The sequence below is a fragment of the Nyctibius grandis genome, chromosome 2 (assembly GCF_013368605.1).
Source record: "Nyctibius grandis isolate bNycGra1 chromosome 2, bNycGra1.pri, whole genome shotgun sequence".
NCBI classification, from domain to species: Eukaryota; Metazoa; Chordata; class Aves; order Nyctibiiformes; family Nyctibiidae; genus Nyctibius; species Nyctibius grandis.
The window spans coordinates 63321207-63454089 of NC_090659.1; the positions used below are offsets into that span (position 1 = coordinate 63321207).

A 132883-nucleotide genomic window follows, 5' to 3' on the forward strand; every position below is an offset into this window, starting at 1 on the left:
TCATCCTCATTCCCTGGCACTCTCAGCTTCTCACCAACACTGAACTATCCATGTTCAGCACATACTTGACTTCCAGTGGGATGAGTCTGCTCACAGTGTGAAGATATGGAATTTCTTTGTTGGCGGCGCTTAAATATAGGTTTAAGATTTAGAGTATCATGTATTGCCCTGAGGCCAATTGGGGTGGTCCCTGAAGGGCATCCAGTTCTCACCATCAGCATCAGTTACCAACAAACGCCTAAAAGAAGGCCCTGCCGCGGGGGTACATGGGCAGCCACTCCTGTCACGAACCTGGCACAGAATCAGCAAGGTGTGAACATCACCGTGCTCTCGCGTCCTCCCCAGCACCTGCGTGACATTGCAGGATCTGGTCAGCAAGGACTGAAAAAAAGCATCGCCAAGTGCCATTGTGATGTCTCTGCGAGTGCATGGCAGGACGACCAACAGCTGGGCAAGAATTACGTCCATCAGCAACGGGCAGGCACACCAGGCTGCTTGCCGCCTCCTGAAACCCGCAGATGCAGGAGGAAGCCTCAGCTTCCAGCAGCAGAGGAGCTTTACTGACGGGGACATGCAGGGTACCAGCACTGACCGTGTTCAAATCCAAGTGATAAATCAGCGATGCCCCAAGCACCCAACTACACTCAGCATGGGAACAAGAGGAGACTGTGGCCAAAGAAGGTACAGCTGCCCTAACTCACCCAGGCGCTGGATACACCCACAGTAATTAATATTACAGAAATAATGTAGTTAAAAGCCAGTGTTACCACACAGAGTTATGCAAGTTACAATTACACATTTTGCAAAAATTGAGCCATATTAATTACAACGACAAGTCTTGTTCATAGTAGACAATTTCTCCTGTCTCTGTTCCTGTCTTTTCCTTCTGGCTAGATCATGTTTTAGACAAGACTTTGCTAAAGACCGAGCTGCTACCAACTCAACCAAGATGACTGCCTGGAGTCGCTGAAATGTTAGATCAAGGACCTGGGCCAAAGAAGACATGTTATTATAAGTGAGTCCAGTACTGCACGGCTCAGTTCTTGTTTATTTGTTTTTTAAAGTCTTTGTAGTTGGCAGTTGTTGCAGGGAAAAACCGTTCAGCTTACATGGTACTACCACTAACCACATTCTTTGGAAGAGCTACATTACAGAACAAGTGATAATTAAAACCAAAATAAGATTACTATACTTCTAAATGAATTTAATAACTCATCCATGGATAACTACATAGGAAAGCATTTATTATATAGCACCCACAGTAACTGTTTCCATATGAAATAGCTGGAGAGGGCCCCCTGCAATATTAGCAACACATTTCAGTCTTTGACCAGAAAAAGAAATAACGTGAAAGCATCCATACAATGGCACGGTATTCTCATGGAGATAATGTGAACAACAATTTCCCCACAGAAAGGCGTCACTGAGAGCAGCGACAGAAGACGAGGCCACCTCTGTTCACGCAGGCATGAGCATCGCTCGCCACCACCCGAGCACGCGGGGCAGAAAGGCAGCGTGCCTGGCAGCCACAGCAAGCTGGCAGACAGGCGGGTTAGAGCTCTGCGACGGAGGAGAGGATGAGTAAGGGACACAAAAACTGGTGTGTAACACCAGGTGTGATTGCCCGGGATTGCTACTGCTGTAGTGGTGGATTAGCCCGTGCTCTGTGGCAGGATACTGTTACTCATGGCATACATTTCACTTGATGATAATTTCCTACACAGCACGGCCACCCCTCCTCTGAGTTTCTGTCTGTGCTGAAATGCTGCAATCGAGGCCCTGAAACAGCTTTTAAAATAATTGCTTTTTTTCCCAAGTAGGCTCAAATACTGAGACCCCAGCTGTCTGTCTGGGACTGCGTCCTCACAGGGGAGCAGGCCAATAGCATATTTGTGGGGCCCATCACTGGCTTAAAATGCACGAGGCGACCCCTCGCCTTTTTGGTGGTGCTGGCAGGGAATAGTTTTAACCTTGCTGTAATAGTCATCCCAAAATATCTTTTCTGAACAGCCTTACGAAAGCTGCCAGGCAAATCTTTCATAGCTTTAAGTATTACTGGTACTTTCCAGATAACGTAATTCTGCTTTCTCTGGGCCATTCCTAACGTATCACATGCACACTGCATGACTGCAGGGGCAGCAGGACAACAAAAGGTTTGCCAAGGCCGACTACCTCCCTGGAGCTGAGCTCCTGGGACTTCTCGCCTCTCACCTCCACAAAACACACTGATAGGGCAGGTGAAGCTGAGGAAACCTGCCAAGATCAGTGTCCCTCCGACAAAAAAATGCCAAAAAACCTCCCCCTTCAAATGGTCAAACTTTGCTTTCTATCCCCAAACAGCAGCAAAGCCCCATCCGTGCTTCTGCAGACCAAAACCAGGAACTGGTTTTGATGTCCTAAAGAAAACATGACAGGTACATTGCCAGCAGCTTCCCCTTTAGTGAGCTAGAAAGGGCTTAACGATGACTTCTGATTGTCATAGGAAGAAAGCTGTTTCTTAAATATCCAGATTACAATCCTTTTAGACTTTTATAGAGCAAAGTCAGCATCCTATTCCTACTTAAGAGACAGCCAGCACAGGTTTGCCTGTGAAGCAGGTGCACAGCAAGATACAGCAGGTAAGTCAGTACTGAACTTACAGCCCAGTTATAGCTCCGGAAAGCAATTACAAAGATGTGATGACAGATGTAGGAGCTTAATAAATTAAAAATAAATAGTAGCAGTGACTCAGGATTAAATTCTGCAGTTCTTGCTTAGACAAGCCTGCTGAGCTTTCAAACATATTGCTTACTGCAGCGTGCAGATGTTTATTAAATCGAAGTGAAACTAGAGGCTTCCAACTATCCCTTTTGCACCCAAACTCATTCTATAAATGCAAAAAGAAAAAAGAAAAAAAAAAAAGCACAATACCAAATGCGCAAGAGCCCTCTTACAACTAAACCTGAGGAAATGATGAAATACTACATTTCTCGCAGTCCAAGGCAAAGATCCCACTGACTCCAATGACATAGAAATTTACCTTATGGCCACAATCTGACATTTTAACTATGGTTTCAATGATGTCATCGAGCCTGAGGACTAATTCAGGCACAGAGCTGCTTTGATTTGCATTAGATTTTTGATCTGCATGCACAATAGTTAAGGAAACAGACTGTCTATTGCCCTTTGTATTTATCATAGAATGGTCTGGGTTGGAAGGGACCTTAAAGATCATCTAGTTCCAACCCCCCTGCCACAGGCAGGGACACCTGCCACTAGACCAGGTTGCTCAAAGCCCCATCCAACCTGGCCTTAAACACTGCCAGGGAGGGGGCATCCACAGCTTCTCTGGGCAACCTGTTCCAGTGTCTCACTACCCTCACAGCAAAGAATTTCTTCCTAATATCTAATCTAAATCTACCTTCTTTCAGTTTAAAACCATTACCCCTCGTCCTGTCACTACTTGCCCTTGTAAAAAGTCCCTCTCCCGCTTTCCTGTAGGCCCCCTTCAGGTACTGGAAGGCTGCTATAAGGTCCCCATGAAGCCTTCTCTTCTCCAGCTGAACAACCCCAACTCTCTCAGCCTCTCTTCACAGGAGAGGTGCTCCAGCCCTCTCATCATCTTTGTGGCCCTCCTCTGGACTCGCTCCAACAGCTCCATGTCCTTCTTATGTTAGGGGCCCCAGAGCTGAACGCAGTACTCCAGGTGGGGTCTCACAAGAGCTCACAGGAGTCCAGGTTTGTTAAAAAGCATTGTATTAAGGTGGCTGCCAAGTCAATAGAGACTTCCATATGATGTTTTTTAATAAGGTCAAGTTACTTCTAATAATAGTCTGCAAAGACTAATTTCTAAATAATTCCTGTTGCAAAACGAATCACTTAATTGTAATGTTGCTTGAGCTACTCATTAGTCATTCCTTTGAAATGCCTTTAAATCCATTTTTATCTTCCTTATCTTCCATTTAATCATCTCTCACCACAACAAAACTCTCCCTAGCTTCAGCAGAATTTAATCCTAGGCAAATACTATTACAACAGGGGATACCTAAGTGTCCCACACAAAAAATAGTGTTAAGCAAGCCCTGCCAGTTTTACCTCCGTGTGGTGGTAACTGTAGTCAACCCAAGCCTGTGGCACTGAGTGGCATGTTCATCCTTAGCACAGCCAACTTAAGTTGGTCCCTCATCTGTGTGTATAGTAACCAGCCCCAAACAGATCGAGTGAAGGCAGCCCTGCTGTAAAACTTCCAGTTCGGTAAATTAAGACCATCACAGTCTTTGCTCTATAAAAAGCCCCATGGAATTAGTTCAAGATCTCTTTCCTTGCCATAAGGAAAAAATAGCAGATGGCATTGAGTCTTTCCCTGAACAACTGGCTGAGAAATGGCAGAGGGACCACGGGAGGTAAGACAACACCCCGTGGCAGGGCAGAGGGCTCCTCAGTGAAGAGGTAAAATTCTTCCGAAGCTTTGAGAGAGTTCAGATGAAAGTTCAGCTTTAACGACTTCTTTCCCCAGGGAGCAGAGGATCTCTGAACAGGTGGGGTGAATAAGCAGATGAGAAAGAGGTGGCACCAAGGGAACAACCTGTCCCTATTAAAAACAGTGCTGTCCAAATACAGAGGAGAACTAAGATTAATGAGGAAATTCAAACTAAAACAATCCCTTGAAGGCAAACAGCTTCAGAATTTGAAAAATTCAACTATAGAAGGCTTGAAGACATCCCCAAAACTCATTGCTGAGGGGAGCAGAAGTATGTGGGTTTATAATAAAACAGGAGCTAATGAGCTGCAAAAAAATCCATGGGTGTGTTACATTGCCTCTACCATCAATATGTGAATACGAGAGCAAAGGATGTGGTTCACCCATGACTTCATGCAGGCAAACACACTTTTCACATCCAGCAGTGCCAGATGTTGTGCCTCCCTGTTCCCTCCACTGCCTTCCCTCTGCAGTTGTACCTCTCTAACCAATCCCCTCATGCAAGTGCACGGTATCTAAATGACCTGTATTCATTTATATAACTGGTCTTTGCTAGGATAGGAGACACATACAGAAGCTGGACAAAAACCTCAATGACAAGGAAATTACTGGGAGGGGGAATGGGAACTGAAACTGTTACTTCTAGTATTACAGAGCCTGTGTTTAAATAACACTCGAGACAAGTGACAGGAGGTCCTACTCAGACCACCCAAAGCCAAATTTTGACTCAGCTGTCTCCTCGCTTCTCCTGTGAGGCAGGAGAGCACTTGCTTAACAGATAAGAAATCACACAGGTGGACACAAAGTACAGAACACATCTATTCTCACATAAACAAGGCTCTCGAGCCTAATCCAGAGCAGCCTGAGTCACAGAGGATGGTCAGATGATGGAAACACATGTTCAGTTAATATTCCCATTCCTCACCATCTTGGTTCTAGCAGTGAGCGCTAGTGATGCAGCACTGATTTCCCCAACAGCTTTGCTACCGAGCTGCAGCTCTCGCACTGCCAGGCAAGGACCGAGCAGGCATTAAATGCACAACACACAGCTAAGGGCAGCCAGGAGCTGCTGGCAAGGTGGGCGCAGCCTGGTGTCCCTCTTCTCAGCAAAAAAGCTTGGAGCGTTTCTTCGTTCTTCCCAGCTCCTGAGCATGAAGATCCCCTACGGGTTAGCACAGTTTTAAATAATTACTCATCTGGCAACACTCTGCTTTGCTCCCTTCCTTGGGATGTGTGTCATCTCCCTGTATGTGCAAATAAGGTTAAGCCTGATTAAATTAACATGCAACATTAAATGAATTGAAGATGAAAGGACAACTTTTTGTCCTGTTGCTTTGGACACCGTTTCATATTTCACAGATTGTAGGAGAAATTTTTAAAGATGTAAACATGAGCAGGTATTTTCTCTGGGTTATAGACTGTCTTCCTTAAGTCAGCCTGCTAGTGCGTTTGGCCATGCTATGAAACAAAACAAACAAACCTTTTATAAAAGCAGCCCTTTCTGAGCATCCTGCTTTACATTTGCAAACAGTTCTGCCCTCCCAGTGAAGTTAGCACTTTTATATGCATCATATGCAGTTCATATGGTTATTTATGAAAGATACCATGGGCAAAAGTGGACAATCCACACAAAAACAAGTTCCCCGAGCAGTTTATTCTTGAGTGCTGTATTTAGGTATATAGCACATTATGTGAGATGAACAGTGGTGAAATTTGTAACAATTTACATCCAGGTCAAGAATTTAGGCAAGAATTTGAAATTATATTCTTCTGACCTCTGCTGTAGTCAAAATATTGAGAGCCTTTAAGAAGCCATATCTGTCCCTTCACATTAAGGAAGCCACCCATCTCAGCTAGGTAAGCAAAAGAAAGCCTGTACCAAAGAGAAAGGATTCATCATTGTAAAAGTAATGAAAACAGTGGGTTTGGGTTGAGGATCACATTCTGTGTTGCTCTGCACCTCTGGCTGCTCCTGTTCAGGAAGGCCACCAGTATTACATTCGGGTGTTAGTGCCTTTAAGCTGGGGATTCATCCACAGCCATAGGAACAGGAAAAAAACCACAAACCACTGAAGATGCTAACGTGGAACAAATTTCACCTTGCAGTTGTTTGTACTTCAGCAAAAGCACAGGCTCTGTCAACACCATGCTGTAGATATTTAGCTGGCTGCTGACAACAGCTGAGAAGTCCCTGTGATTTGGAGAATGCAAACATGCTTTCCACATCCAGAGAAGTCCAGCAGATGCCTACAGCAATAAGGATGAGGAGAATCTGCTCTACAGCTGGCCATTCTTCATCAGTCATTCACCAGGCCACCCAGGACCTCCAGCAAATCCTGCAGGAACTCCAAGACCCTGAATGTTTCAATCAAAGACTTGAGTCACACACTGAACAGGTGAGACAAGCTCTGAATTCCTAGAGTGGAAAAACAGCATTCCTTTTTTGTTGTGTTTTTTTTTTTTTTTTTCTTCTTATAAAAACACAACAGTCCCTTTATGTTTTTGATTACTGATATGCTTTGGAAAGGTATTAAGGTATTTTTATATAGCTGTGTCTGGTGCCATTAAGATCTCTTTCCTAGGTGGTACTGAGATAGAGGCTGTCCCTGTGTATTATGTTATACTTGTCAGCACTGAATTTCATTTATCATATTATCACCTCTCATAACATGTCTGAGATCCTTCCGGAACACTCTCCAGCTTATTTTTGTTTTCACTATCTTGAATAATTCTACATCATTGTCACCAGGCTATTTTCTTCATTTCCCGTTAGCTTTTAGGAATACACTCAGTGGCACAGCTCCCCATGGGACATTGCAAACTTGACCATTTGTCTCCTTGCTGTTAACAAGTTATTAAAATAAAAGATAACTCCCCCTTCTTATCCCAGCAAAGCTTAATGTCTGTAAGGATCTTTAGTGAGTGACCTTATCAAAAGCTTGTGGAAATCCACGTACGCTGTGTTAACGGGAGGACTCTGAACTACATGTTTGTAGACACTGTTGAAGAACATACGAAACCTTCCTTTTCCACACTATGCCTTATTATTTATCTGCCAACACCAACACTACCGTTCCTCTCAGTTTAACTAGCACAGGCGTCAGACTTGCTGGCCCACTGTTCCCTAAGATCCCTCCAAGACCCCTTTAGAAATACGCTTCACATTTGTACAATTTCCTGAGCTTTGGTATGAAGGCTACTTTAAGCAGCAGGTACCACACTCTGGTTCAGGGCTGGTAATTTCACAGTAGAGTTCTGGGTAATTACTGTCTGGTCCTGGTCATTTGTGACTGTTAATTTCATCGATAAAAATATCTTTAATTCATCTGCTTTAACTCTGTCATCTCTTGGCACAAATCTGGCAAGCTTCTTGCTCCTGATGGGTTCGGAGAAGACCTTAATATTTTCATACCTATTTCTCACAAATCTTTTAATTAAGCTTTTAACAATTTTACATCACTTTACATTAAACTTGCTACTATTAACAGCAGAGGGACTTTAAAATTTGTTCTAAATTTAAATCACTCTAATCTATAATCCAATCATACGAATAGAGTTCTACTCTGCCTATACACTGAGGAGGGTGCTACTGCTGAGTTCAGTGTCAGGGAGAGTTAGGAAGAATACTCTTCCCAGCTTTCCCAGTAGTTTGATAGCACTAAAAAGGAAAAAGACCCACACCACCAACTAGGTTTCATACAACCAGACTTAAAACCCCCAAAACCCAAGCCACACAACTCACACTAAAAATAAATACATTCTAAAAACATTTGAAGCGTTTGATTTACTTCATCACATTTGGCAGCCTGTTGTGTTTTGCCTTCCACAAATGGTCTGGATGGCAAATTCCCATGAGTGTTTACAAAACCAGAAAAGCTAACCAAATAATTCAGAGCTTTATGGAATTGGATGTTCAGTTAATAATGGAAAATTGCTCTTTTACACATAGAACTGAGGTGCTGCACTCCCCTCAGCCTGCCTGTTCAAGAGAAGTCTGGAGAAATTTTAATTCCGTGGGGCTACACCTCCAGACAACATTCCTTTTCAGTGTTAAACAAGATATGTTTGGAGATAAATGGTAGCACAAAAAGCATTTATAGAAATTATATAGTAAATATATGTCAACAACAGCTACATTTCAGAGTATCAGTGTTGCTTCCTGTAACACTTAAGGAAGGAAGCCATACCTACATGATCTGTAAATAAGCTGTAACACTGTTCCCATAGCTATCGTACTTTTTGGTTGCATACAGGAGACAATATAGAGTAAGCCAGTTCCTGTGATTTGATTTAAAAAAAATAAACTATTTATGTTCGGCATCAATCCCATTGCCAAAGCTTAGGACAGAACTTTAACAGCAGCACCAGTCTGAGCTACATTCATCCGTGATGACAAATACAATAAATATGACAGCCAGGAACGTGCCTGCTAAAAAGACCATGTCTTTAAAAAAGGTACAGCAGTCATTCCAACCGCAGCCTATCTGCCTTTTTCTTTCTAATAACAGCTACTGACCTAGCTCGCGACCGCTCGCTTGCACTACTCGCAAAGTCAGGCGGGCCTGTGAAATGCAATGTTTACGATATCAACTTAATACAGTTAATATCTTAACACGAGGTCCCAAGTATTTAAAAAAAAAAAAAGTGGCTTAACTATCAAATTTCAGAGGAAAGAAAGTGGTGATCGTTTGAATGGGCGTCCAAGTGCTTCCCACACAGGGTGAGACTGCGAGAGACACGCAGTGGCTGACGTGGGAAACACACAGCCGCGGTGACGGAAAGGCTCGCTTCTTCCTTTGCCACTCTTTAAGACAGCATTACCTGAATTCAAAAGCTGTTCATCCGAAGATGCAAATACCTATAAACTGAGTTAAAAATCTACATTCCCCCCTTATTTCTATTGCCAACCTTCAGTTGTTCATTAATTAAATGGGGGTTGTTTTCTAGCTTTATGACTTTGAAAGTTCCCTTTAAATTTTTCTACCCTCTACTTGAATTTTTCTACAGAATCTTTTCCAAGGAGAGGGAAGGGCAGAAGCTAAGCAAAGTGCATATAAACCTCTCAAATTCTTGAAATGTATAAGGAATACATATTTGGTTTATCCCCAACATCTACAACATCCATCTGTTTTAAAACAACCAACTACGAGTTTTTTCCGATGAAAGTGTAAGTTTCGTGTTTGCACCATCTCTTTCAGTAGAGATGATATTTCCTACTGTCACAGCCTGCACTAAAGATGACAGGAAAGCTGTTATTTCCTCAGGACTGTCAGTCCCCCATACTCCCTGTGACTCAGGGCTGGGGCGGGTACCCAGAGCTTCCCCAGCCAGACGCTCAGCGGGGCAAGGAAGACTTGACCTTTTCCTGGCAGTAGGAGCTTCATGAACTTTTCTCTGCGTTTGGGCTACTGCCAAGTGGCTGCACACATTATTTATGTGCTAGTTTGCCCACGGTAAGTCTCTTGTTTGGGTCAGCGCTGCTGACTGTAAGGTGAACACAGGGAACACTGCAAAAAAAGGAACAAGAGGCTGGAGGAAGCTGAGATTTTATTTCTGAAGGCTGGTGCGCTTGGGACTTCAAAGCCTGAGAGCGTTTTTGTTTTGTATTGCAAATGTGGAAGAGTTTAGTGTAACATAGTAAGTTCTTCAAGCGCTGCCTGGTAATGTTACTCTAAATAGCCTGCAATCTGACTGGTTGGAGCAGAGAGTTACTCCTTCCAGGTGGATGCCTGTATAAAAACCTCTGGAGTGTGCATCTGCCCACAGGAAACTGCCAGCACCCTCCGCCACAGCAGGTACCCACACAGCCATCCAGCTAACCTCATCTGATGTGCCTTTGTGTTCTCTGCTAACTAACAAAGGAAATACCTTTGTCTGAATTCTTACATGTCAGGTCAGCTGTGTTAGCCAACAAAATCCAACTTACCTAACCCCTACTCGGATGCCTTTACCTTGGGGACTCAAATATCATATAGGTTTACTATAGTGATGTTCCTAGCACTGACATCAACTTTATTTCCTAGCATTTATATTAATGTTTTGGGGTTTTTCTAATTTTTTTTTTTTTTTTTTTTTAGTGCATGAGAACATGACAAAATTGCATGAGCTCTAAGAAACACGGATGTTTGTGTATGGTATGAGTGTATGGCTAAGCCCTGTCTCGCAAAGAACACACTGCAATTGCATTTCCCATGTAAGCAAATGGAATTGGCTTTTGCCCAAATAATTCAGACTAAAACAGACTATGCTGTGTAACTTTGTGCAGAGGTGAGAGAAACACGTTTCAGCAGAGTTGTGTTTACTGCTGAAGATCCAGTGACACAGTACTGCTCGCTAACCTACTTCTTTTTTTTGGCCGTGTAGCTATATTTGAAAAGTTCTTTCCAAGCAACGGATTTTGGAAGTTTAAGAGGCACAAAGTTTATTCTTACAGGGGATAAACTGTTACCTTAAGGTTTATCATCATCTTACAATTTGTCCTTCAGTGTTTAATTACCTTGTTAATTTTATGTGGCATTGTCAAATAGATACAACTTTGTGAATTATTCTTTCTTTAGGTTCTGAAGAAATCAAATGTGATTTTGTAAGTCATTTTGTTCACAACCGTTTTAAGACTATTAATTAAGTCAATATGGGTTTAAAAACTTTGGAAAGCACAGAACTTAGATGATGACTTTCCTTCAGGATAATTTTGCAAAGAAATCAGCTACTAACATTCAGAAAGAGCCAGCATTTTCTAAGGAAACAGATTTTGGTTGCAATATTATTATATTAAATCAAAATGCTTTTAGAGATATACCATTTTCAGAGAAATACGGATCAGAAAAGTGTCAAAATTGTAAGCGGTGTCAGTATTTACAATTCTAGAAGCACTGCAGCAACTTGACCATATTAGACATAGGGTATGTAACAATGCAAACACCACCTATTTGCAAATAGCTTACTCAATACTCACTCATGCCTGTAGTCTTCAGGTACAGTGTGTGATTCAAAGCTGTGCATCATTAAGGCCAAGATGCTAACATACTTGAATTCTTGAAACTGTAAGACTTAATCTGACCTGTAGTTTGCAGCTAAAAAAATGCCTTATGTTTTACTCCAGTTTATGAAATATATCATTAGTAGTTATGGCAGTAGGTTGTATAAAAAAAACCAAAAAAAACAAAAACCAATACCACCTTTCTATTTTGCAAAAACTACACCTATGAAAAGATATTATTATAGCATCTAGAAGCCCCAGGATGAACCAGAGCCCAGTGTGTTACATGACATACAAATGCAAAGTGCATAATCTTTATCCTTCAAGTTTACCATCTAAGAACTCGGGCAACTGATGGACTTAGGGACCACACCAGTCTCACCACAGTATCAGCGTATCCACTACCACCTGATCATTTTAAGAAGGGATTTAATAAAAACAACAAAGGAACTTTATAAATATTTAAGCAGACTCCTCTTGTAGAGGAGCTCAAAGGACAAAGCATGAGAAAGCATAGCAATTTTTATTTTGAAAATGTATTGTAGCATCTCTAGTTTAATTCAGAATTCAGTCTGTACTGAATGAGTGATAATAGGGTGTATATATATCATGATCAGAGATGCAACTGTATTTACTGCAAGTACTTAACAATGAATCAAAAAATATATATTTACTAAGCTTGTTTCCAAGCTATTTTGTGGTATTCACTACTTGGACCTGTTGCAGTAAGAACTTATCTAAGCAAAGTAAAAAATAAAGAAGGATCACTTTCTACCCAAACTGACAAGTTAAACAGGTTACTCATTAAACAAGCCTTCCTGTTTTTTACATAAAAAGGTACTGGACAATGCAAAGTTTCCTCCTGCTTTGTAATTTCCAGGTTGGCTTTTCACTTAAATAGTACAGATTTCATGCTACAAGAGCCTTAACAAATTAAAAAAAAACCAAACAAAATCAAACTTTGAAAATGCAGTCCTTTGCATGTTTAAACATGAAATGTTCAGAAGACTGGGTCTTCTAGTAAGTGTTTTCTGGCTGTAGCCATCACCAGTTCCGACATTCATCTCTTCATTACACACCTTGCCAATTACAGATGTCTTAATATTATTTCCCAGAGATTTCCTAAAATATTAAAAGATGACCAGATGTTATTCTGGCTCAAGATATGAAAAATAGGCATTGCTGAAAACTGGAAGAATACTTTTCATTACATGAGACTGCATAGAAGCCATTGCTGTTGTAAGGAGGCACACTTTCACGCGTGAAACATGAACATGGATGCATTCACTCATATGCCAGAGAATGCTGTAACTGCAGCATTATCATCAGGCTCTTACCTACCATCATCGTATCTCGAATTATACGCAAAAGGTGCATAGCCAGAACCTGTTACTAGCTAGATGAAGGCCCTCTGAGAAAAAAAAAAACCCCAAACCCCAAACCAAAAAAATACATCTGCAGAAATCAGTTTACTTTAAAGCACTCTCTTTTCTGAAACAGTACAAAATCACTGAACAAATGCAGTGCTAGAGGAGCTAGAACACAAATTCTGTCCTTGTGAATAAACCGAGTAGCAATAAGGAATATATCAGGTATCAGCAAAACTGCAATGGTGTCAATATCGTGTGTGCAAATAAACCACCCACACAAGTCAGCAGTCACTCTGCTCCTTAAAAAACTACCTGCAAGCATTGCTGAACCTCCAGGCCGCTGCCAAACCTCTCCCCCTTCTGGCCAGGAAATCTAGAACAGCCGCCTGCAGGATGATGCAACCCAAATTATACAACGCTGTCTGCAGCGCATGTGGCCGGAGAGAGAAAACAAAGATGCAGTCTCAAAAACGAACAGAATAAGTCCAATCGTGGATAAAAACAGAGCACACTCCAGACATCATGATATGTGTGAAGGGCGAACTTGTACAGCTTCTGGCCAGAGCAAGTTACAAACCATTTTTTTTCTCTTTATACATATATATGTGTGTATACACACACACACACACACAGATATGCATATATAGGTTCTATCACTGAAGAGAACTAGTTAAGCAAAAAGTTTCACTGGCATATTTCTCCCCAGGCAAATTTAGATCCAGCCCTATTCCTGCTTTTACTGCTTGTTAGCTGGTACCAAGCAGTTCCTTCTCACGTTGGCTGCTGCCCTGTACCCTGAAGATGCACAGCCATGCATAACACCCACACACAGAGTTCTCCAAAAAAGCTTACCGATCCGAACTTGTCACTGCAATTATTTCCTGACCACAATCTGCATACTCTGCAGTTCACTACATTTCAGGGTAATTCAACTAGCTGTTCTGCAGGAAAAGGCAGAGAAGGCAACTGTATACGACAAGACAAAATCAAGAGTACTAGCTGCAGCAAATTAACCAGTTTTATCACAGGAATGCCAAGTCCTGAGTTCTTTGGGAAATGGTAAATTACACAGATAAAAAGTCATAGCCATGAAAAGACAGTTCACCTTTCTCAGTTGTTGCTTCAACTGATAGAAGTACCATGCAAGCAGCTTACTTTTCAGACCAATTAGTGGCATCCATTTAATGACATAATGCTAAGATTTTGCATAAGTGCTAAAATCAACACGATAAAATAATAAATATGATAAACATGATGAAATGAAAACTCTGATAGTATTACTGCATTACCAGAAAGTCCTCGCAGCAATGCCCAGTGGAGTGTGATGTCACCTCTCATCATGGCTTCCTGTCCTTTCAACCTGGCATTGAAAAAACCCCAAAACCAAAGCCTACCCAAACTACTCACTGCCTTCTTCCAGTCGTATCTCATACAAAAAGAGTGCCTCCAAGCTTTTACAACATTATCTTTCCCCTTCCATTTCAGCTCTTTTGCCATAATCTTTGCACAGCAGCCACCATTCCCCAACAAAATTCAAAGAGTAATGGACTTTCAAACTGAGGAAGAAGAAACCGGTGAAGAGCAGTATGACTCTGAAAACTGCACTTGCAGCTCCAAGAGGGCATCAACAGGAGAATCGAACTCAGGTTTAATCCAACTTAAATACTGCGATTGCTACGGCATGCTAGCATTTCATACTTTCACTTTTCTGAGCCTTCAAATAGTAGATGTCACCGTGTCACATCCTTCTTTTGTGAAAAGAGTCTTATTGTTCTAGATCTGTTGGCCCCACAAATGAAAACTACAGCACAAACCCCTACATGGCACACTCTGGCATAGTATGAACCACAGCATACCCCAAAATACAAGCTGACTTGGTCCTGGAAGTCTTCTAGTTATATATTTGAATTGGCAGATTTTTCCAAAAGGCTCATTTCTGTCTGTAAATTGCCCACGCAAACACTCAAAATGGCAGGAAATGACCATTGCTCCTTTCATTCCCTGGCCAGCCAGACTGTCCACTTCTTGACAACTAGTCTCAAGGCCAATGAATGGCCTGACAGCTTTTCTAGTCCATGTGCCTATGTGCTATTTTTGCAAAATACTTTTTACCCTTTAACAAGCTGCATATAAAAGTACAAATTTCATCTTTTCTCTCACAGATTCACCAGTAACTCTTAAAATACTACAGAACTGGGTTCCTAGAGTTTCACACTACTTTGATAAAGAGCACTACACATACGCTGGCCACCAGATCATCATTCAGGAGTCCATAGAACACTTTGGAGCCGTGGTATGGCCGGGGGTAAGTACGTGATATGGCACCCTGAAAGCTGACACGACAGAAGAGTAAACCATGACAGTGGCACGCAAACATGAAGGAAGCTTTCTTAGATGACACTTCTGACAGTGGAGGTTTCCCTATGCAGAACGAAGTTGTGAAGTATTTCAGCAGAAAGCTCTGCCTTATGCTAACTTGCCAGTTCAGGCCAAAAGAAGTGTGGCACCTAAGTATTTATCAATTGGATGCAGATATGGAAAAAAATTAGGAAAGAGAACTCGGGAAGAAGTGTTCAGCTTCCTCCATGTTTCCAGTCAGTCAATGCTGGGAAGTAAACAATCAGCACTACAAAAAAAGAGGCTGAAAAAGAAAATTGCGAGAGATTAAATAAAGGCAGTTAAAACAATTAAATATGCTTCTTTTAAAGAACAGGCTGGAACAATTCCATTGCAGTATGGAAAACCATACTTGCGAACAGTTCTTCTTCAGTCGTTGCTTCTCCTGCTCTTAAAAACCAGAATTTTATGTGGACTGAGAAAACTGCCTTTGAGGGAAGAGAGGGCCAACTGATAAAGACATGAAAATTAAGACTTCAAAATTTTTCAGATCCACATTTATTGAAAAAGCTCACAGAAAATGGCAGACAATTTCAAAACAATAGAGAAAAAGAAAGCGTATGGGTGGGTGAAACACTATCTTATTTTGAAATGTCAGATCATCAGTTCTCACATTAATCAGGTGTCAGAATGCAGATGGTAAAACTTTCCAAGAAAATCGAGAGGTTGCACAAATTGGACTGGTGATTCATTAGCTGTCAGCATTCCCAGAGCAGGCTGCCAGTGCTGCTTTATGAAAAGCACAAGAGAAAACAGTAACAGTAACTCAACTCCAAAGAAGAGAAGCAAAAGGGGGAAGTTACTTTCTTTGGCATCGATTTATATTGTTTATAAACAGCCAATTTATATTCTATTAATAAGATCTTTACAAAGGTCTGATAAGCAATACTTCCATACAGTGCTGCTGTTTTGGGCTTTTTTTTTATTTTTTTAAAGTTTGTATTATTATAAAGAGACAAGCAGTGAGTTGGTAAATAACAATTTCCTTCGCAAAAAAAAAAAAAAGTAAAACAAACAAAATCAGTTTTAAAAAAAAAACCTCTGCTGAAGCCTGAATCTACTTCATGATAGTGAAAATAAGCCATAACATTTATAATAGTAAACCAGAACACTACTTTTTACATATTGTTACACCTCTTGTTTGCTGTTCTGACTCTATGGTTCACATCTAAACACTGCCTATCTTGAGCTGTCAGAGGACTCACAGTGTATAGAAGTGGATAGCAAACCCATATCCCATAAACAAAACTAAAAATAAGCTGTTTAATTTTTTTTTTTAATATAAAAACCAGGACACATCATAATTATTTCCATATTACATTTTTATGTTACAGCCTTCAGTGTTTTTCATTGTATAAAAAAACAACCCCTGTATAAAAACATCTAATGAATTTTTGTGCAACTTACCTGTTACCTTCTTATGGATATGTGTTAACCATTTTAGGCACTGGCTTTATCTCAATATCTGGAATCAAATCAAGAACAATTCAACCTCAAAGACAAAAAAGTTTTGGAAATTGGCGCTGGAACAGGCTTGGTTTCCATTGTGGCCTGTATCTTAGGTTAGTAAATTCATATTTCCTTTTGGATTTCTTTCAAAAGATGATCTAGATCCACCACTGTCACTTTCAGGCAATGAAGCAACAGCTGAAGTAAACTTTGTCCCTGCTTTTTTTTTTTTAAATGAAAATTATTGTAAAATACTGTTTTGTTAATAAAGTAACTACCCTAGTTATCGGTGAGGGGAAAGCTGGGGAAGTTATGTAGATAAAGTTCTTATATATATATGTTCAACTACGTACATGTGAATTGAAACAAATGCATGTTTTCTTTAGGCGCTTATGTTACAGCTACTGATTTGCCTGAAGTTCTTGAAAATCTCTCGTATAATATTTCAAGAAATACACAAAACATGAATACGCACAAACCTGAAGTGAGAAAACTGGTATGGGGAGAAAGCCTCACTGAAGACTTTCCCGAATCAACTTACCATTATGATTTCATACTGGCAACTGATGTTGTATACCATCATGCAGTTTTGGACCCCTTGCTAGCAACAATGGTGTATTTTTGTAGGCCAGGAACAATATTACTATGGGCAAATAAATTCAGATTCACTACAGACTATGAATTTTTGGAAAAACTTTGCAATATATTGAACACAACCATTCTAGCAGAATTTCCAGAATCAAATGTCAAGCTGCTTAAAGCCACAGTAAGAGAGAATTAAAGAGAAAACTATTACTAATTTTGATTTAGCGGCAGCACCTTACAGTTTGGAATGTTTGCAGCATTACAGTGCACCTTCTGTGCATTTATGTTTGTCAAGTTGCAGTTCTGAGTTTTGCATTACAAGTTATGAAAAAACTGGCAAGACAAATGATATAGCAATTTGTCTCTGGTTGGTACATATGACCTGTTCAAACAGACCAATTTCACTCCACTGAAGGAACAATGTTAGTAGCAATAGTTAGTAAAAAGGCTTTAACAGATAGCACTGATCTTCTGGGCTGCACTGAACTTCTGTTTGTAATGTGTTGTCTTTCAGCAAGTTTCATTTATGTACTCTTTCAGAAACCAATACAATTTTTTGCTTCATTATTTGTTTTTATTAATTATAAAATAATATTTTAAAGTATCAGAGTGCACGTGGTGTTTTTTGATCTTCAACTTTGCACGTTTATTCTGCTGTGTTTTACATTTTTAACATTATTAAACATATATGTATAGCTTTACAATACCTGATCAAGATTGAGCTGTCTGGCACTTTTTATACATGTATCAGCCTGTCCTGATACTCAACTTCACATGTTTTTTTGAGTTTGCCTGAAATCACTCCAAAATGAAGATTTACAAGAGCACCTATGCATCAGCAATGCCGAGTTACACATTGTAACACTTTGAGAGGTTGAATTTTTCTTAAAAAAATTAAATGTAAACTCTTGCAAACAATACAGGTAATGATGTCCCGTTACTTTAGTCTAATAAATAAGATTTTAGCTACTCTTGAAGTAGCTTTAAGGCCTTCATAAAATTGAAATTAAGATCAAACATGTTAAAATTCAGTTTACTGTAAAAAATACAGAGCTTTTACAGCTTTGCAGTTAAAAGTAACAATTAAGAACCTAATATGCATGCAGTAAGCCTTTCCAGCCTAATTCCAAATCCTTGGTGTTGGCAGTTCTGGCACATCCATTGCCAGCAATGGGATGCACAATAAGGAAACCCCCCGATGACAGGAGTTAGGTTAACAGGTATTAAGCTGTACCCAGGTGCCTTTACTGATAAATACAGACAATTTAATAATCAGCATTCAGTAATGAAAACATGCGTTCCAATAAAAAGTCAAACTTATCTTTTCATATCCTGCCCCATATAAAATCACTAAGTTTACAATTGTTGGTTTTCTAGAATACACAATAATCAGGTGGATACATGACAGGAAGCCAGTTTTCAGTGAAAGTTGCACAATGAGTCCATCCAAGCAACTTCATTAGCTGAAGAAAAAAAGCAAAATTAAAAAATATGAGAAGCTCTAGGGTCTTATTCTTTTTTAAAATCTAAATCCTTCCAACAAACACTGCATTGATATCAACATCTTATTAAACATAACTATTATTAGAAAGATAACAGGTTGGAGAACTGGTGATTTTTGAATTACTTAGTCCTGAAAGGGGAAAAAGAAACCATTCTATATGATCCAGTCTTTCGACTCAATGCACAAAAATTCTGTCCCAGGAGTTACAGTAACTCCCATTAATTCTCCACCTATTTTCTACTAGCAATAATTGTGATTAATAATAGTAAAAGTAACAGTGGTTAAACAGCAACATAATGGGATTTTAAATATGCAGATCTTTGAATAAGTTGTCTCTAATTTTCTTTATGCCCCAAAGTAAATTCCAGAAAGTAAATCTACCAAAAATGACAGTTACTCACAAACTAGCTATTCTAGGAAAAGAAAGAAGAAATTACTATTAAAAATGGAGGCCAAGCCACAAAAGCCTGCATAAAGTTAAAATGTTAAGTTTAGTGAGTTCTACAATGTAAAAGGTATCAAAAATTCAAAAAGACTTACATCTTACTTTTAAAAGCTTACTGAGCATGAACATAGCCCATTCCTTTTCCAAATACACCTTACCTGAATGCAGTTTTTCAAGTTGTCCTTCGTTGGCTTCTCTTCTGCAAGTTTTGTGGCGAACTTGAGACCTCTCCCATACATTTTATTTACCAATGCGTGCTTATAGGCAAAAGTCAAAACCTACAATGTGAAAACAAAAATAAATTAGCTATTTTAATATTTTAATCTTACAAGGCTTAACAAGTAATAGCACATTCTGTTCAGGTAGCAGAAATGATTTAATCAAAGTAAAACATTTACGCAAGATAGCTTGCATTTTTCTTTGCAGTAAAACAGATGATTCACAGCAGCAGTTATAAACATGAACTTCCTAGAAGCTATTTCTGACTTCGTGAACATTTTTGACTTCAGAACATCTTATGTAACACAGATGTCACTGTCTAATTTTTTATTCATCACATTTCTAGCTTCTTTGGATTTTCATTCTCTAGAGGCAACTCTATGGCATAAAAAAAAATTAAAAAAAAAAAAAAATCAAGAACCACGCAGGTATGTCTTTGACCCACAGAAACAAAGACCCAAATGAGAGTTTTGATTCCTAGGAAGTCACAAACTTACTGCAGAAACAAATATGAACGTACATAGCGAATGATATATATATATATATATACACACACACACATACAGAGAAATGCATATAATTATAAACAAGCAATGAAGACAGGTAAGCATGAAGACAAGCCTCAGGTTTTGGGTCAGCTCCTCACTATTGGTAATTTATTAAGAAGAGATTATTAAAAAAGCTTTCTCTTGATAATACTGGTTCTAAAGAGAGAGCTTACAATACTTGTCAATGCTATAACTAACATGTGCAAATGAATGTGTTGACTTAAGAGCTAATGTAAAATAAATCAGATTCTTAACACCTGAACACCGACAGCGTTCAGGGTGTTGCAAGATAGTTCATACCACTTCACCAGTTACAACACTGAGAATTAGTGCAATCAAGACATTGTTTCACATATTCCCTTTGCAACACCCATCGTAAATAGCTTTTTTCATTTTCTACTGAAGAGTGACATAGCAGCAAAGCTGGTGAATATTGTGATGCTTCTGTTGTTGGCAAAGTTTATGAAATCTCATATTAGAGTTTGCTATTCATTTCCCCTCACTCATTACAATGTTTTTCCTTTCCTCTGACTCCTCCAACAAAAGTTACATTTTCCCAATGTCCACTTAAAATATCCCATTAAGCTAACAACAACACTTCAGGGATGTTGAGAAATAAATATTTTTTATTACAGCTGGAAAAAGATTTAAATATTTCTTAGGAATATAAACATTAAGGAATCTGAATCCTGCAAGGACTGAAGAACCTGCCTAATTTTAGCTGCCTGAACACTTCCATTGGGATTCCACGCACAAGTCTTTGCAGGATCAATACTTAAAAGACTGAGCTAAAAAAAAAAGAAATAACAAGCTTAATTATCAAGCAAGTAAAGATGTAATTTTGAAGCTCTAAAGCATATGCCAAGCACTCAGGAGTTGCTCATTCTTCTTCTGCCTTCAAGTACTTATTTTATTGTGTTGAAGTATTCACTTAAGCTGTTGTAGCTTAAAACACACACATATGCAACAATGAGCATACAGCACCATTCACATACAGATTTTCCAAATATTGCTATTGGAAAAATACTTTGCATGCTGCATTCTCAATCCAATTACTTTGGATATTTTCCTAAAGCAAAACACATTAGCAAACACTTCTGAGTAACTGCTCAGTGGATCCATTAGCAGATTTAGTTGGTTCAACTAAACTTAAAAAAAAATCCCTTCTGTAAAAGATGATAGAACCACAAAACAAAAACAAAACAAAAAAAATCAAACGAAAAATGCATTGGAGCTCTCAGCAATTATAACATATTAGTGGCTAACCAGAAATAATGTCACTGCTCTATTAAGAAAGCTCTTACCTGACCCTCTAAGTTTTGAATGGTTATTGAACATCAGTGATAAAGGCAGGAGGAAAGCCACTTGACAGCATTTCTTTCGTAACAGGGCTTCCTAGAGTTTTTGTGGCAAGAAAACAAAGCATTTTACGAAACACCCTTGCTCTGGCCAAATAAAAGTTTGGGTATTTCTAAAAAGTTCTAAAGTTTCTAAAAAAGTTCTCTGCTGGACCAAAAGGTTGAAAACAATGCTCCAAGAGCTCCTGATAAAAGTCAATAATTTCTGTCTTAGTGCTTGGAAAAAAAACCCCAATCAACTGTACACAAGTTAAGTAAAACTACTGAAAGTTCATCAGCACTTCAGAAATTAAGAATAATGCATGAGATGCTTTAAAATCAGAATAGGTTTACAAACAAAAAAATGCTAGATAAGAAATAATACTTTATAACTTGTACACATATTGGTCAAATTAAGCCTTATAATTAAAATATTGCAAGCTTTACAAAATCACAGCAGTGAAGATTATGATTCCTTGATATGTGCAAACAAAATGTAAACTGGAGTGCTATTCAGATATAACAGAGGAAATAGCTGCTATCGGAATGTATAACATCAAACAAACAAATCTGTAGTGCCTAAAAGCAGTTGCTAGATGAAAGAGTAGGAATGAATTCTAAGTATTTGATATTATTTCCTAATTTCAATAAATATAATTAAGGCTAGATTTTACAGAACAAGTGATATGGCCCAGAAATTGGCCAAAGAGCGATAAAAAAGGGTAGTAAGAAAAGGCAATGCGTACTTCTAGGATACTGGGGGGAAAATCACTGTTAGATACTTTATTTCCCAAGCTAATGGCCTGTAATACTAAATATGCTAAGAGCCAGACCCATGAAAGTGGTTGGATATCCATCTCCTTAATTAGCTGCCTAACTTATCATTGGCTACATAAAGATGCATATTTAGGACCGTAAAATGCTGAAACAATCTCTCCCAAGACATATGCAGGACTAAAGTATTTAAAAGTCTGAAAACACTCTTTAAGAAGAACAATTTTGAATCCAGCAACACTAAGATACCTAGTAAAACTTTTCTAGTATCCCAACACTCTTACCTACGAAAAGGAAAACACACTTGTGCAATCAGTTACTTCATTATTTAAACAGCTGATTGAAATGTATCTACATTTACAAATAATTAAAATACTAGGTTGAGTGATATAATTTATGGATAACACACTCCAACTACTTGTAAGAACACTGAAGTTGCAATGTTTATAATTACCAGCAAATGAGTTTTTTCAGGTTCATATACATCTATGGTAATAAACTAAGGTTTCTTAGCTACATTTGTTGACTCCTCTCTGCTCTATCAACTGGCCTATTACAAATAAGCAATATTAATATAAAAAACTTGACTCATCGTATTTTCAAGAGAGGGAGGGTAGTTAAGGAAATCAAGTATCCAGCAACAAGTATTTGGCAGTGACTGAATACGATCAGCGCAGACAGTAATATGAAAAACAATCCAGGCTAAAGATGTTTAAAAGACAAGATGGAAAGGTCTGGGCCTTTTATTTGTTTTTAAACTTATTTTTAAACATGACTTTTTGCTCATCCCCAACAGCTAACTTAAAGGTTGAGGGGCATTAAATTCTACAGATGAGTCATTCCTAGTAACAAACAGGCAACATCCTACTACTCTCCTGTAGCAGTCTTGTTTAAAACTGGAAATTTTGGCTTACAAATTTTAAGCTATGTTCTAGGTAAAAGAAAAATTGCACAACTTATATTCCATTACTAAAAACCTTAAATCACTATCACAAATCTGTTAGCATAATCAAATACTTGCTGCATAGAGCTGTCTCAACTGGAGTTTAGTTGAAATGCTTTTGTGTACACAGGGTACATAAATATTTTCTTTCATGTTTCATTTAAAATAAACCTTCAGAGATGAGAGATCTAACCAGAATAGCTCAGTGTGAAGAAACGCACTTATTATCAAAAGTCAGCACCAGCTTCCCTACATACTTGCTATAATATGGGAACAAGCACCATACTGCAATAGAGAACAGGCAATTCAAAGGAACTAATGAATTCCCCTTGGCAACACAGGTGCTACACCTGCAGAGGAGAAGTGAAACAAGTGATGGTACTTGGTTCACTAGAGGATGAGCAGAAATGCACAGGAAAGTGAAGATGTTCCTGATTAATCTTTAAAAACAACATAGAAGAAAACACAGTCTCTTTTTTCAAAAATTTATTTAGCCTTTTAATTACTGACATCTGGCTGAACTTTGACTTACAGGAAGCTTAGAAGTAAAAACACTTAGAGCAATGTTTCTATCTAAAGCCATGTATATATTTGAATAATCACTGCAGTACTCAAGTGCCTTATTTCCATGCTTTCTCACCCAGATGTTCCATCTTCTGAGTGCCAATGCCACAAAGCCACGTCCACATACTTGAAGAGCTCCATGTTTTCGTTTCCAGCATAGTGCTTTAGAATAAGCTGTCTCCTGAGGACTCATTTGAAGGACATTCACACAAGGTCTATCCCTGACCCTACATCACTACTCCACTCTACCCTTCCTCCTTCCAAATCTCTTCTATTCCTCAAAAGGCAAATGAGACATGTAAGGTTAGGTGATAGAGCCAAGTCGCAACACTTCATCTTATCAGTCCAGTCTAAGTCACTCCAGAGTAGCATCACAGAATGGCCATTAAAGCCATAATTTCTTGTTTTCTACCAAGGTGAATTTTGCCAAGCACAAGTCAGCTGGACTGAAGAACATAATCAACGCTTTGCCTTTACCCCAGCAAAAATACTTGTTTCTTAGACAGAATCTGTTTTGGAGCCTTAAACACTACTTAATTTTATAAAGTCCTCAACATTATTCCTAAACTCCCCATCTCAAAGGAAGGAAACTACATGAACAGTTACAGTTCCCCTAAATGGTCAAAACTCCAAAATTTCCTCTAACAGTTTATAAAATAGAAGTATTTGCACTAAGCTATTCAATTTGTTTTTAAAATAGCAAAATATTTCAGAAGTACAACAGCGTATTGCATGCAACACCAAGGTGGAGATTTATACAACAGTTTCATCCAAATAGACAGAAGAAGCTGAAAAGAAGGAAGACCAAAGGCCACTGCAGATATTTAAAACATTCTATTGGCCCATCTCTAGGGCAGAAGACATTTTTATTCAAACAGGAAGCTGAGAGCGCTTTAAGTACAATCCCACTTATAAAACTTGTCAACCATTATAAATAAAAACGAATGAATACTGATCAGACAGCTTGAACATAAGATGCAGTTGGCAGGGGTGCGTGGAATGAAGGAACTGTAAAGTATTCAGTTAGTTTTGAAGAAAAGTTACAGCCCATGACACGTGTACAGCTATTCTCAAAAGTTTACAACAAAGACATTAGGAATATAACTGTAAATTTTTTTCTCATGCTTTTTTGTGTCCAGGCCATATCATAATTATGTAGTCTTAGTCATTAATAGCAACCCTGAAAAAAAGCTAAATAAAGCAGAATTGGATCCTCACCACATGTTTTATGATTTTTGAATGACCAAAGAACAATCCCGTCATTGGCTGGAAACTATAGTACTAACAACTGAAACAGCTGGTGTGAGCAATGTAATTGCAAACTACAGCCAGTTCCTAAGAAACTACTAAATGGGACATGACGTCTGTTAGTAAAGGAAATGAAAGAATATGAACAGCAGCAAGCATGAAACTTCTAGGAAGCAATAAAGGAAAACAAAAAAGTTTTTTCTCCAATTGAAAATAACTCCCTTTGCCCTAGCCCTAGTCCTTTTCTCCAAATCGGTTATCAGGGAAAATCATTAGAGTGCTCTACCATCTCCTTCCAAAGTAAAATTCTCAATCCCATCAAGGCCCAAGTCACGTTATTCTCACTCCTCATCCCTTTCAAAGAGTTTCCAGAAAAAAGAAAACCTCAAAGTATAAAAGTGAACAATTAAAAGCCTCAGTTCCAATAATCATATAAAAGCTTTAAGTAGCAGCATCTATTTCTTTCCCTTCAAACTTCTTTTTTTTTAACCTTATCTATAGGTACCGCTGGGATTAGAATTACTGAACAGTACCATGGGAGAGATGAGAGGATACATCCATCGTGATCTTTAGACACATTAAATTGATAGCTAGCAAAACTAACATTACATCATTACTGACCAACATACATGCTCCTAGATCACAGAAAGCATGAAGAAAACCACCACAGAAACTAGTGAGCTACATAAATTACTTGCTGAGCAGTCACTCAATCACAAAATGGTTGAAGGCGGAAGGAAGCTCTGGAGATCATCTAGTCCAAACCCCTGCTCAAAGCAGGGGCTACCTACAGCAGGTTGCCCTGGATCATGTCTAATTAAGTTTCACCTGCCTCCAAGGAGCGAGACTTTACCACCTCTCTGGGCAACCCATTGTAGCTTTTGATTACCCTCACAGTAAAAATACCCAACTCCCTTCCTCACCCCAAACCCACAGAAGAACCAAACCCCAACTTTTTCTTAAGTAGAAGTTCCTGTGGTTTAGTTTGTGCCCACTGCCTCTTGTCCTGTCACCAAGAACCACTGGGAAGAGCCCTGGCTCCATCTTCTTACTCCCCACATCGTATATCATCGAATCACAGAATGTTAGGGGTTGGAAGGGGCCTCTGGAGATCATCGAGTCCAACCCCACTGCCAGAGCAGGACCAATCTAGGGCAGGTTACACAGGAACGCATCCAGAAAGTCTCCAGAGAAGGAGACTCCACAACCTCTCTGGGAAGCCTGTTCCAGTGCTCTGTAACCCTTACAGTAAAGAAGTTCTTCCTCATGTTGAGGTTGAACTTCCCGTGCTCTAGCTTGCATCCATTGCCCCTTGTTCTATCACAGGGCACAAGTGAAAAGAGGTTGCCCCTTTCCTCTTGACACCCAGCCCTCATATATTTATACACATTAATCAGATCCCCTCTCAGTCTTCTCTTCTCCAGACTAAAAAGCCCCAGGTCTCTCAACCTTTCCTCATAAGGCAGGTGTTCCAGTCTCTTAATCATCCTCATAGTCCTCCGTTGGACTCTCTCCAGTAGATCTCTGTCCTTCTTGAACTGGGGAGCCCAGAACTGAATGCAATGCTCCAGGTGAGGTCTCACCAGGGTAGAGTAGAGGGGGAGGAGGACCTCCCTCAATCTGCTGGACACACTCATATATATCTATATACATAGACAAAATCTCCTTGAACTTTCTCTTCTCCAGGGTGAACAGTCTCAGCCTCTCCTCATACGACAGATGCTTCAGTCCCTTAATCATCTTTGTGGCCCTCGTAATACTACTTACACTAGTAATCATAACTGTACTGATATAGGGCAATTTGTCCAGCAGCAAGAGAACACAGAAGACAAACTATACGGGCCAGGCAGTGTTGCGTAAGTAAGGCTATGTATGGGTACAGGACAGAAAGGCTGCAGAAAAGTACAGGACAAAGATGTACCCCAGGGGTCATTAAGATGTAGTATGACAGGCTCATTTTCTCCATTTTCAGAAGCCATCCATTTAAAATACCCAGAGCACTCCAGAATGTTTTTGGGCTATAAGTATCCTCAATGTACTGTTTTTTGTTGGGATAGAGTTAATTTTCTTCACAGTAGCTCCTATAGGCTGTGTTTTGGATTTGTGATTGAAAACAGTGTTGATAACACAGGGATGTTTTAGTTATTGCTGAGCAGTGCTTGCACAGAGTCAAGGCTCCTCACACCACCCCACCAGTGAGTAGGCTGGGGGTGCACAAGAAGTTGTGAGGGGGCACAAGTGGGACAGCTGACGCCAACTGACCAAAGGGATATCCCATACCATAAGACATGGTGCTCAGCAATAAAAAGATATGGGGGGAAAAAGGAAGGGGGGTTGTTCAGAGCTAAGGCTTTTGTTTTCCCAAGTAACCACTACAAGTGATGGAGCCCTGCTTTCCTGGAGATGGCTGAACATCTGCCTATCAATGGGAAGTAGTGAATTAATTCCTTGTTTTGCTTTGCTTGTGGCTTTTGCTTTACCTATTAAACTGTCTTTAGCTCAATCCACAAGTTGTCTCACTTTTACATTTCCAATTCTCTTTCCCATCCTGCTGTGGGGGAGTAAGCAAGCGGCTGTGTCTAGCTCATGACAGTCAATCAGTTTAGATTTTAATGTGACTAGTAAAACCAAGAGGGAAGAGCAGAAAAACATACTCCGTAAACTAGATGGAAGTTTTTTCCATATGAAATGCTACAAAACTCTAAAAAAGTTTTGTTGGCCTTTCAGTACCAATTTAACCATGCAGAAGCATCCATTTTCAGGGCAAAATGTGAATATGCACTTTGATAAATCCATGGTTAAGGCAGTCAAAGAGACAGGTTCAATCTCTGTGTGATTCAAATCAGAGTTAGTCATTCCATGCCCAGAGCACACAGCCCAAGAGTGCCAGGAATCAGTATCTATCTTGGAAAACAAAGATAAACTCCCAACAAGACGTCTATATTGGCAGGTTTTCCACTGAAATTATTCCCATCAGTTTTAAAAATCAAAAGACAGAAGTCACAAGGGTCACTATACTGGAACACTGTACTGTATTTATAAATAGACAGCAAGAAAATTATGTGCCAGACAATATGATTAAAGCTCAAAATCTGCTACCTCAGGATATTATAATCAGTTAAAGTTTAGAAGAGGAATGCTGAAAAGATGTAGGTGTACAAGAATATATACATTAAAAGAAATGAGGAAAACCACCATCAACTTTCTTGTTCAGGCCTCCAGCTAAAGCACAAATTCTTACGAGGAAGATTATTTACTGTTAAGGAAATAAAGTAATTTTTTTAATTTACAAGTTTTTCTTTTGTAACTATCTGAAGTGCTTGGCAATTTAACTGAATTATACACAAATACACTGGTCATTTCATCTTCCACTAAAATACAGCCATATGCAAAAGTTAAGTACGGCAACTAATTAATACTCTAACTCAACAGTTAAACATACAAAGTCATGAACTCTGTAAATTAAAAGCTACATAACTAATCACCTACAATGGACTCTTTTTTTCTTCTGGAATAGCTGTCTTGAATGAAGCAAAAACTTAAAACTCAGGACGAGGAACCTTGAAATGACAGGGAAAATCTGTGCTAATAAATATGTAAGTGTAATTATTTCCAAGGGTTTCTTCCTTTACCTCTACAGACATTACTGACAGCAAAACACAAAACTTCTCTTGTCCATAGTGTAGAAGAGGCTACAGAATGTAGGACTGAACAGAGTAGGGATGCTGCACACTTCTGTGTGTGTACAGCTAGAACAGCTCAGAGGTTAATCAAAAATATTCCCTGAACGGTACAGAAAGAAGCAATTCAATAAAGCAAGCAGCTTTTTCATGGAAATCTGGTACTGTTTTATACCCTTACCTTAATCTCTAAATTCACATACACAGAGATGGGCTTACCATGGATTTGACAGGCTTGGCAAAACCTCTGTGGAAAAAGGTCATTAAGGAAGCACAGCATATGGGGACAGCATGAAAAAGTAGAAGGGAGGAATGTACGAGGCTGTGCACACAGAGGCGGTGCATAATTCCAGGAGAAACCATTGAAAAACCCAAAAAGACAAAAAAATCTGCTCTGCTTTCTTACCTTGCTGTCAAAAAGATCACTCCATTTTGTTGTTTCCCAGAATGTCTCTGTCAAAGCTTCTGAGCAGCTCTCATGATCCTCATCTTTGCCTTCTGCATCACTGGAAGCAGCCCCTTCTTGGGCCCGCAGATGAAGAAGTTGGTCAGCCAGTGCACTTCCTTTTCGACAAAGTGCATCCACTAAAGTAGACTTCTGTTTTTCCATTTCACTAGAAAAAAACAGCATGAAAAATATTAAGGACTTTTTGCAGATACTTCATTAAGAACACAGTCAGTGCTGTGCTGAGTTTAAGCTAAAAAGTTTACAGAAGTTAGTACACACAAAATGCAAATAAGCACAAAGATAATTTTTAAAGCACGGCTATTTACTATAAATTAAACTAATTGTAAAAAATTACCTAGAGACACTATGCATTAAACAAGCTCAATCATTCTATTAAGTCTGAAATGCCTTTGATGTCTTAAGGCAAGGGCAACTCAGGATTCCAAAACTGAATAAGCCAGGATCTAGAAATACAGCTTTATAGCTCTTGGCATTATAAACAGAGAGTCAAATCCACCACTAACATAAGCAGATACAATTCTGCCAGCTTCAAAGGAACTGCACCCATTTAAAGCACCACGGAATCTGATGTTCAATGTCAGATGTTAGATTCAACCACATGACCTAATGGGTCAACTTACCAAGGAATTATTAGAATTAAGTTTATTATATCATAACTTTGCTTTTGTATCAGCAATTCTAGAATTACACCCTAATATTCAGGATAGCTAGAACAGACAGACTAGGTTTACAACTGAAATCTGGTGTTTTATTTAAACAATCAACAAATATGCATCTCCCATTTTAAGGGCTTAATCTTCAAATCTGCTGCTCTATTTGCAACTAAAGTAGCACCACACCACACCCTCTGACATCTACCAGTTATTCTACAGACTAGGGCGTCACCTTCAAAATACCATCTTCCTAAGGATATATACTGGTAATTCAGAGGAACAATCTAAAACTCAATTAAAAAAAGGGGTCTCAAAAATACTCTGAAGCACAAGTACTGTCATCACGCTTTTCACAAATGAAATCTTTTGCAAGCAGTTACTTCTTAGACTGCTGTCTATTTTGTCTTCAAATACAGATCCAAAAGGTTGCAAAGTATTATGAAAAGGCAGGTAGCATTCAAAACACACACCTCTATATTGATATTCTAGCAGTCCCTCTGATCCGAGATCATGCTTGATACAAAAACTTAATACCCCATTTTTCTGACACATTTAAATCCTGAAAGCACCCTTGTTTATTTTATCTAATATTTCTAAGTATAAATGTGCAGGTTTCAGTGTTCCTGCTTTCTGGAGATATAATGAAAGAACAAAATAATTTTGCAGTCAAGTTTGAAATTACCTGTGCCTCAAAAAATAACACAAGTTATTTAAAAAGGTTATAGTCATTCCATTTCTTATAAGCAGAGACAAAGTACATAGATTACAGAAATAGGATGCAAGAAAATTATTTACTGGGTAGGTACTTTTTTATAGTAGTTGCATCAGGCCTGGGATCAGTCTTCATGGCAAAATATACTGCTAATGCTGTCTGATCAATCTGAGAGATTACAGTATTTGCAGCTTCAACAATTTCATCAAGTCTTTTCATTCGTTCCTAAAAGAATAAAAAAAAGGTGTTTAGCACTATGAAATCCCACTACTTGATTGTTGATTCTACTAACACTAGAATAATTACAAAGGTATGCAGAAATAACATTAGATAATTCAACATGTCATTTTCTCCACTAGCTCCAATTTTTGATTCAGAAAAACTGATAAGAAGCCTGCATTGTCAACACTTCCTGCATATGTAATTTATTTCACTGAAAACAAACTGTAAAATATGAGGTGGGTATAGGCAAAATACAGAGTTTACAGAAAGAAAACCACCCTTCAGTACAAATTAATCCTCTTAAATAATGGTAGCAGTTATTCATTTCAGAAATAAATATAAAATCAAAATAAGAGAAAAATATTCAAGCTACTGACATATACACAAAGCTGTTTATCTTCAAGACAAACAAAAAAAAGCAGACATATATAAACTTCATATGTAAACTTCTGTTCATGGTTCTCACTTTTAATGACAATGACAGATGGTGGATTTAGCTGTGTCATTTCAAGGGGTTACTGTCCTCAGTTGTCTAAGCAATTCTGCTAGAAGAAATTACCAGTCCAGCAGAGGAGCAGAACGGGATGTGTGCTTGTCTCAGTAACCACCATTTAGAATAATGCTGTTGTAGCCTAAACCAATAAGGAAACTTACAATGTATTTAACTTAACAAGGAGTAAACGATAAGAAAACATACTACAGGTAGGCATACTTTCTGGTATGTAAAGTATGTAAGTAAATCACAGTCAGTTAGGGAGAGAGCTGTCAATCTAATGAGGAATTTCTGCTTTATAGTACTGAGTACAGATATGGCAGTCACTTCAAGACCAAACACGTATGAAGAAAGATTCAGTTGTTTAGGCTGCATGGATGTATTGAGACAAAGTTTAAAAAGTGTTAAATAACCTTTTCAGAATCCAACTGATGAAGTCTTGCAACGTACAACGGAAGATGATTAGGAAATGCTTCTTTCAACTCATTATACATGTCAGTGGTATCCAGCCTAGAAGAGAAGAGGACATAGCACAAAAGTACAGATTCTGGATTTTTTTTTTGTACAGTTGCTTCAAGCTTGTGCAGTCATGACAGCAGACATACTTGGTCATCCACTGTATTTTTAGATCTCTTAAAGCTTCAGCAAATTCTTCTTTTACATCTTTTTCTTTTTCCTGTTCTCTTTCTTTCTCTTTGCTGCCATTTTTACTCTTTGATGGTGACGGTATTAGATGATAGTGAACAGTAAGGACATCCTGGAGGTGGGAAAAGAGACACATACTGAGAAGGATACAGTACACTTTTTTTCTGATGCTATATAAAAGCTAAATCATAGCAAGCAACTACTCTGAGCTACACATATACTGAGTAAGGATTCTGAAAGCAAAGGTCTTAGTCATTAAGAATTCAGGAACTGCTTTAAATTTTTATTTTAAGCAATACAAGGATGTAAATATTAAAACAGCACACTGGGTGTAAGACAAGAAAGCCTAAAATTTAGCAAGTTTGACATTTTTGTATTCATACAATCTTACGTATTAGTTAGGGAATCAGAAGTGTGGGTCTTGTTTGTTTGTAAAAAAAACAAATATCTTGGTTAAAAGTCAAAGGAAAAAAAATCAGTCAGAGATCCTATCCTACAAATGTGGCAATAAACAAATGAATAAAGATGACCGAATTCTGAAAAATAATACCACAGTAGCATAAACATGAATTATGCCACAGGATACACAAGTTTATTCCTCCTCAGACAATATTTCTTCCCTGTGCCTTCTGAATTAGCTGATGCATCCACAATCAACTGTTTTCCAGTTTGCTGCTACAGACTTTCCAGTTTCACCTGCATCTGTGCTCAAATTAAGTAGATACAACAGCAAGATTTTTTTTTAAACCCTATATGCTAGTATAGGAATATCACTATAGTTTGAATTCATGCTACACTAGTCAACAATTACCATGAGAAAATCAGCTACAGCTATTTAAAAGGAAAATCCTAACTGATCTCAGACCATGCTCTGAAGTGCATTTCCTAAGATGACTGACATATAAATTTGAAAAAAAGCATGTATTAGATTTCAGTCGTCGCTTCCACAACATCACAATTGCTGGGGAGGCCATTTGGTTGGTTTTGGTTTTAATGTTGCAATTTTTTAAAAAGCCTCTCCCCAACAGTGAGGGCATATGTCCCATTATTTTACATATACGATATTTCGTAGAAAAGATCATTTAAGTTTAAATCCTCTAGATACCATTACTCTGTTGCAACATTGTGCAAAATATTGTGTGGCATACTCAATTGCTGTGGCAATTTAATTATTCGTACCAATTATTCCAAAATACATTTGTGGGAATATGTTTCCCATAAATAAGATCAGTGTTGCGTAATGAAATGAAATCTCGTGCACGAGATGGAGTTATTTCAGGTTACTTAAACAGTGAGTAAAAAGGTGACAGTTAGAAACTGCTATGCATAACCTTGAAACAATGGCCTTCAACACTACACTTCTGAAACTACTCAAGAACATTGATGCAGAACAATTTTATTTGAACTGATAGTTCAAACAGACCAGCAGCTTGCTATGGGTTACTAAAAACAATACTGGTAAGAGAAAGTGACATCAGTATTCCCTTAAAACAGTATTTCCAGATACTTAATATGTAATCACAGATGAACCACAAAATTGACATTTACATATTTGGTTCCACTTAAATTTGAGGAAAAACTTCTTTACGGTGAGGGTGACCGAACACTGGAACAGGCTGCCCAGAGAGGTTGTGGAGTCTCCTTCTCTGGAGACATTCAAAACCCGCCTGGACGCGTCCCTGTGTGATATGGTCTAGGCAATCCTGCCCCGGCAGGGGGATTGGACTAGATGATCTTTCGAGGTCCCTTCCAATCCCTAACATTCTGTGATTCTGTGATATTTTTTTAAAACCTAGTTTAGATCACTAATCTACATTAAAGTGTAGCTTTCACAGCAACTATCCTGCACACATGCATTTCAAGTATGAAGTGCATGACCAGGCAGTACACCTAAATAAGACTTCAGCAAGATCTAGGCCAGAGCATGACAAAACAGGTCATGGAGGCAAGCACATGTAGCAGAGGATACAGAAGTCAGGAACATGGTATGTGGCTGGCTAAGGTAGTTAGAATGGTAGAAAGCAACAACATAGTTCATTAAAGCAAACCAAACACTTTAAGATGCCTAAGAAGTTAGTTCAGTACAAAAATCTCAATCAGTAGTTTACAGTGTTTTTTAAAAGACATCCTCTATTGAGACTAATACTTTTCTAAGAAAGAAACCTGCCTTCCTAGAAATATTCTTGTAATGTTTCTTGAAAGTCCTCTTTGATCTTACTTGGCAACATATGTTTGGAGTTATGTATCTAAATGGCCTCTGCATTCTCAAGCCTTGTCTGTATGAGAAGGCTCTACTACTCCGGTTTAAGTTTCAAACCAAGCGTAATTAGATTAACAAAATCCCACTTATGTGGATGAATACTTTCATTTAAGAGCCTAATTCTATGCAGCTAAACCATCAACAGTAAAATAGCATCTCCCCATTCTCTCAGCTAGGTACTTTTGGTCTCATGAGATTCTGCAAGCATTACAAGCTATGACCATTGAAAGGAAAACAATGAGCTTCAGACCTAGGCACCCTCCTTTTTCAAAAGAGCTTACAGAAAAAGAGGTGCACTCTTCTCTACAGACAGCAAACTTATTTCATGGGATAAATCAGGGTTAGGTGCTTATCACATTAAACTAAACTATCACAAGACCATAAGATGGACTGGAGGCTTCTTTATTTTCTCTATTCTGTCTGTAGACACTAGCCTCATTTATAAAACCTGGAAACTCCCTAGATACCAGAAGATCCCAGAATGACACTGTCATTGCCATTACAGAAACATTCATCATTAGAGGTTATGGAGAAGAAAGGCAACTCTTCACAATTCAGCGCTTTAAGCTGTTTTCTTATTCAAATTTCACTCTAACTGTTCCACAGCAACAGAACTGCTGGAGTAGAGTACTGGATCTGTTTTTATATATACCTATAAAAAGACAGAGAGCTATAGACAGAGAAAGGCAGCGAGCATGTTATCCATTGAAAAACTGACTTTAAGGAAACTTTCAAATTAATGAGAAAGCTGCCCTTTCTTTATCCTCAAAAACAATTAAGCAATATTAAAAATTCTGGAAGCATATAGGATATGCACTTTGGTCAGTGTACTCTGTGCACAGTTTGATAAGCCTCAGTGAGTTTACTTTTAACTAGAAATACAAACTGCGTACATAAACAAGCACAATGCCCTCAAAACAGTCACCTCTTAAAAGAGCTTAATTTACAGTTAACTTAATTTTGTTTCAAGATTTAAATTTAGATTTTTGTATGAGGATTGAACATCTGGTACTTTATGTGGAAAAGACACATGAACTATTGTTGCTTGTACTTTAAAGCATTCACAGAAAAACTTATCACAGGAAAAAGCTCCTTGAAGGAACACATTCCAGGTCTCATTTTCCATTTAATAAATAACATGCACATCTGCATATGCACACAGTTGAATGTGTATCTACTTTAAGATGCATACAGTTTGTGCAATGTTGCTTATTTTTACAGCAATACTCTTTATTTAGTTGAAAATTAATGAAGTTTCTTGAAGTTGCCAGGCTTACACAAAATTACATTGGACATGTACTTCACTGTATTTTTGAAAGCCTCCTGATTCAAGAGGGATAGTGTCTTAATGCTCAAAGGAAATCATTCTTTTACGTTTGACTTCACAATGGTATTTATTAGTCTTCCACTAGTATTTATCAATACCTGGATAATGCATTTCTTGCTTCAAATTGGAGGAAACGATGGCAGAGTAGGGAGAAAGATGCAGAAATTTTCTATCGCTTAGCTAGTTGTTACATATTGCTGTTCAAAAGCTGCATTATGTGAAAAAACAAAAAAAATTATTCTTACAGACCAGAAAAAGTCAATGATCTGTTTTCATTCTCACTATGTTCAGGGAAAAAAATAATTAGACTGTAACTGCATTACAAAAGTGAGTCCGTGAAAGAAGAAAGGAACATAGAACCAATTTGGTTTTTACACGGTTGTTTAACACATGCCTCCCCATTAGAGACCAAGGGCACTTCTAAGGGTGCATCAGCTTCCCAAGCCACGACAGGAGGGCACACTCTACTTCAGTGGGGATCAGCTCAAAGGAAAAACATCACTGAATTCTGAACTTCGTATATATCACAGGTTCAATAGTCAGAGAGAAATGATTTTTTTTTTTTTTAAGTCCAGGCACACTGAAGACAGGAAGACATTAAGTAAAAACGCGTGCCCGACGGTTGTTTTGGGGTTTGTTTCAGGTTTGAGGTTTTTTTAGATAAAATTAAGTTCCCCAGAATAGCCCTTTGAGCAGAAAATTACAGATTAGGCATACGATTCTGCTGTATGTGTCTAGTAAAACAAAGACACCTGCTTATTCTGTGGAAAGAACCCATTGACATTTTTGTCCAGTTATAATAGAATTAACTATATTCTTTGGAAAATTAGGCTGCTATTTGCTGGCATAACCTCAAATTGCTTTCATGCAAAACAGAGAAGCTGTTGAAGCATGGACTGATGAGCAGTCAGGTGGATTGAAATCTGCTGAATGACCAGGCTCAGAGGCTGATGATCAGCAGCACACAGTTGGAGGCCAGTAACTAGTGGTGTACCTCAGGGGTCAATACTGGATCAAATCCTGTTCAATGGGATTCCCCATCCACCCCACCTGGATGATGGGGCAGAGTGCACCCTCAGCAAGTTTGCAGATGACACCAAACTGGGAGGAGGGCAGATACAGAAGAGGATCATGCTGCCATCCAGAGCGACCTAAACAGGCTGCAGAAATGGGCTGTCAGGAACCTCATCAAGTTCAACAAGGAGAAGTGCAAAGTCTTGCACCTGGAGAATAATAAACCCAGGCACCAGTACATCCTGGGGGCCACCCAGCTGGAAAGCAGCTTGGCAGGAAAGGACCCAGGGATCCTGGGTGGACATCAAATTGAACGTAAGCCAGTAACGTGCCCTTGTAGCAAAGAGGGCTAATGGTGTTCTGGGCTGCATTTAGAGGGAGGTGAGCCTTCTCCTCTACTCTGCACTGATGGGGCCACACCTGCAGTACTGTGTCCAGTTCTGGGCTCCCCAGTACAAGAGAGACATGGACGTACTGGAGATAGTCCACGAAGATGGTGGACTGGAGCATCTCTCCTATGAGGAAAGGCTGAGAAAGCTGGGACTCTTCAGCCTAGAGAACAGAAGGCATTTCGGGTGTGGAGGGGTGGAAGGTATTTGGGGACTGATCTCGTCAATCTGTATAAATATCTGTAGGGAGGGTGTAAAGAGAAATGCAGACTCTTTTCAGTGGTGCCCAGTGACAGGACCAGAGGCAATGGCCACAAACAGAAACACAGGAGGTTCCCTCTGGACACATGGAAATACTTTTTCACAGTGGGGGTGACTGAGCACTGGCACAGGTTGCCCAGAGAGGTTGTGTAGTCTCCACCCTTGGAGATACTCAAAAGCTGTCTGGGCATGGTCCTGGGAAACTAGCTCTAGGAGGCTCTGCTCAAGCACCGGAGGTTAGACCAGAGGACCTCCAGAGGTCCCTTCCAGCCTCAGCCATTCTGTGATTCTGTGAAAATAAAAGTACTTTCAAACAATCAGAAATGCTTACTCTGGATTTCTGGTAGGGTCATGCACATAGGTGGCAAGCCAACAAGTTCCCTCCCTCCTCAACTGAAAAAAAAAAAAAAAAAGCTTTCCACAGACTAGTCACCAGTATCAGAGCAAAAAACATTCATAAAATAAAAATGGAACCTGTAAATTAACACTCCTAATCCTACAAGAGAGCCTGGACCTGTCTGTGAAAAATACGAAAAAAATCTACACATACCTTTTTGACTGACGGGGTCACAAAAGAATTATATAAACACGTTTTCCATGCTGGAAATCACCTTACCCACATGTAAACTTATGACAAGGCAGGGTAAATATTCAAAACTTGTAAACCAGGAAGCCCTTAGAGTTGCATCCTCAGAAAAATATATTCATTGATGGAGCTCTTATGGATCAGTGCTCTGAAATACACTGTGTTTTATTTATTTGCTGATAGTACACTGATGCCTCTTAAGAGTAACACTGATGCCTCTTAAGAGAAACAGGTGGAAGTATCAAGAACAGTTTTTATTTTGGCTTGGGTAGGTATACTGCTCAGATCTGAACACAAATCTCTGTTCTACAAAACAAAGAAAAAACAGAAAATGCAACCTCTTGGATCTGTTTAATAGGTTTTGTTATGCAAATTAAATTATGATTGGAGTTTAACTCCCTTGTTAGAGATTCACTAAGTGAAGATTTTATACCCTATTCATCAGGAAGTCACACATTCACATGGGATTTTAAATCATATTTCTAAAAGTGATCTCCATAATTTTCAGCTGCAGTGTGAAAATAAAATTGCAGCAACACGCATCAAAATCCTTCTCGTAAAGCCTAATCACATTCCCACACAGTTATTACACCAAGACCAGAGTAAGTTAGCAGGCTCGGTTGCCAGCTCACTGTTAACAAAATAACAGATTACGGCAATAAACTGTGTTATTCATGATTCTCATGCCTCATTTCTAACAAGAATCTTGACTAACTTGCATGTCACTCCAGAACACAGTACCTTGAGAACAAAAGAATGTAAATAGCCTTACAACTTAAGAACAAAGCAAGAAAAAAAACACAGCAGCCTTATAAAGGTAGCCTATTAAAATAGGTTTTTTTAATTTTTTTTTTTTATAAAGACTGTTTCAGTCTTTATAAAAAGTCTCTGACTGCTGGCAGAATATTGTATTACCTAATGTAAAAATATGAGAAAACACAATATTAAACACCGCTATGTTAAAAGTCACTCACTCCCTACCCAAAATATCTTATACATGCTCAAAAATTCCTTCTGTAAATTCTACTACCTGCTATACCACTGTATAAACTCTAGCCTATAACGCATTAGATTTGAGTAGAATTCATGAATTGAGAGACTTTTCAATCAAGTCCATCCCTCCTAAGAAAAAAACTGCTTGCTACTGCTTGTTTTTTACGACTGTAATGAAGCCAGCTCTCAATTCAGTAGACTCGGTGCACAGTTAGATATTCAATTCTACATTGAAGTGTTAGGTTTGTATTCAGTTCTCAATTTGCAGACGGAATAGAATAGGCAGAAAACACTTGCCACAGAAAATCTTGACCACAAACACTGAAGATTCCTGAGTATTTCATAAAAAGAAAAATTAAAGACCACTAATCACCACATGCATTTTTACAACATTTGCAGAAGTATCCAGATGCTCACATGCCTCTCAGCTTTGTATTACAGTAGCGTTTCGTCATTCTACCAGTAGACATACTGAAGGTGCTGAAGTAAATAATTCAGGACTAAGGAGGCAGATGAGGGAGACAAATTGAAAACCCATACTGGTAGACAAATTCTTTAAGTCATATGCAAAAAGACTTAAGTATATCTTTTTCAAAAACTAACATTCAGTACCTTTTTAAATTTTCCTTGTCGCTTTGCTGCAGACTGCCCCTGGGAGTTAGAATAACATACTGTAAGAAAACATGCACACACCACACAGGATGGAGACACCTTCTCTGTACAATTATGGTTATACTTTCAACCTACAGATTTTTAAACTTTTATAGAGTCACACCTATGATCAAACATGCTCTTAAAGCATGCTTTCAGGTTTTTAAAATTAATAAAACAATGCATTATTGTGTATACAGTCCGTTATTATCTACGACAACCAAGTGTTGTTAACCACTTAGCTTAAATTAATAAATTACAGAAATTCAGTCTCAAAAGTGTAGATTTTAGTTTTTGACTGTTTAGTGGCATTGTTCTATTTCATAATAAATATATAGAAGTTACATACATTTTCCCCTCACATTGCATCCTCTTGATGACCTAGAGACAACTTTGCTGCCTAGTTCTCCTTTTTTGTCTCCTGGTACATACTGAGCAGCAGACAGTATCTGATGCTATTTGATACCATCCTTTTTCAGGTGAAATATGACCATAACAGTAATGCCTTAGACTATGACATGAGACACACCTCAGCTAGAATTTCTCTCCATGTAAGCTCTTAAGTATTCTTCATCACATGAAATTTGACAGGCAATACCTACCTACCTCCTACTTCCTATCCCAGAAACCACTGTGTATAACCACTTAGTCTGGTTTTAAAATAAAAGATAGACAAGAATTCCAACCAATGGTTCAAGGAGGTGCAGAATTCAAGTTAGGGAAACTATACTACACTCCTGTCATGGATTTACCATGGATTTCATAAAAGTATACTTGCAACCTTGCAGGAATCGCAAAGAGATACAAACTAAAGATACTCTAAAGATAGATACTTTAGATACTCTAAAGCATTTTAGAGTTCTTAGTTACAGGGTTTTTTCCTCCTTGATACATAAATTCTCCTGACAGACATTATCTAACCTGCAGTTACATGCAATCTGCCCCAAAAATACTACCTACAACCAAATCAGATTGAATGAACTAAACTTTTCAACTCAACAAGATCTAAAGGCATGTGCCCACCTACTCACAGAAACTTATTTCCTATGAAAACATACTCTAGTTTTATACATGTTGTTCAGCCACATCTAGTGGTATACAGACATAGATGAACTACTTCTAAATACTAACAAACACCAGGATTGATTCAAATTTATTCTCAGCTTTGCCATCTATTTAAAAATAGCTAAGGGAATCTTCTAAGTACCTTAGCAGCAGATACATACAGGAATGATCTGGTTACTATAATCACTGTTGCACTACAGATTCATACAAGTTAGAAAACAGTTTTTACAGGATGCTGCATTATGAGCAAAAACACCCTACAGTTTTTTTCTACCATCACATACAGAGATCTTACATTATTCTGTGGGAGCATACAGTTATATTAGTGGTTGACAACATCAGTGTGCAGCAGGTAAGAATATCTGCTTATGCATTTGTGTCAGCAAAATTCCTACTACTTTGTAACAGTAATATGTAAGTGTTACGAAAGCACATATTTTTGCTGAAAACTGTATGCAAGCAAGGAAGAGTATAGCTGTTTATTAGAGAACCAACATCCACAAAACACTATATATGCATGTATTTTTCATTCAAAAGTTATACTAAGCTAGGCAATTAAACAAAATCACTTTTAAAGGCTGACACAGCAATAAAAAAGCAGTTGCTTCTAGAAATACAAGGATTCAAAGTGAAAGAATTAGAATTTATTATTTAGAAAATGCAATCAATCTGAAATTACAAGATGAAAATAAAAATGGAGCTACTTAGAAGTTACTCTGACTTTATAATGAACCAATTGCTTCTAAAATGTTACTAAAATTTAAAATTATACTAAAATGTTACTAAACCTAGTGCTCTTTAAAGTACTAAACCCATGAAATACAGCACTTCCAGGCATGCCATTTACTCTCTTCAAGAGTTTCAGAAAAAGAAGCCGTTGTCCATTTCAAATACTCACAGCTTTCTTTCCAAGTTCTGTTTTGGACAGTGTAAGAGCTCCTGCAAGATAACATCCTGGTCCTGCACCTTTAGGTATTCTATTCAAAGAAAGAAAGTCCAGTGTTAAAACCAGGTTCGTTATGCTCCATGGGGATTACAATAAAGAACCCAAACAGTGAAAGAGCAACCCAATAGGAATTACCAACCCTAAACAGGTAGATACTATCGAAGTATCACTTTAATTAGGTGCGGAGGCAGCTGATTAGATGTAGATGAGAAAAACAGGACTTCAGTAACTTACTTGTCATCAGGCAGAGATGTAACAAAGAATGGCTGACTGTGTTTTGGTGGTAATGTCAAACTGTTGGTTTTCTTCTTCCCTAAGAGAGCAAGGCTATGGTTTTCATAAATATCTAAGCTCAAGGTACTAGACAACCTGTGAGAAACAATAAATGGAAGGTCTTTGATGCGATCCAGCTCACTGTTCTGTTCGTGACGAATTTGTAACCGAATAGTGTAATCTCCTTTTTCCAGTTTCACAGAATACTGAAAGAAAGAAGTTATCATAAATGTCAAGATTAAACACTTCACCATTCACAAAGAAACCCAGAAATAAGACTGTCATGTTCTTCTTGATCCATATAGCTCTAGCCATTTAAGATATGCTAGGTTGCTTAGTTTGGAATCTCCTGAAAACGGAGTGCTTTCAAGACTTGATAGCAGTCAAAACACATTTTGGATTGCCTGAAAGTTTTCAGACCACAAAACAGACTGACACCATTTGTTCCTGTTCTAACACTGTATTAACTGCTCAAATAATAATCAAAATTCTTGCTAAACTTTCAGTTCAAAACCTCTAGCAGGTTTGCCTCCATACGTTTTCAGTTTACTATGTAACTTTGGGTGCTCTGTGGTTTAGATCACAGGACATCTGCTACTGTCTCAAACATTGTACCCCAGCTTTCACACGGAGGGACCCAGTATTCCTGTGAGATTTAAGGCTGCAGTTTAAAGAGCTGACAGCCTCTTTGCCCTGAGCTTTTTATATATTCAGTTAGGAATATGCAGATAACATCATCTCCATTTATTAAAAACAAACAAACCCCACCCCCCTCAAAAAAACCCCAAAAAACACCCAATAAAAAAAACCCAGACTCTCAAACTCTTAGTTTTGAAAATATTCTTTCGTTTCTATCAACCTAAAAGGGCACCATGTGGATGTTTTGAGCAGTAGCATGCTAAGTTTCCTTTCTGCTGCTGCCATAATACAAAAGGCAGCCCTAAGTAGAAAGGGACAATAATTCAGAACTACCCTGCTCCCCAAATCTCCCTCTCCTGAGTTAGGGAGTCATGCTTCCTGTTGGTATTTCTTCCCGGATTAAATAATTTTGAATTGCTTTAGAATTGTTCTATGATGCACAACACCATAGATTTACAACGCAGTGGTCCACCAGGTGTAAATAACAGACTACTTCGGTGACTTTTAGATTTTATAGCACCTTAAAAATGCAGGTTAAGGAAAAGAAGCTTAAATAATGCAATTTCTGAAATTCATTTTTAAGATTCAAAAGACGTGCTTTAAAGTCGATCTTTTGTACGCTTCCAGAATGATCAACCTATCAAAGTAACGTTACATCATTTTGGATTGTAAAAACTAGTTTCAAACCCAAAAACTATGGAAAATGTTTCTCTTCGGTGTTTTTTTTTTTCCTATCTCCCCTCCCTCCATGATCCAGACACACGGTTTGTTTCAGCAGAAAAAGATCCCCACAGAGGGTACAGTATCTACAAGTCTTGTGCAAAAAATTCCCTTTGAAAGACAGCAACAGGAAGTAAACCACGCTATAGCATTTAAAAGGCTGTTTGAAGACATCACAGAATCACACAGAATCAACCAGGTTGGAAGAAACCTCAGGGATCATCGACTCCAACCGCTGCCCTGACACCACCCTGTCAACTAGACCATGGCACTAAGTGCCATGTCCAGTCTTTTCTTAAACACATCCAGAGATGGTGACTCCACCACCTCCCTGGGCAGCCCATTCCAATGTCTAATAACCCTTTCTGAAAAGAAATTCTTCCTAATGTCCAACCTGAACCTCCCCTGGCGAAGCTTGAGGCTGTGTCCTCTTGTCCTATCGCTAGTTGCCCGGGAGAAGAGGCCAACTCCCACTTCACTACAACCTCCCTTCAGGTAGTTGTAGACTGCAATAAGGTCACCTCGGAGCCTCCTCTTCTCCAGGCTAAACAACCCCAGCTCCCTCAGCCGTTCCTCGTAGGACAGACCCTCCAGACCCTTCATCAGCTTGGTCGCCCTCCTCTGGACTCGCTCCAACACCTCAACATCTTTCTTGAAGTGCGGGGCCCAGAACTGAACACAGTACTCAAGATGCGGCCTCACCAGTGCTGAGTAGAGAGGGACGATCACTTCCCTAGACCGGCTGGCTACACTATTCCTAATAGAGGCCAGGATGCCATTGGCCTTCTTGGCCACCTGGGCACACTGCTGGCTCATGTTTAGCCGGCTGTCGATCAGCACCCCCAGGTTTCTTTCCGCCGGGCCGCTTTCTAACCACTCTTCCCCCAGCCTGTAGAGCTGCATGGGGTTCTTGTGGCCGAAGTGTAAGACCCGGCACTTGTTCTTGTTGAACCTCATGCCGTTGGTCTCAGCCCATCTCTCTAACCTGTCCAGATCCCTCTGTAGGGCCTTCCTACCCTCCAGCAGATCGACACTGCCACCCAGCTTGGTGTCATCTGCAAATTTACTGAGGGTGCACTCAATCCCTACGTCTAGATCATCTATAAAGATATTGAACAGCACCGGCCCCAGAACTGAGCCCTGGGGAACACCGCTAGTGACCAGCCGCCAGTTGGACTTTGCCCCATTCACCACCACTCTCTGGGCTCGGCCATCCAGACAGTTTTTAACCCATCGAAGAGTCCACCCATCCAAGCCCCAGGCAGACAGTTTGTCTAGGAGGATGCTGTGGGAGACAGTGTCGAATGTCTTACTGAAGTCTAGATAGACTACATCCATAGCCCTGCCCTCATCTACTAAGCGGGTCACTTTGTCATAGAAGGAGACCAGGTTGGTCGAGCAGGACCTGCCTTTCATGAATCCATGTTGGCTGGCCCCGATGCCCCGATTGTCCTGCATGTGCCGTGTAATGGCACTCGGGATGATCTGTTCCATCACCTTGCCTGGCACCGAGGTCAGGCTGACAGGCCTATAGTTCCCTGGATCGTCCTTCTGACCCTTCTTGTAGATGGGTGTTACATTCGCTAATTTCCAGTCAGCTGGAACTTCTCCAGTTAACCAGGACTGCTGGTAGATAATGGAGAGTGGTTTGGCAAGTTCATTTGCCAGTTCCTTCATTACTCTGGGGTGAATCCCATCCGGGCCCATTGCCTTGTGGGTGTCCAACTGGCACAGCAGGTCACTAACCGTCTCCTCCTGGATTACAGGAGGTTCACACAGCCCCCCGTCCCTAACTGCAGGCTCTGGGGGCCGAGTCTCCTGAGGACAACCAGTCTTGACATTAAAGACCAAAGCAAAGAAGGCATTGAGCACCTCTGCCTTTTCCTCATCCCCTGACACTACACTACCCTCCTCATTCAGCAAGTGGTGGAGGCTCTCCTTGACCCTCCTTTTGCTGTTGATGTATTTGTAAAAGCTTTTTTTGTTGTCTTTGACTGTAGCAGCCAAATCAAGCTCTAATTGAGCTTTGGCCCTTCTAATCTTCTCCCTACACGACCTGGCCACATCCCTATAGACCTCCCAAGTTACCCGACCCTTCTTCCAGAGCAAGTAGGTTCTCTTTTTTTCCTTAAGTTCTAGCCTAAGTTCTCTGTTTAACCAGGCCGGTCTTTTTCCCCGACGGCTTGCCTTCCTACAGACTGGGACAGCCTGCTCCTGAATATTTAGCAATTCCCTTTTGAAGCATGTCCAGCCTTCCTGGACTCCTTTGCCCTTCAGGACTGATTGCCAAGGGACTCGGTCCACCAGCCTCTTAAACAGGCTAAAGTCAGCCTGCTGGAAATCTAAGGCAGAAGTTCTACTCTTGCCCCTCCTTACTTCCCCCACTATCAAAAACTAACATTTCGTGGTCGCTACTCCCAAGACGGCCACCGACCCTCACATCTCCCACTAGTCCTTCTCTGTTCACAAACAAGAGGTCAAGCAGGGCCCCTCCTCTAGTGGGCTCATTTACCACTTGCATGAGGAAGTTGTTCTCCACACATTCGAGGAATCTCCTAGATTGCTTCCTCTCTGCCATGTTGTATTTCCAGCAGACATCCGGCAAGTTGAAGTCGCCCACAAGTACAAGGGCCGGCGACCGGGCGGCTTCCAACAGCCGCTTGTAAAACGCCTCATCCGCCTGCTCATCCTGGTTGGGTGGTCTGTAACAGACTCCCACCGTAATGTCCGCCCTGCCGACCTTCCCCCTGATCTTCACCCATAAACATTCAACCTTGTCATCCTCACCATCTTCCTCAATCAAAAGCACAGAAGACAGCCTTCATGGGTACAGAAGCCTCTGATCTATCAGTGGACAAGTCAGACTACAGGAAAAAATAAAGGATCCTTTCCACCTTAAATAGAAAAGTTCAAGGTATCATCTTTGTAAAAAACTGAAACATAAAGGCAATGAGAACTTGAATTCACTTCTTGAGAAGCGCCAGTCAAAATCACAAGAAATCACAAGTTAACAGCTTTTTGTAGAAATAAAACACACCATAACTCTTTCTCCTTCCTTGGAAGGGAAAAAAAAAAATCATCATGTTCTATTTCATGGAAATAAACCTGTCAATCATTAGGGTTTTTTTTTTTTTTCATAAACTGAAACCTGTCATCATGTGAAGACATAAGAACATTATACCTACATTTCAGGAAATGTTAGGAGCTAACAGCAGGCCTGGGAGATGCAAAAGAATGAAAATTTTCACACTATGCAGAAAACAAGGTAAAATAAATACATTACTCTGTACCTGGTGTGGATAGGCATCTCCTGAACCCATTTGTCTCTTGTTCTGGTCAAAAATAATCCACAGTTGACTATCAAATTCAGATTCGTACAACAATTCACAAAGAAGTGGACAGCTTGGAGTTACTTCTCCACTCTTAGGCTATTAAAAGAAAGGTCAAACCATTTAATGCGCTATTGAATAAAACAAGGACAATCCTTATACACATATTCAAAAGGACACCTGAACTAAAGCCCATTTCAAGCAACAGTAGTTCCTAAAGAGAAACAAATCAGAAATTTGACTGTAGAGAGTCTGGAGTGTGAGTCTAGACCTCATTTCTGACAGAAAGCTAGTTAAAGTTAAATCCTGTTTTAGAAAACATGCTGTATTTATTAATTACTTCAAAAAAAAAAATGACCCATAACCCTTACCTGATGGAAGTTATAGGTCAAAATCATCTCATACAGTTGACGATTATTTGGTAAAATATCTCTGGAGCCCAAAGGTTTTATTTTTGCACTCACTGGTCTGCAGTTAAACAACAAAAAACAACAGAAGGTACTATTAAGAAACATATATCCTCTATCAAAATTTGTCTTGCTTAAGCAGAAGCATATTCTGAAGTCTAGCTGAATTCTAGACAGAGCCCAAGGTCTCTACTGAGAGGCTCAAATAATGGAAAACTCTGGATTACTGACTGCTGTGAAATTGTCTGGCCCAAGTTTTAAAAGTACAGTTTAAACTGTATGGCATTTCTTTTTCCTCCTGAAGTGACTAACTTTAGTAATTACTGCACTGGTTGGGAATTTTCCAACAAAGCTTTTCCTCCAAATCAGCATGTCTCAAACTGACAACAAGACAAACACAACTTTCCACACAAAATTCTGCACCACATCCTACGAAAACACTTCCAGTCAATCAAGAGAGAGAGGACAGTCTTCCCAGGTCAAAATGGGGCAGGATCTGAAGCAGCTGCTTAAAAAAAAAAAACCCAAAACAACAAACAGTAGCATCAAATAACTCTACAGTTTGTTTCTTTAGATATTAAAGTGCCTTTTACCTCTAAATGTCTCCTTTGGAAGAAATGGAATGTTCTTGTAAATGTTGTTGGTTTTTTTTTTGTAAATTAGCTTAAGGAAAATAATTTGTATGGAAAAAGTCACCATAATTCTCAAATTTTGTCAAAGCTAAAAGGAACCAAAAAGGAGAATGCTAAGAAATTTTATGAATTGATGCTTCCAAACCTACTTAATATTTGACAAGAATATTCTTGTTATCCTAAATTTCACTGTTAACTTGTTACTGTTTTAACCATATTCTAATAGTTTTCCCACTTTCCCACTACAGCTCCCCAGAAACTCTACCTGAGCGTTTGAACCCAGCTTTTCAGATTTATGCATGGAGCAATATCTTCATACTTCAACAGGGACTGAACATCAAACCGTACGATGCCTTCTGAAGCATGCTAAAGGAAGAGTACATAACAATTATGCTTCTGTGCACTTATTACATTAGATGGGGACCATCTGACGTGTCCCTCAAAAATACAATGCAAGCTGTATTTATCTATACTATAAGAAATAATACTGCATGAGTCGGAAAGCGTCACAAGCTTATGTCTATTTTACAACTGCAGATATACTGGGACTTGCAAAACTTTAGCAATTGGAGCTAAAGTCTTATTTATATTTTTTTCCCCGTAATAATTTAAGTACTTGGTACAGCATTGTACAAGTCACACTTTGGGCAGGGCTTTGTTTGTGCATTTGTGATGATTTCCTTTGAATATGTAATTCAATAAATACAAGTATTATTCATCTAGAATCTTAAAACAAGTATTTTACGGTGCTTCTGCTTAGGATTATTATCACAGAATAGTTTAACTTTGTGAAAAAGAAACAATACTACATACACAGGCTAGTGATGGGCAAAATTACTTGAAAACTTTTTTTCCTAGCAGTATCCCATGACAAAGCCACCAGTATATCTGCACTATTAAAATTTATTTTATTAAAGTTACAGGTGCTTAAGAAGGAAGGCCAAAACTGTTTGTATTCTCATTTATAACTCTCCATTATTCAGCTGATCGAACGCTGCTGGGGTGGGGGAAGCAGCTGCGCGCACCATCACCACCACCAGCTCTTTCTTTTCCTGCTGTACTGGTTTAAGACCTGGTACCTTAGTGCAATGCACCCACTCTTTTTTCCCCAGTTTATTCAGCTCTTAGAGCCTGAATACATCCAAATTCACCCATGGCACAGCTATAATTTGCTCTGGCCCTTAGCTAAAAAAAAGGGAGGAGCCAGGATAAATTAGCATGGTGCTGCTTCACGTAGGTATTGCCATCTCAGCTCTCAAAGACAGCCCTCTCCTGAGGGAGGCAAAGTCAAGCCAAGCCAGGTTGCACAGGGCAGCAAAGAGCACAGGAGCAAGACAAAGTACTGTAAGTATTATGATACTAATGTTTTTAGTAACTTTTTCAATCCTTTAGTATCACAGAGCCTTAGGAATCACAACACTTTCCATTCACTGTGCCTTCCAACTGCCCTAAAGATTGAACCTCAAACCAAACGGCAAATCTCAATAAAACACTGAACAGAAAATAAATTTTAATGACATTTTATTCTGAAAACGGTATTCAGAGTACTATCTTTTAGGAATGGTCGTCTAGATATTCAAGTTCAAGAACTGTCATCCCAGCAAACTTCATTCACACAAACACTTGCTAGTGAAGTATAGTTAAAATTTCAGACTTTTAGTATGCCCTTTCTATTGGTGTTTGGTTTGGGTTTTTTTTGTTTTGGTTTTGGGGATTTTTTTCCCCCCTACTGATTTATAATTAAAAGGCATAGAAAAATTCATAAATAATGGTAATGGGCATTTCTGTGGGACTGAACTCCTATTTACCTATTTTTAAGAGAAAACATGAATATCTCATGTATAGAGATACTTTTTCTAAATACAGGCAAGAATGAAAAGCTTTTTTTATGATGAGATACCATAGGACTTCAGAATAATTCAAAATAACCACTCTGGAAAACTTACCATGTTTAGCTGAGGAGTAGCACAAAGTACACCATGGAAAGAAATTGTGTAGTTAATGCTAACATCGCTAAGGCTTGCCCACCACCGAGCAACACAAAATTCAATGGTTTTTCCAGCCTGGGTAACAAAATCACAAAGTTAGACACAAGTTGCCATCTTCCCCTTCTATTCACCCCAGCCCCCCTCATCCCAAGCGAAAAATATTGGAGTATAGCTCAAAAAAAGACCCTGTTATGTCCAGTTTGCTCCAATTGTATAGGTTTGTACCATACCAAATAAAACATTATACTTGGTCCAGAAAATACAAGACAGCTCCAACAAAATAGGATGACTGATGACCATATCAAAACAAAAGAGTGCCAGGGATATACCCTACAGAGAAAACTACATCTTTTAAATTTCCTTTCCTATCCTTCAAGCTAGGCGGACAGGTTAGTTCATAGATTAGTTTAATATGCATGTCCTAGAAAATGCGTATCAGAAAAAGAGATCCCACTCTGTCTAAAGAAGTTGACAATAAGCCTGAGAGGTTTGGGTTTTTTTTTATTTTGTTATTTGGTTGTGGCTTTTGTTTTGGTTTGGTTTTGTTTTTTAAACATGATCAAATTCACAATGTGTCAGTGGGACAAACTTAGCTTAGGGTCCCCCACCTGACATTTTCACAGAGGGTAAGGGACTGAATAGCACACAAATCATAACCACTCTTAGGCTTTAGAGCTATACAACTAAATGAAGCAAGGCAGGGGACAAAGCTGAGAAGTGGACTCTAGTACCCACACCCCTGAACTGTTAGCTCACTCCTTGGTTCTGTTTTGGACTCTTGAGCTAGCATTATCCAAGCTAAGCCTTCTGTATCTAAGCAGTATGAATGTAAGCCAGTCAGTATCACCTGGCTTCGACATAAAGGAGATGTCCCAGATTATCACATTAAGCACTGAAACTACATCTATCTGACAAGTCATAGCCCCTATTTGAAAGGGAAATAGACTGGTTTGTACATAAAAGCACCAACAAACTGAAGAGATTAACACGTATTAGAAGGGTAATACCAAATAATTAAGAAACACTAACAAGCTATTAGAGATCTTTTCAAAACTGAAAACCAGATGCATTCACTACTGTAACAAACCTATGATTTTTTGGGTTTGGGGATTTTCTTTGGGAAAAAAATCCAGAATGAGTTACGTTATACTGCACTGATATATTACTTTCTCTCTCTTCCCCCACACCACCCTAAGGTAACTTACTAAGACAGGAAATGCTTCAGTCACTGATCCTTTTTCTGGTAAGGATGAAAATTTGTAGAACTCATGACTTCTATATGCTTTTTGTTTCACTAGCTGAACAGCATGAAGCACAAACTTGGCAGTCACATCAGCTGAACATGAACATACTGTCACTTCTAGATTAAAGAAAAAAAATAAGTTTAGTTCCAAGAGCCAAGAATTTTAGAAGGAAAGCAGAGATCACCAGAAAAAGACAAGTTTCACAAGTACTTTGTAATTTAAGAAGTTATGCAGTACCCCAGGTGGCTCCATATGTGAATAATGCTTACATATCAGTTATTTACAAAGACCCTTTCAGATTAAGGAAAAATAGCTAACTTCAGAGATCAGTTAAGAGAAATGTGACTCAACTAAATGGTGAAAATTAATCAGATACTACAGATGTATAATCTGCACAGGATAGACTGCTGAATCCAAATGAAGAGTCTTATCACTAACTTCAGTCTAAATGGAAGATTCTTGAAAGGATTACTATTAATCTCACACAGGAAGACAAGAAAAAAAACCCTGTTTTTTCCTCCTTGCAGAATTATGAGCTACTTGACTATTATGAAAATCACCTATTCTTCAGTTAAGACATCTTTCAACACTACATCCATACACCTTAAAAACTAGGCAAACCTCAGACAGTAAACATAGTGTATTCCTCCAGTTATGGACAATAGCTTCAAATTATATTTGCTGGTTTCTAGAAGACTGAGAGTGAGGATTCTACTAGACCAGAAACCATGAGATAATTCAAAATCACTCCTCTAAGAGCTTAGAATCAAGTAAATATTTTACATATCCATGGGTCAAATCCTTCAGTTCTTATTCAGGCAGAACTCAAAATGATTTCAAAACAACTTTGTCAAGTCTGACAGATGTGATTTTTCTATTTAATTAATGTGCTTATTTTCCTTACCGGCCCATGTAGCTCCCTGTGGAACATCAATGAAGTGCCTTCGGATTTGACCAGGTTTAAAATGAACATCTGTATATGTCAGGTCATAGTTTGTTGATTCATCTACTCTGTATGTCAAAAAAACCCACAAACAGTAATCAAACAAGCTGTGAAGCCTTTTTTTTTTTTTTTAAGTATTTTTAAATGCAAAAATACTCTTAAAAGAAAGTATACAATGAGGATATTCAGTCCTCAGCACCAATTATTTTAATCCATACTAGTACAGAATCTGACAGCACAATGTATCTAAAAGATTTAAAACATCAGATCCACCACATTATGCAGACACCCTCCCACCTCCCCAAAGTTACTGTGCTTAAAGATAAGTATCAAAGAATCCTAGTTATCAGTGGATCTGCTTTTCCTGGCCAAGTGACTTTCCACTAAAGTGAGCTAAGGTATGTAAGTAATATTTCTATGAGTGAGTTAGAGAAAGGTTACATTATTTTTTCCTCAGGGTAGACTGTCCACTGAATAGGTTCAATAAGATACTCTCCTTCCTGATCAACATCACTTAAGTCATATGTTTACATCAATGATAGGCACAATACTAACTCTCTAAATTCACTGTATTAAGGTCATGATGGAAGCTTATCCCAATGTTCACCTGCCAAATAATGATCCCCGCCTTTATGTATTCTAGTCCATCAGTTAGAAATGAAAAAACAAACTCCAACTGACCTACATCTATGAGTATATTGATTGATACTTTGGTCAACAAGCCAGAAGTCATCTGTATTCTGATGGACCAGGAAGCTGCTGCCACTGTGGCCAAGTCTACCAGAACACACTGCCTTCTGGCTGTCAGGACCAAAACTACAAAAAAAACACTGCTGTAGAAGTCTGCTGCGAGAATCTTTTCAGATCTCTGCTCCTTTATCAATGTTAGTGGTAAGTTCAAGGACACCCAGAGAAAGAAGGTGGTGAAATAAATGACAAGTAAAGTGGGTACAGAAAACTAAACTAACCTTAAAAAAATGCAGTTAAAGCCTGGGTTTACTGACCTTGTTGGTATAACAACAGTTATTGGAACTCTGAACAGAGGGCCTGCATTAGGCATTGCTATATCATATCCACACACCTAACAAAATAAAATACAGCCACTTAAAATCTTTGGTCAAAATGAAATTATAGAAGACAACATTAAAATTAAGTTAGTTGCAGATTATTTTGAATCTTTGTAGTTATCACTGAGAAAAAAAAAAATCTTCATTTGACCACTGTCATCCTAGAAATAGTAAAACAGCAACACTCACCAAGAAAAAAAATTAGTTTTCACACTCACACCCAATTCAGTCTTTCCCCAGAAGTTTTCAAGCTTTCAACCCACATTTGATAGTCCCTATATCAAAAGCTCGACCTAGTTTCAACTCAAAATAAGAAAGCTGTTAGCGAAAAAATCTATTTCAGGTATTTTTGTTGTTTTATTAAAAATATTTTATTCCTTGTTTTCCAGGATTATGTTTGAGAAAATAACAGTTTGATTTACCATGCCTTTCACGGCCAAGCTTTAAATACTATCTCTGAAAATTTGTTCCATCATCACTCTGGTAAAATGTTCTCAGTGGTACCATAGAAGACTTGCAACTGTAAGCATCTTAAGCATGTCACTTCTAAAAAGCAAGCTGATACCATCTTCATTATGATCAACTACAATGCAATGGAAACATTTCAATGTTTGGGATGAGGATGGAGAGGTCTGAAAAATTATTTTTTGTTGGTGGGTTTCTTTTGTAGGAGTGAAAGAGGATGGCTGGGAGAGAAAATGAGAAATTTAATGGCTTTCATATTAAATTTGTCCAAATTTGAACATAGCCACTCCAAGTTAGCAAAAAGCTTCTGCTGTACATAGCCATTACCACACATTTTTCTCCTTCACCTTTCAAAATGGGATAGGGTAGAGGTGAGGAAATAAGAAAACAGGTTGCACCACTGTACCCAAGCAACTCCTCAAAGTAAAGCAAAATCTTGGGTCCATATAAGACTGCATGGCAACACCACAAAGGCTAGGCCAGTCCCTAAACCACCACAGAAAGAGAAATATCCAAGACCTCACAAAAACTCAAATCTCTATCCTCAATGATAATACAGAACTGAGCCAGACAGTCAAAGGTGAAAATACATCCAGAGGAAAAAAACCTTAATGAATTGCTATTTATTTGGTTTATATTTGTATATGCTTTTATTTCTTAAACACAGATACTCGAAGTCCCATTGGCATGTGCTATACAACACTGTATAGCATAACTATTGCTGAATCCAGTATTCAGCCTGTATAGTGAAATGGAGCGTAGTAGTATTTTCTAGTCTGTACAGCACACAGCTTTTATTTCCTTAAAAATGACTTCTGTCACAAGTTGATAGAGACCACACGAAAAGGAAAGGGCACACAATCTTGCTTAGAACACCAGTACTTCAATACCTCTGTATAATGTACTCCTTCTCTCAGGCCACGTGGATCCACACGAATATTTATGTGCCGACACTGGTTCATAAGCTCTAAATGACTAGGACACTGGACCCATGGTGCGTTTGATGTTAAAGCTAAGTGAAGCTGGAGAGATATTCTTTCAGTGTTTTCTGTCAAGAAACAAATTTAAAAAACAGTTCAGTAACACAAATATGTGCTCATATTCTACTATAAGACAGTATTTGCCATTAAAAGGTACACATCAATAAAATGTAATAGGAACCAATTCCTTAGTGCCCCTGGATGTCAGATTCTCCACAAAGACAGTGTTCTATATTATTTCTTTTAACTTGAGAAAAATTCAATAGGAGCAGTGTACAGCAAAATAAAGGTTGTACCCAAGTTTGAAATTTTTCCCCTTGAAACAGTCAAACGTGACAAGTCAAAGGTAGGCTAGTAAGCAATGCTTCAGTTGCCCACAACATAGTCTGGAAGTAGGTATAAACTTTCTGGTATAGATACAAAGTCTGGCCTAATGCAGAGAAATACAATAAAAAGCAACTGTACTAATTCTGAAGCTTATGCTAATTACCAAATTACATTATGGAGCAACCCTAAGCAAGAGGTAAAGTCTACTAAAAATTACTATAATAATCTAGTCTGACTTTGCTAAGAGTCAATTTAGCTGATTTCACAAATTAGCTTCCATGTCAAAAAGGCACAGCCTCCAGAAAAGTATCCAACCCTAGCTGAAATGTTTTAGTGATTAAAAATCAGCTTTCTCCTGCTTTAAAGATTAATGACACTTTGAAAAAAAAACTTCCACGTTTTGTAGTCCTAATTAACCTTAGCTTAATTTTCAGACATTTCATTACCTCTTTGTTAAGTAGAGAAACGAGCACTCTTATCAGATGTAATTCCCTCATAGGTACATGACAGGCAATAAAAGCTCAAAGGGAACTTCAACAGGCAGACTGGGCAGATCAGCCTCCCTTAGCCTCTTACTAAAGTTTCTCAAACTCAATCTTGTTGAAGACACACCAGACAGCACAGAAATAACAACTGGACAGATACTAGGGAAACAACATCGTGCTACAAGCCAGTCATCCATTACAAATGTCTAACTATGTTTTCAGATTGCTTGCTTCCTGCAGAAGAGTCTATCGTATGATTATTTTATTTCTCATTGTCATACAGTAAACTTAAAAAGCACCGATTGCAACGTAACCTGTCAAACAACTAAGTTAGTCTGAGTCAGTAGCCTGTCCTTATTCATAACCTTTCTTCTCCTAAATAAACTCACCCCTTTGTCACATGCCAACCTTCTTGGGGATCACGGCTTTTAGGAAAGGAATTAATTTCAGTAACAAGCTCTGACATGGATCATTTTTTGAATACAATGTAATTCAGTCTCTCAGTGAGTTCCAATTTGTATTTAATAAAGTAAAGCAGGGCAAAATGGTTTATGGAGAAAAGATGTCAAACCATATTTTGATTTGCACAAGTTACTTCTACCCTGCTAGTAAGTAACTAAAACCTGTATCAATTCCTGTATTGCCTTTAGATATATTTATGTTTATCCATTATTAGCTACTGAATGTAAGTCTAGTTTGTTAAACTAGGATTTTTCTCAGGTTGTGGAAACTTAGATACAGTCCAAGTCTAGAATTTATACTCTTTTAAATAACCGAGGAACTAATTTCTGGGTAAGTTCTTTTATGTTTAGAACAGTAATCATTCTTTGTCAAGAGTCATCTACAACAAAAACCCCCGAAGTTCTACAATTTCATGAAACATTAGGGGTATTTGATTATTTTTCCCTATTTTTCCCTTGCCCCACAACTTCACTTCAAATTTCTTCAGAACAAAGAGAGATTCCTTTTTTTCAGTGAGAGGAAGCATGAAGCAACAGACTTCCCCAAAACATGGAAGCGCTGCAGTTTTAAGCCTGAGGTTAGAATGGAAAAGTTGTTTAACTGCATGCCTTCATTTACCATGAAATTTAGAGCTGTGCTTACTTCTTTTATGGTACAGATTCCTATCACTCCTCATTATTACAGCTTTTTTGTTTAAACATTACACTTTATTTCCCTCCCCCTCACCTCCGCATACAAAAGCTCTTTCCTACCTGTATTCTCAGGAAAGACAGGTTCTATGCCAACTGCGTGATCAGAAGGTGCAGCTATCTGGGCAAGATCTCTGAGGTAGATTCCACGGCTGCTGCCGACAGTAACCGTAAAGCCTATGTTATTTGTGAATGAAGAATTCTGAATGAGGTAGTCATAGGCTTTATCAACCTGTTAGAAAGAACACATGCTAAATTAACAATTTTCAACTTAATAGTAATTTATGCATATTATCTTCAATATGAAGTGTTCAGCAAGCACAGCAACAGTGAAGTAACTCACGTGCCACCTGAGCCACACTGACTGTACCTTACGTGATACTCTGTATAGAAAAATGAGGCAACATTTTCAGTCTGCAACAGCCACACAGAGCACAGAAAGTCAAAAACATGAAAAAAAAAGACAAATCTCCTTTACTATAAATCCATCAAAAGATGCATAACAGAAGTTTTCAGAGATGACTTCAAAGACAAAGAGGACTTCAAAGGCCCTGACCTACTATACTAATTTAGGTGTTTCTCTCATATGTGGAGCAACACTAGTTAAGCATTTAAACCTTTTACACAATACAGTAAGTTGAGCAGTTCAAAAGAGACAAGTAATATGGGATGCCCATATAAATTTTATATATTGATATGAAACAAGAGAATAAGGTCATGAAATTCAGCCCTGGATTTAAGTCAATGAGCTGTCACAGTAAACTCAGGTGACAAGTTCACCTTTTTGTTTTAAAAAGACACCCTTTTACTTCACAGTGAGCAACCTTCACCAGTGGAGATTATGGCACTCTCCTTTGAGACAAGCAGACATACAACAGCCTTGGTCTCCCAGATCAGAGTTTTAACCATGTTTTAACACAGACAACTAAATCATAAGATATAACTGGTCCATTTAATTTTTCTGTGGCAATGTTTTTTGTTTGATATGGCTACCACCATTGTTGCCTTCTGTATCAAACTCAGTGTTACAGATGTGCTTAGCAGACATTACCTACGAGGTTCCAGCATCTCCAGAACATGAGTTTAGGGCTAAGCATTCAATATCTCACATCTTTAGCATGAGAGCGAAATCTGAGTACCTCTATTTGGCTAGGATTGGAGTGACTGCAGGCAAAAAACAGCAGCAGCTCTTTAAGAACCTAAGCTTATGCACAGGGAGACTGACATTCACTATGTCTTCATCATACAAAGGATCACATCACAGATTTCCAAGCTACTTAGAAGTCCACAGGATATAATAAACACTCAAGACTTTTCAGTGCAGGCCCAGAGCAAAGTTACTGCACAACTGCAGCTGTACTGCTTTGTGAACCAGTGTGGGTATCTCTGTATTTTCACTGCCCAGAACTTACAGTTCCAGCTTTTGTCTGCACAGAACAAGTTCAGCTCTCTCTGATGATAGCATAAAACAATTTTTGGACATTAGGATGGAATTTAGGCATACAAATCTATATGTGGGTGGTAAAAACCTACATCCCACTTTTATGTCCTCATACCTTTTTGATCATTCTAAGAATGTGTCTAGTTAACACACTTATTCTACAGTAACTGCATGCTGAAACTGAAAGAACAGTCTCATTCCTCCTCCCCTCCCACTACATTTCCTTCTTCTCCCTCAATCAGATCTGAGAATCAAGAATCATCTAGAAAGCTGCTTTTTTCTGTGGGTTAGTTTTCCACTGGCAGTTATTTATATTATGTTGAGTTTTTTGCTAGCAAGTACCTGAATAATACCATGTCCTTGTGCAAATACTTCTATGTTTTCAGCTTTCACTGCAGTATTTTCTAAAGCTCTTCTGACAGAATGAACAGTGTAATGAACATCGTTAGCTTTGAGTCCTGAAATTAAAAATAAGGGTATTATTTGATACAACAAAAAATGTGAAAGTTACAGCATGTTTTTTTAGGGGAAAAAGTATCTAATCACTTTTATTAGACTATGCATCTATATTTAACATTGTAGCACATTACCTGACAATACTAATGCAATGCCTCCACATGCATTGGGAGAAGACATGGATGTGCCATTCATGAGTTGTGTTCCTCGCAGAGTCCAGTTTGGAACAGAAGCAATAGCACCTCCTGGGGCACTGATACTTACTCCAAGGGCTCCATCAGTGCTAGTGTTAAAACAGAATGGTTGAAAAACAAACATTTTTTTTTCTGCACACTTTATCTTGAAGATATCTGTGCATTTAAAAAGGTAATTTAACTCCACCTTCCTTGCTCTGGATAGACAAAAATTGTCCCTCTTGAATAAGGACAGCACTATGCCTGAGCTATTAAGTTCTGTGGAGAGGAAGGGTATTTTAGCGTATTTCTATCCCACACTAACAGCTTCACATGTCTAAAATCTGTCTCAAATCAGTGTGCTCTCAGTATGATACTGTAACATAATGTTTGTATGTATTTTATGACAGCCCTATATAAACAACAGGTTCTGTATCATGACACTTCTGGCCAAGCAGTGCACAGCTCATCTGCCTGAAAGCCGCTACTGCTTACTCGGACAGACCGATCCCCTACCCCAAGCCTGCTCTAGCAAAGCTTTAGGAACTCTCCAGTGACCTGCGTGTTGCACCCTACCCAAGGGGAATCCTCCTTTGGCCAGACTTGGGCCTTTCAGCTGACATATGCTTATTCTGACTCTTTTACAATGCAAAGTAACGAAGCACACAAAATGTAGTTTTTATATATAGGGGTGTGTGTGTTTATGTATCTCAATATCAATTACAAACCCTTCTCCCTTTCTCAGCTGACGGCAGACACCACAATTCTCTTTTCCCTACATGACACATCACAATCCTATATAATAAGGTTCTTGCAACAATATACTTGCCTGTAAACATACAAACAGCATGACAGATAACTTCAAAGGCCAATGCCAATAGGGAAGCATTTGCTATGTAACTACCAAACCAAGGACCAACCTCAAACTATGTGTTTTTTTGGTTTGTGTTTTTTTGTGGTGTTTTTTTTTTTTTTTTTTTTGCCTTCACCCAGTACTATTGTAGGCTAAACTACAAAAGACAGCATACAGTAACTCCACAACTCGCAAGAACAATTCCAAAGTCTAAATACAGGCAAGAACTCAGGAAAGACGCTATTCTTTTTTTTCTTCTTTTCACGACCACATTACTATCAAATGCTTCTGAGACATTAAATAAAAATTGAAATTTTCATTGCCCCTACATTTTCTTTCATAGATCTTTGAGATAATTTTCTGTAACATGAGATAGAAAAGCATTTATTTGTGCCTACTCACACCTCTAATTGGACTCAAGCAAAACCCTTAAGTTCTGCAATCACAGCAATGCCACTGAAGCCAGAAGTAACACCACTGCAATAACAGTATTTCTTTTAATCTTCAACTCTAACAGAACAGTTAACTTCACCACACTAACTTAATGAAATACATGCTATGGAAAAAATCCACTGAAAAAATAAATTTCAGAAAAAAAAAAAAAATCAAACTTCCAAACAACTTTTCAACAACTTTTATCATCTCCGAATAGGTTTGCGCTCATCAAATACACTTTCCTGAAATGTACAAGTTGTGCCGAGGCAGTTCAGTGGTCTACCCCCTCCTCCAAGAGTTCTAGAGCCCAGCACACAAAGGCCTTCCAAGAACAGCAGGCTACCTACGCTCTTCCCATGGGAAAGAAATACTTTTATTCTAGTATTGATGACCAGTTTTTAATTTTGAATTACATAATCTGAACCCCAAAGTAATTAATTTATTCTTTTAGTATAACCTACCTTGGCCCTCTGGATGACCAAGTATATTGATTTGCCGGCAGTTTTTCTCTTAAAGAGTATTCAGCAACCATCATGTCAGGTGATACATAGGCACCAACACCTGTAAAAAAACATTCAAACATTTTAGAGGTACAACTAATTTTTATTATAAGCAAAAATAAAATATTTCTGGGTTTTAAATTCATTATGAGAAGAATTTTTGCTTGACACTTAAAAATGGAAACACGCATTTTCCATCTCATTAAACCCTGATATATTTACAAAGCAAGTGTAAAGTAGCATGCTATGCAGTTACAATGCTGATGGTGATACTGTATAGTGTTAAAATATTATGTAAACTTTAAAGTTTCTTTATTATTCAACTGGAATAGAATGTACTCACCTTCTACATTTATTTCACAACAGATCGCTTTTACATGTCTCCACTCTCTCCCGCACCCCTTTGGCTATGTTTACACTGTTACAAACTACACCAACCATATCTCAAAGCAATCTGTGTGAACTGTCATGTTCACGTGGCTCACAGCTACACCACCTGGAGCAGATGGCCACATCCACACAGCTCAAACACAGTGATAAGATAGTCATTACTTTCCTGTATATCAGTTCGAAGTGCCCAGAGCATGTAAATTACTACATCGAAGCCTGCTACAGTTGTATTTTTAGAACACAATGTCAAGGATGCACACTGCATCCATGCTGTGCACCTATTCTAAAGTGTACATTCCATTTTCTTCATGGCACAAGCACTATCAGGATGGCAGAATACTACCATACCACACTGACAAACAAATTTGGCAAGGTCCATGTCCATACTGTCTGTGTGAACTAAGACAACCTGTCAACTGTATTTTGCTTTACCCTCAAAAAAAACCAAAGAAAAGCCCTACCTGGTTCACTCCAGATGGAGGACAAGGAGCAAGCTACTTTGCATCCAGAGTGAATGATCACCCAGTCTCTAGAGTGATACAATAAGCTGAACTGACAAAGCAGATGCACTGTAAGAGCAAAGTCAATGCAGACCTGAAAAGAGTTTGTTACTTCCACTCCCAACCCCCAGTCTCAGTAGTGGAGTAATTGCAGATTAACTTTTAGAAAGCAATCAGCGTTAATTATACGAGGTGTCCTGAAATAGTGTCTCTCCAACTTTCAAGTCTACACACTAGTCTCCTTGCACAAGAATTCTGAGATTTAACAAGCATCTTGCGTAATGCAGTACTGCGGCAGAGGATTTATATAAAAATTAAGACTAGGGAAGGTACTCCGGAACACCAGACATTTTGCTAAGTCTTATACATCAATCTTTCACTGAAATATCAAAAACATACACTAGTCCATCAGAAAAGCCAATTCTTATGCCACTAATAGACTTTCACAGAAGTGGCACTGCACCTGAAAGAATTCTTCCCCTAGAAGGACTTGTCTAGGTCACATCATGGTATTATTTTATATCCAAATTAAAAAGCTTTGTTTCACTACAAATAGAAATCACAGTATCTGATGAAGACAGATAATCTAAAACTGTGGTTCTGACAATTCAGAATGCATTACAAGACTTTCCAGAAGATTAATTAGAATTCAACTTGCTTATATTTTTCAGAAGTTGCACTTGACAGCAGCTAATGGTCTGAGTGAAGTGGTGTGCTCGTATGGTTACGATCAAAAAAAAAAAAATCTTAGAATCTTCTAATAGGTCAGACCATAAAGATTTCTTTTGCAAATTTTATACAAATCCACATCAAATCAAGACCATCTGCCTCTTTCATAAGTAACGTCTTGAATTGTAATAAGATAACGATCTAAATTTTTATACCTAAGCATACAGCAAGTGCCTCCTTCAGAATTAATCCTGTAGCCCATCCAGTCATTGATATTTTTTTTAGATTTAGTTCAGCAATCAACCGGTGATCTCAAATATGTAACACAAGTACAAAGCTTGAAAAGACAGAAGCTGAATACTGTCAAAATTTTTTTTTCAAAACAAATTATTTACCTATTACACTAGATGTAGTTCCACCAGGACATCCTACTGTAGAAAGGCAAGGGCCATTATTTCCTGCACTTGAAACATAGATTACGTTGTGTTTCCACACTGCTTCATTAATTACTTCACAAATTCTCCTGATTGTAAGAGGAAAAAAAATAAGTAATTTAATCAACAGTATTGTTTTCTTCCCACAGGGCAAAACTCTCACCTCTAGTAGAATCTCTGTGACCAGTCACAGAACAAGGAATATTATGCAGCCTGCTTCCCACACCTAGCAGAGGCGGTTCCCATGCAGAAGCTGACCACAAAAAATATCTTCTGGTTTTAAAAAGGAGTAACAGTTATGTAGCAATATTAGGTCTTCAAAAAACACCCCACAGATTATGTGGCATTCCAGCCACAAAAGTTCTTTATTATTCTAAAATATTCTTTGTATTGTAAACCATTAGCAGTTTCAACAGGCTTACTTCACTTTCAAAGACAGTTAAAAACGTCAACTGCAACAGTTTAATGTATATGAATCACTTGGGCCTGGACAATTCATTCTGACAGCTCACTTATACAAAGCTAAATAAATGTAATTCCACTTCTGTAATACTAAAATACTTTATATTAACCACAGTAGTACTCACCCAGAATTTGGCCAATGTGTTGCCTCTCCATAGCTATAGTTGACAAGATCACATTTGTATTTTATTGCTTCTATCATCTGATAAAAGTAAAAATAAAAGCCAAAATACATACTAGTCATAGAATAAGTCACTTAAGGAATGGCAAAAAACATCTGCTTAAACTGATCTGCTACAGATCTAAGAAAAAGCAATAAGTTTCTTTTGACTCTACAAAAGAAAATAATCTAATTTACTTCAGTTATTTAAGAGCTATTTTCCCAATGAACAACAGAACAAAAAAACCCACCCCCTGAACAGCCTTATTCTTGTCATGTTCCAAGCTATTAATTGAGACATTATCCTAAGAGAAAACTGCAGACATCATTAGTATTGTCCCAAATGCCTGTCCTCAATAACATAAAATTATCCTTTCCTGTGCAGTTTGGTTAAATTCCAAAAAGTCACAAAAACATTATTGAACATCTCCATGTTACTTTAGCAAGATATTCTATGGGCCACAAGTACAATTTTCTATTTTCAGTTCCTTTTCTTGTGTAAAATTTTTCCCCATTAACTCACTACATGGGAAAGGCCTTGGGACATCACTGAAAAGGAATGATGTTCTTCCTCAATCGTAAGAAACAGAGTTAAAAGATTCAGTCACATGGGTAGATACTAGTCTATTTTAGATTTAAGTATTCTATAGTTATCTAAGTAACTATAAAAAAATACACTCACAACACAGAACAAGGAACTTCAAATAAGCATACAAGTAACTTAGCCCATGTGTCAAGCTAGCCAGACACACTGCAACTCTATCAGTCTGAAAAACCCGTAAGTGCTCTATGCAACAGAAGCCTTGTTTTACATTAAAACATTAGTCTTAAGATATGTTTTAAAATATATTCTGGTTAGTTTTGTGCGTTTTTTTGGTTGGGTTATTTTTTTTTGTTTTGGATTTTTTTAGGGGGGAGGGTGTGTTTAGTTGTTTGGGGTTTTTTGTTGGAAATATTCTAGAACCATAAAAACAGCCTACAAGCAAGTAGAGCACAAAGTGTTCTACAGTATTCAACTAAGTGACACTGCTGAGATTGTTTATTCAGTGAAATACCCACAGCTCTTATTAGACCGGTGCCAGTTTCCATTGTACTTAGTCTTGTATCGCCAATCTTGATTGCAAGAATCTGAGCTCCAGGAGCCACACCATTTCGTTCTGGTTCTTCTGGAAAGTATCCAGCTGCAATACTAGCCACGTGTGTTCCATGTGCTCCTGAGCAAATGAAAAGTCATATCACTGTATGTTTAGTGAACTTCATTTATACCAATTTAATATACTACAGCTCAATTAACTTTCACTTATTTAGCTGTAAGTATATAAATCCAGTTGGGGGACGGTCACAAGTGGTGTTTCCCCAGGGATCAGTATTGGGGACAGTTCTCTTTAATAACTTTATCAATGATCTCAACTAGGGGATCGAGTGCACCCTCAGTAAGTTTGCAGACGACACCAAGTTGGGCGTGAGTGTTGATCCGCTGGAGGGTAGGAAAGTTCTGCAGAGGGATTTGGACAGGCTGGATTGATGGGCAGAGGCCAATTATATGCGGTTCAACGAGGCCAAGCGTGGGGTCCTACACTTGGGGCACAACAACCCCTCTGCACCGCTACAGGCTTGGGGAAGAGCGGCTGGAAAGCCGCCTGGTGGAAAAGGACCTGGGGGTGTTGATCAATGGCCGGCTGAATATGAGCCAGCAGTGTGCCCAGGTGGCCAAGGCAGCCAACAGCATCCTGGCTTGTATCAAAAACATCGTGGCCAGCAGGACTAGGTAAGCAATTGTCCCCCTATACTCACCCCTGGTGAGGCCACACCTCAAATACTGTGTTCAGTTTTGGGCCCCTCACTACAAGAAAGACATTGAGGTGCTAGAGCATGTCCAAAGAAGGGCAGCAAAGCTGGTGAAGGGTCTAGAGCACAAGTCTTATGAGGAGGGGCTGAGGCAACTGGGTAGTTTAGTCTTGTGAAAAGGAGGCTGAGGGGAGACCTTATGGCTCTCTACAGCTACCTGAAAGGAGGTTGCAATGAGGTGGATGTTAGTCTCTTCTCCCAGGTAAGAAGTGGTAAGACGAGAGCAAATGGCCTCAAGTTGTGCCAGGGGAGGTTTAGATTGGGTATCAGGAAAAATTTCTTCACTGGAAGGGTTATCAAGCATTGGAACAGGCTGCCCAGTGAAGTGGTGGAGTCACCATCTCTGCTGGTAGTTACAAGACATGTAGATGTGGTGCTTTGGGACACAGTTTAGTAGTGGACTAGACAGGGGTAGATTAACGGTTGGACTTGATGACCTTAAGGGTCTTCTCCAACCTAAACGATTCTGCGATTCCATAAAGTGAGCCCAGGGTTCAAATAAATTTAATAAATGCCATATTGTACTAAGAAAAAAAAAAGCCAGGAAACAGCAGCAATCTGCAAAATGAAAGTTTTCTGAGGAGAGAAAGAAGGCAGCAGGTGGAAAGGAAGCATTAATTACACTAACAAAAGTTATTTAAAAGGCTCAACACTTCTTACTCAAAGTTATGAAAATTATACCTGAGATGACTCAGTGTGGATTAAGAAAAAAAAAAGATAAATAAAACTGCACAGAAGTATAAAACGGAATCTCTCAAAAAAATTACCATCGATTTGGAAACCAGAACTGGTTCTGTAGTTCTACTGAGATGGGATAGTTTCATAAGAAATTAAAAGCATTTTTCAAATCAAATACATCCATACCACCTTAACCACTCAGAATCCTTCCAAAACATGATTACATAAAGAATACACAAATATGTGTTCAGAGTACTGGGAGCTACAGCTACAGTGACACCTGCTACCACAAAAAAAAGTCTGGACAAACGAAAATGAAGATTAATACCCCTTTTGCCCATGGATGTCTTATTTAAGATTCTCCATTACACAAGTACAAAGGACAGCAACTAAAAATCAATCATAAACCTGTATTTAAGAAACAAAACAAAAAAGGTACTTTGAAAGAAGGTTCTATTTTAGGCTTTAAGATGCAGGAATACCTTAAAGAATATCTAAGTATACACATTTGATGTATACATGCATATGAACACTAAGCTGACAATATTTCAGACAAAAATGCAAGCAAGTTTGGTAATAAGCTGTCATTACAGGTTTAGTTCAGGAAATGTATGAGTACAAGTTGGGGACAGACCTGTTGGAGAGCAGCGTAGGGGAAAGGGACCTGGGGTCCTAGTGGACAGCAGGATGACCATGAGCCAGCAATGTGCCCTTGTGGCCAAGAAGGCCAATGGCATCCTGGGGTGTATTAGAAGGGGTGTGGTTAGCAGGTCAAGAGAGGTTCTCCTCCCCCCTCTACTCTGCCCTGGTGAGGCCGCATCTGGAATATTGCGTCCAGTTCTGGGCCCCTCAGTTCAAGAAGGACAGGGAACTGCTAGAGAGAGTCCAGCGCAGAGCCACGAAGATGATTAAGGGGGTGGAACATATCCCTTATGAGGAGAGGCTGAGGGAGCTGGGTCTCTTTAGCTTGGAGAAGAGGAGACTGAGGGGTGACCTCATTAATGTTTATAAATATGTAAAGGGCAAGTGTCAAGAGGATGGAGCCAGGCTCTTCTCAGTGACATCCCTTGACAGGACAAGGGGCAACGGGTACAAGCTGGAACTCAGAAGGTTCCACATAAATATGAGGAAAAACTTCTTTACAGTGAGGGTAACCGAACACTGGAACAGGCTGCCCAGAGAGGTTGTGGAGTCTCCTTCTCTGGAGACATTCAAAACCCGCCAGGACGCATTCCTGTGTGATATGATCTAGGTAATCCTGCTCTGGCAGGGGGATTGGACTAGATGATCTTTTGAGGTCCCTTCCAATCCCTAACATTCTGTGATTCTGTGAAATGTGAATATTGATCTTGATTGCAATAGTAATGAATGCTGTACTAAGACAGCTGCCTTGGGCCATCCCAAGTACCACAATCAGGACCTAACTGCTGCTTCTCATGATACCTACTCAGCAGCAACATTTTCTTAAGATTACTTTAATTTACCTCCACTTGTCACAATGGAAAGAAGGTTTCCATCATCATATATATTAACGGAATAATTCAACATCTCAGATGTTCCAAAAGATCCGTATTCCTGAGCCTCTTTGTAGGTTCTCAGCACCGTACAGCTAGTTAGGTCACCACTCTCACTTGTATCTATGCAGGCTCTGTTGACAAAAACAAAAAAGGCAATTTTCCAGCTGCTGTAAACTTTTGGTTATCTCCCCACCCCCAGCAAAGAGGATCACAAAGACTTCAAGAAGTCTGGTTCTGTGTTTATGGTATCTTACTTCTTTAAGTCAATATTTTTAAATCTGGTTGTTTATACCTAGATTCAGAAACTACAAAAATCTCGAAATAAACTGACTTTCAAATGTTACTAAATTCAAATAAATCTGTCTTTGAAAAGCAAGGATAAGGAAATTCAGACAATTTCTTCAAGGAAGAAATTCTACTAAAGCTAGCTGTTCAGTGCTGGTACACAAACATTTGAAGTCTTACCCACTATTTTGTACGATGCACATTATCAGTCAAAAAAAGTGCCATATTACATCCTGAAGTCTGTGCAAACATCTGTTTTGTGGGTTTTTTTCCTATCACCAATGGATTCTCAAATCAATTTTACTCTACTTCAGAGGAAAATCCCACAAGCTTACACTTTGTATCATGCTCTTTAATAAGACTTCATTCTATGCCATCTTCATTCCGGATCAGAACTTTGTCATAAAACTCAAGTGACATAGCAGGAGTATTTTAAAGCAAATAATATTTAAGAACTCTGTAAACAGGGTAGAGTTTAAAAGTTAACAGAGTCTCCAATGCAAGCTGTTGTTTTATACATAGAACAAGACATTTTAGACAAGTTTAGGCATTTACCTCCAGGTCTCACCATCATTCCATACTACACAATCATATACTGGGCCAGGATCACTATATTTTTTCTCAAAAGAATTCAACAGTTCCACTTGATTTTGAAGTTCTTCCTTTATTAGCTTATTTACCTAATAAGGCAACAAAAATAGAGTATTTCTAAAATTATTACAAGATAGGTATTCCTATATTCCTTTCTGATGCTATATTTGTTCCATTACTTCATCAAGAATGTAAGACTATCGTAGGAGTCACAAACATCTAGAAGTTCAATGGTCTTCAAACAGTGTACTATTTATTTTTGGTCTATTATGTATAACTATTTCCAATTTCTGCCTTTTTTTTTTTTTTTTTTTAATACAGGCTGTTAAATGATACAGAAATGACCGGAGGCATTTCTGGTACTTCACTGAAACAGTACCCAGTTTAGAAAAGAAAGGATATGTTTAGAAGATTTCAACTTTAAGCACAACAAGGATGACAACCTCAAAAAAGAGCATATTAAATTAAAAATAAAACTTACTAAAAATATGACAAAGTATTTCAAGTAATACCCTTTTCATATTTGACAACAAGTTTAGAAAGTTAACAACATTAAGCAAATCAAACAACCATCCATATATAGACTTTTTAAATTAATCAAAAGATACACTGATAAGTTATCCGCCAAAATAATCACAAGTATCTTTCCTTCACTCATCCAATAAAATATTTTAATCTCTCAACCGGCAACAAATTGTTGCAAACAAGTTTAGAAATTTATTTAGACTTATACAAACCTGGGAGGGAGAGCTATGAGCAGCATCAAATTCTTCTTGTTTCCTACAAGCCTCTGCTAGAGCCAGTCTGTGAACAGGATCCCAGAGCTTTTCCTTGCGCTCTTTCTGTAAAGTAAAACCAGGTTCCTCAATACATTGACAAATACATATGTCAAAGTATGAAGACTATAAAAATCATTTGAAAATTCTGATTTGAGATACAATGGCTAAAAAAGGTCAATACAACACTATAAATAAGCATCAGTTGTTACACAGAAAAAAGAAATGGGTATCAGTAATTTCTAGACTTTTTGCCTCGATAGACCACTGTGAGAAGGACCACCGTGCCACCTCCTGTTGTTCTAAAAAGTCACAGAAGAAACGGATCATGTCAAAATTAAACAAAAATCAGCAAGAGAATAGCTCTCATGCTCTGGCTAGCAGCCTGCATGTGTTAGCAAATCACATACAGTAGTTTCCTAGAAAAACTTAAGAATCAGAACACTGAAATATGACTATACACCAGAAACAAAAATGTAATTCCTTACCTGAATCCTCTCCTTAAGAGCTTTAGGATAGATATCATAGCCATTTTTTATGCCAATGTGGTATTTGCCTGAAGGATTTACCCAGTTCGCTGGTATCTACAGAAAAGTATATTCAGAAATAGGTTAACTAATAGCATAAAAAAAAAAATCAACACTGTGTAAGACAGTTTAGCAGAACAGACTTGCAAATATCACCAATTTATTCCCTGTCTCCAAGACAGTAACTACTGCACTAAGTTTCAACAATATGACATGGCAATTTCAATCCAGTTCCAAAGGAATCGGCAATCAATTCACGTGACACTACCATTGAACATCTTTAGAAGTATCAGTTGCCCTGATACTCTACTTTTAAAACATACAGCCCCAGCAGTGACTTTTTTGGGTAGAAGTCTGGGGAAATAATAGCGCTATAAATGAAAAGAAGCACACTAGCATGAAGGGGAATTATGGTTAGAGGTCACGACAAACATCTGAACGTCTAATTTCACATCTTGCTGTAGTTTAAACTCTCAGTATATCAGATCTACTATTCCTAGTAACAACAGCAAAAGACAGCAACAGATTCACCCTTACACTCATATTCTGTGCAAAATTCAGAAGAAAGCTGACAGCATGGAGAGATCCAAAGATTTGACGCTCCTTTTATCACCCCATCAATCTAACCAGCCAATCAAGAACACGACAGTAACATCTGCAGCTCTATGTAGCAGAGACCTCTATTAGATCTCATCCCTTTCTGAAAACCCTACACCATTTCTGTTCTATTCATAGTGAGAATGCAGTGAGCCTACAAGTAAGTCCTCACAGATTTGTCAGTCTCTAGAACTATTTACCACGAGCTTAACATGATTCCTCTTGCAGTTTGTACAAATGTGGAAAACACTAGCACTTCTAAAGTCAGAACAGTGTCTGACATTTTTAAAGTATGTTAGTATGTTTTCTTCAGCCAACTTCCAAAACTGTATCAGACACTGATGTGAACAAAGAGTAAGTAAATTATTCTCAAGCCCCCAACAAAACTCTGCACACACCCCCATTAAGCTATAGAGAATATTCAATACAAAGACATATGAAAAGTAAAAGAAATGTCATATAAACAAGCAATCCGTATGAAGATGAGCAAATACAGTATTAGTTTTGGATAAGATCTGGTTAAAAGGAAGTAAGTTCTGCAGAAACCAAAAGAGGTGCTAAATTTGTTGTTAAACAAGACAGAAAGAAAGACAAAGACGCCCAGTGGTGCCTCTGCACCACCAAATACCTTTAAAGTTCTTCCGGAAAGACCGTTAATTTCCCCATCTTTAGGCTCTACAATAGTACATGTAGTTACATCACCACTGCCTGTTGTATCGATTATATCAATTATCTTGGGTTTCCCATCAGTTGTAATCTGAAAATATGAGCACAGAAAAATTGAAAATGTAGTTGATTACCCTTTAGCATACAAACCAGGAAATTTTTCATTTTTGTTAATAAAAATATCAACTAACTTTCTTAAGCACCCAACCTTTGACTGAAGGACATAAAACCAGCTTGAAATTAGTTAAATTTTCAGTTAACTTAGAGCAACATGTCCATCTTTCTGGTTTATACAAATTCGCTAACTCATTTCTAAAAAGGATTTAGAAAGAAACAAGTAAAAACATTGTCTCAATAAAGCACAGGAGTCTCAATTTAAAACCAAGCCTAGATTTGCTAAACCATTTGCAAAAACCACTATTTGTGTACAAATGATTTGCTGCATTGCTTCCATCCCACCATTCTGGCCAAATGTTACAGTAATGAGTGCACAACTCTAACAAAATGAAACGTGCTGAAGTACATGCACTCACAAAATTGAGTCTCTTAACTGAGCTTAAACCTAAAAGAAACACAAGTTACCATCATCTTATTTTTTCCTGTTTCAAGGATTCTGCTTCATGTTTTAATCAATCTGAAGAGTTAGGAGCTATGGCTGTGTACACCTAACTCTGTAGAAGGAGTATTTTTACCAGGGTAAGGAGAAAGAGAGCTGACTAGCTAAGAAGAGTTTATGAGCATAAATTTAAAGCCTCCCCAAATTAAATGAAAGCTAGCCCCGATGGACTTTACAGTAGTTGCAGGCAACTAAAAAAGGTCAAAAAAAGAAACCACTAACCTACCTAAAGTTTCCGTCACCTAGAGGAACTTTAGGTGGAGGAAATTACTAAGAGTATGATTAAGATTTTTTTTATCATTTAGCAAAAATATTCGATGCTATCTTTTTATAAGAACATGCTTCTTCATCTAGTAGGTATTGTATGAGTTTATTCAGCAAATAAACTACACTCCATATATAGTAGTATTTGCTTGAAGGGCAATATGAATTCAGAGGGCTGGAGCACTTCTACGAGGAAAGGCTGAGAGAGTTGGGGCTGTTCAGCCTGGAGAAGAGGAGGCTCTGGGGAGACCTTCTAGCTGCCTTTCAGTACTTAAAGGGGGCTTGTAAGACAAATAGGGACAGGCTTTTTAATAGGGTGTGTAGCGACAGGACAAGGCATAATGGTTTTAAACTGAAAGAGGGTAGATTCAGACTAGGTATAAGGAAGACACTTTTTATGAGGGTGGTGAAACACTGGAACAGGTTTCCCAGAGAGGTGGTAGATGCCCCATCCCTGGAAATATTTGAGGTCAGGTTGGACAGGGCTCTGAGCAACCTGATCTAGTTGAAAATGTCCCTGCTCACTGCAGGGGGGCTGGAACTAGATGACCTTTAAAGGTCCCTTCCAACCCAAACCATTCTATGATTCTATGAATTGGCCATATGCACCTATTTCTACAGTTCTACATTAAAGATTGTTTTAAAAAAAAGAAAAAAGAAATCAACGATCTTCCCAACATCTCCTATACACAAACTACACTGAAAGCAAAATAAGCTTCAGAAAAGCAGCAACATTTGCTTTTTTCTACCACTTAAATATTTGGTATTGTTGCCTTTCTTCTCTATCAATAACTTTGATGCTAGACATGACATATATGGCAGGTAGTTTTGCACAAATCACAGTCTGGAATTGTGAATTCAGGTGCTGGAGGTTAACAACATGATCAAGCTGTTTCATAGAAGTCACTCTGTTGCTACCAAAAAGACAACAAGAGTCAAGCTTTTATCACACCTCAGCAAATAAGGATAAATACGTCCAAGGTCTCAAGTTCTCATGATTAAAAAAAAAACCCAACAAAACAACCAAACAAAAAAAACATCAAAAATACCACCCCAAAACAAACAACCCCCCCCCCAAAAAAACCCAACAACAAAAAAAAAAACCAAACAGAAAATCAGCAAGCAATCTCTACCCCAAACAAAAACAGGTTTAAACAACTGAAAAAAAAAAAAGAACCAAACCCAAAAATCCCAAACCCATAGCAATCATAAAAAGGACATTCATTTCCACTCCCCAAAAGGTAACAAATACTGCTTTTGAAGAGGCTTGCTAAAGAAGAACTTCCATTACAGAAATCAACAGTGTTATTCTGTTCACAGAAATTCATGCTCAGTTAAGAAAACTGTTAAAGCACGTTAACTTGGTAAAACATCTACTGAACAACAGTTACACAGTAGTGAAAATTTACTTGGGAAACAGAGTGTGTAGGCACTCACACCATAAATTTTCTAGTGTTTGTAATTAATGCCTTCAAATGCCAGTCTCCACTCACAGAAAAGTCAAGAGCTGCTCCAATAATAAAGCAACTGCAAGCCAAACCTGAGATTATCAGAATCAGACATTTTTCAATATGCCTCTAATCAAAGTGGATTATTCAGCGATCAAAGCACAAGAAAACAAGAATGAATATGTAATCCTAGGTGACTTGTTTGAAGTAGAGAAGTTATACTGCAACAGGTGGCCAGAACACAGATTTACGCCGTAGCAAGCCTGGGTAGTTTTAAAAGTTGTTTCCTAGCCAGGAAGATGATGTGCAACTCCTACACTACACAGCTCTTTGCCTCCGAGCTGAATAGCAGGTCCACACACGTACGTGAGTTTGTACAACTAGGATCAACAAATCGGAGTCTTTCAGTCTGACACAAGAAACTCAGAGTTTCAGGTGCAAAGGTCCAAGGTTCAATGACTAACAGCAGTGATCCAGACAGCTTCATGGCCATTTAGAGCAAGTAACTGATACGGCTTCTTCTGCTGACATGAACTGTTCCTTGGCATACTGCCCACCAGTGAAACTCAGCATTCAACTGGGTTTTCCTTTTCAAGTCCTGTAATTCCAAGCAAAAAATAATAATAACAAAAAAAATTTTCAAATTAACTTGATCAATTCCCTTCTGTGAACAGAAAAATTCTGATGTAATAAATTTATTCCAGACAGAAGGTACGTTTTAGTACCTTTCGCATTAAAATTCAAAAAACGAAGAACTTTCATTCAATTAAAAATATTTTTAGTATATTTATAACAAAATCCCCAATCCTACCTTTAATATCATGGTTTGCCTACAGCCACTTGAAAAAAAATAGTCTACTAGTTTACAACTGAAAATGATTTTGTTGTTTATACACTGTAGTTTGAAAAAACATACTTTCATGTTAACTGTGACTTTGTAAATAAAATAAATTAGTAAGTTGACCACATTAAAAATAATCTATCTGCATAATCCTGGCAGCTGATCAGTATAATAGAAGCAGAGGAGCACCAGTATCTGTGACAACCCCAAACTAAAAGGCAAAGCCAGATGCATTTGAGCATGTTTTTGCCAGACCATACAATGTTACTGATTCCAACCTACAGCTATTGCAGCAACAGGAGATGAACAAGTTCTTCAGCACTTTGGTCACAGGACAGCTGATCATCATCGCAAATAATTTTCAAGCCTTTTTTTTTGTTTAAAACTCAGTGCTGAAAAGCAAGTCAAATCAAACTAGCTGCTACTGCTAAAAGGCCGTCTCATAAAAGTACAAGCTAATTTTAGTAAATAATAATTCCAAAAGGCACTTCACAAAATAAGCAAAATTGCAAGAAGCAGATGAACTCATATCTTGAAACATGACAAGAAGCAACAACAACAGTGAAAGGACAGGGTGGGGTTGAACAAAAAAGACCATACGTACACAACCACAATGCTTCATTAAACCTTATCTGCCCACCTAAACTTCATCAGTTGCTGCGCCTTAATGAGGAATTACAAGCCCTGACTGACTCAGCAGATAACAATAAGAAATAGATTCTACCAAGAGGGCTGAGAGGGGAAAGAACTAGCATGAAAGAAGCAGACAAACTGAACTTTACAGTTGGCATCAACAGGTGGAGTGCAAAGCAACAGAAAACGAGGTGAAAAGAGTTCCCTAGAGTGCACTGGCTACAAAAAATTCAGAAAGAAAAGGAAAGTAAGTACAAGTTAAATTAACATTTTGTGTGGCAAAGCAAGCCAACCAGTAGAAAAATTAAATTGATATAAGAAGGTTGTTAAGCCCAGTAACTGTTCTCTCTATAGCAGCAAGTGTCCAGGGAAGAATATAAACATAATGGTACTTCCCTGTTATACTCTGTCCCCAAATCTTTTTATCCCTCAGCAACTGATCAAATGCCATACATTCACTGTATCAGTGTTTACAAATCAAAGCATAATATCAACAAGCAAAGGAACCCTACCCAAGAATGAGACATTAGGGAGCAGCAAAACACAAACTGGTTTGTTTTGACTAAAACCCCCACTGTATTCAAAACAGGGCAGCTCATTTCGGCCTGTAATCATTATTGACATTAACTTGAACTCAAAGTTGTAATTCCTATTAACCTTGCTACATATAACACCTTCCCTACCCTCTAAGCAACTGACTCAGTTCTCATAGTTCTAAATCCATGCCAGGCCAAGAACTGACAATAAGACTAACAGTAAGAAAAAGCAGCAGCAGAGAAGACAGAAGCATTAAAACCAAAAAAAATTGTCCCAAGGTTAGAAACTACTTGTCGCAGTATGGCTACGCTGTCTCATTGTCTGTGCCCAGGACACTGGCTTATTCTGTGGAGGCAGAATGTACTGCCCAATACTCCAGTGAGGACATCCTCTTGCTGAAAAAACACTTACAAAGCTATTCTACAGACTGTGTGCTGCCTACGTCTCCTTTATAATTCCCTGTACAGTAAGCCTTCCCTCTTGCTGTAGTTTAGCAAGCAGCCTAAGTCAGGTGTGTTAAGTGGGCAGTGTGGAAAGAGCACACAGCTTCTTTATATGTTTCTCTAACATCCCTGCAAACTCACTCTCAACCATTGCAAGATGAATTCTACCACACCCCCCCCCACCCAAAGTTCTCTACTACCGGAAATTTTATCCTCCACATAAAGAAAACAGGTTGAAGAAAATTGGTATGACCAACACTGAGATCGTGAGGGTTCATAAGTATCCCTTATGAACCTTGGGTTACCCATCTCAGAACAAAGCTTCCCTCCGCTGCCCATAAACTCATGCTTTTTTTTTTGGTTGACCATTCCTCATTTAGAACCTCTAGAGATTCAGGTTGTTTGCTTTCATATGTGAAATTTTGGAACTATGCATATCCTATTTATATTCACATCTTCCTAATTGTCTTTTCCTAGTTTCTGGTCTGCCCATGGTATTATCTTGTTTGCTTTTTGGCTAGCTTTCTTTAAGCTTCCCAATTACCATTCCACTTACCCACAACTTTTTGCCAAAAGCACCAGTTTCATTCCAGCTTAAATCAATCGAAGTTACAGCTGTCCAGTCCCTCCTTACACCCTACCTGTCCTTTTCACTCATCCTTTCACTCACCTGAACGCCACAAGGAGTCATTTCAGAACACTGAACTAAAGATCTGCCAGGGTTAGGTCCCTGAACTAGGTCACTTAGGAGTAAAATCTCTGCCTGTGCCAAAGAAAGGGCAGAAACGAACAAAGGCCCTGCTTAGTTTTTTTAAAAAAAAAAAAAAAGGATGCAGTATCCAAGCGAGTTGCATACAATTATCTCTGAATCATTTCTCAAGGCTTCCTTTGCCACATCTCAGAGAACACATGTTGACAAGAAATTGGAAGGAGTAGTGGCATAAAAGGCCGCATACAAACTTACATCATAAAGAAACGTTAAGAGACAAGAATTAAAAGAAATAAGGAAGTGCTGAGAAATGCCAAAATTAAAGTCACATACACAGAAATTTACAGAACTGAGATCGAATCATAATGGCAATCACGGTGCGAGCTGAGCTACAAAGCTAGCAGATCCAAAAAAAGCTGGCAGAACCAAATTTGACACAGATTGTTATTGCAACAGAACGCACCAAGAATACACTGAGAAAGACAGGCATGCAAATTCTGCCAGAAATACGCTTTTTATGTAAAGGATCTAAGCGGCTGTCTGCAGCCTCTAGCTACCCACCGTTGAAGAAGTGCTAAGGTTTAACAGAAACACAAAGCGTTCTTTTATAGTGTAAGAATACAGCCAAAGAGATTTAAATACCACAAAACACCTGTAAATGGCTTAAAAGGAGGATCCTTGCACAAACACCCCAAGTGACCGGTGCGGAGCCCCCGTCGGCAGGACTCCTCCGCCCTCCCGTACCGGAGGCCACGCTCCCGCGAACGCACGCGGAGCGAGGACGGTAAGCGAGCACACACGCACGGACCAGTCCCCAGCACAGCCCTTCGGGGGCCTCCCCTGCTCTCGCCCACGCCTCGGGCCGCCCGGTGGCCATGGCCGTTCCCGGACGAACGCCCCGGCCCCACAGTCGTCCCCATCGCCCCGGGAGCGCGGCCGCCGCCCGCCACAACGCCACGGGGGCAGTCCGGCAGGGCCCCGGTACTCCCCCCGCCGCCGCCCCGCGAGGCCCGCCCGCCGCCGTGACTCAGGGCCGACGCCGCCGGGGGTGGCTCCTCCTCACCGCCCGTTACCTGCATGCCCGGCGCCCCCGGGTCCACGCCGGTGTCCAGCACAGCCAGCAGCACCCCCCGCCCATCGAAGTCGGGGAAGCGGGCGAGGAAGGCGGCGGCACCGGTCTCCTTCTTGGGCAGGAGACCGTGGAACGGGAACGGCTCCTCCGCGGCGGCCGCCATGGCGGGAAGGGCGGGGGGAACACGGCGCCGCGCGAGACCAGAGCGCGGCCGGCGGCGGCAGCGGGGTGAGGGGTGAGGGCGGGCGAGGCCGAGGGCCGGCGCACGCGCCGTGCCACCCCACCAATCCGCGGGGAGGCGCGCCCGACCAATAGGGCCGCGCGGTGGGCTGGCGCTCGCGCCGCGGCTGGCGGGGCCCGCGGTGGAGGCAGCCAATCAGAGGAGTGACGTGCTCCACGCGCCGGAGCACGGGGCGGGCTGGCGAGCCCGAGGGGCGGCCGCGGCAGCAGGGCGGGGCGGGGCGCAGGCGGCTACGTACGGCAGCGGCACCGCCTGCGAGGGGCGGGAGTCGCCTCAGGGAGTCACCGGCCCGGGTCACCGTAGGGGCCCGCGTCCCTGCGGGCGGGGCGGTTGCGGTCCCGCTGCGGGGCCGCTGTCTCGGCCGCGGCCTGCGGCGGTGGTGGGTGGCCTCGTTCCCTCCCTCCCTCTGTCAGGCACCGCTAAGGGGACGTGCCAGGGCTGCAGCGCGGGGGTGCGCGAAATCCTGCGAATCGGAAACAGAACCGGTGCGCAAACATTGGCTTCTGGCTTTTTTTTTTTTTCTTTTTTTTACTTGTTTTTTTGCTGACTCATTGTCCGGGATAAAAACACGTTACGTGGTTGCAGGGCCTTCTTGAGCGCGGTATCTCCGTTACTGTGGGTTGGCCCGACTTTCGTAATGTGTCGCATGGCAGGCTGATGCCTGTGCAGCTGTATAGCAAAGAGAAAAACACTATAAAGATTACCTGAGGGCTGTGGCGAGCTCCAAATAAAATTTTCGGTGAAGTAGTTAAGGGAAAATCTCAGCTTTGAAGAGAAGTGTTAAAGTTAGTTTCTATAGCCTTCATGGTCACATGTAAACTTGGAAAGAAAGCTTGAACTGTCAAGTATCTGAAACCAAATATACGGAGAACTTATTTTTAGAAGGTGTCTTGTTTATAGTGTCTTGACGCATGGCTTTTTAGCCATTTTAACCAGCGATAAAGGTGCAAACGAGTTAGTTACTTAGGTATCACTTTACTTTCTTCAGGCAAGTTTCCGTTCAGAGAGTTACATTGGGGGAAAAAGGTGAAATCTGGATACATCAACATACTCACTGTAAAGCAATGGGGATTTTGGCTTTTGAGAATTTATCTGTTTGTATAATTTTTTTATTTCATGGGCCTGCTGAGGTTATTACTGAATGCTTGTCACACATGAATCTTCATTGAACTAAATATGGCATTTTTTCTTTCTTAGCAGAAACATGGGGGGTTTTGTTAGCAAATAGCGCATTTTCCACATTTTGGGGGCTACCATCAGCAATGTCTTCCAGCTTATCAGTGGCTTTAGAGATCTACAGAATTTTTATACAAGTGAAGTACCAAAATAAACCTGAAGAGCACTGCCTTAAAAATACATATAAAAAAAAAAGTCAAAGCTGTGCCATATGTGCTTACTGTGTGACTCAATATGCTTCCCTCTGGCTTTCAATCATCAGTCAAAATTTTACATTTTGATGTCTAGATACCATGTGCTTGACTTTCTTGGAATACTGCTGGTGTCTGACAGCCATATTCAGGTTTTTTACAATTACATAAACCCTTGACTGATCTTACTTTAGGGGAGAGAATTATTCTGACAAGGTGGTTATTCACTTGTTCAATATCTAATCCACAAAGTAAAAATTAGAGTTTACTTTTCCTTCTGTGTATCATTGCTAATGCACCTCAATGGGAGATGCTTGTATTTCTGGCAGCACACTCAGATCAACAGAATTCTAATATAGCCTGTTCCTAGTATATTTTGAGACATTAAACTACATCAAATTCTCAAAATGTTTCGTATGTCATTCAATAAACAAGCTGTATGTTACAATTTGGAAACATACCTATTACTAACCCTGAAAATTTCTGCTCTGTTCTGTTGCCTTGGTCTCAGAGTTACACCACAAACAACTCATCTAATTAGCAGGTACATTAATTGTACAGATGTGTGTAGCTCAGTGATGTGCACTGCAAGTAGCAGGGCAGGTTCTGCAGGAAAAATGGGGATTTGAGGAAGGTGTGCCATACATCTTTTAACAGACTTTAAAGCAATTACTGTGAGAGAAGAAAGAAAACCTGATTTCATTTACAGTCTTTAAAACATAACTGTGTTTTATTAATTGTATGAGTACCACCTCTGTGTTAGGACACAGGGTTAAGGTTAAGGTTGTGCATCTTACTGAGCCTTTGCAGATCTGAACATACTGAGATCTTTGGAATGTTACATTTAATTCTGAGCTTCTCAGGTTTCTGATGTTTAGTTTGCTTATAGAGCTTGTTACAATAATTTGCAATATGTTTATTTTATAATGGTAATATGTACACTCAACATTGATTCCCCTTACTGTATCTAGGTTTCTGAATTGTAATAAGTAGAGCTTTATTTTGCTCTGAGTAATACTGTTCCTGTTGCACAAAAGTAAAGGCAAAAGTAGAGCTGCCATGTTGAAAAATCAGAAGAAGAGTTTGTCATAAAGCTTCTTGAGACAATATGGTTTGGTCATTACAGTAATGATTTAGCCTCTCTCTAAGTTTGTACAGCAGTTCATCTGGGTTTGCTGTGTTAAATAGATTCATATCTCCATATTAGGAACTATTTCAGCTGTTTGTGTCCAAATCAGGGGACTGAGCCAAAGTGAAAGGGTAAGTGACTGCTGCCATATCCCAGGACTCTGATTTTCCAAGATGCACATGATTCGCAGATCCCTTTGAAAGCAGTGAAAACCATGGCTGCTCCTTTCCCCTGACGATCCTTCCTCTACTGTTAAATAGGCTTCAGGCCTGGCAACATCTAAATGCCTACAGGTGGCTACGTTTCCATGGGCGTGTGATGCTCCATCCAGATTCAGCTCTGAATACTCCTGATAAGGATGTGCTTCTAGCTCTGCTTCTGAGAACCAGCAAGGCTGCTTCAGTCTTGACAGCACGGCGCAATTCCCCACCTCACTCATGTGTTAGGCCTGTCAGGACACGGGTCTGAGCCAGCGATCCCCTTTTATTTCACGTGCAGCCCTAACGCACTTCGGATAAGAAGGTTGAGGATACTTGCTGCCCAGCGTTACGCCCAAGAGTCAGGTGTTGAGATTCAAATCTCTTTTCTGTCTGAGCTTGCATCTTTCTGCAAACTAAATGCTCTAGCTGCTGCAGGGTTCTCTCTGAGTCAGGCGTTTCTGTTTTGCGTGGAAGCATCCCAAAATGAACAGGAGACAACATGACCTAATATCTTACTAGTGCAGGCATTGACTTGGATGGAGAAGTACTGGCGTTTTCATTCTTTAATTAACACTGAATTATTCTATGTAAAGTATCAATTGGAGTTGAGCACAAGAACTCTTATAATTGCAGTTGCAAGCAATTACCTTCATCACCACGTTACAGATCTCACCCACTCATGTCTTCTTTCAACCCTGCCTCAGTTACAACATGTTGAGAGAAGGAACGAGCCTACCAGTTAGACCGGGAGAGGAGGTGTTTGATCAAATCACATTAGGCAAGGGAGGCACTTCAGTATTCTGAGTGAGTTCATTAATTACGAGGTGTTCAGTAGAGATGACTCCTCATTTCCACTTTATGAGAGAGGGTTAAGTTCAGTATTTAACTTCCAGGTTATAACGGAGATAGATGATCCTTGAATGAGGTGGATGTCAAGACGTACTTAATTCCTGCCATTGCCTTTTGTCTCCCTTCCCTTCACGCTGACTCTCATTATTCCCACGTGAGTGAATCAACACAACTCCTCCAGAAGAAACAGTTTTCCACTCCCTCCCAGCCTGATCCTTGGCCATTCACTCTCGCTCATCTGCTTCCCCAGTCACTTGTACTGGTGTGGCCTCATGGTGGAGCAGATCAAGTAATACGTTTGGCTGAAAACTATGCCATGAAAGCAGTTGGGAGCATTTACCTGAGGTTCCTGTGCCACCTCTGTCATGCTTGTGCTGGTGCAGAGTGGGGATGATCCCTCACAGCGCAGCATTCCCCAGTTAAATGGGCCATGGGACTACGGCACTGCATGGGGAGCCCTGGCCACTGCACGTGGTCTGCAGCACACTCTGGCAGGGAAGCTGGGTTTACAGGATTTAAATTTTGGTTACCAGACCCTGTACTGAGACTGGGTAGCCTCAAGCCTGTGTAAGTTTTTTGGTGGATCTATTTCATAAAGATTTTCAGAGAAGGTTCAAGTACTTTTTTCTTTGATTAGTGCAGAACAGTTCAGCGTGAACAAAAGTATCACATCTTCGCAGTGAGCACTTTGACACTCTTTGCAGAGAGAAGAACACGTACCCGTCTTTTAGTTTTGATAACAAATCTTCCTTCCTGGACAATGTATCCTGAGCTTTGTCTTCATGAAGTTATTTACTTTGTTGGGTCAGTTTGCCATGTTCGTCCCTTGATAAATATAAAATAAGATCATTGTGTACACGTAAAATGATGAGATTATTAGTCAACAACAGCTGGCTATTACCCTCCAACATTATCGTATTTCAAATATGCCTGTCAGAGTTAGCAGAAGCTAAAATTAATGAATTCTTACTGTTCTCTGTCACAGACTCTTGAGGCTCAGCTAATGGTTTTAGGCTATATTGTCATTTACAAAATTATTTAAAATTGCCTGAAATTATATCTGTATGGAGAGCTGTTCATACATTGCTTTAGACACTTTCTCAGTAATGCTGCTCAAAGAACTGATTAATCCTGAAACTTTAAGAAGGTGAGGTTCATTTAGCAAGACACTGGCCTTGGTAAAAAGCTGCAGCTGATGTTCAGTACCAGCTCAACCTCAAACATCTAGTGGACTTCTGTGACAAAATTCTTAGTAGGGTTGTATTTTAAAAGCATATTTCCTTGAGAATAGAGGCACAAAACTGAATGCCATACTCATTTTTTATCTTCAGTGTAACAACTAACAAATATTTTTCAAGTTTGCTTTTTTTTGGTATAAAAAGAAATAAAGAAGAGAATCGCACCCTGTGACAACAAACGCCTACAACGAAAGAAGACTCGGAGGAGATGGGCAAGAATGGTGAGCTCAGGGAAGAATATAAGGAATGGCCACCAATTATCATAAGGAAAGCTGAACTTATCTTGGCACAAAGGGTGTTGAGGGTGGCCTTTGTTTTAGATATCCAGCTGTACCAGTGGGGTTTTGAGTTGTGTGAACAGCTGTGCCTGAACAGCATGGGTGGAGAAGTGTGCAGGCAACTCAGCCAAACCTAAAAGTACAAAAGCTGAACAACCAAGAAAATGAACTTTGAAAAGAGCAACTGACTTGAGCTGGTTTCAACTCACATATTCCTCCCTGGATGCTGGGATGCCCAGTGTCATGACGGTGAGCATACAAGGACTGGTAATGGCAATTGGGTTTGTATGGTGATCCAACCATGTATTGCAATTGCTGTATTGCACTTGTGATTTTAATGCATTGCTGTATCTCTCTAAATACAATACTCTGCTCAATCAAAGTCCTGCATAACATCAAGTATATACAAATAAGGAAATATGGTATTAAACATGAAGCCCTTCTTGTGTGGAATATCTCAAAGAACCTGCTCAGAGAGTATTGGGCTCTGACACATCCCCAGTTGTGAGAGCCTTGAGGGCCACTTCAGGCCCTCAACACAGCTGGCAGTGGACCCTATAGAAAGGATTCCTTCTCTGAATTCCTAATTCAGAATCACACAAATCATTGGAGGTTGTGTTTCAATTTCAGAGTGACTTTCTAGAAACTTACCTTCCCTAAGAAAATTAGACATGCATTTTTTGCCCCACATGGGGGAGATGAGACAGATATTTAAAGGAACGAGAGAATGTAATTCTCTCATTAACTTACAGCTGAGTTTTGCAATGGTATATCACAGAATGATGAGGATACAGCAAATGTGGTCTCCATGATCTGTTTTTTAGCTGGAGAGCATTCAAAGCCAGGTAATATGTTCTGTTGAAGAACATGAATGAAACTGAGACAGCCATGCTTTCATCAGTGGAGGACAGATGCAAGAAGGCCTTTGGGGTCTTCTTTAACTATGCTGCAGAAATGAGCAAAGAAATTGCTGAATATAAACATATACTTGCTATTTCTAGAGCTGAGCATGCAGATTAATTTTTCAGGTTTCTCTGAAGTTTGAAATAGTTGAGCCTTTTTCCCAGACTTGGCCTTGCATAACACGCAGAGATTTGTAGTAGAAATACAAAGATTAGTAGAATGAATTATGGATGGAAATGTACGTAGGTAAAAGTACCAGAGGAAATAATACCAAGGAAAGGTTGAAGAACATCATATACTGATAACCAAGGACATGGTTAACATCAGTCAAAGGGGTGAACACCAGGGATGCGTTGTTTACAGCAAGACCAGAAGGCCTGAGCCCTGATGGGACCACAGCATGATGACGCTTAAGCAGAAGGCTTGAACTGTCATAACAGGAGGATGGCAGTAAGGTTGTAGCCACAAAGATGCCCGAATGAGGATACACAGACCACGGGTAGCAACCTTCCCAAAAGTTTATGGAGGAGGAATCTTCATTAAGCAAGATTCAGAAGCAAAAGTTCATGCCATAGTGACTAACTCGCAAAGTGAATAAAACGTATGTCTAAAACCCATTGTCAGCAAGAGGAATCCAAGAGGTTCAGTTAGGAGTTGATAGCTGATGTCCCTTGTTCGCTGTGTCATGTATAACTAAAATTGGCAAGAGCACTGGGACACACACATCTTGCTGCAGGTGAATGTGTGAGTGCAGGAGAACAATCTATGAGATAATGAATGTAAATGACCAGAATCAGTTTTGTTTGACATAGGTACCACCTTCTTCCTACATGTGGTTTCACACTGATTTTTGTTGTATTAAATTTCTGCAATCACAGGAATACTGTATTAATAGGGTGATTGCCAAAGCAGTCGGCATTGCAACAGTGTTTATTCTGTTACATGAAAGTCACTTTAGGGTTTTTAGGCTTTTAATTAGTCGAATTTGGTAAAACAGTACAGCTTTGTTTATTTTTAAATTTATGAATGCAAATACTCTCGTGCAAGTTACTTTATGTCATGTTTTGATCCCAGTCGTCAACTAAGCCCCACACAGCTGCTCACTCATTTCCCCCCGGTGGCATGGGGGAGAGAATTGGAAGGGTAAAAGTGAGAAAACTTGTGGGTTGAGATAAAGACAGTTTAATAGGTAAAGCAAAAGCCGCGTGCACAAGCAAAGTAAACAAGGAATTCATTCACTACTTCCCATCAGCAGGCAGGTGTTCAGCCATCTCCAGGAAAGCAGGGATCCATCACGTGTGATGGTTACTTGGGAAGACAAAACGCCATCACTCCAAACGTCCCCCCCTTCCTTCTTCTTCCCCCAGTTTTATTGCTGAGCATGATGTCATATGGTATGGAATGTCCCTTTGATCAGTTGGGGTCAGCTGTCTCAGCTGTGTCCCCTCCCAACTCCTTGTCCACCCCCAGCCTGCTCACTAGTGGGGTGGTGTGAGGAGCAGAAAAGGCCTTGATGCTGTGCAAGTACTGCTAGGCAATAGCTAAAACATTATCAACACTGTTTTCATCACAGATCCAAACAACAGCCCCATAACAGCTACTATGAAGAAAATTGACTCTATCCCAGCCAAAACGAGCACACACAGATTTAAGTACAGCAATTCATGCTTATTTATGATGGAATATAAATCATACATCCTTACAAGCTGTTTCAAAACATTTCCTATATCTGCTTAAACTCTAAAGCCCCACCTTAGAAAGTCTGAAAAATGCATCGTGTGTCTGCATACGTATATGAAATATATGCGTATTCCCTATAATGGAACTCAGGAGCTTCTGTCTGAGAAATGCTTTGTTCATTTAGAAGCAAATATACAAGGTTTTTGAACCTATATTTTCTTAGTCAGAAACTACACAATAAGCCAACTAGGAATTTTTCCATATTTTCCCGTAATCACATTTGCAACATCATTTGGCAGTGCTTTTTATTATTGATGAGCCTGAATTAAAATGAAGACATGATCTGAGCTCTAAAGTTCTAGTTCTTTTCTCTAAAGGACAAATCTGAATACCAAGTATCTTTCTTTGGCTTACACAGAATTACAGAATGGTTAGGGCTGGAAGGGACCTCTGGAGATCTTCTAGTCCAACCCACTGACAAAGCAGGTTCACCTAGAGCACGTTGCACAGGGTCACGTCCAGGCAGATCTTGAATATCTCCAGAGGAGGAGACTCCACAGCCTCCCTGGGCAGCCTGTTCCAGTGCTCTGTCACCCTCAGAGTAAAGAAGTTTTTCCTCATATTCAGATGGAACTTCCCGTGTTTCAGTTTGTGCCTGTTGCCCATTGTCCTGTCACTGGGCACCACTGAGAAGAGTCTGGCCCCATCCTCTTGACACCCGCCCCTAAGGTATTTGTAAGTATTGATAAGATCTCCCCTCAGTCTCCTCCAGGCTAAACAGACCCAGCTCCCTCAGCCTCTCCTCATAAGAGAGATGGTCCAGTCCTCTGATCGTTGTAGCCCTCTGCTGGACTCTCTTCTGTAGTTCCTTGTCTTTATTGAACTCGGGGGCCCAGAACTGCGCACAGTACTCCAGGTATGGCCTCTCTAGGGCAGTGTAGAGGGGGAAGATAACTTCCCTTGACGTGCTGGCCACACTCTTCCTAATGCAATTACATGAAGAGGAAATGGGCAGCAGCTATTAAATTCCAGTAGTCAGGATGAAGGAGATGAAGGAATGTGCTTTAAGTACCGGCTTGTTGTGAAAGAAAAGAAAAAAAAATCTTCATCAAGGTAAGAGAAGTTACTGTGAATTTCCTTTAATGTAAAGGGTGTGTTTTGTGAGAAATCTCTCCAAACAGGAGGAGCTCTTTCCTTGAAGATAGTGGTGTCCATATCCCGCACTTAAATCTTTCTTTGTTGTTGTGCACCATGCAGTGGCACAAATACTCAGTGAAAGTTTACCTCCATTTTAAAACAGAGGCAGCTACAAACCTCATACGAACTGGTTACAACATGTAACAACTTTTTACATCTTGTAAGTAATTTCCCTGTTGTTTTTTTAATGACTACTTGAACACATTAGTAGCCCTCAGTGGGGATATTGCTGTCTCTCTTCAGGGTCCTAGAGATAGTTATGTGCCAGCCTGGACTAACAAGAGAAAAGGAAGCACAGGAGAAAACTACAAGGTCCTGTACAAAGTAATGCCTTTTGTTTTCTGTTTTCCAGTGGGTGACAAAGAACAGCATTACCTATACTGTTCTTGACTTTTATGGTACTGTTGTCTCACCTCCAGTGTTTTATATGCAGGTGCTGACATCTGGTACAACATTTTCTGTCGAGATCCCCATCAGCTAAACAGTATCACAGGCACACTCTTTGTGCTAACTGTACGTGGCATATGAGCCTTTAACATAATTTCTTGAGCAGCACAAGGCTAAAAGAACACCTAGCAGTTAAGGAAAATATTTCACAAACGAAGGTTTGAATGATACCTGAAACTATTTAGAATGTTTTTGAGCTTAAATACTCAGAATCACAGAATCACAGAATGTTAGGGATTGGAAGGGACCTCAAAAGATCATCTCGTCCAATCCCCCTGCCGGAGCAGGATTACCTAGATCATATCACACAGGAAGGCATCCAGGCGGCTTTTGAATGTCTCCAGAGAAGGAGACTCCACAACCTCTCTGGGCAGCCTATTCCAGTGTTCAGTTGCCCTCACTGTAAAGAAGTTTTTCCTCATATTTATGTGGAACCTCCTGTGTTCCAGCTTGCACCCATTGCCCCTTGTCCTGTCAAAGGAAGTCACTGAGAAGAGCCTGGCTCCATCCTCATGACACTTGCCCTTTCATATTTATAAACATTAATGAGGTCACCCCTCAGTCTCCTCTTCTCCAAGCTAAAGAGACCCAGCTCCCTCACCCTCTCCTCGTAAGGGAGATGTTCCACTTCCTTAATCATCTTCGTGGCTCTGTCCTGGGCTCTTTCTAGCAGTTCCCTGTCCTTCTTGAACTGAATACTCAAACTATTCCTTTTTTTTTGTTTGTTTTTCTTAAGTTGGTCTCCAATTCCATTTTTTTGTTACTCTTCAATTTTCCCAGAAAGACAGAGATGTGGCTAAACAAGAATTTCAAAGACAGTTGTAACTCCATTAGTAGAGTTTTGCTATAAGAACAAACCACCGAGAATCTCCTGGAAAGTTTTTTACTGCTTCCAGGAAACACCTTTTTTGAAGAGCTGCACAGCTCCTTCCAGGAGATAATGGGGACACTGGGCTCCTCAGAGGTGTTTCCTAGATTACTTAACCAATACTTGAAGACTATATTTCAGAACCTAAGAGTGGCTGATGGGTCCATCTGATCCAGTATCCTGTCTCCCAGTGAAGCCCATTAGCAGAGGCCAAGGGAGGAGTATGATCTAGGCAAACATAAATGGTATTTGAGAATAATCTCCTAAACATCTATTTTCAGCTCAGGGGACTTCCTGAACCTGATGTGGCTTGTCTATTTAGTAACCTTACATGGATCTGTCTTCCAAATACATATTTAATCTCTACTTGAAACTATATGTTGGCGGTGGTGGGGTTACAGCTATCTAGTATATGGTTTTTCTTTTTATCTGATTTAAAAATATGAATAACTCTAAAGCTAAGTGTTTCAGACTCTGCAAACTCTTTAAAGACATAGTCAGCTGGAGATAAAATGACTGGGATGTGTTTTTGTTTTGCAAAACATAAAAACAACACCCCTCAGTCATTGCTTTTAGTAATGTCATGAATTAGATGTTTGTTAAAGTTCTCCTCTTGAGGGAAGCAAACATTCAGAACTAAAAGTTGTTCGTGTTTCTTAATGGTGTGATAAAGAACGTCCTGAATTTGAGATAGGCCAGGGTTAGCTTGCCCAATGGTTCAGAGTACAGCTCTACTTACAGCTCTACAGCCCTTATACTAAAGGGCAAAGCCTGAAAGCTTAAGTGAAAAATGCAGTGTATGAAACCAAGGCTTCATCTTATAAACCAACTGAGTAACTGAGAAGTAGAAACATAACCTACACTTCATAATCTCTCCACTGTTTGTAAGGTCAGGTGAAAAAATCATAGAATCATAGAATCATCGAATGGTTTGGGTTGGAAGGGACCTTAAAGATCATCTAGTTCCAACCCCCCTGCCACAGGCAGGGACATCTTTCCTCTAGACCAGGTTTAGTGGACATCCACTAAAAAATAAGCAGTTTTCTTTTTCTATTTGTTGTTGCAACTAGCACCAGTCATATGTGATGAAGTTTAAAATGAGCTTTTTAAATATGGCTTTATAATAATGGAGCTCAACCAAAGGCTGTGTGAGAAGCTCAGGTGCCTTGGACAGCTCTGGTGATTCATGAGTATATTCACACGGGCCCAGACAAGACGAATGACATCTCTGGCTATGTTCTACCTACTGTGTCTTTATCATGGACATAGTGCTATGCCTTCAAGCAGAGGAAAGGAAACAACTACAAACAAGACAGCAAAAACTACTAGCATGTGTGTTGGGTCTGCCTATATATTGTTTGCGTGTCTCCCATGTGGCTTCATTCTTCAGTGCGGTCTCATGCTGTAGAACAAGTAAATGCAAATGATTGCAGTGGTCAGCAGGTCTGTGACAGGTCTCAGGAAGTATTTCTGCACCTCAGCACAACATCTGCTGTTACTACTTCTTGTATCAGTGCAACGTGCTGCACCAACTGTGAGCGAACTCTCAACTGTCGTTACCAAATTCACTGCAAGACTAAAAGGAACAATCTTTATTTCCTCATTCATTAATTAAGAAAAGAGCTATCAAGAACAGTTTGAACTAGTGCTATATTTACTCCTGAAGATAACTGTGACTTCTGTGTAATCTTTGAATGAAGCTAGATAAAAGAGTAAATTAGACAAGTCTAAGTGTAACCTTTCATGCTGGCAATGCTACAAATGCACATTGGCATGTTTCATTTTACTGTTACATTGATCTTATTGATAGAAACTCTGTGATTCAGAAATTTTCTCTTTGCTTTTGACCCAGAAAGTATGCCTGACCCAGGAACGACCTGCTTCCCTTAAATTTACTGTATGTACTAGAAAACATAACGCCCTCAAACTTGGAGAGTCATGCAGAGCTCCCGGGAACAATGGAAGGAGTTTGATTGTCCTCTGCTTGTTCTGTGGCTTATTTCCAGCTCCCAGGAAAGCTGGATATCATTCTCAGTGTGTCTAGCTGGTTTGTACCAAACTGCACTCTACAGGAGTACTTGCAGTCTTGTAGCAAGAACATATAGTCTTGATGCATTATCCAAATCCCATACCTCAAGTCCCCAAGTAGTTTATATATGCTTAGATCCTTCACTCATGGTGATATTAATCAGTTCATCATAAGGCAGAAGAAATTTGGGGAAGGGATCTTCAAGGAATATGACATAGACCAAAAGAATGAAACTCAATGATGTGAAAGGCACTGACTGTTGCATGCCCATGCAGGCTTGTGAAGGAGACCTGACCATGCAGCATTGTTCTGTATGGTGTGCTGAGTGAACTGCATCTAAGTTGGTGAGAGAGCACATGATTCAATGCTCCATCTATCTGTATGGCTGGACTCAACTCCCATCACTTTCTAGGATGGTTGACTTGTCAGCAGCTGTTTCAGCTTATTTCTTGCCCATCTGTAAGACTGTTGTGTGATCATCCCTTGAAGAGAGGCCAGAAGACAAGATCAGCATCAGATGAAGCATCAGTTCATCCAGCATAGTGCTGGTCTGGGGAGCAGAGCTATCCCTTGGCCATACATAGTGCCATATCCACTCTTTTGGTTGGGGAACTCGAGGACTGGATGCTGCTGATAAGTCCTTATTGGGAATTAAGGCACTGATGGCCCTGCATGAAGCAGTCAGGAAGGCCAGGTGCTGTGGCAAGTGGCTGCACTGGGGAGCTGGGGAAATCAGTATAGCTTTCCTGAAGTTCTTCGGAGTGGTGGCCATGGAACCCCCATCTGATCTCCGGGAAGGTTTCCTTTTCTTTTCCCAGGCAGATCTCTCTTCTGCAAGAATAGCAACTTACTGGGCTATCCAAGTGAGGAAAGGTTTTCATCCATATGCTCTAACATGCCCTGAAGGATTAGTTTAAGCAAACGTACATGGCTGCTTGATGTCATATGTGGTCCTTCTGCTTTCAAGGGTATACAACCCTCAATCCTTGATAATTCTGGCTATATTATCATTTTGCATGTTACATTTGACTGGATTCATAAATGGCATCATCCCATGCCAAAATCAAAAAGGTTTCTTTACCCATATGAGTATCTTTAAATGCCTTCTGAATTTCTTCTTCCCTCCGTCAGTGTTGTAGCATGTTTTGCTCTAACATAATTCAGAATTATAAAGTATATATTTGTACACAGATATATGTATGTCTTCCTTATATGGGTATTTCAAATTTTATTAAGACGCAAACAATGTAAAATAAAAAATAATAGCATCTGATAACTCAATACAAAAAATGCCTTTCAGATTAGCCGTGCAAAGTATACTACTACTTAATAATATAAAGAAATAATTAACCTTATGGCCACTAGATGTGGCTGTTGCTCTACGTAAACATAGTTAGAACATCATTCATTGTTCTAAGTTGTAGTCCCTTAAAAAAAGTGTGGGATAACTCTATAGCTTTTTAGTGCTGTGTCCTTAATGTTATACCTTGAATATTCAGCATTTTTTTAAAATTACACCTTAGAAGTTGTAGAGCAATAAAAGTACATTATCTCATTATTCTGAAGTCTTAACAACTAGATCTTTGTATTAGAAGAAAAACATTCTTTCTAGAAAAATAAATTGATAGTAGAAGAATAAATTAGTAGATCTTTACATGGAAGATCTGCTAGATGCTCTTTGATTGTTTGATTTGATTAGATTCTCAAAATATTTTACGGTTCAGATAGAACTGGAAATTGGAAAACGTGCCTTTTCAATTGCTAATTTATTTCCTCCACCTCCAAAATAACCCTTAGACCTAATTAATAATAAATTCAATAAATTTATTCATCTTTTTCCCATGTCACGCCAATTTTTCCTGTCTAGATAACTAGCCCAAAATGTCTCCTAGAGTCAGTCTTCTACTTATCCTTGCCCATAAATTCGTGAGGAATACAAATATGATCAGGAAAGTGGAATCACAAAGGGGAATTGCAAGTCATTGTGAGGTGAAAACCAGTTCAGAATGGGACTCCCAAGACTTCCGAATCCTCAAAAATAAAGTTATTTTCTGTGAGCCTTAAGAGGCAGTGAGGCATGGGCATAACATACTACTTTTTAAGTCAGTGCAGAGAGTCCACAGGCTGTAAAATGTTTTTGACAGAAAAGGTGAAACTTAGAGAAGATTACATTTATGCCTATTGTCTCTTATCCTTCCACTGCACACTGCATTGGAGAGTCTGACTCCCATCTTCTCGATGACCTCCCCATAGGCAATGGCGTAGCTGTGAGGTGTCCCCAAAGCCATCTCTGCCCCAGGCTCTCCTCAAGGGCACTGCTCCAGCCCTGACCATCACTGAATTCGCTGCAGTTTATCAATGTCTTTCCTATACTGGGGGGACTCAAACTGGCCACAGTATCTAGATGTGGTCTAGTGGGTGCTGAGCAGAAGGGGATAACCAATGCCTCCCCCATCTCCTGGCTGTGCTTCTGCTGCTGCAGCCCTGGTGCTGTTGACTGTCTCTGCTTCCAGGGGATGCTGGTGGCTCGTGTTCAAGTAATTGGTTGGAATAGGAAACACAGCATAGAAATAAGTTTTCAGGTCTTTAAGTGGGAGGAACTCATAAGAGAGTTATGCATGGATCTGTGCTGGGACATGTGCATGCACCTGGAGAAGGGGATGTAGCAAGGTAAGAGGTTTCAGGTAATACTAAATCATTCAGGGAAATGAGGGCAAAGAAAGAGGGCATCATATATAAGATACATAATTATATATATGCATATTTACATGTACTCAGAAATGCCATTTTGTATTTTTCTGGATGCTTTGATGAAAGCATCAAATCAGTGCCTGACAGAGGTCAAAAACCAAATGAAATATTAAGAGTTATTAGGACAAGGTACAGAGAATAAGACAGAACATCATTATGCCACAGCTCCATGGTTCATTACATGCAGTTCTGTTTGCTTCATCTCAAAAAGGGAAGAATACAAAAAAGTGTCCAGACAGGAGAAAGAAGAAAACAGAACTGGAAGAAGTTCAGAGAAGAGCTACAAAGATGAGCAAGTTCATGGGTTTCTCAGTAAACTGGGATGCTGGAAGTAGTCTGAAAGAGAGAGAAATGAGGGAGATAAGGCAGAAGTCTGTAAATGGATGAGTAGCGTGCTGAAGGTGAATAGGAATAAGTTCCTCTCTGTATCTCCCAGTACAAAACCTCGCATGAAGCAAACAAAACCGGATGTGTATCTTTGCACACAGCATAATTAAGCTGCAGGATCCATTTTCATGGGATGCTGTGGCTACTAAAAATTTATGACTTCAGAGACATCTCGAGGTTCTTAGTCAAGTAGCAGTTATTAAATGCTTATAAACAACTAACTGTACAGGCCACAAGAAGCTGGAGAGTATATTGGATATCCTACATGTTTGTCCTGTTCTTCCTTGAGCATCCTCCCCTGGCTACTGCCAAGGACAGGGTACTGTGCTGAAGGGACCTCCAGTCTGAGCCTGTGTGGCCACCCTTGTTTCATAATTTTAACCAACATGGATAACATGAAGGAATGAAGAGGGACTTCTGTAGATAAAGCCTACTTCAAGCAAACTAAAAAGTGTATTGCTTACCTGACTATTGAAGTCCCTGTAAAATGGCATTACAAGAAAAAATAATAATTTTGTAAAAAAAATTGTACAATACAAATTAATTTAAAAAGTAGGATTTAATATAGCTTCATAAGGACAAGTAATTACTAATTTAATAAAAAATTTATTTCTTAATAATTTTCAAAAGACTAAATGCAGCTCAACTGGCTGCCTTATAATTAAGATTTTCGTAGCTATGGGTACTGGAAGATTGCGATGGACAGTGGGAGACGTCACAGACTACATACTAGAACGTGGCTTGCAAGATGATCTGCAAGTCTCCTTACAGGAAAAAATGTAATTTTACTGGTTCTCCACCAAAAAAAGAGTTTTTTGGTCCATCAGTTGGAAACGACTGCATGATCCAATTCTCCTTCCTCTCCCTTTTAGTGTTTTGACTGCAGTCGAAGTTGTTATATATTTTTCTTAAAATGTTTAATTTGTCCTTTAAAAATAAATATTCCACATGTTCACATCAATGTTTGTTTCGTTTGCAATTATTTACAGTATTTACTAATCTTTACCACTGCATGTCCTTGCATAGCAGAACTTGCATCGTCTGCTGTCCTAAGAGAGTCACTCTTGTTCAGATTTTTGTCTAACGTTATAGTTGTTAGATTTCTTTGTCTCATAATCTTCTTGTATTTCTGTTTGTCCAGCTAGAATGTGAACCAAATATCAAAACCTATGTTACTTTGCCAACAAATCGTCAGCCTCAGAACCAATTTTTTCTCATGAGAAATACACGTTTGGCCCAGCTTTTGCTTTAAGCTATATGTTTGTTATTCATGCCTGTTATAAAATTACACTAATATGTTATTTGATATGAAATGAAGTCCAATCAAATGGCAAAACCATTACAGAATCACAGAATCAACCAGGTTGGAAGAGACCTCTGGGATCATCGAGTCCAACCATTGCCTGGACACCACCATGTCAACTAGACCATGGCACTAAGTGCCATGTCCAGTCTTTTTTTAAACACATCCATTACTGGCATGCTGAAAATATTTGAGCCATTACGGTAGTTTTGTCATAAAATAAAAAAATATGTATATGGCTTAGTGTGTTAATAGTACTTCACATAAAGATTTCTGGAACAGATTGTGACAGGTTAGTGTATTAATGAAAACAGAGATGAACATGCAAAAAAAGTAGATCTCACTTTTGATTACTGCTCTGGCAGATTAGCATTCTCAGTGCCAATTTCACTACAGCTTTAATACAAGTTTCAAACTTTATTGGCGGACTCTAGGCTTCAAACAGCCAAATGTCAGGCTCTGTTTCTGAAGTGTTTGTAAGCCTGTAGTCTGACACCTCGCAGGGAAGGTTACCATTCATCTCCCTTTGGGAAGAGAGGGAAGTGTCCAGCTGATCTTGTAAACTCCTGATGAACTTCAGTTAGGGAAGGAAGCAGTAATCAGCCTTTACTGGAGAAGTTTTGTTGACTGGGTCACCTAGGATTTATTTGCCATGCAGTTACATAATAGTTTAGGACATTTTCCTAAAATATGCCCCATATATATATATATACACACATACATATACTCACATATACACGTACCATTTCTACATATATATATACACCATTATATATATACATACACATACACACCATATATATACACACACCATCTAAATGTATACACCATTTATAGATACAAGTTTATATATCTAAAAATATATATACATACATACATATAGTGATGAGTCATGCATCTGTATTTTTGTTTGAAAATATCTGAAGGAGAGAATTATGGTAAAAATGTTTATGGGAAGGAGCCATCGGAATTAGATGCTGTGACCTTGAAAGTGAAGCAGAGCAAAAATAAGCCATCAAAGGCTGTCTCCCTTTTTTGTGGCAAAGGTGCAGGCAGAAGCTGTGTTGCAGTTATTTCTTTCTAAAATAAATGAAAGAATTTGGAAAGTAATGGCGTGCGTAGTAAAGAAGTGACAAAGAACTGATAAGGAAGAGAGTTCTGGCAGTTGGATGAGCACAGGCAGCAACCAGCAGCAAAGTGGTGGTGACAGAAATGGTTGTTACATGGGGCCACGGCCACTTACTGCAGGAAACCTCCTGGTGGGAATGCCTACTGTGCTGCAGAGCTGCAACAGACACCAGAGCTACCCAGGAAGGTAATGGGGCCCCTACTCATTGTCCATTCATCAGGGATGAGAGACAGATCTCCCTGATATTTGGGGTTCAGGTTTCAGTGAGTATAAGCATGGAGAAGGGTGGTACCTGGTGATTCAGCAGCAATTTATAACAACAGAAGGACTGAAGAGGAGATAAATATCCAGTAGTGCTTAAATAATTCATCTAATACCAACATAACAGTAGCTCAAGCTGCCAGCCAGCATCCTGTCAGATCAAATTGCACTGCAGCTTGAGCTACTGTTATGTTGGTATTAGATGTCTGAAAAGGAAACCCTGATGTTTATAGGGTTAAATAGTGCCATGCGGGAGAGATAAGTAGTTACATTGCAACAGTCCTACCCAAAAGGGGCAGGAGTCACTCCTTTCCACATCACGTAGCAAAAAGAAATGCTGTTATTTACCTGTTGATAAAATCAATAGTTACTTTCTCCATTTTATGAGCTTGCTTAAAACTGATTTTTTTTTTCCAAGTGTCCCATTGAGGGTCTTCCAGCCTTGTGTGCTGTGAAGTCTGCTCTGTCACTGGGTTGGAATTTTTTCCTTTCCTGCCAGCAAAAGCAATAGCTATAATCTAGCTAGCTATAATGTAGCACTACACTTCTTGTAGTATTTCTCAGTCCCGTGACTGAACCCTTTGAAGCCCTACTGGAACTGAAGTAATTCACCACCCAGGGCATCTTCCCATCTGTGAACAGTGTGAAAAGGCCCAAATGAATTATTTAAGCACTACTGGACATTTAAAATGTCCAGGGCTCATCACCTGGAGCAATAAAACTTGGGTGCTCGGTCAGAGTGGCTCGGGAAGAAAAGCGAGGCACCGGCCGGCTGCATTGCAGAAGCTGAGGACCACAACCTTCTCACGCAAACACGCTCAGATGTCAGCCTGTGGACTCATGGCTCAAAGCTGAAGCACGGGCACATGGCAACAGTCCAACTTGCACCATGCAGGCATGAGCCTCCTTAGTCAAGTGGTGTCTGCCAGCGATCGGTGTGGGCATTCCACTTGCCTATTCCCTGAGAAAAGACATAAAATTAATTAATAGATGTTAAATGCACATTTCCTAACCCTGAGACCCCAGGTCTCCTTTTCAGCCACTCTGGCATATGTAATATTCAACTTCTTGTCTTTTAAAATTAAGCATGAAAATTTTGGTAATGCTCACCACCTGCAAGAGCCTAAGTAACTTTGCATACCGTTAAAATCAGTGGCAATTGTCCTGATGTTAACAGTGTTCAGTCCTGCTCATCATCTTCACCTTGTCTCATTGTTTATATAAAATATACAATTGTCTCTAATGTCTTTAAGGTGCTTTAAGAGAAGCTTTTTTTCTTTTTTGATTAACCTTATTATCCCTTTATTCTCCTTTGAATTTTCCAGAAATTGCTGAGAGCAGTGGCAGAGGATAAGAAAGGCTAGAAAATTACAAAAAGTTGTGCATTTAAATGGACTTCTAAGTACTTTTATTGGGTACCTAAAGTTAAGTATTTTATGTTCACTAAACACAAAAGGCCTGATTTTAAAAAGTACTAGCCAGTCGAAGCTCCTGTGGATCATGAGACCGTTGTGCGCACAGTAAGACACAGTTGCGCAGGCAGGTGGTAGCTACCATTCACAATTTTCACAGTGTACTCCAAGTGAATGAAGAGTCCATCCCATGAGGATCTCCATGGTTCTCTTAAGAGTAAAGGTAAATAAAATGGCTTGCCTGTCTCTCTGTGGATCCAAGAAAAGACAGAAATCAACTGTTTTTCAAAATTTAATGTTGCAGGTCACCAGACCTCTGATCCAAACCATACCAGGCTGGAGGGATTTCAAAAGAATCATGTCTTTTGGAAAGAGTGAACATCAGTGGAGCAGCAGACTGCTACAAGAAAGCGCTTTTTCCCTGGCCTCAAGTTCTGCTCCCTCAAACTTACATAGCCCAGCTCAGCAGCACAACTGGGGAGGAATAGTATCGGGAATGTATCCACCCAGAAGTACTCCAGATTCTTTCCCTCAGTCAGCTGCAGCCTATTGCTAAGATTTATTTGTATAACTCAGCAGGGTGATGGGAAGTTACCAAAAAAACATCAAAGGTGTCACAGAGTTCTCATCACTTCCAGTCTTGTGCTCATGGATAAGTGGGAGACAAAATCCAGCTGAACAGCTCAGCTCAGCAGGAGCCCCAGGAGAAGAGTTGTTCCCTCTGGGTCAGGAATGTATGAGGTGCTCCATGTATAACATCAGTCAACACGAAAGTGATCATACACCAAAAGGCCTGAGTTCTTCACCCTCTATAGGAAAAGGGACTGGGACAGTATAGGAAAGAGGAAGCTGATGGTTGTTCCTCCCAACTATGAACTGGTAACTACTAATGCTGCACTGCAGAGATTTCTGTTTAGGAACCTGTAGTAATGGAGAATTACACCTGTGAGCCATTCCAGCAACTGCTGGTTTAGCATGTCTGTGATGGCCAGCTCCTCATGTTGCTACTCACCTGTCTCAGGTGAATTTGCAATAAATCTCTGAAGCCCTCTTCTTCCCACCCAGCTCCCCTCTTCTCTAAGCCAGCCTGACACCACTGCCTGCTTGGTGCTGCTGGAGTCTAAACTTCCTTCCTAATTCATTGGGATCGTAGTTAATAATGCCTTGGTACTTACACAGCACTTGAACATTCAAAGTGCTTTACAAATATTCTCTAATTAACTTCGAAGTGTTTCCTGGCAGCACCATAGAGAGGAGAGATGGAAAATGCTTAGAGATGATAGGAAAATGCTCTACCCATGATAGTTTTCAAAATATTCAAAGACAGAGACATCAATTGCTTCCTTTGGAGACTACTGTAAAAAGTGATCACCAACACCTGTTAGCACCCTCCCTTCTTCTACTCCCTACCCTCACTCTCCAAAAATCTCCCAGGATTTCACAAGATGTCAACTAATTAGATATTGGCATGTGTCTGGACCAGCCTCTCTAATTCTTCTTCTTCCTTCTGGCTGATGAAGTGTCATCTGCGCTGTAATTTTACTAACTGGTAGTATTCTGTCTGATTATACAGCATTAAAGTATTAGGGGAAAGAGGACAGTAAGCAAAGCAAAGATGAGATATCTCTTGAAAAACTGCTTAGAGGAGTTGTGGGAGCAGCTAAAATCCTTTGAGTGAAGTTGTATCTTTCAGGTGATAACTAGGACTGATAAAGCTATTTTTTCAAAGGTAAAAACAAGAGTTAAAAGCATCCGTTTTGGAGAAATGGGATTTAGGGTGTGTTCCTCATGTGGACAGGGTTAGGCACTGTAAAAGCAATCCTAAAGCGTTGATGCACTTTGATATGAGCAATCTCAGTATGTTTCTCCAATTAGCTTTTTAAATGAACGTACTGGATTGTTGGTTAAATTGCCTGGAATTGCAGTTAGGTGAGATCCATTTTAAAGTCACTAGGCTAGAAGCCACTCATCTCTCTACATTCATAACTCAGTTTTCACAGGATGGGGTGAACGGATTTAAAATCCACCACTGCCAACTGAGAGGTCTTGCTTCCTTTTCAGTCTGCCTTGCTGCCTTCTCCTGCATGCGTACTCCTCCTGCTGAGCTTTTGGAAATGAATTTGGTTTGCTATCCCAAACCTTTTTGTTTGTTTGTTTGAGTTTTTTTTGTTGTTTTTATTGTGGGAAGGAAGCAGGGCAGAGCAGTGAATCATCTCCTTTTTGGTGGTGACAAGCCATTATATCAGGGCAACTGTCTGTGCAATAATTATCCCCTAACGCAGGGGATGAACCCTTGAAGTCAAGTGAGATGCAGTTGTTGCTGAGATGTCCAATGTGTTTATGTGGCAGGTGCTGACTGGGAGCCCTGAGACCTACGAAAAGAGAGTTTCTCCCGTGTGGGTACACTGATGGCATTTCCCAGGGTTACCTCAGAAAAGCTTGCCTCTGTGATTGAGTCCCATGCCAAAGTCCATTAAAAATTTCATTTGTACTTGTCAAATGAAATACAACCCTGGGCTTGTACTGGACGAGAAGGTTAAGTTGACACTGTGTTTCAGCATGAGCCCATCCCCTTTTGGGCCCGAACCTTTCTTGCACCTGCACCAGCCCAACATGACTTGAAGGCTCAGGGTTTTGAGGAGCTTCAGGACATGTTAAAGAGGAAAGCCTGGGTCTCCACTGCTGCTTAGCATGGGCTTTGCCTTTCCTGCAGCACGAAAGGGATGGGCTCGGTGGGCTCAGCTGGGTCTGCTGTTCACCCCACCTGCCCTGGAGGAAACATCACCCACAGAGACGGGGAAGGCAGGTCAGCCCAGGGCCTTCCTGGTGAGGAGCTCAGGACAACCTCCACTTCATGGCACCGGAATGAAAAGTGGGCCAAGGAGCGCTGTGGACAGCTTGGACTGAAAGAGAGACAGCAAAGCGGCAGTCTGGCTCACCAGCAGAGGAAAAGTGGCTGCTTGTCAGACCTCTTTACGTTCACAGGGAAATGGCAAAGGCCAGCTGTTTATTGCTTTAACCCTTTCCCTGGACATTTACAGACCTTTAGTTAAACATGTTTTTTTTAATAAAACTGATTTTTTTTGGCCACATGGCCCCTGGAGAGAGATTTTTCAGTGCCGGTACCATGAAGCTTGTCCCAGGCTCCCACTCCACAAGTGGCTCAGTCCTTTAGGGAAGACGTATGGGAGGAGAGATGGGCTTGTTAGGAGGTCGGACAGAGGAGACAAATTGCAGTTTGCCTTGTAAGCGACAACAGCGCTTGCTGGACTTCTTCCTCACCTGCTCTCCTCTGCCGCGTTGCAGCAGTGATCCTTGTGCCCGGGCAGGTCCCCCTCGTCTTCTGGACCAGGTGCCTACAGAGGAACATTGTCCCCATGTTTCTGGACCTAACTGAAATGCTACTATCTGATTCAGAGCTGATTTTGGCTCCAGGTCTGTGACAGGCGAGACAAGCCCAATGTTATGCTTTATAAGGGCTAAATAATGGAACAGCTTTAAATGATTAAACTCTTACATGCTATTAATGGGTTAATTAGGAGATGTGGCAAGGACAGATTAATAAAACTAATGTATTAACAGCAGTTTTCAGTACCTACTAAGAGAGGGATGTTCTTGCTTAACCTAGCACAGCTGGATAGCCGAACTTACCTTTACCCAACATGGGCGCTGAACTCACTTCAGATCCCTGCTCTTTGGAGGGTGTGAGCCTGTAATCCTGAGCTGCAGGGGATGTACTATATGCTGTCTCTGAACTGCAATTAGGAGAATTCATATGCTTTATAGTGTGCTTCTTCTAAAGCCAAGAGCAAAATAAACGACTGAATGAATAAAGACTCTTTAGGTCAGTGGAGACCAAACTATCTAACAAATTAACAATAAATACCTTGCTAAATTAAATCTTGTTTTCTTCAAATAGCCACAAGGAGTTTGAACATTCAGCAGCAAGCTGATTGCATAAAAACAAAGAGATCTTAGGCAAATGCCAAATATTACAAACATATGTTGTATGTAACAAACAGGGTATTGTTTAACATCCAGATACTCAGATAAGAGTTTATGAATGTTATTCAGACTTCCCTTTTTTCTTTAAAGGAAATCAAAGGCAAGAGTCAAGCCGAAACAATGCTTCAAGTCAAAATTATGGTGCTATTAAAATAGGATTTTATAGTGAAAATTGATTATATCTTTCTCTATAAATACCTGCTTCTTCTCAGTAAGATACAACCTACCCCTTACAATATTACACTGCCCATAGCTATTTTCTCTCCTCCCCTATACATACACACATATATGTGTAAGTGTATGCATTCCTGATCTAACGTACATAGAGACACTCTCACACAACACTTCCACACATCCTCAAGGGCTTTTTCAACTAATGGAGCACTCTAGCATCCTTAGGCTGAGATGAAATATTCAACACCTTACAGAGGTTATGCAATCCTTTTATATATGTAATTAAACTACTCTGGTTTACATGGATTAAAAAATTCATAAACACTTCAGTCATTCTGGTTAAAGCTTCTGCTAGTACAATGGAGTCACTCCCTGCAGATATTCTGTACAAACTTTCTTGTTTTCTCTCTTTCCTCCAGAGTAACTAGCATGAAGAGACTGACACAAAAATTTTGAGTCTTTTCTATTTGTTTTTTTATTATGGAAACAACAGTCTCTGAAACAAGTTGTCTGTAATCCAACTGATTTACTGTATCCTTTGTCTCCTCATCTGCTTTCCCCCAACAAGCCCTAGCCCTAACTCCCCAGCCCACGATGCTCATTTGCCAGAGGCAGCACTACAGTAGCCCACCGTGTGCAGGCTGGCTCTTGGGCTGCTGCCAAACTGGGAGTATTACAGCTGAATTCTACCAGACATTTTCTCAGTGGGAATGTTAATATAAGGCCCTTTCCAGAAGCACCAATTTCATGTGGTTTATCACAGACTTCTCTTAATTTTTTCAGGTTCTGCTAAAAACGGCCAGTGAGTTCAATGGTTTTTGGTGGGCATGAGACACACCTGGACACACAAGCAGGTAGGCAGAGCAATCATGTGAACTCCTTTTGCCTTCAGAAAGCCAACCTAGAAAAGAGAAGGGATATAAAACATCATGTTCAGGCCAAGCTACAGCTGTTAACTGAGAGGGCATGGGAATACGGGTCCCACTGTGGATGGGCATTTCCGTACTTTTACAAATGCTTTTCTTGTTCCAGCCACTGCTGGAAATAGGATACGGGTTAACTGATTTTATGGACTGATCAAAAAGGGCAGAAACATTTCCATTTCTTATACAACATACAGATTAAAAAAGAAAAAGGAGAGAGGAAAAAGCAAATAGTTCTCTGAGCAGCAGAACTGGTGCATTCTAGTTTTCCCCGTATCACATGACGACGAGAACTGGTTTTCCCCACCCCAGTTCTTGTCCTTCCCATCCCTCTGTGAGGCAGATCATGCTCCCAGCTTCCAGGTGCTCAGTCCGAGCTCTGTTGGGCTCAGGGCTGTCACGCACTGGCCCACTGCCCCTGAGGCACTTGCTGTTTGCCAGGGGACAGCTTCTCCTGGGGATTGATAGGAGGCTAAGAAATCATTACCTTTCCTTTTACAGTTCAGCTGGGACCCTTTTCTACCCAGCCGCTGCTTTGTCTGGTGCCTGATATATTTAAGACCTCAGCCAGTCTGTTAAAATTGGCTGGTAGGTTCAAAAATTATTAGACAGTGAACAAACGGAGAGGTGAATACAGAGGGGGATAGGCAAGACAAAAATACCTCTCCTCTAGAATCTACACGTAATCAAAGTTTAATTAAAGTTTCTCATGAAAGTCACCTGGATGAGAATCCTGATTTATGCTCCCATGGTTTAATCATATCATCATCTGACTTTCTGCCTGAGAAATCTTAACTGTTATTCTAAGCATATAGACACCCCACCAAATTTCTTGCCTAAGAATCAGAAGTCCTCTGGTGCTGGTTTTCTAAGTTCAGGGTAATACTTTAGCAATAAATATATACCATGAATTTTATTTCCTCCTCTGTGTTGCTTTGCCTTCCATTACTAAGCTATATGAATGAAAACACTGTTTTTTGTAGACAGTGACTGCAGAGAACAATACATAGTTCAGAGAGAGGTCCTGAATTCAGTTACTGGAAGCTACTTCACTCTCCACTTTTTTTTTTTTCAGCTTTTGCTCTTTAGCTGTCCTAAAAATCACGTTAGTGCTCATTTACGTATTAGTGACTTTCTTTGCACAGTGTGAGAACAGTAAGGTGAGTGATGGGTGAGAGAGAGAGAGAGCCGGTACAGGGCTGTTCCCAGATCTCAATAAGAAAGGGCTGACAACAAAAGACTTAATAAGATAACTGCTTTAATGACACAGAATAGGAAGAGGAATATAGATAGTTAGTAAATGTTGTGTCCCTTCAGACGCTGGGCACCCACGTTCGTGCAGCACCAGACCTAGCCCAGGTGGATTTTTCCCTCAGTGTTCTGCACAGAGCAGATCCTGTCTGTGGAGAGAAGCTCTCCCTTTTTGGTCATTCGATATATTGTATAGTACAAGAATTGTATTGTATACAAGAAAACAACTTTATTCCTAAAGGATGCTCACAGGAGAACTTCTTGCTACCCTTTGAGACTAAGGCAAGGCAAAGCCAGGCAGGTGGCGTGACCACTGGTACCAGGTGGGAGCTGCCTGCAGGCTCCCCTGGTCCAACGAGCTGGCTGAGCTTATCCTGCAGCCAAGGGGCATGAGCAGCACAACACGGACTGAAGGCCATGCTGGATGTGCAGCCCAGCGCAGGACTGGCCTGTGCCTGCTCAGGTGAACCATGACATGGCTCTTTCCCTCCTCAGCAAGCAGCGCTCTCCTGGTCTGGATCAATACGTACCACCCCTTGACCCATGTAGAGTTTACCTTTCCCAAAGTTGCAGATTATATTAATAACATAAGGGCTTCTCAAGCCCTAAGTATGAGCCCTAACAGAGCAGGTGTGGCCTGTCCAAGACCACCGATTCCTCAAATCAATGTCTTCAGCCAGGCTTCCAGTGCAGATGTGTGTCTTCTAAGATTTTCCTCTACATCTTCCATTTAAAAAATAAGCTGATATGTATAGAATGTGTATGAATCATTTAAAAATGTCACCAGAGGGTTACATTAAAGGGTAATGTAACACTCGGTAGCAAGTAGAAATAAATCCCTTAGCATGGAAAACTGCTGTACTGCAGAACAGCAATTACAAGCAAACAAAAGGAAACAAGATTCTTGAACCTTCTGACTGTATCTCTGAACCTAATTAGCGTAGCCTCTGACTACATCAAAGAGTGCTTCATTAATGAACCTCTGAATCATCTGTACTCAGATGATTTTGACCGTCAGTTTAGATATTATGAAACTTACTTGTTCTGAAACAAAATTTACGTAGCACTGTTGACTTTTAATTTCATCTAATTGTAAAGTCTAAGGTTAAAACTTCTTCAACCATGAGTACTCTAACTGGACAGCAGTAACTGATTGCTAATTGACATCTGAAACAGCCCTGCATGGCAGGAACTGAAGTTGCTTATTGCTTTTCTTTTCCTCTTTTTTGCTTGACTGTAGGCAAAGACATGGTTTTCCTCAGGAAGAATAGAGAGCATCTTCTACTAGGAATTGATCTGTAAGTATGGAAAAAGCATTCAGATACATTGGCATAACATCAAAATTCAAAATATTTGGATGCTGGGGAGAAAGACATTTATTTAAAGATGAAATCACAGAATCACAGAATCACAGAATGTTAGGGATTGGAAGGGACCTCGAAAGATCATCTAGTCCAATCCCCCTGCCGGAGCAGGATTGCCTAGACCATATCACACAGGAACGCGTCCAGGCGGGTTTTGAATGTCTCCAGAGAAGGAGACTCCACAACCTCTCTGGGCAGCCTGTTCCAGTGTTCGGTCACCCTCACCATAAAGAAGTTTTTCCTCATATTTATGTGGAACCTCCTGTGTTCCAGCTTGCACCCATTGCCCCTTGTCCTGTCAAGGGATGTCACTGAGAAGAGCCTGGCTCCATCCTCATGACACTTGCCCTTTCCATATTTATAAACATTAATAAGGTCACCCCTCAGTCTCCTCTTCTCCAAGCTAAAGAGACCCAGCTCCCTCAGCCTCTCCTCATAAGGGAGATGTTCCACCCCCTTAATCATCTTCGTGGCTCTGCGCTGGACTCTCTCTAGCAGTTCCCTGTCCTTCTTGAACTGAGGGGCCCAGAACTGGACACAATATTCCAGGTGCGGCCTCACCAGGGCAGAGTAGAGGGGGAGGAGAACCTCTCTCGACCTGCTAACCACACCCCTTCTAATACACCCCAGGATGCCATTGGCCTTCTTGGCCACAAGGGCACACTGCTGGCTCATGGTCATCCTGCTGTCCACTAGGACCCCAGGTCCCTTTCCCCTACGCTGCTCTCCAACAGGTCTGTCCCCAACTTGTACTCATACATGGGGTTGTTCTTGCCCAGATGCAGGACTCTACACTTGCCCTTGTTATATTTCATTAAATTTCTCCCCGCCCAACTCTCCAGCCTGTCCAGGTCCCTCTGAATGGCTGCGCAGCCTTCCGTTGTGTCAGCCACTCCTCCCAGTTTTGTGTCATCAGCGAACTTGCTGACAGCGCACTCTATTCCCTCATCCAAGTCATTAATGAATATATTGAATAGTACTGGTCCCAGTACCGACCCTTGAGGGACTCCGCTAGACACAGGCCTCCAACTGAAGGTGGACTGTATGGGCTGTGTCTATGGCATCTTGTAGGGGAATTTCCAAGAGCATCTTTGGGACATGAAGATGCACAGCCTGTGTTGGCCTTGCAGCTGTCTTGCGGGGAGGCAGGAGTGTTGAAAAGTGGATGTTTTTGTACAGTTGGGCATCTGGTCTCTGGCCCTCTCTCGAGTCCTCTCAACAACCTCGCATCATGGAGCTCACCAGACCCACAGACTGTCCCCATGCCCTTTTGGGGTCTAATGCTGTAGCTCGGGGCCCACACCCTCATGCACAGCACTCCTTTCTACAAGTCCAAAGCGCAAGATGCAGCTTTTCCATTTCTGGATGCTAGTGATGCTAATCAGAGGGGTAACTGCCAGGAGGGACTCCTTCCCTTCCCTGCTGCTCAGAAGTTTTGATGCTGAACAACCCACATCTCTATGGCAGCCAGAGCCTGCCTCATGATGGACACTGTCAAGTGTGCCAGAAACACCGTTCAGAGCAGGCTGGATGACACAGAATGGCCCCGCCAGGGAAAGTCAGCACACAATACTTTCAGGCCCTCTCCTCCTGCCATGCACTAACCCCTTGGCAGCCCCCATTACACCCAGATCTCTACCAGAGGCGTAGACCTCTCTGATCCCACATCCCAGCTTCTGTATGTGCCTCAAGCCCTGCAAAGTCCAAGTCCTATGAGGCAACCAGGCTGGCACTTTCTTCATGTGGACAAAACTCCATGCAGGTTAGGTGCTTCATATGGGGTCAGAGGGACCTCATGGCAGAATGGCTCTACAAAGCAGGGCACCTACTCAATGACTACCAAAGGTTTCCCACTCCCCTTCCAGGATGTCTTCAAAGCCCTCTTCACCTCCTCGCTCATACCTGAGTGATACCTTCCCAGGAGTTGTAGAGTCATGCATGGAATCTCCTATTGATAGGGTATTCAGATGCCTCTGTACCTCCAAGTGCTCAGACCCTGTGCCAAGTTCCAGTTCCTCTTAGGCACATGTGAGCTGCTATATCTAGGACACTTCTGTGTGCAAAGAGATGGTTGGTGAAGGAACTACTTATGACTGTTAGCTCTCAGAGAGCTTTTTGGGGCACACAGTTTCCTGGTTTCTGCACCATACTGTCTTCCCACATTTGTTGCTGTGTTTCTGAGAGATAACTCTAGGCTATCACCCGAAGTCAGTGTGGAAACACTGCAGAAAACTGAGCCAGTTTTACTAGCTGTGCCACTTCTACCATTGAGATGCCCCAGACCAGCAGGAGAAGTGGAAGGAACCCTAGGAGACATTATAAATCCTAGGCTCAGTTTCTTGGCTGTAAGGCCAAGACCTTTGACACCAGCTTTAGATGGGGATGCCATAAACCCAGTGGAGCAAACACTGAAAGTCTCTATCTGAAACTATCCATGTAAAGGAAACTTCGAGTGCTGAGGACATCTTAAGGAAGCTGTTTTATGTCAGTCCTGTTGGTCTCTTTGCCAGGGATCTGGCCATCTAGTATTTAGTTTTACTTTACCTCATTCCTCAAATAAAACTGTCTTATGTTTCTTCTCCTTTCATTCCCAGACTGCAAAGACCACTGATCAGGCACAAACGAGGCTTTGTCCTCTCTATAAGAGTGCTGTAACATCTTATTTCACACTTCCACTCTCATCTTTCTGTTGAAAGCCCATTCATGTTGGCTTTTGTTTTTGTTGAACTTCCTCAGTCTCTCCTTTCTACAAGTCTGAGCTCAGAGCACTTCAGGCATTTATCTTCATATGAGATTGTACTGGAGTGATGTGAGGTGTTATCTCTGAATAATTTTTCACTTTAAGTAATCCATCATATGAAGTCAGACGGGACAAGCATTATGAGATTTGTGTGGCAGAAATAAAGTTCTGCAGTGGCAGTGGAACAAGCTAAGAAGATCATATAGTGAGTCTTCTTGTCCTTTTTTTTTTCGTCTTTAACCTTGAATATAAACACTGGATTGACCCCCTCTCTCCATATTTGAGTTAGTGAAGAGAGAGTGGTGATTTTTGTGAATGGAAAGGAAGACGCAGGTAACGAGTCTTCTATTGCTTTTTCCTGTCAACAGTATTCTAGGACAGAATACAAATTCAGCAAGGCACAGAATTTTTGGTCAGTGAGACATAGTAGTAGATGCATGGAAGTGCAATGGATTTCTCTGGGAAAATGATCAGCTCATGCTATTTCACGTGGAGTGGAAGTCCACTAGAACTGACGCATGCTAGAATGAATGGGTGTCTTCGGTCCTGCGTGACCCTCTCCTGGGAACTCAAAGTACAATTAGGACAAAAAGTGCAGTTCACAGGCAGGTGGTATAATCATTCACTGTTCAAGTGAGCAGGACAAAAAATGTGTTTTGTAGAGATCGTTTCATTCTCTGTACCTCTTGTGGGGCAGAATCTGTCATTGATATTTGCTCTGTCATTCAAGTCTAAGACAAATATTTTAATTGAAATATTACTGTCAGTGCAGTTTAAACATAAAACCAAGGAAGGTTAAAAACCATCTCTTGACATGAATGTTTTGATATTAAAAATAAATCTTACTTGTAGAAATAATATGCAAAAAATACAATTTGAAGCAAGCACTCCCTGCACATGAGAACGTCTTGAACAACTGCCATAATTACCAATATCCTTCAGATTTTATAAAGGATAAATTCCTCTGCTCTCCATAGCAATCCATCCTGAATATACTGTTGCCCCTGTCCACTAGGCAATGACCCAGGGGATCATTGTTGGATGGAAGGATGAAGACAGATAAATAGGTTTTGGATAGGAAGGAGTTATAGGGAGACAGGAGACATGTTCCCACAAGAAAATCACTGAGCCGAGGAAAGAGTATAGGAGAAGACACTGTGGACGGCTGGCCCAACAAGGGCCTGCTGTCTTCATCTCCCTCCATAGACAATGGAGAGAGGAAGAGGGCCCTGCCAGGCCAGGTGAAAACAGGAACCTACCATCACGTATTCTGCATTGCCCCCATCTCTGCCACCTTAAGATAGAGCTACATGAAAAATCTCCAAAAGAGGGAGAAAAGGCAAAGAAAGAAACAAAGTAGGAAAATGGACAGAGAACAACAGAGAAGGAGTACAAGGGCAGAAGGGCACTCAAAGGAAGAGAAGAACCACAGTTACACAGCAACCTAGCGTGGGTTCTCAACAGGAGAGAGCAGAGTTAATGCTTTATTTTGCAAGAGAGAAGAACCCAACTGAAGATCTCAAAACTCATGTCAGTTGTCATTTAGAGCAGAACTGAATGAATGTTGCAAGCTGAACAATTGTAAGGAAATGTTCAGCGAGAGAGACTGGAGGAAGAGAAGGATACTGTAACCTTGGAAAAACAAAAAAAAAAAAAGAAAAAATTACATGAGGTTTTGCTGGTGAAGATGTAAAGAAAAGGATGGATTTTGAAGGATGTTAGAAAAGTAAATCTGTCCATGAGAAGCATAAGAGAGGTCAGAGAACTGCACAGCTGGAAATCTGAATTACTGAAAGTACATCTGAAATGTCAATGACAATAACATAAAAGAGGGATAGTAAGAAAGAAAATTCAATTTTAGTAGTCTTAAGCTGAGGAAGTACAGGCCTAAACAATATCCCATCTCTGTATCCAGAGAGTCATGGAACATGACACACAGTGTGCCTAATTTAGGCTTTTAACTTGCACTTAAAATTTAAGCAGATAAGGCCTCCTCCTGAAGGCTTTCAAAAGCACATTCTTCACTCCATTAACTATACAGGAGACTCATCCAGTTTACAAGGACTGATGAACTAAGAACAGAAAACTGAGGCACAATACTGGTTTCTGAGCTATTTAGCCTAGGTCCGCCCCCCCCAAATATTTGGGCAGAAGAGTAGACATAGGTTTAAGAAGCCGCAAGCATACAACAGAGTGTTTACAGAGAATATGGAACAAAAGAGGTCTCTCAGGAAGGGGGATTCCAGAAAAGCAGGAAAAATAAAAATATATGCCAGCAATATGTTGACTGAGGAATGGAAAGACAGCAGAGGAGGCAGGATAGGACGTTGAAGAGTGGTGAGCCAGAGAGAAACTGATGGAAAGAGCCAGTGACAAGAGAACAAGAGATGCTATTGTACCAGTTCTAAATTTCACTTGCCCACTTTGAAGGGTATTTCCATTTGGATTTGTTTCAGTAACTTTATTACTTTCAATGGAACTCAGGTGCATATTGAAAACTGGAAATATTCCTAAGCTTTAGTGATGTTTGGATTCAAATTTAATGCTTATTAAAGAGATGATGTATAGGATTTATTTGAATTGGAACTTTTTTCCCAATGTAAGCTATGACAGTGAAATTAGGTCAGATTGTATATACATTTGTCAATATTATGAAGATAAATGAAAGCTAATCATGTAGATCTGAGGGTAATATTTGTCTGCAGCTCCATAGACAAAGCTATCCCTCTGCAAAGTATTAAAGGCGAATTCTGTAAAAACTGTTGTCCAAACAAACCAACATTTTTACACTATAAAATATACTGGTACAACAAAAAAACCCCTGTTAGATCTCTAATGCACCAGAGGTGATTACTGCGGAAGTGCAGTTTGGATAAAAATCTGTTTAGAAACTCAGCCACCCATGTTTTCGAGGCAGTCATTCACTATTCACTGCTGTTGTGGTGAACTGCAAAGTAGCAGTGCATAATCACCTCCTGGTCTGGCTTAAAAATAGGATTTTTTAATTTTAAATAGCAGTTCTCACATTGCCTTCTCACCAGCAGAATATTTTAGGCAGTACTGCATATCATGATTCTCCATACTATGATCTGTCTTATATTAAAATTAAAAGGGAAAGAAGATTGATTCGCATAACTCAACTATGAAGTATACATTTTGTTATTGATGATCTGACTCCAAAATCTTGACCTCCATAGGAATACTGGCATAAGAGATTACACATGGTAGCTTTGAAACAGTATTTTACCAGTGGAAGCCTTTTTAGATTTAACCCAAAGAAAATACATGAGAAGAACACATCTTTCAAAAATCCTCCAGCCTATCCTGTTTATGTTCACTTTAAAATCAGTGGGAAGTAGCTACGTGACACATCAATTTTTAATCAAAAATATTTTAGCAAAATATATTTGTTTGGGAAGCTACAACAAAATGAATTATACAGTTCTTTCCCTGTACAACCTAAAAGAGAATACTTAATAACACCATGCAGCACAAATTGTGCTTACATAGTGATTTTCACAGAGTGTCTTAAGGAAAATTACACATAAAAATACAAAACCACAAATTTAGTCCATTCAGTGAAAGCCAAGGAGAAAAATAAAACTTAGGTCTGGATTTATAATCAGAAATTGAATCAACAATACAAACCTCAGTGGGCAATATGCTCCAGATGTGAGAAATAGAACCCCAGCAAAATCTCTAGCTTCCAACAAATGTTAGCATACCATTAAAACGGCTGAAAAAAATAGCACAGTTATAACCATAGTGACATTCTGCCACATATGTGAACAAAAGGCAGTGGGTTGTGCTAGGTTAAAATAGAACAAAAGATTAAAAGTAATATAGTGCTTTTCATAACAGACCTACTGGATGAAAAATGGAAGGATGAGTGAGAAGATACTAAACTATGGTTATCTGTGTTGACTAACGTATGTTGAGATACTCCTAACAGACTAAAAATTGACTAAGTAAAGTTTCTGGATATGTTGGTGCTTATATATCAGATTATTATGCAAAGCTGAGTTTTAAACTCAGCAAGATTCTGAGATAGTGATTTCCCAAATGGATTCATACAGTATTCCATGGTTTTCTAGCTAATTTATATACTGGCATCATATAAATTTAATGTTATTGCTAACTGGTAACTGAGAAGTCCACCATAAGCAATACAGTTGACACTCAGAAAATTCTTAACACTCTCAGTGCTCAGTAATTTAAATAAAAGGCTTTCAATACAACTTTTAAGCCTTTGAACACATTTTGGAAAACGTGCATCAGAAGCCAAGTGTGGTATGCCAAATGCCTCTAACAATACTCCAAACACATTGTGACTACAACAAAATATTCTCTCTTCCCTCCCAAGCTCCCCATAGCCGAACTTTTCTACGTTAGCACTTTCTTCACTGCTTTCTTCACTAGGCTCAGATACGTGACTAGATTGCCGCAGGGTAAAATGTTAGTGCCTATCTGCTGAGAAGCAAGAGCTATCGGTGCACATGTTCCTAGACTGTGATGAACGTACGGGAAGCAACTTGCTGCTGCTATTCTTCTTCACAGTGGGCTAAGTTAGATCATATTGCGCCACATTTGTCATCAGCTGGGGCACATTTGTCGACAGTGACTGTGGCTCAGCCATCAGGCAGTTACAGTGGCTGTGTGAGTCTGAGATCAGAGACCAAGACTTTCATGCTTGCTTCTGATCTGAGCTGGCATCTATGTCAACTTCCCAATTAATGTCACAAAACAGTCCGGATTTCAGCCATTGTATCTCCTGCCTTCTCTTGCCTAGTCAGGGAAATCACGGATATTAATGTTGAGGAAACTAATCAGTGAACTAGTCCATCACTCTCCAAATTCCAAGAGCTGCTATTAGGAAAAAAACCCCACCCAACCCACAAAAGTATAGAAACAGCTACAGAAGGAAAGAAAAGAGCATAAAACTTCTTTTCCTTCGAGGATGAATGAGACTGGAAAGCCGAAGGGACAGGAGTTATGTAGTGTTTTATCATTCATTTGGTGGGCAATGCTTTTGCCTCCTTACTGCCTGATAGGTGATGTTACATGGCTGAGTTAAGGAAGGATGGGATCACATGGAAACTGGGCAATTCTTTTTACCACTCTTTATCTCTGATATATTTTTCATTTGGAAGAGTGGCTTGCAACAAAACCATGGTATGTTGATGTTTAAAGGAGAAACAATTGAAGTTCTACTAAATCTGAAGTTATTTAGTTATTTAGTAACTGTTTGTTACAGTTAAACAGAATGTCAAAAATATAATGGCAGTTGGTTTACTAAAAGAAAAAAGAACATATAAGATGATAGCACATTAGAAGTTACAGCAAAATGTCAATAAATCAGAGAAGGGAAGTGAAAGACTTTGTGTCTTTATCAGAAGAAAAACAAAAGTAAACAATTTTGTGTGCAGTAATACTTACACAAGCGTACATTAAGTCAAATGCAAAATGCTGCTGTCTTGGGAGATACAGCTAGTTTCAGATAAAACCAATCTGCTTTGATGCGGCCAGTGTGTGGTAATGCACAGGTGATGTGTGGTTCCTTAGGGAATACAGAATATAAATTCATTCATCTCCGCAGGGCTGACACTTCAGCAGATGATAAAATATACATTAATTAATCAACAGTAACTTTTGCGGTTCTTAAATGGGTGAACACTGGAAGGCTTATCATGGCTATGCCCCCACCTTGCCTAAGCATGAATGAATCAAACAACAATAAGTCGATAGAATCAGCTACAGAGTTTTTGTTTAAATTTTTCTCTATTTCAAATGTGAATACTGATTTTTGGTGAAATTAGAAAGAAGAACTGCAGGTTTCCCTATTGACTTATTATATTACTTTGGCAATTCACCTACAGCTATATATACAAACACAGTATTAAGAAATGTTGCTGACTAATAACAGCCAATTTACTGCACAGTTAACCAATCAAAGTCATTTTTTGACCGTGGTAATTCATTAAATGATTAGAAGATTGATCACAAAAAGAAGAACAGGTAGACTTTTAAAGCACAGCACTGATAATTAGCACTTTGGGAGAAACAAAGAGTATAAGGTGCTTGTTTCTTGTGCATCATCTTTCCTGATTTACTTGTGGAGGCATAAAGCACAGTAATGAAGCTTCAGAAATCTGTTTCGTTCTCTTATTGAAGGGTAAAGATTTAATTTTTAAAAGAGAGTTCTGAGAGACGAAAGGCCTGGGTATTTGGGGAAATTTCTTCAGATATCAAAGTCCTGATGCCATCCATTTCCTCAGTAATCTCTGGAAAGTGCCAACTGCACAAAATTAAACACTGAAAAAATACCATTCTTAAAAAAAATTCCTTATATCTGATACTTATATGATTGTTTCACCATTAACTGGGGATTAAAAAAACTGAATGACTTTCTGCTCCAGCCTTCCTCTTTTTCCTCACACATTTAATGAATGTTACACTAGCAGGATTATAAATTTATTAACACTTAGGTTAATTTTACCTTCATTATAAATAGCAAGAGAAACTTCTAAAAAAGTCTGTCCAACAGTAGCTTAGTATAACTTTGCAGTTACTGTATTAAGGCACATAAGTTACACAGGCTTAAACACTTAATTAAATGTTATCAATATTATTCATGCTAAAACTGAAACCTGAGTTGATATAATCTACATTCCTTTCCAGATCGGGCCCTTAATCCTCAGGCTGCCCCAAAAAAAGGATGTCAGGTCTTAATTAAGTCACAGCAGTGTTACAAGTCTCCATTATTTTCTAAAATGGTTTGAAAATCTCAGAAGTTTAATGCTAGATTAATGATAACTGTCCTTATTACAATAATTATTAACTGTTTACAGTTGTAATCAGGATGCTGAATGCCCTGCTCATTGCAAAGAGGGCAGAAAAAGTTCAATTTGTTGCATAATCAGCTATCTGCTCTTCAGTACACAAGCTAAATATAGTAGAAGATGTCAGTTACTAAATATGTAAAACTTGACGAAACAGCTCCTCTCTAACCTCAATTCTTCCAAACAAGTGCTATCAAATTCTGTAGAATTTTAGCTTTATTTAAATATCAGTATGGAAATAAACAGCCTTGAGCCTGTGTGGTTTAGATTAAAACACTCTGAACATGAAGCAGGAATGACCAGAGCAATGCTGTCTTCCTTGAAATTATGAGTACACAGCTGCCAGTGCTTCTGCTGCTGCTTCCAGTTTTCCCAAGTGTTATGGTTGCATGAAGTCCTTGACACTTTAATCTGTCATAGGTGTCTATTTTAGAATAAGATGAATTGGTACCTATGGGATTGCTGTGGATAGTGGTAATGCGGGGATCCCTGGGTACAACCGAGCAACTGACAAAATTTATGTCAGAGTCATCCTCCATAAGCTTGGAGAAGCTTTGAAGAAGGGTCACAGTGACAGTCTGGAACTATTTACAGCAGCAGGAAATCCAAAATAGAATGAGAAGAGAAAGACGATCTGTGGTTTCTTGCTGAACAATAAATAGCTTAGAGTTTCCAAAATCAAAGGTGGGAGAAGCAGAAAGAGAACGCTCCATCTGGCTTGAAGCAGTTGGAAGAGCTGACAGCAAAGAAGGACTTTCTGTTAATTATCAGACTCCTCTTGAAGAATGCAAGTGAAGAGTTTCTCCAGCAGTGACAAAAGCCAACAGCTTCATAAGAATCCAAGTGTAACATGTTGGGAAGGGGAGATCTGATATTCTCTCAGAGCCATGAGGGATTTTGTTTTGGATCTGTTTTCTGCAAAGTGCTAAAAATTATAAATTCTTGGACTGAATTAGAGGGAAATCACAACCTTAGTTTTTAAAGAGGATTCTAAATAAAAAAGTGGCCATGTTATGATTAAAGATGGCTTACAGATCCGTCTTCCTTTAGATCGCTATGACCTTGGATAGCAACATAGCTTTTAGACTTGGTTAGTCCTCAGGGTTGGCAGATGTGACTGGACTATTAACCTTTTGTTTATTTGATTGCATAGGTTTGAATTTGCCTACTTTGAATTAGGGTTCAGGATAGTATCCTCACTGGTCTTGGAGAATGACATTAAAATGTCAGATGACACCTGCAAATGATGGTGAAGATTTTTGGAATTGCTTGTTTCTTTGTCCTTCATCTGATAGTGAGGAAGGTAACAATGAATAACTCCAGTTGGGATAGGATTTATTTCATCTAACTTCAGACACTTAAAAGCTAGATATGTGCAGAAAGGTCACTCAAGTAGTGGTAAAGGGTCTCATACCACACTTCCTCCTAGATTTAGTTCAAGACATCTATGTTATCTACATGTCCCAAGAGGCCAGAAACAAGGACTAAGATGTTCCTAGACCTTAAGGCAACAACACTAAAAAGAGCTGTTACTTGAGGTAAAACTTAACAGAAAAGAAAGCAAACCTGTGAAGAAAGGTAGGTATGATTAATTGCAGTAATGGTGATGTAATAGACAATTATCAGGCTCAAATAAGGAAAACTATTAGGAAGGGTGCAGTGCTCATGCTAATCATGTTTTAAGATTTTTATATAGTGATATCTCCAATAGGAGATGAGTATAAGAAATCGTAGGCATAGCTGACAGTCCCTCCTACAGTTCAATTTGCCTGACACATTCCATTAGAAGACTCTGTTTCCAGTTATTTAAAATGTTGCCAAAGATTAACCAAAGTTCTGGGCTATTTTTTTTCCCAGGCTGGGAATTTGTGGTTTCTTACAAGATTTTAAGTAAAAATGAGACTGAGGACAAGCTCTTGTAGAAAGAAGAACCTTCAAGTTTATTGGCAAGTTATATGTTTTCTCTCCCATATGGATCTGCACAAATTTAAACGATTTAGAAAATTACCAAACATGCTCAGTTTGGCAGTAGAGGCAATAGAGTTTGATCATCGCAGTGGCTGAAGATGTTATCTTTACTCAGCACTGGTTAGATGGAACTGCAGGGTTCTCCATGACCCCCAAAATTAGCGTGATGGCTTCACTTTAGAAATGGTTAGATGCTGGACTGAGATCCCAAAACAAGCACTGTGATGCTATTACAGAAAGTACTCCCTGGCTAGCATTCCAAACTCTTTCCAATAGCCTCTCACATTTATTCTTATAAAGCTGGCCCCAATACCTGCGTGTCATGTGCTGCAAAACAGTAATAACTTTGAAATACCAGAATCTGGTTGTCTCAGGCTGGGCACCAAAATTGTTGGGCACTTATACCACTTTTCTCCTTGATATCTATGCCTAAACAATAAAGGCCAGGTTGTCTTCCAGCTCCTGGAGGCAGGTCCTTATCCCAGCCTTGTCTGGACTGCACATTAAGATAAGAGCTCTGTCTGCGTTTCCTCCATTCCCTGCTCACGGGCTGGTTTCCACTGGAAGAAAAGGCAGGGCAGGAACTGCAGGATGCCACAGTAGCTTCCTTGATTTAGGTGATCAGAGAGCAGGTCTGTGAGCTCCTCTGAATCATTATCTGCTTCATGGCCCTGCATGCATGAATAGGCTCTTCAACCTCTTCCACCTCCTCTTCTCACCTCCCTTGTGTTTGGCTGCCCATGCTCAAGCCAGTTCTAGTGTGGCCCATCTGTGTCACCTGGGAGCAGATGGCTGGGAGGGAGCTGGGTCAGAGAGAGCAGTCCTACCCATCCCTTAACTTGGTATCAGCTTTTAAACCCAGGCTTAAGCTGAGCTTTAAGCTCAGCCCCCTGTCCTTACCTGAGCTACACAACAGGAAAGGCAGTTCTGAGTCTTGTACCGCATTAAGCCTGGCCTTGCTGTGCTGACTTGGCTTCCCAGCTTGACCTTGGCCCTGCCTTGTTGCTGTGAACTGCCCTGGCCATCTGGATGCTCGGCTGACCCAGGTGACTGTCCCTGGACCTGCTCTGCTCCTTTTGCTTGGGTGCTGTGGGTCTGTGCCGCGTGGGTCAGGGTCCTGCCCCACTGTCACCTTCTGCTCCTAGCCCCCCTGCCTGTGTGGGCAGCACCTGCCTTGCTTGTTCCCTGGCACAGATTCTGCTCTGGTGTAAATAACATACCGTTAGCATGTAAACTCTCCTACCCATATCGAGATGGTTGGTTGGCAGCCATAATGGTGTTTAAACATAACCTTGTTTTTTCAAAAATAAAATTACGTTCAATACAAGAGAAGGTAGGAACGCACATTCAGAAACCTAGAAGTTCAAATATCCAGACAAATGTCCAATGAAACTTATCACTGCTAGATGGTCTTGCAGTTCTCCGCTGTTGTTCCCAGCAGTGTGCAGTTCAAGGGAGTCGAGGGATGAGGCTCATTCCACTCAGGAGCTGAGTAATGAAAGTGCCATGATGAAACTGGGCACTTTGAGTGATATCTTCATATGCAGAAGCTAAAGCTCGAGATCACTTATGTCTTATGCACACAGAGCATAGGTTTTACAAATGAAGCAAGCCAAAAGAAAAAAATCATAGGAACACAGAAGCAGTTTTGCCAACAAGCACATACCTTTTTAAGTTAAACATGGAAAAGCAGTATGTTTGCACATACACATGGCTGGGGCACTCTGTGGGATCAGCACAAAGCAATATCAGGCAATGATAATCATCCTGTTAATGTGGTTACCCTCACACGGCTTTGCAAACCTGGCTTAGCATACAGGAGCAAAACCAGATTCTAAAAATTCCCAGCATTCAGCTGACCAAACATGCAACTGTACTCGCTACTCAATGGAGACACATCAGCCATTTGCCAGGAGTTACTGGTAGGAGGATGCATTATTAGTACTAGCCCACGATCATTATCTACTGAGGTGCAAAAAGTTAAAAAAAAAAAAAAGAAAAAGAACAGAAACAAGAAGAAAAAGGAGGGTTTAACTAACAACTGTAATGTCTAAATAAAATGGTCAGGAAATTGATATTTTTTCCAGACACAAGAATTTTACAAAAATGTCAGCAAACCCACCTATTAAGTTTATCACAGGTTTCAGCTTTTCATTGTGAGATGCTTTTTGGAAACTCCAAATTTTATGTGCAATGAATTTTTCATTGGAGGGACCATTCCCAGACTGCAATCAGGCTGTGCCACTCTGCACTAAATTCTTCTGGCACCTGTATATTCCTGAGCTGTGAACTGCACTTGAGAGTGACTGAACTTTGGCTGTCTGATAACCTCCGCACAATGTAAAAAAAGAGACATGTAGAAATTTTATGGAGCTACTTATAAGCTTATCTCCCCCAGAAGGCTTCACTTTCCAAGTCAGTCAGTAGCAGAAGTCAATCCAAACCTGCCAGTGACACTATTCTCATAAAAAATTGTGCACTAATGCATCTGGAAGCAAAGAGAAAGTAATGTCAAACTCCAGTATGTGTTAGCAAAAAGAAATCCAAACAAGAGAAGGAGCTGCTGGCAGTTTTCTTTTTACCTGAAATTCTTCTATTTACTTTTCTAAAGCATTGATCTACAACTAGAAAAATCAGAGTAATCTCTCATTCTCCCTCCTCCAAGGCTAAGGATAATCCTGAACATGACTCAAAACCTGACAGTTTGAAGAAAAGTCAACCCACGTTTCACTGAGCAGTGTTTAGAAACCGCAGATCAGGCATATGAAGATAGCATCCAAGGTGCCCAGTTTCATCACAGCACTTTCATTACTCAGCTCCCGAGTGGAAAGAGCCTCATCTCTCTTGACTGCCTCGAACTGAACACTGCTGCTCAGCATCCTCCCCTATTGCTTTGTCCCTTCCTTCATGTTAGCTGCCACCTGCCCCTTCCTTCTGTAATGCTGTTTTTGCAGTAACACGTTGAACTGCGCCGCTCCACACTTAAGGCCAGCATAGAGCTGGATTTTACCCTTCCATGCCTGCTGTTTCCTCCCTTTCTCTCTCACTGGAGTGATCTAATAAGTTCTTTGCTAATATTTCCTTCTCTATGTTTCTTAGACACGGCACTTTGTGTCTGTCCACAGTTTTTCCAGTCCTCTGACTTCCCTCCTGTACTCCACTATCTCTGGGTTTAATGCTGAGAGTCTCTCCCTCAGCTGCCTCCTACTTCTTTCACCTTCTCGCTTCTCCCTCAGCCCTAGTTCAACTCCATCTCTCACCTACCCCTTGAGTTTCCTTCTGGACCTTATCTTTATTTGCCTGCATGGGACATTTTCTCTAATCATGACCACATTTTCTTCTCTATCATTTCCTCTACCTAAAACTCTTCTTTTGCAGCCAGCCTTTTCAAATTTGGGGTAAAAGTAATAACCCTAATGCTCTTTGTCCCTTCTGTTTCTTTCATCTCATTTAAATTGAGGTAATAGGTCAAAAGTTTGAGTACAGCTGATCCCTACAACCATTGCATGGAGGATGGGCAAAAGACAGATCCATTTGCAGAAAAGAAAGTTTAGTTCTTCAAAATCCAAGTGCCAGATTAGGTACCTTCTCATACAGGAGATCCACTGACCATCTTTAAGGAAATATTAACTCCTGCTGTCATATTTGAAAACTGAAGCTGGAGAAACTAAAAGAAGGCTTCACTAGAAGTTTACAATAAACAAATGTAAATGTCTGTAGCACCCGTCTGTTGTTCACTGGACTGAAGTATAAGGAAGAAAGAAGACATAAATTCAATATAGATCATAAACTGATATAAAAATAAATAAGTATAAACAGATAATAAAGAGATATAAATTAGTTATATAAATAAAGATACAAAAATGAAAACATTTTAGTTGTAGCAATGCAGTAGTATCCCTTAAATCTCCCACTTTAAGAGAGGAAAAGAATTCTTTTCTTTTTCTCATGCCCATTTTACACTAAAGTAACTCAGCCCTCTTTATGCTCTGCCCAGTGCCTTGCACAACAGAATTCTGCTCTGCCTGGAGAGTAAAATAAGCCACAAAAATGATTACGCATCCATAATTCCACATGAAATAAAAATGAAGAGCAGTAATTTGCACTACTGCATTTATAATTTCCTTCTGTTTTACATCACTACTGGAAGTGAAAAAGTTGAGGAGGAAACATGGACTCTGAAGTGGAAAGAACAGCACTGCTATTCTTCATTCAAAATCTTTATGAGAGATAGAAAAGGAGCAGCTTCAATTGAGTAAGACAGTTTTCATCACATGCTGCTTCACCAAACAGGCTTTTGACATAGTCATATTTTGTGTTCCCCAAAATAGCACTTCAGCGTGCTTCAGTTTCTGAACTTGTTTTTTTTTAACTCCTTTGAATTTAATTAGGCTATTCATCAGCTTGGTAAATGCAAAGAACCTTTTAAAAGGGGAATGGTGATTGATTTTTAAAGTGCTATAATCACTCCATCTAGTTGTAAAAAAGTATTTTCCAGTTAGGTATTTCAAAGGATATTAATATTCACTTTTTTTAAAAAGAAGTCCTCTGTCCTTATTTTAATACATAACCAGGAAGCTGCCATAATGTCCTGGGTGAAGTCCTTCACCCAGCAAAGCCCCTGTATAAAGCTCCCATTAACATCCATGCTTTGTGTTAACCTTGCTGACACAGGAGAAAAATTGGGGAGTCAAAGAAAATTTGCTCTGCACAGAGTCTGGATCCGGGTCTGAATGGACTCACAAAGCTGTATGGCTGTACCAGCACATCACTCCTCTAGCGTAAACTACCATTTTCTGCACCCAAGTAACAGCCTTGAGAGGAGTTTCAAGTTCATATCTGTGGTTTTGCACTGGGCAATGGCGAAAAACTGCAGAAAAAGGGAAGGCCAGATATGACTCTTTTGCCAGCAACCCAAAGGAATCAGGTCCAATTCAAGACCCCCATTTTGCAGAGTCTTGCACCAACTGAGTTACATCAGAGCAGTACTTTACAGACTGCAGCATTTGCAGCTTAAACAGTCAGTTTGCCCCAGGGAGGGAATTCACTTCTGAAACATGTTTTTTTTCTAGATGTTTTTGGTCTCGTATGGTGTCACAGACACGCCCCTGCTGCAGAAACTGAGGTTATTCCCTAAATGACAGAGAGTTACTTTTCAGGCGATTGGTGTGACAGCTTGCAACAGTCAGTCACTCAGATTAACATTGCAGGGTGTGAAACTTCTCCTTCAAACCCCAGTCCCATGCTCTTTGCCTAGCTAAGGCCCATGCGTCACAGAAGAGACTGCTGCTGCTCCCTGACCCGTGTGCTGGCTTCCCAGGACTTTTGCTATAAAGTGTTTCTGCCTATTCTCTTTGGCCATCAACAGACAGCCTTTGGGTAGATCCTTTGGGTAGAACCTTTAAATAGATCAAGAACAGACCATCCCTATCTAAAGTAGCAATGTGACCCATGCCTGCTTGCACTTCTTGTTCTTGACTCCTCTTATCCTTTCTGTTTTCCTGAGGAGCTGACACAGTCTTGCATTTCCAACAGACAGTCCTTCCACGCTGTTCCTTACATCCCACTGTAGCTATGTCTTGCTCTTAGCACAAGGACTCTTACCCTTTCCCCTTTTGCTTTCTTAGCAGGGACCTAGAGTAACAGCTCGATCATCAGAAGCATTGCCTGTGTGACAAGGCTGACTGAGTCCTGAGTGTGTTGTCACCACCACAAATTTGGCTGCTGAGACCTCTCACAAAGACAATGAATACTGTTCCGCTGTGCGAAATGCCTGTAGGTCTGCCTGGGGCTGGCCAGCTCTGGTGTGAGGACTATTGCTTTCATCTTCTGTGAGGCTGCTCCTCTGCAACCAGCAAGTGCTGTTGTGTAATGAAAGGGAAGGCAGCAGGACACCTTCAGCCTCTCATTTCCATACAGCACATGCTTCACAATGCTCCCTCATCCCTTCTCTGCACCAACCCAAGTATTTTACTTCACTGTCTCTCACTTCATCTGTCTGTCCTCCTCATTTATCCCTCAGCTCATATCAGCTCTTTTCCAGCTATCCATTGAGTATCGTCCTGCACTTTATCTTCACTAAGTATTTTTCTCTTACTTTGTCATTAATATTTCCTTTCCATACATCCCTTCATTTCCCTTACTCTGCTGCCATTTCTTTGCTTTCCTAACCTTACATCTCTGCCGTCTTGGCTTGAGCAACACACAGGCAGTCTTGATGCTATTCTAGCCACAGCCTACAGCCCACTGAAATCCTGCATGAGCCATGGAAAGAGTGAAACGTTGTGGTGCACACCTGCAAACTGCCATACCTTTAGAAAACAAGCATATATTCTGCCCAGCCCGTGGAGATTAAAAATTACAAAATGTATGTGGGAGTATAATTGCCATTCCTGTCATCTTACTGTTGGGTGTAAAGCATGTTAAATTGACCACTGGAAAAGTATTTCAATTATCCCATTAATGGCACAGAGAAATCCAGTCATGAGTCACGCCAGTAAATTTTAGGGAAGACAAACAAACTCACAGTGTTTGCACACAGTCCTCTTCTATTGATATAATACTTCGTAATCCCAAAGTGCCTGACTCAGTGCTGCACGTAGAGAGCGCTCCGTGCAGCTCAGGAGCCTGCTAGTGCTCAGGGATGCTCTCACAGCTCCTCTGGCCACGGGATGGCCCCAGCAAGGAGCCTGGAAGAAGCAGGGCACAAGGCAAATGCCCGTCTCCCATGATGGGGAGGAGGAGAAGGTGGCACCGGAGTCAGTACAGTGTTTTGCAAGAGCATCACTGGCTGCATGGATTCTGGCCTTGCAAGATGAAGCAGGCTTAAAGCAGAGAACAGTAGCCCAAACATTTTTATTTCAGGACAAAGCAGCATGCAAATGGGCACGTAACTGCAGCATGTACTGAGCTTCACACTCGTCTGTCACATGTCTGCAAAAGGACTGCACTTTCATTTTCGGAGGGAGTTTCAACTCCCTTCAATGGAGAGCACTAAACAGCAAGTGAACCCTCTTCGCTGTCCTCCATTTATCTAACAGTTTTAAATAATTCATGTAATAGCTACAAAAATCCCAGAAAGCAAAAGTGTTTTAAAATTTGCTTCCATTTGTGTACTTCAGGCTTCAGTGAAACAGCTTAAAAATATAGGCCCATTCAAGCTGAAACAGCACAATTTTGGGGGTTCTTGCACAAAATACTTTTAGACTCAGAGTAGTCTGCTCTGAGTGATCCTTTTCTTCCTCGATTTTGTTGTTACAAATAGCAAACCCTCCTGCCTCCAAGGCGCATCACCTTGAGATAACGAATGCTACTTACAGGATTCAGAGGACTATACATGCCATCAAAATATTACAATGCATTCCAAGTCTGGAGACAACACCATAGAAATATGCCCCAAGAATGCCAGAGGTGATGAAAGGCTGATGAATAGAACATGAGATGCAGGAGACCTGCTTCTTTTTTTTTTTTTCCTGGGAAAGCTGATAGCTTTTCTTTTTCCCAAAGAGTAAGCTATTTTCATTTATTACAGTTCAGTCCCCCTGTTATGCATAACCTGCCCCTAATGGCTACAGGATGAGTAAGTAAGTGCTTAAAATGGATTCTGGTCGCAAAATTAATTCCTGATTTCATTCAGATCACAGGAAGTTTTAGCTACAGTTTTTATAAATGTTTGATGCAGTTATCTTGATTAGTTTACTAAAATCATTGGGTTCTGTTCTTATGTAGTAAAAATAATTTTTTAGAGGTTGTATTTATTTTTTTTACCAGTAAACTATTTCCATACACAAAATAAATATACTTCCAACACAAAAAATAAAAGGGAGGATTGTATCAAGTCTGCCTAATTTAGCAATTTACTTGTACATACATTTTAGGTGCCTAACAAAGCAGTGATTCTGAAGTAAGGGCCAAATTTTCCTGTATAGACAATTAAGATGCGTCATTGACTTTGATGGTTTCCAGAGGGAGAGAGATCCTGTCTCTCAAAGCTGAATGGCCTGGACCCCGAGTGATGAGAAGCAGGAAGAGACTCCTATTATCTGAGATCTTATTGTATCAAAACATTTCTGCTTGCAACTTTAACTAGGTAATCACCTCTATTTAGAAGATTTCACAAAGGAGCAAGTTAGCAAGGTCTGGAATTCTTTATGCTTCTGCACATACTTTCAGTTTGTTGCCTTTCAGTTTGATGCTGGAGAGTTAAGAGAAGGCGCTCTTTCATCACACAACAGCTTGCAGAAAAGTACTGCATGTCAAGGACTCATCCCTGACATCCTACATTGTGCTTCATGACATCCATTTATACCAGGCTTGTTGTATGCCAACCCATGACCTGGGATAATGAGGTGTGTGGCTGGTGTGCCAGGATTTGATGTGTTGCAACATGGCATTATCTGCCTTGGGAAATGTGAAATGAAGGCATTGTCTGAAAAAATATAATTAAGGAAAAGGTTTCTTAGCCCTTAATAGCAGAGCATGAACACTACCAAGACTGCTGCTCTTTTCTGAAAAAAACAGAATAACTAATGCCAAATGGATTTTTTTTTGTTCTTACTTCTTTGGCTGGAGGAAGCATTCTGGAGAATACACAGCTTCAAGAAAAATGGAATGAACTGAAGCAACTGAAATCAAGGCTATATAGTGCTCTTGAAAACTTAACTGAGGCTTTGTGTTTGCATAATGTATTATTATATTTTCACATCACCTGCACCCCGCAAAAAGGAGCAATTCCTTGAAAATAAGTATTCAGGGAATTCATATCCTCACAAAGGAGACATGTCATGGGTATCAAAAGCAAAAGGTCTGCTCGATGATCAGGACTCTAGGGTGAATTTGCTCTTGTACTACCTGCTCATGAAATCAGCCCACACTGCTTCTGAAATCACAGGACTTTTTTAATAGAAAAAAACACAGTTACACAAACAAAAATGCAGCACTAATCTTATGTTCTTATGACTATTGCTAATACTGTTATTATCTGTAATGCAGAAGCATGTATGAGTAGCCCTAACATGGATTTGGAATCCATTGCACTGGGCACCCTGGAATCAGATGTTATACAAGCATAAAAGATGGCACGTGTGCTTGGAAGAGCTTACATCCTAACTGGATGTAACAAATCAATGAACCTCATGGCTACCAAATCGGAGGGAACATGGAGAGAAAGAATAAAATACGGAGAATAAGATCATACACTTATATAAGTGAGCAGGAATGCTCATTACTTTTCTCGCTCAAGGACTTCTGGAAAAGACCAAACTAGATGTGTGTAAGACCTTGACGCTCATTGTATGTGAGGATGTGAGACCTGGGCTTGTGTTGAGCAGCCTCAAAAACAAGCTCCTGGCAGGAATTCTGCACTTCCCATGAGAGATCGATGCGTGGCAAAACCTTAAGAAGCAGCTGCTGTGAAGAAGAAGAATACAAGGTGACAAATGAAGTGAAATGCCCCAAACAAGAAAATGCTTGTAGGATCAGGGCCTTAGCTCTTCATGCTCTAGAGAGTCCTTTATGTCAAGTTCAGTGGAATTAAAAACCCATCCTTTCCCTTTATTCATGGGATGAAGCTGTGTAGAGATGATGAGCCTAGTCTCACAAGCAAGGTGGATGCCATTTGGCTTCATTGGTCTATCAGGGCAAGGATCTGGAAATCCTATTTTCATGGTATGACAAAGTATAAATAATAATACGTGTGGCATACCTTCGTCATGCTCTAAAGCGCCTGTATCGGCAGCCAGGTCAGTGTGAGAGGGCCTTATTGTAAATGAGAATTACACTGTGAGCATCTATGTTCTTCTCTAGTACTTTCCTCAAAGGGATGAAGCACACACACCTCTCTGCCAGGATGTCTTTAGGCTCCACACTTCAAGAAGTCTAGCTGGCCCACTTCTGTTTGACGTAGTCAGAAATAGCTTCTTGAAGTAGCAGAAATAAGTGGAGTTACCCTGCTCTAATACATCATTCGAGAGTGCACTGATAAAACCTCAGCAAGTTCCTCATGTTGGCTCTGTACTTCATCCCTCCTTTAGGTTTTAAATGTGCAATTTTGGCTTTATGAAGTCATTGAAATACAACAATGAAGCAAACCACAATGTCCCACTGCTTGAAGTGCTGAATATTGATCACAGTGCAATTGAAAGAAGAACGCTGTACCCAAAAAGGGCGGCAATTCTAATTTTGTCCTGTCTTTGTCCGGCATGTGTTGGACATCCTGTAACTGTCAAAGCAGTCCAATGACAAATTCCAGTAAAGTGGAATTGCTTTTTCAACTCTTACAAAATAACAATCACCAGGCTTTGGGTAAAATTCTGAAAATGGTAACGTGAATATTGCACACTCAATCACATGCTTCAAAACAGTCACTGATGTAAAAGAATTGATTACCAAAGGTGCTATACTTTGTTACTTGCCATCACGCACAGAAGATGCCTGTTGTCCAATACAGTAAATGTTAAATAAATTAGCTTTGCTGCAGGGTGTAATTACTTATGTTAATAACAGTTACAAAAGACATTCCAGGCTCCTTCTGAAATATCTGCATCTGTTGAATTTGCAATTTTCAGGTCATATAACGAAATTTAACCAATCATAGAATCATAGAATTGCTGGGTTTGGAAGCAACCTTAAGGATCATCTAGTTCCAACCCCCCTGCCACAGGCAGGGACACCTTCTACTAGACCAGGTTGCTCAAAGCCCCATCCAACCTGGCCTTAAACACTGCCAGGGAGGGGGCATCCACAAATTCTCTGGGCAACCTGTTCCAGTGTCTCACTACTATAATATTTAATTCATACTGAACTGCTTCCTCTCACAGATGGGGTCTTTTACATGGAGAAGAGATGCAAATTTAGGACTAAGTTCCAAGGCTTTCGTGATATACAGTTATGTCACTGTATAATTATATTGTTAGCAGAAATCAAGCAATAGCATTCAAATTCACATCTGGGCTAGACTAGGGACTGGAGTCCGTATTTAAGCTTTAACAAAGATTCAGTTCAGGCTTTGCTAGTGCAGAAATTCTTGGAGTTGGCCTTGCAAGAATATGCATATGCCCAGACTGCAGGATGCAGGTGTAATTCTGAGCTCAGGGGTCCTGGCCTGCTCCCTGGTGCCATCCCAACATCTGCCCATATGAGCTCCACAAGCCCATCCCAGGGACACTCTCTCTCTTCATACTTCCTGTAACTTAATGCTTTGAACTTTCTGACATTTAGACAAATGTTCAAATGAAATACCTCACTGGCAATTTCACTCATTAACTTATGGTGTTGGTCTATTGTTAGAAATACCACATTGGTTCTGATAGTTCCAGATATATACATCTTTTCGCATGAGCCTGGAGAGGTGAACTGCAGGTCCTGCAGGTATTTCCATTACAATGTATTGGGTTTATCCAGAAGGACTGGCGAGAACAAAGAGCCACATTTATCTTTCAGCTTCACATGTGCACATGTATTTCATGCTAGACCCTGCAGCCACATAAAAAGTTTCAGAGGACAAGTAGGAATGGATTGAATGAGACTGACCGAAAATGTTCCCTCCCCAGTTTTCATGGAAAGTCACAGAATATGAAGAAGATATTTTTAAAAGTCTTTTTACCACTTCCATTATTTTCCTGGTGGTTCACTTTTCGTCTGACAAAGTCATTTATTAACTGTCTTTAAAAAGTTCCATTTCACTGAAAAAATGATAAATATCAAAACCTGAAGCCTGACCCAACATCAATATCAAACTGGCTCAAATATTTGCAGGCTTAGTTTATTTTTCAAAGAATAAACAAAACGAGAGTGAATGAATACTCAATATAAGAATGCATTAGAAAAGAATTATTGTTAGTCACAGTGGCTGGAAGACCCAACTCGCTGTGTTAATTCCACTAGAGGCAGAAGATAATCACATTTGAAAATTGTGAATCAGTTACTCTTTTCCCCTCCTCCCCTGGAGAAGAGGAGTCCATGAAGCAGGAAATGTAGTTTTAATAAGTAAAATAAAACAAAACACTAAATTATGTCCTTCTAGTTCTCCTTCTCCTCCCCACCATCCACCTTCTGAAGGTCATGTGACAATCGGTGTTGTCATGTTTGTTAAACTCATGGAGAGGCATGATTTGGTGCTCCTGCAAGTAACCACAACAGAGAAGATGGTCTCATTCCTAAATGCATACACACACATACACACTGAGTGCAAAGGCAAAATCTGTGAAGCAATCAAAATTCATTCATTCATCAGCAAATGTGATTTCCTACTGTTCATGAATGCCATTAGTTTCACAGAAGCATGCTTTCATTTAAGACAGGTATAACTTCTTCATTGTATTTTGTTTAAGCTCAAGTCTTCTTAAATGGATTTTTTTTCCAGTTTAAATGCTTTTTAAATATAGAAAGACATGTATCGATGAAAACATTCACAATTTTGATGCAACTTGTTTTACATCTTGCTGATGCTTGCTGAATTGACTGTCAGAGAAGTCAAAAATAGAAAGGATCAAACGGTGCCCAGATGCAGTGACACCTGGCAATTCTCTACACCTACCAATGTTAGTCAACTCAAGCCCAGGGTTCTGCAAAAAAATGGAAAATCCACGTGATCAAGTGAGAGCTCTTGCAACAGCACCATCACCTCGTTCTGTCAACATCAATTGTCACTCACTCCTTGGAAGGTGGTGAAGGGTTGAGGAGGTCCAAAAGCTCTCCGAACGGACCCAAAAGTTCTCCAGCCTGTTGCTTCTTAAATTGCGTTTCAGCAGTGGTAGCAGAGGAGCAAAGGGTGCATGAGTTTCATCTTTTGGGACTGTACATACTGTTTTCTCCAAGCAAATCCTAGACATTACCTAAAAGATTAGTTACCAGCATAAGCCAAGCCAGAATACCTTCAGGCTCTTAGAAACATAGCTACTCTGCACACTTCCTGGTGTCCATGTGGCACAGCAGCGTGTATCAGAAAGAAACTCAGTTTTCAGAAAGAATCTGGAAAACTGCTCAAGGCAAAAGATTTTTGAGTAGAGGCAAAGGGTCAGGAGTGGAGATCCTGCACTGAAAGGAAAAGCAAGAAGCTGGAGGCAGTCAGGGCAGATTCCTCCACTGACACACACGTTTCCTCAGAGGAAAGGTAATCCCTGGAGACAACCAGAGGGAAGGCAGGTTTGAACTGGCAGCTGAAGGAATTAAAGGCTTTCTGGATTTACATCTGAGGTCAACCTTTTCTAAAGGAACCGTTGTACAGAGGTATTTCTTTTAAGCATTTATTAATTCTACATCATCTTGAGATTTCCAAAAAGATGAGCAAGAAGAAAATTTTTGCAGCTGAGGGAAGACTGAACATATTTATTTTCAGTTGCCCTCATAAAGGTCCTCGCTGTGTCAGAACCTGCTGAAGGACAGAGAAGCCCCTGCACAAAAGTGAGGAGAGGACAAAGAAGAGGAAAACAGCATTATTCCGCGAGACAAGAATAGAGCACAGACAGAAAAAAGCGAAGTTTCTGACCTATCTTTTCTTGTGTAGGATACCAGATTAGTAAACATTAAGTGTAGCTTGTCTCCCTGGCACTAGCTGAAGGCCAAAGATGATAGCACATAGACCTTCTCCAGGGTCTGCTGGGACAGGGGTAACCTTCGGGGTCAGGCTTGTCAGATTTGCTGATATCACAGGAGGCTGTCTCCATGGCTAGAACACAGGCTGCTGTGATGCCTCTTTTTGCTGCTTATCCAAGTGACCATGAAGAAAAATGAATTTAGTTTCTCTGAAGCAGAAATGCACAAAATTTGTGTGGGTGGAAAAATATGGGGCTGAATGGTGTTATAATTTGTCATAAAAGTAAATATATGTAATTATATGGCCCAAATCTCCACCAATATTTAGCTTTCTACAAAATAATAAGAAACTCAATTTATGTGAAAGGCTGTAGCATCAGGAGGTTGACAGAGACTGTAACAGGTGCTTCTGGGGAAGTCAAAACAGAAAGAATCAAGAATAATTGTGCTATACGGACTGGAAACTTTCAAAGGGAAGCCCTTTATTTTAAGGGGGATACTCAATAAGCTCAGGACACTGAAGTCAAAGTCAAAGGAACTGTGTTCCTGAGTAATCCCATGATTCATCCATGTCCAGCTTAGTCACAACCAACTCTATTTCAACCCTCAGCATCCATAGCTGGATACCTTCTCCACAATATTAATTCCCTGGGTTACTCTATTCCCTAGACTTTCACAGAGAAGTTGTGGATGCTCCATCATTGGAAGTGTTCAAGGCCAGGCTGGATGGGGCTTTGAGCAACCTGATCTAGTGAAAGATGTCCCTGCTTATGGCAGGGGGATTGGACTCGATGATCTTTAAAGGTCCCTTCCAACCCAAACCATTCTGTGATTCTGTGATTCTATGTCTTCTGCTTGTACCTCCTCAAATAAAGCCAGAATACACTTATAACAAACACCTCAGCTCCAAATTAAGATGGTAGATGCAACTCTACTGTGTTGGTTTGTTTTGCTTGTATTTGGTTTCAGAGATCAGATCCTTTCAAGATGCTAAGTTCCCATTCTGAGAGCTTCCTGGTAGGCATCCATCTCTCAGGACTGAAAACAGCAGCAGAATCCAAAAATCCTGGGGAGCTACATCCCCCACTAATGATTTGGTAGAAAGGATATCTTGGTCTATCTTGATTTCAGTAAAGCATTTGACACAGTCTCCCACAGTATCCTTGCAGCTAAACTGAGGAAGTATGGTCTGGATGACCGGATAGTGAGGTGGATAGTGAACTGGCTGAAGGAAAGAAGCCAGAGAGAGGTGGTCAATGGGACAGAGTCCAGTTGGAGGCCTGTATCTAGAGGAGTCCCTCAAGGGTCGGTACTGGGACCAGTACTATTCAATATATTCATTAATGACTTGGATGAGGGAATAGAGTGCACTGTCAGCAAGTTCGCTGATGACACCAAACTGGGAGGAGTGGCTGACACACCAGAAGGCTGTGCTGCCATTCAGAGAAACCTAGACAGGCTGGAGAGTTGGGCGGGGAGAAATTTAATGAAATATAACAAGGGCAAGTGTAGAGTCCTGCATCTGGGCAAGAACAACCCCATGTATGAGTACAAGTTGGGGACAGACCTGTTGGAGAGCAGCGTAGGGGAAAGGGACCTGGGGGTCCTAGTGGACAGCAGGATGACCATGAGCCAGCAGTGTGCCCTTGTGGCCAAGAAGGCCAATGGCATCCTGGGGTGTATTAGAAGGGGTGTGGTTAGCAGGTCGAGAGAGGTTCTCCTCCCCCTCTACTCTGCCCTGGTGAGGCCGCATCTGGAATATTGTGTCCAGTTCTGGGCCCCTCAGTTCAAGAAGGACAGGGAACTGCTAGAGAGAGTCCAGCGCAGAGCCACGAAGATGATTAAGGGAGTGGAACATCTCCCTTATGAGGAGAGGCTGAGGGAGCTGGGTCTCTTTAGTTTAGAGAAGAGGAGACTGAGGGGTGACCTCATTAATGTTTATAAATATGTAAAGGGCAAGTGTCATGAGGATGGAGCCTGGCTCTTCTCAGTGACATCCATTGACAGGACAAGGGGCAATGGGTGCAAGCTGGAACACAGGAGGTTCCACATAACTATAAGGTGAGTGAAGGGTCTCACCTTCACCTTCACCTTCACCTCACCACACTCACATAAATATGAGGAAAAACTTTACGGTGAGGGTGACCGAACACTGGAACAGGCTGCCCAGAGAGGTTGTGGAGTCTCCTTCTCTGGAGACATTCAAAACCCGCCTGGACGCGTTCCTGTGTGATATGATCTAGGTAATCCTGCTCCGGCAGGGGGATTGGACTAGATGATCTTTTGAGGTCCCTTCGAATCCCTAACATTCTGTGTGATTCTGTAATTCTGTGATTCTGTGATATGGCTTATTCTAAAAGAAAAAAAAAAGTAATTGTGTTTTTTAGGTCAGATGATTGCAGGAAAGACTTTTAAATGTGCAAAAAGCAGTTAGGGACCTAACTTCCATAGGGAGATGGTAGAAATCATGTGTCTAACTAGCATTTGTATCCTATGAAACTTTCCTCTTCAGTGAATATTCAGTTATTCAATTTGCAACCATAAATGAACAATTTTCATAATCTACTTAGGCCAACATATTGTACTGCAATCTGAAATGGTTGTAAACTGTTTATATGGCTATTTTACTGTCAGTGTAATATACTTTTTAAATCTGGAACTATTCCTTTCGCTTAGCTGCTGCTGCTGATTGAAGAAGAGAGACATGTTCTTTACACTTCATATAGGTGTCCATTAAATGATGAAAAATATGTTCTGAAATATCTATCATAAATGGTTCTCTTTGACATTTTTTTTTCTTTTCTGGAGTAATAATGTCCAATTACTTTCTCTGGTTTCCCTGAGGGTAAGATATATCCGTTTTATCAGATAGCTCTAAATAAGTTTGCTTTGGTCACTACATACATTTTAAAATATTTTACTCTGTTCTGGTGTAACTGGTTATTAATAAAACTATACTTTCAAAAATTCTCTCGAGAAATATCTCTAGCAACATTAATCTGTTTTTCTTAATGGTCTCCAAACCATTTTGAAGTGATATATTCTGGACACATCAGAACTTTTTTTTGAACCTGCATTTTAAGTTACCTTCTTAACCAGGGAGTTAAACACCTTTTCCTGTAAGTAGGTGCACGCTACAGGTTTCAAATGTGTTTTTAGAACTACCCCTGGCCAAATGTTTGCTATCAAATGTGGCACGTATTCAGCTTTTTTCTTCCTTTTGGATTTGAGCCTCACTCTGAGAATAAGGGTAAGGCAGTCAGGATATTTCTTCTCTGTTTGATTTTCTCCTTGTCCTGTCCTTGAGTCTTAAAATGTTGTAATTTCTTTTTAATGCAGAGGTAATAGGTCCGTAATGACAAGACCTATCAGTCAAGTAGTTCATTCCTGTTTCTTTTTAAAATATTATATACAAACATTCTAGTTCTCCACTTTCATAAAGACTAAAAATGGATTATTTTTTTCTCCCTAGAAATATTTCAAGAAATCTTTTTTCAGAATTCAGAAACCTTTTTTTTTTTTAGCTTACTCAACGGCCATCTTCATCGCCTTACTGTCAGCTTTGTCTGTTACACTGTCTTTAGAGGTATCAGCATCACCATTGATCAAAGTGATGCTCCTCCTTGATCAAGGGAAAAAAGAGGGAGTATCAAAGTGAAGGGCAGGATATAATATTGCCTTTGCACAGAGGAGTAACACACCACTGTAATAGTTCTACTTCTGCAACAGCTGTACTACTGTGCTGCAATAATATGCTGTGCTACTGTAATATGCTGGATGACCATAGCAGCTCTGCTATCCTCACTTCAAGAGCAAGAGTCATAAAATGAAATCGCTAAAAATAACTCTTAAGATGAGAAGCTGGTCCTATTCAGCTTATAAAAAGAAGGCTGAGATAAGATCTTGCACAGCTACTCATACATGTAGGGGAAAAAAGATCTAAAAGTGTGTAGTTCTGGCTTTTAGGAAAGAAAGACTGAAAGTATTTTTAGTCTTATATAACATGAGACAACCAGATCCAATGAGCAGAAGTCAGGCAAATTCACCTTGACATATGAT

The 132883-nt window shown here is 40.0% G+C and overlaps 2 protein-coding genes across 3 annotated transcripts; one reads left to right on the forward strand and one right to left on the reverse strand.

Moving 5' to 3' along the window:
• Window positions 1-621: 621 nt before the first annotated feature.
• METTL21C (methyltransferase 21C, AARS1 lysine) lies at window positions 622-17848 on the forward strand. The gene is made up of 7 exons (XM_068395302.1): window positions 622-681; window positions 1414-1551; window positions 10154-10254; window positions 14294-14454; window positions 14971-15113; window positions 16650-16767; window positions 17041-17848. Exons 1-7 carry the CDS (start codon window positions 622-624, stop codon window positions 17433-17435), a joined length of 1116 nt encoding a protein of 371 aa, XP_068251403.1. The 3' UTR covers window positions 17436-17848.
• On the reverse strand, window positions 17792-76605 carry TPP2 (tripeptidyl peptidase 2). 2 transcript variants are annotated; one of them, XM_068419801.1, is made up of 30 exons: window positions 76360-76605; window positions 69758-69886; window positions 68494-68589; window positions 67967-68071; window positions 67194-67318; window positions 66321-66484; window positions 63370-63524; window positions 62276-62352; window positions 61650-61777; window positions 59657-59756; window positions 57869-58017; window positions 57621-57736; window positions 55901-56069; window positions 53785-53942; window positions 52367-52443; window positions 51324-51430; window positions 50381-50535; window positions 49134-49250; window positions 47453-47553; window positions 46520-46616; window positions 46110-46247; window positions 41422-41666; window positions 41140-41218; window positions 39138-39176; window positions 31656-31807; window positions 31464-31560; window positions 30430-30560; window positions 28908-29115; window positions 19347-19466; window positions 17792-18702 (listed from the first exon to the last, which is right to left on the reverse strand). In XM_068419801.1, the coding sequence occupies exons 1-30, from the start codon at window positions 76519-76521 to the stop codon at window positions 18613-18615; spliced, it is 3786 nt and encodes a 1261-aa protein (XP_068275902.1). In that variant the 5' UTR covers window positions 76522-76605; the 3' UTR covers window positions 17792-18612. The 2 variants fall into 2 exon arrangements, with proteins under 2 accessions (XP_068275902.1, XP_068275909.1); XM_068419808.1 differs by lacking the exon at window positions 39138-39176 and having other exon boundaries at window positions 76360-76604.
• Window positions 76606-132883: the final 56278 nt, after the last annotated feature.

What these genes read in the sequence shown, in the direction of transcription:
- METTL21C (XM_068395302.1), top strand. Translation starts at nt 622, where the DNA reads ATGCCCCAAGCACCCAACTACACTCAGCATGGGAACAAGAGGAGACTG. An exon ending in GGAGACTGTGGCCAAAGAAG is followed by an intron (nt 682 to 1,413) that starts GTACAGCTGCCC and finishes ATTTCCCCACAG; the next exon opens with AAAGGCGTCACTGAGAGCAG. An exon ending in AGCACCCTCCGCCACAGCAG is followed by an intron (nt 10,255 to 14,293) that starts GTACCCACACAG and finishes CTTCCATTTCAG; the next exon opens with CTCTTTTGCCATAATCTTTG.
- TPP2 (XM_068419801.1), bottom strand. Translation starts at nt 76,521, where the DNA reads ATGGCGGCCGCCGCGGAGGAGCCGTTCCCGTTCCACGGTCTCCTGCCC. An exon ending in TGACCTATAACTTCCATCAG is followed by an intron (nt 46,248 to 46,519) that starts GTAAGGGTTATG and finishes TTCTTTTAATAG; the next exon opens with CCTAAGAGTGGAGAAGTAAC. An exon ending in CAGAACTTGGAAAGAAAGCT is followed by an intron (nt 39,177 to 41,139) that starts GTGAGTATTTGA and finishes TCTAACTCCCAG; the next exon opens with GGGCAGTCTGCAGCAAAGCG.